Genomic DNA, 144179 nt, shown 5'->3' with positions numbered 1-144179 from the left:
GAATAGGGACTCTTAACGTTGGCACAATGACAGGGAAAGGCAGAGAGCTGGCAGACATGATGGAGAGAAGGAAGGTAGATGTACTGTGTGTGCAGGAGACAAGGTGGAAGGGCAGCAAGGCACGTAGTATTGGAGGAGGATACAAACTTTTCTATCATGGTGTTGATAGGAAGAGAAACGGGGTAGGAGTGATTCTGAAGGGGGAGTTTGTAAACAGTGTTCTAGAGGTGAAAAGAGTCTCAGACAGGATGATGAGCCTAAAGTTAGAAATTGAAGGGGTGATGGTGAATGTAGTCAGTGGGTATGCGCCACAGGTTGGCTGTGAGTTAGAAGTGAAGGAGAGATTCTGGAGTGAGTTGGATGAGGTCATAGAGAGTATCCCAAGAGGAGAGAGAGTTGTTATTGGAGCAGACTTTAATGGGCATGTTGGTGAGGGCAATAGAGGTGATGAGGAGGTGATGGGCAGGTTTGGTGTGAAGGAAAGGAATCTGGAGGGACAGATGGTGGTGGACTTTGCGAAGAGGATGGAAATGGCTGTAGTCAACACTTACTTCCAGAAGAGAGAGGAACATAGAGTGACATACAGAAGTGGAGGTAGGAGTACTCAGGTGGACTACATCCTATGCAGACGAGGTTATTTGAGAGAGGTTAATGACTGCAAAGTGGTGGTAGGAGAGAGTGTAGCCAGACAGCACCGCATGGTGGTGTGTAAAATGACTCTGGAGGTCAGGAAGAAGAAGATAGGGAAAACAGAAAAGAAGACCAAGTGGTGGAAGCTACAGAATGAAGAAACTTGTGAGGAATTTAGGCAGAAGTTGAGGCAGGTCCTGGGTGGTCAGGATGAGCTTCCAGAGGACTGGGAAACTACAGCAGAGATTATCAGGGAAACAGGTAGGAAGGTGCTAGGTGTGTCATCTGGAAAGAGGAAAGACGGTAAAGAGACTTGGTGGTGGAATGAGGAAGTACAGGAATGCGTCCAGAGGAAGAGGTTGGCTAAAAGGAAGTGGGATGTAGAAAGGACTGAGGAAGGTAGACAGGAGTACAAGGAAGCGCAGCGTAGAGTGAAGAGAGAGGTGGCAAAGGCCAAACAGAAAGCTTACGATGAGCTTTATGACAGGTTAGACACAAAGGAAGGAGAGAAGGACTTGTACAGGCTAGCCAGACAGAGAGACAGAGATGGGAAGGACGTGCAACAGATAAGGGTGATTAAGGACAGAGATGGAAAGGTGCTAACAACCCAAGAGAGTGTACAGAAAAGATGGAAGGAGCATTTTGAGGAGCTGATGAACGAGGAAAATGACAGGGAAAGAAGGGAGGAAGATGTGGTTGTTGTGGAGCAGGAAGTAGCAGAGATTGGAAAGGAGGAGGTTAGGAAGGCTCTGAAAAGGATGAAGAGCGGAAAGGCCGTTGGTCCTGATGACGTACCTGTGGAGGTATGGAAGTGCTTAGGAGAGACAGCAGTGGAATTTCTAACGAGGTTGTTCAATAGGATTTTAGAGAGTGAGAAGATGCCTGAGGAATGGAGGAGAAGCGTTCTGGTTCCGATCTTTAAGAACAAGGGTGACACGCAGAACTGCAGCAACTATAGAGGAATAAAGTTGATGAGCCACACAATGAAGCTCTGGGAAAGAGTAGTGGAAGCCAGGCTTAGGAAGAAGGTGGAGATTTGTGAGCAGCAGTATGGTTTCATGCCCCGTAAGAGCACCACTGATGCCATTTTTGCTTTGAGAATGTTGATGGAAAAGTACAGAGAAGGTCAGAAGGAGCTGCATTGTGTGTTCGTAGATTTAGAGAAGGCGTATGACAGGGTGCCGAGGGAGGAGCTGTGGTACTGTATGAGGTCGTCTGGAGTGGCAGAGAAGTATGTCAGAGTAGTTCAGGACATGTATGAGAGAAGTATGACGGTGGTGAGATGTGCTGTAGGTCAGACAGAGGAGTTCAAGGTGGAGGTGGGACTACACCAAGGATCAGCTTTGAGTCCTTTTTTGTTTGCTATGCTGATGGACAGGCTGACAGACGAGGTAAGACAGGAATCTCCCTGGACAATGATGTTTGCGGATGACATTGTAATTTGCAGTGAGAGTAGAGAGCAGGTGGAGGAACAGCTAGAGAGGTGGAGGTTTGCTCTGGAAAGAAGAGGCATGAAGGTCAGTCGTAGTAAGACAGAATACATGTGTCTGAACGAGAGGGATCAAGGTAGAAGCGTTAGGTTACAGGGGGCTGAGGTGAAGAAGGTGCAGGAGTTTAAGTACTTGGGGTCAACAGTTCAGTGTGATGGGGATTGTGGAAAAGAGGTGAAGAGGCGAGTGCAGGCAGGTTGGAGCGGTTGGAGGAAAGTGTCAGGAGTGTTGTGTGACAGAAGAGTGCCAGCAAGACTCAAAGGAAAGGTGTACAAGACAGTGGTGAGACCAGCTCTGCTCTATGGGTTAGAGACGGTAGCAGTGAGACAGAGACAAGAGGCTGAGATGGAGGTAGCAGAGATGAAGATGTTGAGGTTCTCCTTAGGAGTGACCAGGTTAGACAGGATAAGGAACGAGTACATCAGAGGGACGGCTCATGTTGCCTGTGTTAGCGACAAAGTCAGAGAAGCCAGACTGAGATGGTTTGGACATGTTCAGAGGAGGGATAGTGGATATATTGGTAGAAGGATGTTGGAGATGGAGCTGCCTGGCCGGAGGGCAAGAGGACGGCCAAAGAGGAGATATATGGATGTCTTAACAGAGGACATGAAGTTGGCTAACGTTAGGGTAGAAGATGTTCATGATAGAGTGAGGTGGAAAAGGATGATTCGCTGTGGCGACCCCTGATGGGAAAAGCCGAAAGAGAAAGAAGATCTGTGTATAACTAAAACGGTTTTTCGATACATATCTCCATTCTTTAAATCCCTATTTAAAACATAAATGTAAACAACCAGCACTAAATTGTTTGAATAAAAAATGAAAACCTTAAAACAGCAGTATGATAACTGACAACCCCTTCAAGAAAATGACTCCTTTAATGATCCACTCCAATGAAACTGTGTTTTTGGTGTTTTTAACATGTTCTTGTAGCATTTTGCTCATGATTTATATAGAAAATTCAGCTTAAATTAACATGTCTGAGTTATTCTTTATGCAAATATTTGTAAATCAGGAGCAGACAGGAAAAAAGAACTGTTTAAAAATGATGGTATTTCTGTGGAGGACTGCAATATTGCTGGTCAATTTTGTTGCACAGCATGTTAGACTGGCGGTGTGAAAGGGCGTTAGCTAGCAGGAGAGCATGTAAATAGAGAACTCTCAGTTATGGGGAATGAAGGGCGGCGTGGGGTTTCTCTGCGCCAATTGTCCCGCCCACAAATTAGAAACACTCTACAGAAAAGTATGTACTAGAAAACTACAGATTTTTTAATTTTGGCTACCTTTTTACCTTTTTTTAAAATTAATTTAGTCAGTTTTGTTTTGCCTTTACTCTCATCTCCAGGTGGACCCCGCCCACTTACCTGTGCCTTTTTCATGGAGTGGTGCACAGCTGCCTGCACTTTATGTTAAGTAGTTTGAACAGTATTTAGATGTTTCTCTGTTTAAGTCTTCATAGTCAGTGTCTACTCAGTTCTGTAACATGTAGCTATCGCTTCTCTTTGCTGTGGTTAAAGTCATTTAGCTCCTTCCGAGTTTTTTGTTTGTGGTTTTTCCCACCGGTATTTGCACCTTTTGATTATAAACTTGATAAATCCTTCACTCCACCAAGCCTGTTTTGTGCTGCATTTTGGTCATCCTGAAACAAAAGACCTTTTTTTGTTTTTTAAACTCTATACCTTCCTATATCCTGATAGTTTTATGCTTAAAGCTCTCAAAAGCTGTGCCTGAATACCATTTCTTGAGGCTGCAGGACTTAAACTCCCCCTGGAAAGCATAAATTGTGCAGTCGATTTGTTGGTGTCAGAGATGGTGATGATGTCGTGCAAAGACAGGCCTAATCGCAGCAGCACCGCCAGCCCAACCCACCTCATCGTCCCTGACATTTAGCGCGGTGCTCCGTCTCTCTTTCTCAGCCTTCCATCACGCCAAACACATTTTTTTAACCCTGATTCTTATCAATGGAAGTGGAGGACATGAAGCTGACATCACATGTGGAAAATGTCTGCAGAGGACTTAGAAAGGATATGGGGGGAAAAATAGTTTGAGGAGTAAAGAGTTTTTGGAAGAAAAATTGAGTAGATCATCTCGGAAAATGGCCAATTTGCAAACATTTATTAGAGGTCTGACACTACAAGATACACAGAAGTAAAATCCATTCATTAGGATTAAATCAGACCTTTTCATCCTTAACATATGCTGGCAGGTTGGCATGCCACCATCCAGTGGAGGAAAACCCCTTAAAAGCCTCATTTGGGGAATTTGACTTAGAGGATTCCTACCAAAAGAATTGTTAGAGCAACCATTCATTCATTCATTTTCTATGCCGCTTTATCCCTTTCGGGGTCACGGGGCTGCCGGAGCCTATCCCGGCCACTTGTGGGCGAAGGCAGGGGGGACACCCTGAACAAGTCGCCAGTTTGTTGCAGGGTAGAATGTCCTCACTCACACACCCATTCACTCCCGCACTCACACCTATGGTCAATTTTGAGTTGCCAATTAACCTATGAAGCATGTTTTTGGATGGTGGGAGGAAGCCGGAGACCCCGGAGAGAACCCACGCATGCACGGGGAGAACATGCAAACTCCACACAGAAAGGTCCCCCATTGATGTTGTGTTTTTCATGTCCCCCAGCCGGGACTTGAACCGGGGGCCTTCTTGCTGTGAGGCAAGAGCGCTAACCACTGCGCCACCATGCAGCCAGAGCAACCAAAGTTAAAAAAAAAATAAATTTACTAAGTCATTGTTAAGCAAAAAATACATCATAACAACTTTAATACCCACTACAAAATGTGGCTCGTACTATTACATCCAGCTCAAATGCATAGACATTAATTCAGTCAACATTTTTTTGTGATACAGAATGTTTGAACCAGAAATTGTCAGTACGCAGTAATAATAATGGATTGGATTCATCCGCCCTTTTCCAGACTCTCAAAGCAGTGTGTCCATTATTCATTCACACTTGGTGATGTTAAGCTACTGTTGTAGTCACAGCTGCCCTCTGGCAGACTACCAGAGGCTGGGCTGCCAGTTCGTGCCTACGGCCCCTCTGACCATCACCAAAATCATTCATACACATTCACACACCAGTGGAGCCACACTGGAGGCAGGGAGGATGAAGTGTCTTGCCCAAGGACACAACAAAAGTTGGCTGGGGGGAGCAGGGATCGAACCGCCAACCATTTGATCATTGGATGACCTGGTCAACCGCCTGTGAGCTTGTTGGAAGGCCCCACCCCTACCACTTGAAAGCGGACACACACAAAATATGCTACACGTTTTACGTGAGACCACCTACTTTTATGGAGGCTTCTGATTATCCAGTTTATAACTTGAACTACAGAAAAAGAAATGCAAAAATAAAAAAAAGCTTTATAAAAACAAAAACTGGTAGCAGATCAAGAATGGTTATTCTGACAAATATAATAACTGTATTATTTTTAATTGAAGTCTGTGGGATTTTGATTACTTGGAACCGTCGGATACTTCCTGTTTGAGGGTGGGGCCACTCAGTCCATGTCTTATTTACACTCAATGAGCAATACAGCTGTGTCACACGGAGAAAAACTACACATTTAAAGGAAGCTTTGGCTGAATGATTCCTCACATTTCCACCATGAGCTTAAACAAAAGGTCTATTTAGCTCGACCTCTTTGCATTTCTTCTCCATGGCTGAAGCCATGAGGAAATATGGCGGTGGTGACAGTGGAATAGTGTAAGTACATAAAAGGGCTAATTGTCCTCATATCCAGATAGAGATAAGAGGCCATACATGAATTGATGTCCCTCAGCAGCTCCCAGCATTCCTGCTCCTCCCGCCAGTCGAGAGGCTACAGCAGCGGTTTGCCCTTTATTATCAAATTTTTATCTTAACACCCCTTGGCTTGTTTTTTTTCTTAATAAAGACCCCAAATCTGGTATATTCAGTTAAACAGATAGTGTGGGGGTGGGCGATAAGGTGCAAGAAACTGTTTTTTATTTTGACGTTCACAACGGCAGATCATCAGTCATTTTGTCAAGTCTTTGCGGGTTGTTTTTTTTATTTAGTTATTTTTTTGACATTTCTAGAGACATAATGTTTTGGCACAAGAAGCTGTTTTGGCTTTTGGAGTTCGAAAACAGGGAAAAGACGAAACTAAATTTGTAAATGAATACAAGGTTCTCTTACTGTATTGCAGCTCACCTTTCGTGGTTTTGCAAATTTTTATATTTGGAATTTTCTGCGTCCTGATCGGCTGAAAAGCATTGTCAACCAATCTCTTCTGAGAAAAGTGTAAAAAGTGTTAATGGCTGTTGAAGAAAGGTGTCTTAAGTGTGTAGTGAGGGGTTTCACAGCCTTAAAGCATGTAAGGTAATTGTAAAAATTAAAGATGATTAGTTCGCGGATTCTGTTGCAAATTTATTTCTAACTTAACTCCAGCGAAATACGGAAGGTCTTACCAGCCATGGATTAATAAGAAATTAAATATTAGACATAATGCTGAAACAGGTTAAATTTAGAAACATCCAAAACCTTATGGCGTTGCCATAACTACCCTTCCAAGTGGATTTGGTAAAAAATGGGTAAAAAATGGGCAAAGCTGTATAAGGCATGCAGATGGCCTACATGAAATAGCAAGGTCATTGATTGATTGGTGACCCATTGAGCGAAAATTTTGATGCACGTTTTTTTCTTTGGGCATGCTGCAATGGACTCTTTTGGGTTCATTGCAGGTGAAGTTGCAAAGCTTAACAGGTTGGGTTTTAATTAACGATTCATTCTAACAATGATTCTATCCATAGCATACGGTAATTTGTGGTTGACAATAGGATTCATAGTTGACAGTGGTTCATTTAGAACGATCCCAATTTACTGACCTAAAATCGATCAAGGACATCTTTAGCCATAAATTCAAATCGATTCAGCGATTTTTCATTATACCCCTTGTTTCAATAGCTGCTGGTGTGTGGATTTACAGTTATAAATTTGGAAGCCCATTAGCGTGTTGCTCTTAAATTTAAATGAGGTTGAGCTCTAAATGGCACTTTACCTTCACAAAAAAAGCTAAACTGCTCTCTACAAAAACAATTCCATGCACCAGAATCTCATTTTTTATGAGTTCATTGCTGAAAAGTGGGACAGATCTGTACCAGCACGTGTCAAACTTTTATATTTGCCTCTTTAAACTAGTGACAGACAATGATGGATGTTCCCTGTGCAACTTGCCTTGTAAACATCCTGGGAACTGATATCAGTCACTGTATTTTTGATGCATCGCAAGGTATGTCAATTTCATAAAAAAATTAACTTCAAAGTCATTTGAAAGTGCATTGTTCAAGGGCAACATGGCTGAATCGTCTAGAACAATTGGATGACTGTATGGACTTTTCATGAATCCCTATGGACCGAACTGCAGGAATGTCCTCAAGCACCAAATTATTAGTCAATTTAAGATGATCAAGTTTATTAATTACTATTCTTAATATATCATTTATGGGTGCCAGGAGATAACCAGTATACCTACAGGCTGTGAATGTAGAGAAAGTGCTCAATGCATTCTTACATTAGATGACCCACGTGTGTAGTTGTACCTAAGTTTTCAGGTACCTTCTGGGGTCGTTGCGCATAAGCAAGGAGTTGTGAAATTGCTCACCTAGTAAGATTGCAGCAATTTGGATTCAAGAGTGTGAATGAGAGCTCTCAAAGCTCAAGGGTACTTGGATCTGTGTGGAAATTAAACCGTGAGATTGTAGCTAGGGGCCTGTTGGATTGACAGAGACATTAACCCCTTGGCACCTCTCTGGTATCACTCGACGGCTCAGTAAAATAGAAGGACAGGAATTGCAAATTAAATCCCCTTAATAGGAGTACGGGGATGTAGTAGGGTATGTTTGGACTGTGGGATGGTGCAAGTGATTGGGGTGCGGGGGCAGCTTGACATGAAGTGGCTCTGAAATGTTTTGCTTGATGTACTTTGGTCAAGCCACTTCCTCCACACCACCCGTTGGAGGTTGTTTCTCGATGCAAGTTCACAGGTCGGGTTTCAACCTGTTAGCTTCATTTGAATAAATGTACAGAATTAATTCCATCGCGAGAGTCGCCCCCGGTAACAAGGTGGCTGCCACCACTGAGAGCGTCCTCGGAGCTGCTTGCTCTATCGACTCCGTTGATGGTTTTCTCACAAGCTGTTTTCTCCGGGTTTAGAGGCAGCATATTGTTGTGCCGCATTGACTAACCTTAATGTAGACAAAGCCAAGTCTGCAAATCTTCGCACAGACAAAGTGCAAGCACACTCCTAACAGCAGAAGGAGAGCAGCGTTTTTCAATGCATTTAGATGAGACCTTTAACAAAGGTCCCTAATGCAGATATCAATGAACCAGGGGACCGGGCTACCGCCGCAAAATTGGCTGACGGAGAGATGTCACCTCTTTGCATGAAAAATGATGAATCCCATTTGTACACCACCCCCAGAAAGACGTAAACACAAACGTTGCTGTTTTTATGTCATCATGTGAACAAGGAAACAAACCCACAACCCTGCCGCCAAATAACTAGTGAAATTGGTACTTTGCCAGCTATTTCATCTGACTGTCACCACAGAGAACCTCTGGGACTTCAGCGATGACAGGAGAGATTAACATCATAGACACTGTTGTGTTTTTTTTTTCCTTCCGCCTTCCTTTCATTTTCCATACAAGTCTCTAAGGAGAACTCAAAATGAAACCAATATCTATGAAACCACACACAGGCAGTTGGTTCTTTCCAAAATAATAGATTGTGTTTGCTGGACTCCTGCTTTTCTTTTTCGGGAATTGAAAGGTAAAGGCAACACCCGATTTCATGTCGTACTGAAAAGATGAACCTCTGCTTTGTAATGTGGATGACTGTGAAGAAATCAGAAACATCTGCAAAATGCAAAGATCTCCACATCTTGAAAGAGTAAAGGAATTTGGGAACACCGTCCATGAAAGCAGTATGAATAGATCAGTGCAATTAAAACGCCACAGTGCGCCAACCTAAATGCAAGTTTTCTAGCAAAATTAGCAGGTGGCTGTGCAGCGGCAGTCACATTTTTACACGCCGCGTGGTAAAGGTTGACATCGGTCAGTGGGCACATTTCGAGGTCACATGGTGGCAGTCGGGTAATAGGACGGCTGGCATCCGGACAAATTTACACATCGTCCAATCAGAGCCGCTGCCGCCTGCTGTTGCCAGATTTCTTAATGGTCTCATCCCCGCCTGTCTGACTGACTGATGCCTGACGGCGCCTTACTGCCATTCATGACCATGCCAAAAATTTTCCAAAATTCGGGCGCGGTCATGAAATCTTAAAGATTTGGCTGATGCCTCCCCATTGGCAGCTGCATTTGTGATGGAACCATTAGAAACAGCACATGGAGACAAAGGGACAGAGGTTAATACACTCAAACAGACATTTCTGCTGGGAGATGAAAACTTTGTAGCATAACCTGGTGGCCTGCCTGAATGTGGACTTGGGGTGGAGCTAAAGGGGAATGGGTGGTGGATGGAGGAACAAGTAATATTGCATAAGTAATATTTTTAAATGAAATCTTGAGTCCCTCAAATGTTTTACTTTATTAATAATACTGTTTTAAATACATATTTTTGATATTTTCATTTGTAATGGACTTTCATCCTTTTAAAGTCTTCCACCCCCGATAGAAAATGATATAAAGCTCCACCACCAGCGACTAGGAAGGTTTTTCATTTTTGGTCTGCCAACTGTTCAAAGCTGTGGCTTCAGGGCAAAAGGGTATATTTGCAAAGTTAATCACATAATGAGGCCAATTAAACATTGGAGAACCCAGGTGAAATGGAGCTGCCACTGAGCCTCCAGCAAACGAGGCTCTGAGGCTCAGCTGAATCTCCGGGCTCAGGCTGGACAACCCAGTTTCAGCTTCAGTAATCCCCCGCTGTGTCCATTTCAATGCTTATGCGTTTTGTTCTATTTGGTCGAGAAAGAAGACTAAACGGAACTGAAAAACCTAAAAAGAAAACTGGAGTGAGTTTTTTTTTTGTTTTGTTTGTTTATTGAAAAAATATGTTTTAATAAATAAAAATATACTTATGAAAATATAAGGCGGAAATCATACCTGCGACCTTCCAGTCAGTGGTGAGTGTGAAGGTATTCAAAAAAACATGGTTTGGTCTATTCAGGCCACTTGAGTGCTTCCAGTGAAGAGATATTTTTAGACATTATTCATCTCATTCACAAATAATTACTTTAGTTTTTCTGTAGAATACCTGCAATTATAAGAGCTGCGGTGTGGTACAGATGAGAGCATCTGAGTGTTTGACTGCATCTGGAGTATCAAGTGGGAAATGAATGACTCCCTCAGCTTCTGAACGTTGTAGACTGCTGAACGCGTTCACTAACTCTTCAAAGATTGCTAGGAAAATTACGTTAAAGGAGAACTTAAAGTCCCACTCCGATCATCTTTTGATCTATTTTAAAATCATTTCCAGTGATCTTTTAATTATGATTATGCAAGTTTGAGACAAAATAATGAAACTTGTGTGGTTTTCTAGGACATAGTTTCTGCAGAGCGGCAGTACTTAATGTGAAATTTACTTCTGAGTTGTGGGCGGGACTTTTGGGGCGGAGTAAGCCCGCCCCCACTTCCCATCACTTATCTGTTTACACACTCTCCCGCTAGCTTACAGCCCCTCACAACCCCAACCTAACTATACTGGTGCAACAAAAATGGCGAGCAATAGTGGAACCATCCAGCCGTACAGTTTTGAGCCAGATGCCAGCTCAGACAAAGTGGATGCAACAGAGAGCTTGTGGCTTTATGTCACAACTAAAAGCGTTTTCAAACATCATTTTAGCGTCTGTTTCTGATTCACACCAATTTAAATAAGGAAATACCAAGGAAACACAATTCCCAGCTTAATTTTTTTTTAGATGTCCTCCATCACAAGAGAAATGCCACAAGAAGATGTTAAAAACACAATTTTCAGTGGAGCAGGTCAACTTAATAGTGGGAAGAGGTCAGAGCTCCCATCATATAGTCCTCCTACAGACTATTTTATCAAAAAGAAAACTTTGAGTTTTCTGGATTGAACTGAATTAAAGGCAAATTCTTGTATTGTTTAATTTCCAGATGTATTTTGTCTCTTTTAGCTGTTATTAATAAAAGATTAAATCGCTGTCATGAAAAAAAAACACAAAGTGAAAATAAACTGCAGCGAAAAAGAGGACCCATTTAAATGTGAATAAATGGAGACTTCCACTGACACTAATGAAAGGATGTGTCACCATCAGGGGTTTAGAATAAAAGGCCCACCACTCTTCTGCCAGCCAAGATCCACTAATCTGGATGTAGAGGATTTGCAGCGCCTAAGACAGACGGGGGAAATTAATGTGGACACGTTTTTACCAGATCTGATTGTCGTGATCTGTTAATAAAATGGAAAGCGACAGGCTGGTTTTGCCACGGAGACTAAAGCCCGACCACAATCAAGATTTAATCCGTCATTATTCCGCCTTTGAAGTGACCTCACCGCATATTCCCACTGTGAGCCAGAGGCGCACTCTCAGCTTCTTCATTAGCCCGGATAACTTTGATGTCCTGTCCGACACACGCAGATCCAGCCGACACGCTTTCAGGCCTTCCACGTGCACGTACGCGCTTGCACATCAGATCTTCTTATTGCCAACTACACCGCGGCATGAAAAACATTATGGTTTTTAATCCATTACAGCACTCTCCTCTGGGGCAACACATTCATTACATGTGATAGCGCCGGCTAAGGGACAAAATTCCGATTGCACGCTGTGATTGAAATGAAAGAAATTGTGCAGTTAGAGGGTAGACAAAGACTGCAATTTTGCACAGCTGCACATCCCTGGCTGGTTATAGATATCTGCAAACTAAAGGCATGATTTAACTTATATAATACCTTTGAGTGGACTGATCTATCATTGGTGGATCATTGTGGAGACACCAAGCAGAGGTTTTCTAGGCAAGGAAGACACAGAAAAAACAACTATAAAGCTTTCCATCCACCCATTTTCTTAACCTGATTTATCCCATCCAGGGTCACGGGGTTGTAAGAGCCTGTCCCGGCTACTGTTGGGGAAGGCAGCGGTACACCCTGGACAGGTTCCCAGTCTGTAGCAGGGCACACAAACACTTGAAAGTAACCAATTAAGCCATGTAGTATGATTTTGGTGGGGAAAAGCCAGAGTGCACATAGAAAACCCACGCATGCATGGGGAGAACTGGCAAACTCCACACAGATAGATCCCAGTTGGTATTTGGACCTGGACCTTCTCACTGTGAAGCAAGAGTGGCAACCAATGCCCCACCATGAAGGTCTATACGAAAGTTTATGGTGTGAAAAAAAAAAGAAAAACACAATCCCAAAATTGTGTGATCTACCTTTGAAAAGTTGGCTTTTAAAGAGGTATCTCTAGATTAATCTGTATTAAAAAAAAAAAAGAGGAAGTAGCTCCCACCAAGCAATGTCGGAAGTGGACAAAAAAAGAAGCCAAACCGGTTTGTCCCTTTCTATTAAATGCTCATAAACACATAGAACTTAACAGATAATCTCTGACATTACCCCTTTAATTCTGCATGGTAAAAAAATAGCAAGTGGACATTGGGACAGGTACCCCAACCAAAGATTTCTATAAGCCCATTTCAACAACTTTCTAAAAATGGTGATTACATGTAGAGTAGAGTTTTAAGCTATAGTAAAACCCGGAGCCTGTTTTATACGTAAAAATTTCGAATAACAAAGATTGAATTCAGACTGAGAAAACCGTTTGTTCCAGACCCAGTTTGCTTAATTTGGTCCAGATCGAACCTTGCATTTGGTCTGTATTCCGCCTATCGTCAAGGGGACTTTCCTGCTCTGGACTAAAGCTTGTAAACAAAACCATGTGACTAAAGATCTTTTCACTCATTGGTCAAGACTTGCAGGGCAGGGCAAAGAAACTAGAGACAGAAATTATGGAAGTCGTGAACTTTGCAGGACTTCTCAGGGTAATTCACTCAAACTCTATATTTTGCTGATCGATTTGGAACGCCTGTATCAACGTCAGGCTCAACACTTTTTACCAGCTTAGCCTATATAACACAATGATCAGGCAAATGTTCTAAAAAGGTACAAGAAAATTGTACGGTCAGGTACATTCTGATAAATTTGAGGTGTAATTCACCAGCGAACCTTAAAGATTTTTGTCATCAGATATCAAATATGAAAAATATTTCATTAAATAGCCCTTCTCAACAGACTTTTTTGTGTTTTTGTTTTTTACAAACAAAGCTCTGGGTCTGCAAAAGACAATCTCATATCTGCATTTGTTTCAGTCTGCGAGCGTCCAGCTTCACACAAAACAGATGAGCACTTCCACAGTTAGCTGCACAGCACACATGTTTTTCTACGCCGTGCAGCACCAGGGTTCTCTCCCCAGGCAGTGGCCCCATCAGGCCAAACAAGATGGCTGGGTGTTAAAGTGTAAGCCGAGTACACAGAGTAACAACATGGCCATCTGCCCTGGGAGTGTACACATCCATCTTACTAAGGACAGCTCGTCTGGGCACTGATACAGGGGGGTGAGAAGGGAAAGGATCGAAAGAGAAAAGCTGTAGGGGAACTAAAAAAAAAATGGACAGACATGCATGTGCTTAATGTTCCAGGAAGAGGCTGCAAAGGCACAGTTTATCGAAGAACAAAGGAATCACTAAATAAACTTCAAAGATTGGTCTTTTTACTACAGGAAGTGAAGTAGATCAAACCAAATTCTATGTGAGTAAAATAGCAGTGATATTAATCCGGTGTTCAACACATTTTTTAGCAACTGTAAAAGAAAGAAAAATTCAAAAAGGCTGCCAATTCTCTTTATTTTATTAGGCATGACATCAGTTGAGAGGACAGCAGTAAGTCTTAACTCCCGCCGCCATCCAAGCTTTAAAACCATCTGGATGCAGCGAAAAAACCCTGCCATCAGCAATCGTGGGTCAGTGATATCATCGAGCTGGTCGCCATTTGTTTTTATTTTTAGACCATTTCCTCATGCCTGTATAATCAGTGTATATGGTCCCGCCGTTATAGCTCACCCCTCCTTCGCTCTCTGACTCCATAATACGTTATCAAACTGAGAGCTTTTAGATGTGTTTCTAGCCATTAGCCTCAGGCAGCAGGGCTGGAACATGGAGTGGAAAAAGTGGCCCCCTGGTGGACCTGGATGAGATCAGTGGTGAAAAGGTCTTTGTGGTACACCACCTGTCAATCTTCTGAGTTTCGGGACACTGCAGCATCAGGAATCTGTGTATCAAATGACCTTGGAGTGTTATCAATTCACTTAGAGATCCAAAACCTATTAGAGGTGTGTTATAGTCAGATTGTGACTGAGAATTCCACAACTATAGTATAAACTCTTCTGCATGCTTTGATTTTTAATCTGTTTAAATGGTAAATATTTTTGTTGAAAGCCTTAGTCACAACTGCCCAACTGGAAAAAACTGTACGGGACAAGTCTGTATGGGACAAAATATCAAGGCCGTAGACCGGAAATGTTCATGTAAATTTTTCTAATGGACATACTGTGGGTACAAGTCGTGGCAAACAAGGGTAGGAAGAAGTAGGTGAAATGCAGGTATGTTGTACGGATTTTTCATTTTTTTAACCCCCCAAATCCTGTGCAATGTGCAAGGAGCCCGATAGTGCTGTTAATGTAATAAGTGCATGTGCCTTGAAATGACAAAATTACACAAACAGGGCATAGCTTGTATGGGCATCCTATGGGCACTTATGTAACACCTGCACACCCCACAGCATTTGGGTGTGGTCAGTAAGGAGCCCGTACCTGCACCTTACTAACGGCTAGAGATGTCATGGGGTGTCAGAATCCAGGCTTCGAGGGTTTGTGTCCAATCTGTTTTCCAGCTGACTTGCCATCGTAGCTCCTTATTGGCTAAATACACCTGATCCAGGTAGTCAGCAGCAGGCTGCTGATTACCTGCCGGATTTCTGGAAAAAAATACGGCAGGAGGCCGGCCCTCTAGGCCTGGAGTTTGACACCACTGGACTAGAGAGTTGAGTAAGGGCATCGTGTAATAGCGCCATCCGTACTTATCAAGTGTGTAACCCTTCCATAGTCCTTGTGATACACTTACCATACGCACGACAACCCTGCGTTCAATGTCCATGACGTCCCTTAAGGTGGACGCATGAGCCTCAAGGGATCTGCAGGAAATGCCTGTGCTCCCCTTCAAATGTGGCCTCTCTCGTCTATGACCCTCCACTGGCCGAAGCAACCTAAAAACCCAGGGCACCCATACAGGGGTTTGATCCCTACTCGACTTAGGCTTAAGACCAGGGATGGGCAACTCTAGGCCTCGAGGGTCGTGTGTCTGAATGATTTCCAGATATCCAAGTCCTACTCATGACTGATTACCTGGTTCAGGTAAGTCCAGCCAATTGGGACATGACAGAGCAGGGTATGTTGGAAAAGATGCAGGAATCTGGCCCTTGAGGCCTGGACTTGCCCTTCCCTGCTTTAAACTGTCAGTTTCATATCGACATAATCAAAAATGCAGAGTATTTAGTAAATTTTGTAATTTTAAAATTAAAGAACAAGCACTAACTAGATAACAGCGGTTTTACGTAGAAACAACAAAACACTTTGACTTTCTGCATTGTACCAGAACTCTTAGAGAACATTTACATTTTGAGTAGTGATGTGTTGTGTCATCAGCCGCTATTGCTCAGCTCTGCTAAAAATCTGCACAAAAAAAGGAGTGAGGCCATTTTGGCTGTTCCAAGTTGTTTCAGGAGCTCATCAATGCGTGCAAGGGATATGAATCAAAACAGGAAATACTGTTTGTGTTCTTTGAAACGAGCACTATGGGTTTTGACCACTCACTAGTTGAAAGCTCAATCGCTTCCATTTTCAGCATCCTCTCCACTTCTTTCATTTTCTCTGGAACTCTGTAGTTTCCAGAGAGAGCAGACAGCTCTTATTTAACAGTAAGGACAGGTGTAACTAAGCCATAAGCAATCTCTGGTCCACCTTAAAAACCGGGTCTTGTTTCCCTTTTATAACTGGACTACCTTTCATAGATGGCTCAGTCTGCTTTGGTTTGGAAGTATGAGTCCACCAGACTACCCCAATGTCCACATCTGCATATGATACTGCCAGATAGCCAGATTCCTAAACACCATTGGAAAAAAGACAACCTTGTGCCACAAAAAATCCATTTTTTAAACACTGGAGCTGGCTTGTAAAAGAAAAAAATCAGCATGTTTGCATTTCAAATGTAGTAGACCCCCATGTATTTTGTAGGAGGTTGAATGAAGTGAACCAGTTGTAATGACTGAATCCCACAGTTGTGCTGAACCACAATTTTCACAGCTGGACACACAACTGTATGTAAGTGGGTCAGTTACTTTTATCGTCCACACGGCGACAATTACATTGATATTAAAGAATACATCAAGAGCAGCCGCTTTTTATTTGGCGCCTGTTTTAGTAATTTAAAAAGAAAAGTTGATTTAACTTCGGACAGATGTAAATCTGTGAATTTGTTTATAATGAAATATTTTGTATAGTAAAAAACAGGAGATTTTGTGTGTTGGTGTCCCTGGTATGAAAAACACTGCAGAGAAAAGCATAAGTTACACAGGCAGATCCAGGCTACTTGAGGGGAATCTAGTTTGTTATTCCGTTTAGTCAGCCTCCATGGACTTTTTCCTTGAAGTGCTTCAAATGAAGTCTAAAGCAGACCAGACGCTGTTTAAAATTAGCTTTGCTTGAGTACAGTAGTTCATATCATCACACACTTTCCCTCCCTCGTGTTACACAGAAATATTAAAGCTGCGCCCCAAGGTCAACAGCAGCGTCCCACATTCTACCCATCACTGCGCCCTTGATCCACCAGCAAGAGAAGTTTTTTTTTTTCTTTTTTGATTCAGTCTAATATCATTACATTATAAGATGATATAATCAGCATAGTAATTCCTCTCTGTGGATAGCTACAACTCTCTCAAGAGCAGTTAGTCGGGTCCACTTTGCCTGCTGATTAGACACAAGCCTCCAAAATAATTCATCAGAAAATTGCAAAAAAAGAAAGAAAATAATTTTTCAAAAGTGCTCCTCACAAAATCCGCTCAGGACCTTTGCTCTTTAATAATTAAACTCCGCAATTAGGCATCTTACCACGCGCCTAGTGTGAGGCTTCATGTAATATTCATGACTAGATATAATTATGCAATATTTTTTCTGAAATGAGAGGTCCTACACTCAAGGCAGGGGCCTGTCAAGAGGCAACACATTTTTATTTTGTTTCTAACACAGTCTCTCGGCTTGGGGGATGAGCAGCTGGTCTCTGGAGACAGAACAAGGACTTTTGGTCCTTAACAATGTGGCCCTACAATTCCATGACTCTGTAAAAAGAGGGCGGCGGCAGAGGGAGGCAAAGGGGAAAACAGGCACTGAGTGGTGATCTGTTAATATCAAAGTTTGGACACAACAAAGACAGACCACACGGCCATCGTGCTCTGGATGCAGACAACACAAAAGACAGAGAGAAGAGGCATTCAATTAAAGCCGTCCAGACAGGATTCGCTGCGTGATGAATTATACATAACGCTCATCCCGGCATGGGAAAGACACTACGGTCCTGATGGCGCCCAGAGGGAACAAGCCACAGCAGAAGCAGCGCTCCACAGTGGACACACTGCAGACAAGGTTGACTTTCATCTCGAGGCGTGGTTCAAAGGTGTGGGGAACAAACTGGCAATCAAAGCTAATGTGTAACCAATCAGCTGTACTCTTCATGGACTTCAACAACTGGAGGGCAGCGGAGATTGCACACAGTTTCCTCTTAACGTCCCAATTGTTGATTTAAAACCATTGACTGTATATAAGAATTGGTCTGAGCAACCCCTCCCTCTTATGTTCCAAACAGGAAGTACCCATTGGCTTCAAGAAGCCAAAATCCCACAGACTTCTATTGAGAACTGAACTGCTGTTACCACCACCCTTTAAGGCACACTTAAACACCTTAACGTTTCTTCAGAAAGGAACCGTGTGACTTATAAATCGAGAGTGCCTTATATGTGGATTCATATTTTTATTATATATTATCTATGATGGATTACTATCATTAATACCAGCTCAGTAGCCTTGCAGTAGAGTGTTCAGCCGAAAACTGGATGGTGGTGTGTTCAAATCCTACCAAAGTCTCTAAAAATGGGACCCAACACCTCCCTACTTGACACTCAGCATAAAGGGGTTGGACTGGGGGGCTAAACCATCAAATGGTTCCCGAGCATAGCTGTGTTCACCACTCCTCTGGGGGATGGGTCAAATGCAGAGAACAAATTTCACACACACAAGTGGGTGATAAGTAATGGGACTTGAATGTATACGATTGGGTGCTGTGTTAATACACTAATGTGTAATGGAGTTGGAATGTGGCTTTTATGTGTTACTGACAAGGCTGGGAGTTGGCGTAGTCACAACAACATTTGTTTTTTTTCGCAGTATCAGTCTGTGTCTTTTACATGTTGCAAACAACATCTGGAGTTACAGGTATTGTAAATACTCCAACTCGGCTGACGCATCTAGTGTGGCCAGAAGGCCCCACGTTTGAAAGTTCAAAATGTTGGACAGATATCAAGTAGCCTGCTTTTAAGTGGCAGTGGGGTGGCGAGTGGTTGCCATAGAACCAATTATTCCGAACAATCCCTTCTAACTGACATGATCTGGCTCCAACATGGCGATGTCCAAAAAGATGGCAACTGAATTGACTGTATTCCATTGGCAGTAAGCCATCTTCTATGGGTGTCATTATATTTGTTGAGGCCCAGTTAGCTTCTCAAAGAAAGAAAAAAAGAAAAGGGTTCTGTTTTTTTGGGGGAGGGACTGAACTCAGTTGTGCCTTCTGTGACATGATAAATACTGAAAAGGAAACATTTCCATCTACTTTATTAGGAGGAACAAAATCCGTGCAAGATTGATGCCCCACTTTCTTTGTTTAAGTGCAAGCATCACTTGCGCCTGTCATAAATGCCCCATGCAGAGGTTTTTCCCGCACATCTGTCCATCCATCACCTACGCTCACTTTGTCCTAATTAGGGTCAGGGGGGGACAGTCGCCAGTCCATCAAAGAGGGCCACATGGGGAGGCACACAACCACTCAGATGTAAGAGCAATCCAGAGCCTCCATTAAACCCACGAGACATGGTTTTGGGCGGTGGGAAAGAAGCCAGCCTCATCACCACGGCGTCTAATCATGAGTGATGATTGTTATGGGATAAGAGCTTCTATTGCTAGCATCCTATTGGATATATTCTAGCCTCTGAGTTCTGGGCACATTGGTGGCAATATTTCTAAATTCATAATAGAGGCATTCAAATAAAAATATCCAATCACAGAGTTTCTTTTTGGGTCCACAAACCCAAATACACAATAAAACGAAAAGTGTTTATAGGAGAAGCTTTAGGAATCATGCCGTCATCCCAAGACTTGGTAACACTCCGTCAACAAACTCGTGAAACACTCGTCCCTGGCTTCTGCCCTGCAAAATAATGACTTTTTATGAATATGGCACCGTTTTATTGTCGGTATAATACAGATGTGATTAACATAAAAAGGAATTAAAGTCAAAGAGGCGTAAAGGTCATCACTCAGGACTATGCTCAGGACCACAGTGATTTACAACAACTTAATTTGACTGTGAGGAGTAATTTATCCATGACAGAGAAAGCAGCGGAAACTCTCTGCATGTCGTGCATGCATACAAGCAGCAGTATAGCATGACTGCACGCATCTCCCATCCACCTAATCAGTCAAGATGCTTTACAACGTCTGTCATAGGACTTAACCATTGCCATAAATTACAAGGCCATTGTACACAGTGTCAATAACTTTTCAAGGAGAATCTCAACCCTGCAAGTATATCTTAATTTCATTGTCGGAAGACAACGATTTGGCCCCAGAAAGCAAGGTGAGGAAACTGACCCAGACTGAAAAAAGTTGGGGTCTGTTAAGCACCATTTTGGAATCAAAAACCTTTCAAATTGTGTTTTGTTTTGATTGCACATTGAAGGAACCACAACATGGGGTTGTGTATTTCCTGAGGATCCACCTTCAAGAATGATTGACACATGAAATCCACACTGGTACACACACTGAAGTGTATACAAGTTCTCCCTTCCCAGTTTACCCAACACCTCGTATTTGGAGGAAGGACTTGGCAACACCAGACACCACTGGTTCATCCACTCTGTCACATTCTTAACCCTTTAACACCGGAAATGTCGCCACCGACACCTAAATAGCACTTTGACCTGCCATAACTCTTCAAGTTACGCAATTAACATGAATCAGCTGATACTGACTCTGAGAAAAGCGCCTTTTCACACCGATATGCAACACACTTCTTGGATGGTTCACCAGTCCATCCCAGGACATCAATAGCTTTCCATCTATCCACTCTTTTTTCAAACCGTGGTTTATTTTCTCCGGGGTGATGGGGTTTGCTGGAGCCTATCCCAGCTACTGTTGGGTAAAAGCGAAGTACTGTAGTCACTTTTCCGAAAATGTCTTAAAAGGATGACAAAACTGCCTCACATGTTGACATTTTGATGGTTTGATTCAATAACTTTCCTTTCACACCCGTTTTCCCTCCCCCACAGATGCACAGAATTCCCAGTTTCTGTGTGCGTTCTACATCATCGGCAGATCCAATGTGGCAGGATGCAGACGTGAGCCAAGACGGATGCAAAAGCATTTAGAAGCAGCAACAACAAAATAATGTGATAGAGACTGGAAAAATGAGAGCGGGGGGCCTCCAGCCGAGACACAATAATGTGGTGGGATTTATTTCAAATGCCCCCATGCAGCGTGCATCTATATTCTGGAAGGGAAAGCATCGCCAGTGCCAGAATGTAACTCAAGTACTGTAAATATGATTTTTTTTTTTTATTACACGTATAAATGTGCAGCAGTCTTATAGCTTTTGAGAAACATTTGTACTTGTCTGTTCACTGTTAGTGCTGTTTTTGTCCTGCTCTCTTCCGATTTCTGCTCATAGGGGATGTGAGTTGGGTAAGGAGCCTGCTAATAGCACAGGACCCGGCGATTTTCCTGGTGTCAATCTGACAGAGTGAACCTCGGATTGAAGGGCAGACGGCGATAACCACCTGCAAGGATTCGCATCCCATTCCATTTAACCACCTTTGGAATTCTCAAGGGACCGCTAGAGATGTTAAGAAACAGCTCCCAACACGCAAAGCCCATGCTTCATTGGCAATTAGAATGAAATTGCCTGAATCAACTGAAAGGCACAGTCCTCACGCGGCATAGGAAAATGTGAAATACATGCCACGCGTTCTTTTTTGTTCTACAAGCTTTCTTTTAGATCAGTCACATGAAAAGTCAGAACATACAATACAATATTAAAAAAGAATTTGAGGGCAAGGAAAATGTGTTTTGATAGTAACAGCTTTATTCCTGCGGCCCCCCCCAGTGGTTTCAAATCAGGAACGGCATAGCAACGGAAACGGCAAATAAAAAAAGAGCGGTGAACAATCACAGGCTCGCAGCATGCTACACCTTCATGTGCAGGTGCCTTTCATACCAGAACAAGTCACTGGAGATGAGGGGAGAGAAGAAAAAGCTACCCGACAGCTGTTCTCCATAAAGCCCTGCACAAAGCTCTCCCAGATGTTGAGCAGTGGTATCCTGTGACATGCAATGTAAAGGAGTGACTGGTAATGCAGAATGTATTAGTGGTTTCTTTTATGAGTGCATTAGGAGGCGGTGTGTGTGTGAAGCTACTACCCCGCCGCTTCATGCCTTGATGAACGTACCCTTGAAAAACAGGGACATTGGCGTTAGCGTGCAGCCGAGCCCACACTGCCCCGCCCTCTTCCCAGCCTCCTGGAAAGCATAAATCAGTTTCTCATATCATCATCTCGTCATATTCCATGCATATGCCGCTCTCATCGGTAAATCTGTCAGCTTTTGCACCTTTCTGGTGTATATCAAATTTGTAATTCCCCTCTCACATATGCAGTAAATCTCTGACAGAGCTTATCTCTTTTTGAGATTCAAAGGCGGGACTGCGTGACGCGAGGAACCTCACCCGCAGAGCGACTACAGTACTGCTTCAGTCTGGGATGTCTTTCCTTTCAAAGCTTCAGTGCACTCCGGTGTGTCATTTCTCTTCTTACCACTAAAGCAGTGGCCCCAGACAGGAAGCCAGAATAAATTTCCCCCAGTTCATTGTCCCCACTGAGGACTAGCAGAACATCTCTGTCTGATTAATGGCTGTACACTATCAAATGAACAGTAATTGAATGGTATAATGCAGCAGGTCCTTAAAAGCCCAGAGGAGTCGTCTTCCTCTGCCGAGCTCTCTGGAAAAGCAAGGCGGTGACATTGTCTGGAGTTGATTATAGTTGACCTTGCGTGGGGACACTGAGGCCTTTGTAATGGCCAACCTAAGCTTCGGGGAATACGATCACGGCAAAAAACCGGATGGAAACCAAATGAAATGGACTTGCTTTGGAAAAGTAAAAGGAACAGATCGATGCCGTGGTCAATTTTTGGTTGATTTTTTTTTTATCATTAATTTCTTAAGGAGAGGAAGACAATTAATCAATCATCCTCAGTCGTATTGGCATTTCCAACAATATTAATTAAGAAAGATGCCCGGCAGATCTCCACCAAATAAAAATAAATGATAGGTACAAGCACATTGAGACGGCAGGGAACACAAAGCTCCCCTTGCCCAAGATTCCCGCAATTGTATGACATGGAAAACACAGACATACCTCACCGTAGGAAATCAATCAACTCCTTAAACAAGTACAGGCAACCTTCACAGAGCCCAACAAAAGTCAGTCAGGTGATTATAAGGGAAGCTTTGATGAATGCGCATCGAGCTCCGGCCCGTCATCTTTCCCTCTTAGATTGTCTGCTCTAACTCTCAGCGGACATCTCCACTTGGCACAGACGTGGAATCTCGTTATTCTTTATTCGCCCCGGACCACACGGGTCAATATCACGCGCACGCCGCCGTCTCACCCGTGAACCGTCTGCAGAAAAGCATTTGAATGCACCGCAATAAATCGTGGCTGAAAGTGTAATCATGTAATTGAGTTCGGTCATCAATATCTAACCGTATACTTGAACGTATACGGCGCACGCGGGATGTTTCACAAGCCAGGACCAGAGTGGGAGGAAATATTTCTGAACTCAGCCATGAGTCATGGCGGCACAGTTATCCCTCATTATCATTCACAGCCCTCTAAATGATGAGGCTGCCAACGAGCAGACAGCGACAGTCTGTTTGCCCTCAAAGGTATGAGAAGGAACTATGCGGAGAACGATTACTCCTTAAGTTAGTCTTTTAGATCTTCAAAAATGACAGTAACTTGATTTTTTTGCCTTCTTTTTTTGCCTGGATAAACATCAGTAACAGGAAAAAAACAAATTCCCGTTGGAAGTGTGAACAAGTTCTTGACACTTGAGTCAAAGGCTGTGTCAGACAGCCGCTACGTACGTATTGCACATATTGCACGGATGAAAACTGGGCATACGTGAATATACATAGAAAAGTGAGAAAAGTTGTTGTCCTTACGTAAAATTTTCACAGTTGTATCATGAATGAACCACATTAAAACCATGAAAGAAGTAGAAAAGAACACGCAAAGAACACATAAATCATTGAATTTATGATATCACGTTGCGTCAGCACCATGGTCAGCACACGCCGCAAGCAGTCGCTGTGGTTTCTTTTATTCAAACTTTCGGATTCCCCTGGTCTGCACCAGTTTTAGCTAGACGCTAGGCGCCAGCCAAGGAAGCCCACTGGGGCCCACTCGGTATAGATTACCGGAAGGGTGAAAGATGAGCCGATTTATATACCCGTTTCACAATATGTCAATCTTGCACAAACCGTGCATGGTTATTGCACTGTTTATACGCAATTTATTAGTGATTTGTGCATCAATACTTTAATTTTAACGTGATATGTGAGCTGTATATGCGATGTGAAAGTTATACATTGGTAGTACATTCTCGAAAATGTCTATTAGACACACATGGAACGATCGGGGAAAGCCAAAAATTAGTGTAAGCATCTTGCAAGAATTGTACACAATTGCGTTTGATTTACATAATAACTACGTATAACCAACGTAAAATACGCATATTCTGCAAAAATTCTCAACCAACCAAAAATATTAAACAGCTCAAAACCAAATTCACGTAAAGAGCCGTCTGCCAAAACCCTCGACGGACATCTGCGCACATGGACGAATCGAAAGCAAAAAAAACTTATGAATTATGTATAACAAGCATATATCACGAAAGACCAAAATGTCATTAGTGTAAAATGTATGTTGTGGCTGTGTGACACAGCCTTCAGTCTTTTAGATCTTCAAAAATGACAGTCACTTGATGTTTTTTGGTTAAACATTAAGAAAAATGCAACGTCCTGTCATACAAACACTACTGGAAGGGTAAACACATTTTTAACACTTAATATAAGTTTCAAACGACTCTCGCCATAAAATAGTCCATAAAAACTAAAACTTTGCAAGTTTCAAAACGGCGTCCAGGGATTGTTATTGCTGTTTTCTATCACCCAACAATCATTTCCCACAATCCATATCCAATCTGAATCAGCAACATGCATGTTTGACTCAGAGCAATAAGTAATGAATTAGGCTATTGACGATGTCCTTAGCCAGGGTCATAACTGGCCCCAAGAAGTCAATGATTATCCCAATAAGAATAGCTTTGTAGAAAAAGTGCAAACGGCAGCAAAAACTATCATCACACCCAAACATTCCCCCGTGGTGTAATCGCCGCCGCCTGAAATGATAGTTTTCATTAAAACTAAATGTTCATGGTTATTGATTGCTTAAATAAGATTCAATAGCTCCTCATTTCGAAGCCGAGTGAAATTGCACGGAATGGTAATATCACCCAACTATTGTTCGCATTCATCACAGTTACACGGCATCGCACCACTGTCCCCGGAGGATTATTAGAGCAAAATAAGTGTATTTAAATGAGTGTCATTTCAGGGAAGCAAGGATCCATGCAAAAACATCTGTACACACGCCTAGACCCTACTTCATCAAAAAAAAAAAGAAAAAAAAGAAATCAAACACAAACATCCTTTATAATGGAACTATAACCATAAAATGTTGCATGTTATGATGTGTTTTGTGCAGGTTTCTCTCTGGCTGCATCATATGCATAATACATGGAGTTTGTTTTGCACTCAGGTGTGTTTAAGCCTTCATCTTTTGTCTAATCAATGTGACAGATCATTTTATTGTACTTCCTCTCCCCAGGGAAAAGGGAGGGTGTTGCAGACACAATTATGTCACTGAACAGAAAGAGGAGGGGGGGCAAAAAAAATTGCACAGCATCAATAAAAATGTGTCATCTTTTCGCAAATATGAAATGGGTGATTACCACAATTATCTCATGAGCCACTAAGAAGTGGTACATTGAGCAAAATGATAAATTTGGAGTAATATTCAGTTTGTTTTTAAAACCTCAACCTGGGCCTCATCTTTATCCCCGTCTTCTGCTGTCTTCGACTAAACCAGACAGAGAAAAATAAGCTTAAAATTGCATATCTGAGTAATTCTTTATTCAAATCACTGTGAATCAGACGGAAAAAAATGCAGTCTAAAAAAGACAGAATTTGTGACATAAAAAACAAGCTAAGAGGGCCACAATCTCCCTGCTCCAACTGCTTAGCAACGGGAAGGGGGGGCGGGGTCTGCTCCAACAGGCCCGTCCACAACTCAGTGGTGAATTTCTAAAGAACTATTGCTGCTCTGCAGAAAAGTTTTTTGACATTTTGGCAACAACAACAAAAATAAAACCGCATAATCATAAACGCTGGGAGTGCTGAATTATAACTTGAAGACGCAGAATAGAAAACCTGGATGATAAAAACGTCCTTCCACACAATATCTTTGAGGATCTGATAAAATAAATATGATAAATCTCTATTTTTTCTGTCTTTACTTCTTTATTCATAGTATCAAGTCAGTCCAAATCCCGCTTTTGTTCAATTTGGGGCAGTATAACACATCGCACAAAGCAGTGTTTGAGCACAAACAACTAATTTGTCCCCATGAGCCCAAAACAGCTTATGGCTGGTATCGTCAAACATCCTCGTGTTTCAGGAGTTTCAGCTTTCAGTCGGGCTTTGATGTGCTTGTGAGCAACTTTTTTTCCTCAGCTGATCCGCTGAAAGGCTCAGTTTTGAAGTGTTGCATGCAAATAGAGCGTAAAGGAGTTGGGAGAGACAATAAAGCTTTGCTACTTAAGATCAGGGATCTACTGTCTTTAGGTCCAAACAGCTCCTTGGTGTTTGAGGAAAATCTAAACCCAGATTCCTTAAATAACTTATCTTCATTTGGGTTATGAAGGCAGCAGTCTAAGCAATGTCCAAACAGCTCCTTCCATTTCTGTGTCCTGTAGATCTTCCAGGTTAACACACATTCAGATCATCTAGGATATACTCCCTCCTGCGTGTCTTTTCCATGCCCCTGAAGTCTCACTATACGAAGGAGTTTGGGAGCTCTTCTCTCTGTGGAGGAGCAGTGGCTCCTCCACAGAGAGAAGAGCCACAGTCGTATGTCGGTGTCAGGGGTCGAAGTTCTCGATTTGCCAGTCGATCTTCGTTCCTATACTTTCCTATGATAATGACCTCTGGGTCATGACCGGAACAATGAGGTACTGAATAGCAGCGGCCGAAGGGAACGTCCTCCATAGGGTGGCTGGGCGCTCCCTTAGACTTCCTGCCTGATGAGGACAGGAAGCTCAGTTACCGGCGGTTAAAGAACTCATCAGGTAAAAGCTGTTGCTTCACTCAACCAGACAGGAAGTCTACTGTCAATTGCTCGGTACTTCCATACACCAGCCTTTTCCTTTTTCTTTTTTCTGTTATTTTTATCCTGAACGCCCTATTTGATGAAAAAGTGATTAATCACAATTACCTGACCCATCCTTTCATTCTTCTGCACCTTCTCTCTTTTATGAGTTTGGTGAGCTCTCTGTCCCTCACTGCCCTTCCGTCCTTTCCCGTTTTCATCCGTCTGTTTAACTCCACATTGGATCGTGCTGCTGTCAAGTCGTTTATTTATTTAAAGTGGACAATGCGGAGCTACAGCCTCCTTGCCACAAATACTGTGGCCCCCCGGGTCAGATCGCCGCTGAAACATGGTTTGCCCCACCACCACCCCCCACAATGCATTTAGAAATTACTGATGTTGCTCTGGTTTTATCTTGTGAATAATGTTCTTTTTACTTTCGAGCTGAAAGTAAATAAAGCAACACATCACTGAGTTTAAATCTTTATCTGTTGCCTTAAGGGCTTTAATGTAAATAGTAGCCACAGCAGAGGATGAGTTCCAAGACATAAGAGGAACATAAAGAGGGGGGGGAATAATTCAGACCATGTTTGGCTGGAAGGGGGTGTCTATTATCTTTGTTTTTTTTATCCAAGAATTACTGTAATATTTATTTCTATTTAACACATTTGCAAAAAAGATTAAAGAAAAACAAAAGTCTTTTCATTTTGTTTTTTTCTTTTCACCATGATGCCCATTAAATCTTTAAAAGCCTGTGATCCTATGACCTCATCTCAAGGTCAGCTTGTAATAGTTTTTCTTTTTTAGTTAAATTCATTTGCTGTGAAATTTCTTGGAGATTTTTGCAAAAAGGAGTGTAAAAACTTAAACCCAGAGGCCAAAGTGTGACCTCATTTCAAGTTCTCATATGTTCAAATTTTAACTGCCCCCTAAAGATTGTAAAGACAATAAATTATGGTTGATATATAACACATTTGATTTTCTTGCATTTCTCAGTTTTTACACAAATGTGACACCCCACCCCCACCCCACGATAAAGTAAACTTTCAATGAAACAATATCAATCGAGGAAGATTTTTTTAACTAATGACAGAAGAAAAAAATGGTTGAACCAAACAAATGAGATCTCGGCAAAAAAGTACAAATATAGTGGGAAAACTGGTGTTTCCACACAGAAATTAATAGAAAATGTACATGTTTCACCATTCAGTATGTAAATTGTAAGAAATTTATGGTCTTTGTACATCTTACAAAATAAGCTATTCGAATAGGTCATGGTGTGGATTATGGGACACATAAGAAAACACGCTTTTCTTTTTCCAATGATATGGAAGTTACAATTTAAGAAAACAGCTGAACTTCAAAAAAGCTGTGCATTCGTAATGCAAAAAGAAAATGTGCTTATAGATTTGTGGTGTGGATTTATGGAACGGGTTGAAAGAGTGTTTAAAACAAAGCAAAAAGTTTAAATGTATTCAAAAAAACAACAAGATGTCACTGATGGAACTTTACAAGGCTAGAAATGAACAAATAAGCAAATGTCTCTTTTGCATTGGTGTTATACAGAATGTTTTGAGAAAGAAACGGCAAATGGATCAATTCACAGTATAAGGCAGTGTTTTTCAATCAGTGTGCCGTGGGAGATGGTCAAGTGTGCCGTTGGAAATTGCCCTTGTTAACTGATCTAAAAACATTTCCCATCTCCAGGAAATCAGCTCTTTGTTCATCCAAACAGGCCCTGATAAAACACTGAGTAGTTAGGATGCCGGTGTGCCGCGGGATTTTTGTCAAGGTTAAAGTGTGCCGTGGCTCAAAAAAGGTTGAAAAACACTGGTATAAGGTGTTGCTAAAAGGGGTGGGAACATACAAGATTGTTCTTCTACACATTCCTTTCATTCCTTTTTAAGTGCATTGTTTTGTTTTATCTGTCTATTTTAACTCTAGTGTTTATTTCCAACTTGTATTTGTGTTTCGAAAAAAAAAGGTTGAATATTAAAAAGCCAAACATCAAATCCGTGAGTCATAAACGTATACTTTTAAAAAGAGAAAGGGATTGCAGAGTTTTAAAATTGGCGAAGAAAATGTTCAAATGCATCTTGAAAAATGTTTACTTGTGTGGAAATTCAAGATTTCTTGTCCTTTAGTTCCAAAAGTAAAACTTTTTTAAGAATCTTTAGACACTTAATCATCTGTTGATCTATTTTCGTTATAATTATAATTATGCTGATTTTATCCAAAATCAATAAATCTGTGTCGTTTCCCAGAACATGGTTTCTGCAGAGCGGCAGAAGTTCATCAGAAATTAGCCTCTGAGTTGTTAGCCGTGCTGTTGCCATGGAGTAAGCCCACCCCACTTCCCGTCACTCATCTGGTCACACTCTTTCCAGCTAGTTTACAGCCCCTCACAACCCCAAGCTAAAATAAGTGGTGCAACAAAAATGACCAGCAATATCAGAGCTATTCAGCTGTACAGTTTTGAGCCAGATGCCAACTTTGTTGAAGACAGCTCCAATCGTCTACAAGTGGAAGCTTCATTTTCTCATATGTCCTCCATCATGAGAAAAATGCCACAAGAAAATGTTTAAAACACAATTTTCATCGAAGTATTTAATTTTTGACATGATAGACGCTTAAACAACACAAGGAGGGCGTGCCACCAAAGGCAGTTGCTAATTCAGGTGGTTGTTTTACAGACTGATGTTTCCAAAATGATTTTTAAAAATCAGATTTACCAGCAGCAGAGATTACTGCAGTCTCAAGTGAAATCTGTTCAAGAAGTCAGTGCATTAACAGCGCGTGCCAGCCCACTCCAGATTATCTCGCCGTCCAAAGTCTCTCCCTGTTACAGCTTTTTATTTTCATCAACTGTGTTTACATTGCTTTGAAGCCTTTATCCACCTTAGTCATGGTAGGGAGAACACGTCAAAGTAAGGGTGGGGTCATAGGATAACACAAGGGTTTAAAGCAGTTTGACATTCTGCTTCATGACATTAAAATGTGAACACAGAAATGCAAATGTCAAAAATAATTCTAAAAACTTTGAATTTTTTCTGACTTAAATAAAGTAACACTGTGCCTCAAGCAAAAGTGGGAATAATCGAGCAATAAAAAAAACATAAGAAATGTCAAGTATATAAGATTCTTTAGCGAATGTCAGTCAGATGAGTACCCATACTGTGAAACAGAATGTTTTGTAGGTGGATTGAAAACTCTTACAATCTTTTAATCTGTTTTAAAATCATTGCCAGTGGTCTTTTTAATATGATTATGTTGTTTTTGGCCAAAATCAAAAGACCTTTGACATTTTCTAGGACATAGTTTCTGCAGAGCGGTAGTTTTTTTGAAAAAACGCCTACAAGAGTTGTGGGCGAGACTGTTGGTGCTTAGCATCCCCGCCCCTCTTCCCCTCCCCGTTGCTTAGAGCTTGATGGAGGGAGCTTGTGGCCCATGCATTCTATTTTCTGCATCACAAACACACTCTTTTTCTAACTGCATTTTTGTCATCTCTTTCTGATTCACAATGATTTGAATGAAGAAATACAATTTAAGCTTTATTTTCTTCTTTTATCGCCAGAAAATGAGAAAAAAAACATTTTTTTAAACACAATTTTCATCAGAGTGGGCCTCTAAAGGTAAAGCAAAACAAAAAGGGGGAAATGAAAAGACAGCTGTGTTTTATAAATTACAAAGGCTTTTTAACACTTTAATGATCTGTAGTTCGTCTCACTTATGTTTAATAACTTATTAGTTTGATTCCCACATCACGAGACAATAAAAGCATCCGAGTCCCCCTTTCATAATTAACTTTCTGGCTTTCTGTACTTGTATCCAACAAAAAAGCCTGATTGAATTCATTTATGATTTAAACCCCCCGACAATGTTTGAAGTCTTGTTCTGATTAATATTTACACACACACACACAAAAACACACACAAAAGAAAGTGGTGATATTTTCAAAGAGTGCTCTGATTGGACTTTACAGAGCAGACCTCCACCACCACACACACACGGAAAAAAACTCCTCCACCTGCCAAAAGCAAGATTTTCTGTTTTCCCAACCCTCATCAGAGCGGGATCCCTTTACCAGAACACACAGAGAAATGTACGCCGGTGCGTGCTTCAACACACGTGCCAAAATGAAACCCTAGACATAAATTTGTAATCAAAAGCCAACAGGTTTTTCCTTATCATACTTACAATGAAAGGTTTAAAAAGACGTTGCTGTTGTATTTAGTGCTGGACACCTGCCTCCGTTTGGCTCCCGTCGGCCTGTTGTGTTTCTTCAAGTGGCCCCTGGCTCCATGTTAGGGGTTTTAAACGTACAAAAAAAACCACATTTTCTCAATTGACTTTTGTCTGTTACATAAGGAGAAGAACAAAAAGGAAGACAAAAAGAAGGGGAATTTTTGCACCTTCCTTCTGATGGCGCTTTTTTTTTAACATTTTCCGTTGACCTCAATTTTTCATGAGCTGATATGTTTTGCAGCTCCCGTGTGAATTCTACTGTATTGAACTCATCTGGTTCCAATACAGAGCATGCACAACCTATCAATCACCAGGGGGAGTGTGGCAAACTAATAATTTATTGATGAAATGGGGCAGCCATGAATTTCTTACTGCATTTGTCTTATTTATCAAGCCAGATCAAACAATGAAAATCCAAACAAGCTTAAAGGGGAAAAGGGAGGGAGTCGCAGGGAATAAGTTATTCCTTCGCAGTAAACAGCAAAGGGTTATTGATGGAGAGGGGAGGCAAAAGAAAAAACTAAAGCTTTTGGGAAGAGGGGGAGCAAAGAAAAACAGGGAGGAGAAGAGTTGGGAGTGATGTTCAGACAGCGAGGGGTACACATCTGAATTAATGCCTCCACAAAAAAAGGCAATTTTCTCCTCGCAGACTCCTCATCTCCTCTGCAGGTAGCAAGGCGAGGAATATGTCTCCTTTACATAGAATTAGAGACACAGAAGAGGAACTTCATGTTTCTTCTCAGACACGGCGCTCTTTACTGAAAGGTCCCTGAGCTGGCTCCAGGGAGGGTGTAGTGATCCTCCGCCTTCAACCACAATAAACTCCTGCCAAGTGTGTTCTCTAGCTCACTAACATGGAATCAGGGGAATAGCTGAGAAGCTTATTTGCTTGTTGCTTTCTTTAACGCAAATACAGAAAAGCAAGGAAAAAGTATTGATATTCTTTGGAATTTTTACAGCTGTTGACGGGCTAGGAAAGTTGGGGCTAAATAAAAGGGGGGGGGTGCATACCCTAGAGTTGAAACAGAGTTCAGCAGCGCCGCTACTGTCCACTGGAGATCAAAGAGTGGCGGCAGTGAGGCGTTCGGTTTCACAGCGCCTTTGACAGGAAGGGAGACTGCGTCACAATGATGTCCCAAACATTGACTGTATATGAGAACTGGACTGAGTGACCCTTCCCCCCTCGTGTTCCAACCAGAAAGAACCCCGCTGGTTCTGAATGACAATCATATTTTTGGTGTTTTTAGCGGGTTCTTGTAGAATTTTTCTCATGATTTAGGACATTAAGAAAATGTAGCTTACATTTGCAAATCTGAGTATTTCTTTGTTCATTGTGAATCTGGAGCAGATGAAATAAATGCCGTTTGAAAAAGAGTGTATTTGTGACGTAGAAAATACACCACTAGCCCCCTGCTCCAAGCTCTCAGCAACGGGAAGGGGGGCGGGATTGCTCAGTGCCAGTGACCCCGATGACAACTCAGAGGTGAATTTCTAATGAACTTCTGCTGTCTGCAGAAACTATGTCCGTGTTTTTGTTTTTACTTTGGCTAAAAATGGTATAATCATAATTAAAAGACCATGGGAAAACACATTTAAAAAAGATCAAAAGACGACCGGAGTGAGTCTTTAACATGATTCACTTGTTATTCAAGTTAAGAACTGGCCAATCAGATGCCTCAATGAAGGTATGTGATCTCATGTTGAATGTTCGAAAAGATTTGACAGATTGTCCCAAGCCCGCTTTCAAGTGGTAGGGGTGTGGTCATCCAATAAGCTCACTCCAGATTGCCAAGAGTGGTTGTGATAGAAATATTGACGGGAACCACCTCGGACCAATCACTGCTTACTGATGACGCCTGGTTCCAACAAGGTGATGTTTGTATCCAAAAAATGGCGAATGAATTGATCTTGTTTTGTTAGAGCCGGGGGAACCATATTTTTTGCACCATAAGGCACTCTCAAAAGCTTTAATTAGAAAAAATAGAAAAAAAGTGTGCCTTATGATGTGGAGTGCTATACATATGGATCAATTCTGGTTGTGTTTACTATTGTCGAGTGATTTTGAGGGGTACACAGCACTTTGTTAAAGTGTCCTCCTTTAGTAAACAAGGTCGGGTGTTATTGGTGCTATACAAATAAAGTTTATTATTATTATTATTATTATTGTAAATACGCTAATTCGGCTAACGTGTTGCGGTATTTGACTATGCTATTTTTAAGTGTTACTGACAAGGTTGGGGGTTGTTCTACAGCACTGATGCTTTCTAACATACCCTGCTCTACCATGTTCTAATTGGCTGGACACAATTGAAGGTAATCAGTCATGAGGGCTTGGATATCTGGAATTATATAGACACATCAGCCCTCAAGGCCTGGAGTTGTCCATTCCTATTCTAAATAAACAGTGGGCAGGTGGTGTTCAGGAGCGGGCGCATTCTTGAACACGCTTCATAGGTTTATTGGTTACTCTGAATTGTCCCTAACTGTGAATGCGAGTGTGTATTGGTGTGTGATTGTGGCCCTGTGACAGACTAGCGACCTGTCCAGGGTGTAACCTGCCTTCGCCCACGAGTGGCCAGTTAGGCTCCGGCAGCCCCACAAGGGACAAAAAACGGGTTTATAAAAATGAATTATTCATTTATAAACGGTTTGCACCTCCGTGAGATAAAAAGATGCTACCCATTCATCTCTACCGATATCCCAGTCCAGGATTGGTCAAAGTTAAACTGGTTTAACTTTCAGTGCCCGTTCAATGACTTTTGTACGTAGAGTCTGAAATCCAACTGAAAGCGAGAGTATTGAACTCAGAAACCAGAAAAATCCATTTACATTGACTTTTCATTGGAAGTGGCGTTCCCGAGCCAGTGTGAACATAGCCTCTTAAGGTATTGTGATTACGTTAACATGGCTAAAGCGCAACAATCTCTAAGTAGAGTGAACACAGTTAATAAAGTGTTACTGACGGACAGACTGACCTTTGACTCTTGTGTCTCGCTTGTTGCGCCTTAAAGTTTGGTAAGACTTACATATGACATAAGCTCAACAACAGACCATGCATTGTTGGTGCGCCTTATAATCCGGTGCGCCCTATGATGTGGAGAGTAATGTAAAGTCATTTTTCATCACCCTCATCTGTCCAGTTCTCATGTACAGTCAATGGTTCCAAATCAAGATCTACCCATTTAATGGTAGTTTCGCTTGTTGACATCCAAGTGGAGCGATTTTAATTGAGCGTGTTTGAGTAAACAGTGATGAGTCAAGGGAGCCTGGCTCAGATAGAGCGGTGTGTAAGGGAGGAGAGAGTTCTGCGGAACAATTAGCAGTGCTGGGGAAAAAAAAAGCTGAGGTCATGCAGTTTCTCCGGTTTGTATTGCTGTGGCGCGGTCCCGTGGGAGCGGACGGTTTGATCTGTCGGAGGGGGGTCCCACAGACAGAAAGAAAGTAAGCACTGGGAGGGTCGAGCAGAAAGTACTATCGAGCAAGTAGGGAACAGGAGTCAACAGGAGGACGTGGTGATATGATAGCTAGGGGAAAATGGGGGTCCCTAACAATTGGAACGACCAGCCTCCAGTCATTCTGACCGGAGTGTATCAGTCTGAGCCACTCCTACGGCGGGCAGACATGTTGGCAGCAAAAGAGGAGGCATGGTTTCCCTCCAGGGATTGCTGCTTCCCCTAACAAGTGAGATCATGCATGAAAGTCATTGCAAGCTATTGTAAATGAGTGCTGTGTAAAGTACGACTGACGCGCCTGATAAACATCCGTCTTTTTTCTCCGGCTTCTTTGGTACGAACTTTTCTGCCTTCCTGACATTTTGCAGTCACCTAACTCAGCATAAATATGTTCACCTCCGAGGGGAGCAGTTGGGCAGTGGGGGGCTGCAGAGTTTCAACATTACATTCTCCAGACCAGATGTCCCACTCAGCACTGCAGAGGCAGCTACAGCGCCGGCGCAATCGGGACGCCGCTGTCCATCCGGCGAGGCGGGGGGGAGCAAGGTTACATTTTACGCAGCCTCACTGGGGATGTTGTTTTTACTGGCGTTTCAAGCCAGACTGCTGTTGTTTTGTGAGGTCAAACTGGAATTAATGATGGGTGTGACCCCTATAAATGTATGTTTAATCAATAGGCTGTACAATTCCAGACAGGGGGAGGCATTTTTTTGTTTCCCCCCTCTGGAAGGTCCTTATTAACTGATCGACTGGTGTTTTCAGATTCATGAGGGATCGGACATGGAGACAAGGGGAGTAAATTGTGAAGGACCAGAACCGGGATGAGGTAGTGGCTGCAAAACAGAGCCAAATGTCTGTCTCTGTCTCCATCTCATGGTACAAACTGAAATGACAGAGACTTAAATCTTGGCTGCAAGACTTAGTGAGAAAGTTTGATCATCTCACTTGATCATTTGGTTAGTTCAAAGCCAAATATGCCAAGTTTATTTTTCTCTCAAACTCCAGCTGGTCAATCTCTAATACAGCTGGAGAAATAGAGCAGGGGCATTTTTCTCCATCTAATAAAATTGTCACCTACAACAGCATTGCTATCTTTCATGGTTAGAAAACTCAGGTGTCAGACGCCCCCCTCACGGGGGGCTTTACATCCTCAACCTGCTGACGGAGCGCGTTCTCCTCTCCTCCACCGTGTGATTTGCTTCATTCCAGGCCTGCAGCAGCCCAATCCTCCAACGGGTTCACTGTCCGCTTAATGGGAATCCATTTGTCCCAGTTTTAGTTTGAATAGAAGATCTTTTTTTTCTTTTCTTTTTTCTTTGTTGAGTGATTGAAGTGAATGCGTACAGTGTGATCTGTCTCTGAGGCTCACTGCACTTGATCAAGTGGGCCGGTTCGTCTCTCTGGGAATTACCCATCAAAGTGGAAAGCAGTAGTAACTCAATGCGTTTCGCAGACAGTGATTGATGACAGAGGTGTTTTCGAAACGAATGGCGCTCCCTCAACAAGTCCCGCACAAGTGGGAGACGTTAATTGAAATGCTGCGCGCAAAGATCTGCCGTTCCACAGTTGTTACAGCCATAAACTAGAGGGAATCTGATGGCGCTCCTGCTTGCTTTTCAGGTTTTCTTTTTTCAGAAGTGGAAACGGGTTAAAAAAAACCAACAACAAAAAACAGGAAATCAATCCACTACTGACACTTTTTTCTGCTTTTGCAACAAAATCATGATTCCATGTTTGTTTTAAATATTAAAAAATTATACATTCTGCTGACCAAACATAACACAAGTCACTTGCTTGAGTCGTGTTTTTCCAAAGTAAAATCCCTGCAGGTTTGAACTTTTTACAACACAAGGCAGCTTGTTCTGCTGTTCATTGGGACTGTGTGTCATAAGGCAAGCAGGGCCTGGCAAGTTTAAAAAAAAAAACACACACAAAACTGGAGCCACATGTACTTATGAAAGTCAAATTTATACTTATGTATTTAGCACACTTAACACAATCAAATAAAAAGTAAAAACTCAAATTTTACTGAGAATAAACAGAAAAAATATAATCTAAATGATAACTAGACAACTATAAAATATGTCAAAAACCGTTAAATCAAAAAATGAACAACGCTATTTTTGCACATGGTGGCATTTAGTTCCAGAGTTTAGGGACAGAGGGGGTCCAGTGTGTTTAACCCTATAACACCGGAGACGCTGTCAGCAACACCTAAAAAACACACGCTCTTTGACACACCTGGTGCATGGGAAATCCAGGTTCGTTTCCCAGGGGCGTAATGAGCTTCATCCAGTGTGGGTTCTTGGGCTAGACCCTTCACTCTGCTGCCAAACTATTGGGCCACAAGGTGGCCCAAGTCTGGAGCCAGTGGCGGACATAACAGTTTGGGGGCCCCCGGCAAACATTAATGCATGGAGCTCTGCATGGAGTCCTCTACAGATGTTGTACAAATTTGTATTATTTTTTTTAACCTTAACCACAGGGTAAAACATTCCTTGAATTACGTCTTCACTAGTCCACTATTAGACAGCATCAATGTCAAGAATCTAAATGTTTTGATAAGCATTTAAGAATTATAATCACATTTAAATGTTAAATAAATATATATAAATAAAAATTTATTTTCTTACTTGAAAAAACACTGAATTGATTAAATAGACTAATTTTTCACTCTGTCAGCTTCTACTAGAAAAAAGATTTCCGTTTTGTTTTGTTTTTTCTTAAATTAATCAGGTTTTACTTCTTCCTTGTTTCAAGAACGAAAAAGAAACAAAAAAAAATTAAACGATGGAACAAAACAGTACACTATGGTGTCAAATCAATAAAGAAAATTAAGAAACGTTCTCAAACTTGCCATTTTCTGCCCCTCTTTTGCTTCTTTTATGTTCTGTCCCTTTTCTCATTCTTGATTTCCTTTGTCTCATTACTGAGTTCCTTTGATTTTGTTCTTCTTTTTCATTCTTTTTTGTCTTCCCATAGTTTTGTTTTGTTTAACTAATGTTGTTAGAATTTTGTGTGAGATGGTTTTCAATTGTTTTTTTTCTTTAACTGCATAATTTTCACAGCCTGTCTGATATCTTGGCATCATCTTACCGCATCTTTATTGCTGCTAACTTGCTGTTGATGGAATATTCCATTGCTGCAGGCGGATGGGGAGGATGCAACACTTTCACATAGGCAGTCATATGGCATTTCAGTGGCATTTATCTAACACAATAAATACCATCAGTCATTAAGGTTCTATCTGATTTTAATGGGGATGGAACATTGGGCTGTTCACAAAAACAGCCTGGCAAAAGAATTATGAAACTTTGTCAAATCAAGATAAGAGTTAAAAAAAAAAAACAGCATACAGTAATAAACACCTTATTCCACTTGTTTCAAATCAACCATCACTGTTTTTTTGTAAAGCAGCTACAACTACCACAAAATATTCAATGAATTTGAGTGAAGAAAACGCACTGCAATCTGTTTGTTTGATTAAAAGCACTCAGCTGAGACCAGATTCTGTCAATAATTGGATTTTTTTTTTTTTTTTAATTCACAGGTTTTTGCTTATTTGCCATTTTTCTCAACTACACAGTTACAGAGTTGCTTGCATAACAATAACGCTCAATAGACTGCCTGGGAAACACTAATGAATCATCCAAAACGAGATCAGAGACGCACTTGGAATAGTTAAATCCAACAAAATTCAGGCTGCCTTTCAAGATAAAAAATAAATAGCCTGTTAGTTTAAGAAATAAAGAGGAAAAACAGGTGTTTCGTCATTGAAGGTTTCAAGCTGCTTTACTCATTCTTTAGCGTTTATTAACTAGATTCAGATCATGTCTTTGTCAAATTCACAAATAAAATACATGGTGAGGTGGCAGGCCACATCAGTCCACTCCCCAGAGGCCGTCATCTCAGCGCAGTCCTCATCATCGTATGCGTTGTTGGGCTCGCCTTTTCTCCATCTGCTGAAGGTGGTCATGGGAGACCGATCCACGTAAGTGAAAATCCCCTCGCGGTCAAGGTCATGAATGCCGATGTAGACCCTGCTCAGGCTGGCTTCGGTGATGTAGCCTGCAATGACCTGGTTGGCGCCCTCGTCCTTCGGCATGGCCAGGTGCCCTCCCCTCGCCTGACAGGAGACTTTGGCGTCGCTGTAAGGCTTCTCCTCTTTCACCAGCAGATACACCTTACTGTCTGTCTCTTTTATGCCAGCAACAGCTGCAGGGGAGGGCAGTGCTGAAAAATGAGCACTTCTATTTCCATAAAACTTTCACATTGACATGCCCACCAGTTGCAATATTACAAGTAGTGGAGACAGTTAAAATACCAATGGTGAAAAACTTGCCTGGACAGAAAGCTAAATGAAAGAAGGGTGCTTAGATTTTACCATTTTTTATGAATTTAAGCTCTGAAGACAACTGGGCCACAAGAATGTCCATTTCTCCGATCATCTTTCTCATTGGCGTGCACTCACATGGGACACCTAGTAAATATAAATATAAATGAGGTTCATTTTATGTCAAAAGTCCTGCTTTTTTTCTGACAGACATCAGGTTTGAAAACACAACTATTGTGCAAATTAAAGTTTTTACCTGGCTCTCCATTGGGGCCCTTAGAACCAGGATCACCCATGTCTCCTTTTGACCCTGGGACCAAAAATATATAATTATTTAGATAGATAGATAGATAGATAGATAGATAGATAGATAGATAGATAGATAGATAGATAGATAGATAGATAGATAGATAGATAGATAGATAGATAGATAGATAGATAGATAGATAGATAGATAGATAGATAGATAGATAGATAGATAGATAGATAGATAGATAGATAGATAGATAGATAGATAGATAGATAGATAGATAGATAGATAGATAGATAGATAGATAGATAGATAGATAGATAGATAGATAGATAGATAGATAGATACTAAGCCAATCACCAAATTGGAATGATTTAGAAGTCATAGTGGAGCAAAATCTCTCTTGATGTTCAGAAAACTGATCAACTACAAGAAACGTCTGATCTCTGTGCTGCTAATAAGGCTTTTACCTCAAAGTACTAAGTCTTTTTAGCAAAAGGGCTCAAATACATATTTCCCTCAATGTAATACATTTATATACATTCATTTCTTAATTTTCTTTGGGATTTTGTTTTATTTCTCTCTGTTCAATTGAACCCACCAATCAGATGACGAACTGTCATTTTCTTTTTTAAGTGTGTAAACCTCCAGAAATAGCAAAGGATCAAATACTTATTTCCTCCAAATGATGTGTCACCTTTCATTCCAGGTGGACCAACTTTTCCATAGCGTCCCATAATGCCTTTCTGTCCCTTAAGGCCATGTTGTCCTGCAAAGAAAATCAAAAATATTTAGTTTAGGTCTAGAGATGTGTCCAAAAAAGAAGTGAAAACACCTGTTTTTTGTCTCACGAAGATGCGTTACATGATAGAAAAATCAAGGAGGAGATGCTTCTCTTGTGTTTGAACTCCTCAGTAAACACGTCTTCACATTTGTGGATTCCCCAAACCCTCTGTCCCTCCAACCTCTCACCCTGATGTAAACACTTGGACATCTCTGGTTGGCCTCCTCGTGATGGAACTGCACATTATCAGCCCAAAAAACGTAACCTTTGCCCCGGTTTTTTTTTATAAGCAAATACTGAAGGCTATTTGCTTATGGGGTGAGCTTATCCCTGGAGAACGCAAGAACAGTTTTTCAAGCTTCTCTAGGAAATTTGAATCTTTTGTTTATTTGTTTGTTTGTTCATTTTGGGTTGCAGCAATTAACAGCAGCCAAAAACTTATAAATAAAACTATACAAATGTGAAAAACAAATGAAACACATTTTGAAAAGAATAAAAGGAAAAAGACAGCAGACAAAAAATAAATTAAAATAAAATAAAACGTTAAAAAAGAAAAAAAAACAGCAGCCAAAAAGTCAAAAAGAAAAAAAATTAAAAATATTTTTTAAGAAAAAAAAAACTGCAATAAAATCATTACTTATCAATAAAAATTAGAAGAAGAAAGAAAAACAGCAGTCAAATAAATAACTTAGCCCATTAGAACTTAGACCAGTTTTTTTCTTTAAAATAAAACTGTGTATTTTACCACAAACCAAGTGGACCACAGAATCCATTTCTGATATATATCTGTTCCACTGATGTCCCCATGGGTTCATATGGGTTAATAAATAAACAAAAACATTTAACAAAACAGTGGCTACATTTGAGGGTTCTCCACAGTTAAATCTGCTCATGCAATATGTAATTTTTTTGCAATAAAAGGGAATACTCTTGAGAAAAAAATAAGATTATCTTTGTACATAATGGATGATTTGCTTGGTTATATTGGCAATTTTTACGCCGGATGCCCTTCCTGACGCAACCCTCTCTATTTATCCGGGCTTGGGACCGGCACAGAAGTAACTGGCTTGCAACCCTTGTGGCTAGATCTTTGTACATAATACAATCAAATAAAACAAAATAAAACATAGTTTACCCATTTCTCCCGGAGGTCCAACTCTTCCTGGCCTGCCGGGAGTTCCTTTTTGCCCTTTGTCTCCTGGTTCTCCTTATGTAGGAAATGAATTAAAAAAAACATGTTTGTTCTATTAGATAGTCTGGAACGTTTAACAGCGCTATATAGAGTGTAGAAGGGAAAGTTGTGCCTTTTAGTCCAGGGACAAGGATCTGAACGGTGCAGGACTCTTCTGTCAGGAGCTGACCAAATGAAGGCTGCGTTGACAGTAAATGTATTAATATGGATAGGATTATTGCAGAAAGCAAAAGCCTCTTTCCTGACATCTTCTAGTAAAGGTTGGAGTGAAGGATAAACTGCAGGACACAAAAACAAAAGGGAAAACATGTAAAAACTTAAACATTATGTATTTGTCTCAACTTCCAGCTTCTTACCTGTTGGAGAGGTTTTATGAGAGAACGAAAAACGGTATTTCCAGCTTGTAAAGGTTTAAAGGAGCTTTGAGAACTGACGTCTGAACAGACACATCGCCTGTTCCTCCTCAGGCACCACAGAATGCGGGGTGATATCTCTGAGGGAGAGATTTATAAACACTTCACAGATAAAGTCTGAAGCAGTTGGGGCTCCACACATAATTGGCTGGGAAAGTCTGGAGGAAATGATATTAATGAGGCCCTGATGGTATGAAAGTAAAATGTAAAAATAAAACTTGAATCATTTTTACAGTGTGTTTGGTAATTTATCATGGCTTAATTATAGTGTGTGATCATAATGTTTCCTTCAAGTTTACTTTTTTTTTTTTAGACATTTTAGATTTTTATTAAAAAGTGTAAAGGATATTTTCAGAGATGAAATATTGCATAAAAATTACAAAACAACCCAAACAGATAAGCTGAGGATTTACATTTCGTACGTATGTATATTTCATCCATATATACACAAAAACGTTGATAGTTCACTGAAGCTCATTTGTAAAATCAACAGAAATTCACAAAAAACTTGTTTATGCAGTACACCAATTTTGAAAAAATATGACCTACTTAATTTTTTCTTTTCTTTTTCGGTTCTATAAGATAAGATTGTTTAATCAATTAATATTACAGTTAATCACTTAAAAAATGTTATTCATGAAAGACAGATTTAAAAAATAAAAACTAATTCCAACTGTGGCAAAAGACAAGAACTTTTGAGAAAGAATGAAATAAGTTACAGGAAAAAAAAGAAAAAATCAGGATAAAACAGAAATGACACAAGAAAATCATAGAAATCATTGAAATATTAAAATCCTTAGAATAATAATTACAGAAACATTTTTCTTCATTAAAATTCATTTAAAAGCTATCTTTGAAATTAAAGTGTCCAGTCTATGGGATCTTTTTTAATTGTTAAGGTGAATTATTATTTTTTCTTTTTGCACTTTTAAAAAATAAATCCTAAAGATCAAATCTGCTTTGCAAAAAAATTGAAGACATATGGATGGAGTTATTCCCTGTGTGACCGCTTGATGGAGCCATTGTCCATAATTAGATCGCTGGATCTTCAGACCTAAAAATTAAAAGTACTTTAAATTCATGCTTTATAGAAAGTCCAATTTACTTCAAAGCTCAAATAATGGGGCTCAGGGTAAAACTATGCCGTTTCTGAAACTTTTTTCTTTTTTTTGTAAGAAAATGTTGCCCCTTTTCTATTTCCATATTAAAAAATAGTGTTGTTGGTAACAAGAGATCGTCCCTCTCACACAAGTATCTTTGTCCTAATTAGACACACAGACCCCGTGACAGCCAGTGTTTCATTTGTGGATTGAGTGTCTCCTCCAAAACTCTCTCAAAAGTTTTAAATTACCAGCTTTTTAAACATTAATGCCCGTCAAGACAGCATTTGTACTGTTTTCCGAACTGCCTGCTGATTGGCTGAGCGTTCTATTCGTGTGCCTTTTGTGTGGTCTGGTAAACATTTAAAAAAAAGAATCATAACGTTATTGTAGCTTTATTCCGCACGTTTTTACAATTACTTTTAAATAAGTGGAATAGAAAACGCCAAAAAGATCGCGAGAGTGGGTAAAAACGAACAAAAACACTCGAACACAAGTCTGACACTGAGTTTTACGAGCAACAAGTGAACGCCCAATCTGTGGTGACGTCACAGATGCTCACCGGTGGCGAAGAGGCGGCCGAACCTGTTGCTCCCGCCTGAGGAACCCCCGTACAGAAACGGACCAGCGCGAGGGGAGAAAAGTCGCTGCTATTAAGCCACGTGAAGCAATAAAGCCGTAAGTTTTGGTCAAACTTTACCTGTTTGTTTTTTCTGTCTCTAAACTTTATTGACACCATTGAATGTATTTTAGACTCATTATTGCCCCCCCCCTCTTATGCTTATAATAGAAACTTTTTAGTTACAAGTCTTACTCTCAAAAGCGGAAATATAGTCTAAATTAAAAGTCTGCGTCAAATTATATTAAAATACTCTTTAGAATATTAATGAAACCTTTAAAGGGTGTTTTTATTGATTAAATAGAACTATTTTTGCCATTTTTTTTCTGTTTTTTAAAAGAAATCTACCAGATATCACTTAATTATTTACTTAACAATGGGTTAGGTCCTAAATTTGTCTTATTATGGTTATTTTCTTGGCTATTTTGACAGATGCACAACCCTTGTTACATGTTTCAGGGTTTCTGACGGCTCCTTTTTAGGAGATTTACCTCTGAAAGTGTCATCTTTGGAGCCATAACACACTTTTTATCCTCACACCATTTTCCACGTCCCTTTAGCCTGGAAGCCGACAGGAAACAAGTGGAAGGAAATAACAGGCAGGCTGGCTTCACTGCTTTACACACACACGCAGTGGATGTGTGTGTATGATCCGGTGTGTGTGCCATGTTCATATTTGCCCTCTGATTTCATTGATGTTCCACTAAGGGCTTATTTTTTGCTCACCTGGACTCTCCTTGGAAGCGCCCTCGCCTCTCCGTCTGGATTGGGGTCAAACCCTAAGAGGATTTAAAGCTGCAGAGTCAAAGTTTCTCTCTGGCGTCGGTCACGTTTGGAGCACGTCTGAGAGCGGATCCGGAGCGACTAGACTCTCATTTCAAGTCGTTTCATGTCACTGTTTTGACGTGCAGTCGGGCAATGATGCATTTTAGCCAGCTGCGTTGGTGTTTTCAGTTCAATTAACCTTGGATGAAAGGAAGAAACCGTGGTGGAGCTTCATGCTTATCACTCGCCTCCCCCACACAGCCTTGAAAATCTAAGACCCAGGAACCAAATGCTGTTTTTCTCCTGACTGTGTTTTCTGATCTAACATGTAAAACACCTCACGGTAACATGAACCTGCAGGTAGCCATCTTTTTTTTTTTTTTGGTTGCTGTAATTGATGTTTTCCAATGTGGGAAACGACTGAACACCACTTCCTGATGAGTTGGCGTTCCACTACCAGGGTTCAGAAACTTAAATGCTTTTAGTTCTAGTTGGAGTTTGAGCTTCAGGAAATTATCCTCAGTGGTCCTTGGAGATGAAAAAACTTGCTTTTCCGTTGGCTTACTTTGACATCTTTGCCAATTTTTAGTAATCTATTTACTTCAAGTAGAAAATGTTCAGATTTCATTAAATGTGGATCAGTTCTTAGTTCAAAACGAACCTTGGTTATTGCACAACAAATTCAGTGGCCTATCACCAACCCAGCGGCCTCGTGGAAGAGTGTCCACCCTGAAACTGGAAGGTGATGGGTTGAAATCCCCAATCGAGTAATACCAAAGAGAAATGCTCGGCCCTTAGCATTAAGGGGCTGGATTGGGGGGATTAAACCATCAAATGATTTCCTGAGTGCGGCTGCGTCTCAGACGTGGAGAAAGAATTTCACGCGTCACAGCGGTGTGTCAGCTAATGAGGATTTTAACTTAATGTCTTCTACAACCCTAGCGTTTTACTATTTACAAGGGCAGACATTTGTGGAAAAACATGATTTAAAATGTCCTCACTGACAGCAAAAACAAAAAAAATATCCTAAATGGCATTTTCAACTGGTTAGTGAAAACCCTTTCGGCTACAAAATTAAAGGAAGTGAAAGAGAAATAGTGGATGAGAGCAATGAGAGATGTTTATTCATTAACACATCAGCTGTTATACAGTTTCAAAACTGTTATTTTCTTGTAAATGTATTTTTCATTAAGTATACACAAAAATTCCATCCATCCCATGGACTGTATATGAGTACTGGACTGAGTGTGATGTCACTCATAGAAAATGACTTCTGGCTCCAACCAAAGGAAGTCGACTCCGCCATTGTTTTTTGTTTATTTTGCAATACGGACGCCGCCACGTTGGAACCAGAAATCATCAGAAAGTAGCGATTAGTCCAAGTCGATCTGAACCAGTGTTTTTCAACCAGTGTGCCGCGGCACACTAGTGTGCCGTGGGAGATGGTCAAGTGTGCCGTGGGAAATTGCCCTCATTAACTGATCTAAAACATTTACCATCTCCAGGATATCAGCTCTGTGTTCATCCAAACAGGCCCTGATAAAACACTGAGTAGTTAGGAATATAAAAGATCATAAAATACTTTTTACTTTGTGTTTATTTGATTCTATTAAAGACATTTTGATAAGAATGGCGGTACCCCGATTTAGCTGCAACTAAAGCTGTTCTTGGAAAAGTCCCGCCCCTTTAACTGTCTCCGCCAATCATTCTTGAAGGCTTAATCACATGTCATCAGTCTGACCAATCAGAAGTGGTTAAAGTCTTGTTAAAGTCTTAACTTCCTTGTTCCAATTTAGCTCAAAAAGTCGCTCAGTTCTAACAAAAATACCATCTAAAGCTCGTCTTTAGCGGTGTAGCTTTCCACAGAGTCCGGTGTCAGACCGTGGAACAAGTGAACAAAACAATGAAGCTCAGAGACGCTGGTCTTTCTGCCCTTTTGCGGCAGTTTTCACACTACATCTCCCATGATGCATTGGGTTAAAGTGACAGAGCCTCAGCGTACACTTGAGTCTTCCTTGATAAACGTCTTGGAACCACAACGAACACACATCAAACAGTTTTTAAATTTTCTAACTTAAATTTTATTTCATCTTTCAGAAAAACAGCTGGAACTTCCTGCTTTTTCTGCCACAATTATCACAAAAATGCATGTGAGATTGCTATATAGTGATAATAGAAATGATTTCTCTATAGAAGTCTATGGGATTTTGGCTTCTTGGAGCCAAACTTCCTGTTTGCAACGTCAGGGGGGGAGGGGTCACTCATTCCAGCTCTCGTATACAGGCGATGATGCAACCAATCATCCTTAAAACCCGCTAATGCTGTTTCGGGGTCACTGGGGTTGCTGGAGCCTATCCCAACTACTGTTAGGTGAAGTGGGCTACACTGTGAACAGGTCACCAGTTTGTTGCAGGGCTACACAAGATAAAAAGGTTTTTATTTATTTCTTTTTAGTGATATAAATACCTCTTTACTGGATTATCATTATTCCCTAAGAATAAATAGATGTTATTTTTCTTTAGTTTATCTATTTATTCCAGTAAAAGGTTTGTGTGATGTTTTATTACCAGGAAACTGGAAGTATATCTGCGCCACACACTGACTTATTGTTGTTTGGGATTTACTTATGGTCACATATTTACCAAGGGATTTGCAAATTTTTCAAACATCCTGGAGCCACAATATATAAAAACATCCCTTTAAGTTACCTTTTTTCTATTTTAATTTATCTATTTTTAAAAAATCTTTATTTATAACCTTTCTTTGTAAATCTACAGAATGGCCCCAAACTCCTAGACTGTTTTTTCCTCAGTAAGGATTGCGGCTCCCGTTGCGCTGACACAGAAAATCTTCTCTTACGAGATCAGACAGGGCAACAACAGGTTAATGGGGAGTAAAGCGGACAGCAGCAGCTGGTCCTCTCCCAGTAACATAATGCAAGGACTGGGCGGTGTCACGTTTGATCAAGCTGATCATTAATGCTTATGAATCTATTATGTTGGATTGGGTCCAAAGCTGGATTTGTTCTGAGTAATGACAAATAAGAATGTGAACAGAAAAGTAAAAGAAAAGGTAAGCTGAAAATGTGAATTCTTTGTAACTAAATTTGGCAATTCGGATTTATCAAAGCTGTAAATTGTGTTTTTAAGCTTTTTTAAAATATTTTTTTAGACCATAAACAGCTTTTCTTTTAGTTTTGGTTAAAAAAATATATATTATTAACAAATCTTCCAGTTCTATTCAGTTTTAATCACTAATTATGTGAAAACAGTTTTATTTTAATCAAAGAAATTTGGTTTTTGGAAGACAATTTGGGCAAATTGGGTTAAATTAGATGTTAAATCAAACTGTAAACCTGTTCATCTAATTGATTCAGTTGTTTGGCGATAAATGCAGGCTTAAAATTACTTTTGGTTTTGTTTTGCGTCGAGCCTGATCTGAAATCAAACTTCAAATTTGGTTTGCCACTTTAATGTGATCCTGTTGGACTCTTCCCAGCCTGGACTGGTGCTGGAGGTGAACCATGGAGGACGGGAAGCCAGTGTGGGCGCCCCACCCCGCCGAGGGGTTCCAGCTGGGAACGATGGTCGACATCGGAGCCGACACGCTCACCATAGAGCCACTGAACCAGAGAGGCAAGGTGGGTTATCACACCCAACCCCAGAGGCCCGCACTCAGAATCCAACTGTTACTCTCAGTTTACAAAGATGTGTTCACTGACCACACTGTAAAAACAGGCTCCTTTGAAACTGGGAAAAATTCTTACCCCATTGGTAGATTTTCTTTAAATAATCAAAAGACAATCAATAGGGTAAAAAACATTGTCTTACCGTCTTTTCTTATTTTAAGAAAACAATCTAGTCACCCAAAGATGTTTTCTCAAACTGAGATTATTTTGCTATTTTCTTGCAAGACAGAAAATAAGACAATTTTTCTTGTAGGAATCTTTTTTTACTTTGGGATTCAGTTTTTGCATCATTCAGCCCTTTAACCCCTGAACCCTAACCCAATCCTGAAAAAAAAGCCAATTTTTAGACTGCAATGACATAAAAATAAACCCATGCAGCACTGAAGTGTGACTTCAGGTTGGAAGGCGTTTGCACAACAATGTTTGAAATGTGAGAAACATGAGGGACCACAGCTACAGCGGCATCAATTAATGAGCAGCAGCAGCAGCAGGTGTGCTGACAGCGTTGCCTAGGCGCGCTCCTTCAGGAGGTAAAGGCCACCTGTTCCACCTGAGCCGTCACGTGTCTGCTGCCGCCCGGTCTCTGATGTTTACAACATGTATGTTCTGTGGGCCCCCTCCCCCGCTTTTGTTTCACCTGACGCAATGGTATCACCGTTATCCCTTAGCGCACATGCAATAAAAAATAAAAAAGTGTGACATTTATTCAAGTTGAAGCTCATTTTTAAGTAGAGAACCGCCATTTTTATTTATTCTAAAATGAATTTAGCTCATCATTGACAACAGTTGTGTTGGTAACCAAATGGTTTTTTTAGTGTCTTTAGCAATGTTCTTCTGGCATTTTACTGATCATGGAGGACACATATAAAGAAAATAAAGCTCAAAATTGCGTTTCTGAGTATTTCGTTTTTTAAATTGAGGTAAAGCGGGTGCAGAAGAAAAAAGGCTGTTGGAATAGCTTGTAGGTGTTACACACAAACTACAATCGGTGGGCCACAAGCTCTCTGACGCGTCCACTTGTAGACGACTGGAAGCATCTACGTCTTTGTTTTCCTTGTCAGAGCTGACGTCTGGTTCAGAATTGTAAGCAATGTGCAGCAATGTGGAGGGGAAGGGGGGCGGGGGTTTCTCCGTGCCATCAGTCATGCCCACAACTTGGAGGTGAATTTCCATAGAACGACTGCCGCTCTGCAGAAACTATGTCCCTAAAACACCATAACCATATCAAAGGACCGCTGGGAACTCTTTTAAAATAGCTAAAGAGATATTCGGAGAGAGTCTTTAAATGTTTTTTTTTTATTGTTTTAATTGTTCCTAAATGCACATTTTGCAGAAACAGGACAAAAAAGAATAAAGTCAATATAATCTCTTGAAATCTTATTTTGAAATCATTAGCATATTTTCCTTTTAGGAAAACAAGCTTTCTTTAGTTTATTCATGTTTTGCTAATTATTTTTTGCTAAGAACCTGTTAAAACCATATTTGAGTTAAAATTTTAAAGTATGGTTACAAACCTTTAAAAAAAGTTGTTGTTTTTTTCTGGCAGCATTTTTATGATCTAACAGCTTTTGGAAGCTCATGTTCTTCCTGTAGTTACAACTGGTGCTGATATGTGGAATCGCACACGTGCGTCTTTGTTACAAAGAAATGGAGATCAACCTACAGACTATGACACAAAAATGTCTCACTATCAGTTTTCCTGGGTAAATATATTCCTAAATGGCCATCTTTTGTCATTTCGGGGTATTTTGAGCTCACTAGGTATCATGGACCTTTGCAAGAATGGTCTTATTTTTAATGCGTCCTGTCTCTTTTATTGAAACAGGAACTTCATTCTGTTCTGTGGAGCAATGAAAGAGTCATTGAATGTTGTTTTTAACAGCAGATTTGGGCTCATTAGTGTTGAAGTCCCAAACACGACCTTCAGTCTTGTCACCTTTTTGTCACTTCTCATTGGTCACATGTTTCACGTGCTCATTATTGCGGCCGACTGTGCGCCAAGATCCTGCCTGACAAAGCTCCCTCTGTTTGTGCTTGCAGACTTCTTGCTGTAATAAACCACGCACCATTGCACAGAATGGTTGCCAGACAGCGTTGATACACAGATGGGAACGTTTCACAAGGGTTAAACACAGATGGAGTTTGTTCGTTACATTGATATACAACGTCTCCAGCACTTTAGCTGGAGGCGTATCGGCGCTGTCCGCTCGCCACTCTCTAACCCGGTCAGGTGCTCAGATCCCGTTGCTCCCCCAAATTATTCATCACCCTGCCATGTCTCTCCCCCTGTTTCTTTCACAGCTGACTTGTTCCATTGAGCTTATTTCCATGAACACAAAGTCTTAAACAATGCAATGAGAACATCAGTATCTAATTTAGCTTGCCAACATGTCACACCCGAAACTTATTACTTTGATCTTTAAGCGTCGTAAATGTTTTATGTTCATGCACAACTGTAATATGTCTCTCTGTTCAAGTTTTATTCTGGAGTCGTACGTTTTCAAAACCACTAATCAATCAATGGATAATCCCAGATTAGTGTTGAACACTTGTAGCAACAGCTTCATGTAAAGGCTGGGATGTACGATGATTGATGTTGCAGACTTTCCTCGCTCCGATGAGCCACGTCTTCCCAGCAGAGGATGATGTCAACAAACACGTAGACGACAACTGTGAGTATTTACTCTCCCGAGTCATTTTATTCTGAAAGGATTTCAGTGTAATTGTGCTCTTTTGTCCGGACAGGTTCACTTATGTACTTGAACGAGGCCACTCTTCTCAACAATGTCAGAGTGCGGTACAACAAAGATTACATCTACGTATGTTTTTATTCTCTTCTTTTTTTTTTGTATTAAGTTGAGTTATTGTGTATCAAACATTGACTGAAGAAAAGAACTGGACTGTGTAACCGCTCTCCGCCTTGCGTGCCAAACAGGAAGTTCCTACTGGTTAAAGTAATAAAGGTTATTCTAGAGCAGGGGTGTCAAACTCATTTTCACCGAGGGCCACATCAGCATAGTGGTGTTCCTCAAAGGGCCAGATATGACTTATACATGTAACTAAATGTAATGAAATATAAATGTAACTACTCCTTAATGTTAAATAACTCATTATTTATTGACTATAACTTTTTTTTGTTATCTTGTTACTCTAGCATAAATCCTTTTAAATTTGATTCTGTCAGGTTAGGTTACATGGACAGTGTTTAAGTCCTAATGTATAGTTGCCCAATCCGATATTTCAAGTCTGATTCCCCCAAGATATGAATAAATACACACCAATTTTTATTTTTTATTCTAAGAAATTAAAAACTTTTATGCTCTCGGGGGCCACATTTGGGCCGCGGGCCTTGAGTTTGACACGTGTTCTAGAAAATACAATGACTATGTATTTGTCCAAATAATCATTCTACCAAGCCCACTTTTATTGGAAGGGGTGAGGAAACGTAGACTCAGACCAGCTCTGACCATCACTGCTTACTGGCGTCGTCTGGCTCCAAATGGCGATTCGTATCGTGGAAAATTTCAGCCTGAATTGACTTCATTTCGTTGGTGCTGTAATTAAGCCGTTTCCTATGGGTAACGTGATACTCACTCAGTCTAGTTCTATTAATGGTGACATCACCCATAAAAAAGATCGAAATGAAGTGAATCTACTACCCTACCCTACGAAATCTTTCAAATATTTCAAACATTCTACCTGAGACCACATACTTTCACTGTGGCATCTGATTGGTCAGTTTATAACTCGAATAACTTACACCACAGAAACAATACGATTACAAAAATTGAGTTTTTAAGAACATTTTAGGAAAAAGGTATCAGAGCAAGAATAGTTGTTCCGACAAATCTAATGACTGAGTATAAGCTGTTTATTTCTCAATAGAAGTCTATGAGATTTTGGCTTCTTGGAACCAGCAGGTTCTTCCTGTTTGAAACTGGAGGGAGGCGGAGTCACTGAGTCTAGTTTTCATACATAGTCAGTAGGGGTGTAACGATACATATAGTTGAACCGAACCAAATTGAGATTTTAGCGTATCGTTACACCCTAAATAGTCAGTGGCATGAAAGATGTTACCAGCTAGATCAGGTAGCAGATTGAAAAGCTAAAAGGATCTGCAAACTCGATTCCCTGGGGGAAAAAGAACCAGCTGGTAAAGAGGGAAGGGTTATCCAACGGGAGACAGACTGGAAAAATAGAAAATTTAAAACAGCTGGTATATGAGCAAAGCAAGACAAATAAAGGTGTGGCAGACCACCCTTCAGTTAGGTCTTGTTTTGCCTCTGCTGCCTTTCACTATTCACAGATGCAACCTTAAGTTCTGTCCGTCTTGCGTGCTTCTTCCCTTGCAGACCTACGTGGCTAACATCTTGATAGCTGTCAATCCTTACTATGACATTCCAAAGCTGTACGGCCCTGAAACTATCAAGTCCTACCAAGGAAAGTCCTTGGGCACACTGCCACCACATGTTTTCGCGATAGGTGAGAGTTCACAGCTGCCGCATGACGACAAAAACAAGCTAGCCTATTATTGCTTTGTTTATTGCAATCAGAATACTTTTAGCATCTTCTTTGTATCTGGTTTGGTTTGTTGCAAATTTACGCGGTTTCTCCATGACTGTAAAAACATTGATGCCTTTGTTAAAAAGCTACTTGTATTTTTTTCATCAATCTGCCTTGAGGATGAGACAACATAGCAGAAAGAGCTGCGTCCTAAACGCAGGAAGCTGGCATTGTGGATCAGCTGAGTTGCCTCATTGTCTCTTTTTAAGTTTACAAGACAACACTGAGGTTAATATGAGAGGAAAAATACATTTTTTACACACCCAAACAGGTTGGAAAAAAGGGTTTATAGAGGGTAAGGGTAGAAGTCAATTTTGGTAGCACTTTAATCAAAGTTCTCAGTCGTCCCTGGTGATTATTTAAATACCCACTCTGATGGAAATTGTGTTTTTGGTGTGTTTTTGTTGTTCTTGTGCCATTTTTCTGATCATGGAGCAAATTTAGAAAAAATATTAAGCTTAAAATTTAAAAAAAAAAGTTTCTGAGTATTTTTTTATTCAAATCATTTTGCTCTCAGCAACGGGGTTACTCCCCAACGGTCCCGCCCACAACTCAGACTAATTTCTAATAAACCATTGCCACTCTGCAGAAACTTTGTCGTAGAAAATAATAGTTTTTTTTTGTTTTGTTTTTTATCTAGGCTAAAATCGGCATAATCATAATTAAAAGACCACTGGGAACGCTTTTACAATAGATCAATGGATGATTGTAGTGGATCTTTAAAGATGATATCCTTTGGCCATGTTTGGCCACAATAATGGCAGTTAACAGATTGTGCTTTTATTGTTACAGCGGACAAAGCCTACAGAGATATGAAGGTTTTAAAGATGAGCCAGTCCATCATAGTTTCTGGGGAATCTGGGGCAGGAAAGACAGAAAACACAAAGTTTGTTCTGAGGTGTGTTTTCATCATAAATCACTTGCTTTACTTTTCTTTTAGTTTGAAAGATGAAAAATGTTTTTAATATATATATATATACATATATACATTCATTTATTTTAAATCACTATCACGCAGATATCTGACAACAACTTATGGAAGTGGCCAAGATATTGATGAGAGAATTGTAGAAGGTAATCTATAAGAAGATTAAACATTTATCAAATCTATATGCGCTTAAGGAAATGAAGTTTATTTTTTTTCCGTCAGCAAATCCTCTCCTGGAAGCTTTTGGAAATGCAAAAACAGTCCGGAATAATAACAGCAGTCGCTTTGGGAAGTTTGTTGAGATCCACTTCAATGATAAGGTCAGAAATGATCTATTATCTCTATTTGATACGTGTTTTGTAGATCTTTGATTGAGTTTTTTTATCTATTGTGCCAACAGAATGCTGTTGTGGGTGGATTTGTGTCGCATTACCTGCTGGAGAAGTCCAGGATTTGTATGCAAAGTAGCGATGAGAGGAATTACCACATCTTCTACCGACTGTGCGCTGGAGCGTCAGAGGAACTTAAGAAGACTTTACACCTGGACTCTCCAGACAGTTTCAGGGTTAGTATGGGGCAATCGAGTCAAATATGACAAGAACTGTTTAAAACAGTCGTGCTTCAATTGGCAGATGTTTGAAAAGATCCTCAAAAATGTCATCTGAAGTTGGTTACAGCTTGAATTTTTTGCATTTGAAGCAAACAGTTACAAAAATTGTAAGTTTCTCTGTAAAAATAAACCTTTATATTTTTTGCTTTTTATTATTTATATAATAATATATATAAAATGGGCAGATGTGTAGGGGACACATAGATGGTCCACACAACATATCAAGGTTGTAGACAAGGTTGTGAGCCTGTAGAGTGTAAATGTTCATGCACGTTTTTTCTACGGGCATACAGCGGGCAACGGGTCAAAGCGAACATTTATACAACACGTAAGGGTAAAGTAGGTGATACGCAGGAACGTCGTACAGATTTGACCCCACCCCCAAATTCTCCTCACTGCCCAGGGAGTCTATTAGTGCTGTTCAAGTGAAAAATGTGGCTTCTTGGGTGCAGCCTGTTTGAATTTAGGAAATTAGAGTGAAGTTTGTTTGGGCATCCTATAGGTGTCCTACGCACCTCTGTAGCTGCATCATTTGGTCAGTAAGGAGCCAGTGTGCGCATCTTACAAACAACTGGAGTGTGCCATAAGGGCTTTACAATACATTTACTACACACACAACAATGGTACGCTCCATTTTTTGACATCCCTTAAGGCGGTCGTACGAGTCTCAAGACACACTTGCGTTCCATTGACTCTTTAGCACCAGTGATGTCACCAGTGAGGCCTAAATAGCACAGGCTCGACAAACCATAAATCTTTGACCGTTTTTTTGTGAACAACGTGAGCCGTCTGATTCTGCCGCAAAGAAAAGCGGCTTTTTTCTCTTTACACTTTTTCTCTTTACACTTTTACACTTAACGTAAATGATTAAAGTGTTATGTTAGTCGAAAGAATGTTAACACTGGAGCTAAAGTTTTTCCTCTACAGGGGCGGAGCTGCTGGGTGGCAAGGGGGGACAGGTGGCCCCCCAGCCAATAGCTTTCTTCCCCTCATTTGGCCCCGCAATTTTTTAAGTCAAATTTGTATCATTATTGACACAGATTAGAAAATCATAAATGCAAGCTTCTTTAAGCAATAGTAATAGCAGCTCAGCTAAAAGAACTTCTGTTTTAATAGAAATACTACTAAAAATACTAAAATTTCTCCGCCACTGGTCCATGGAAAACCCAAAAACTCTCACCTGTTCATTCCACCACCTCCCTACCATGTGACTATGATTAAAATATCAACAAATGTACAATTTGAAGGAACCTGAAAATGTTTTTTGCTTCAATCAGAACCAAATTTAAGATGTTCTTTACTCAGATCTTTGTAATTATTTAAGGATGAGCAGAGGCAGGTGCTTCCAAACGTGTCAACTATTCCAGTTTTGTGGGAAGAATAAATTCACACTGTAAATGTTAAATATATTAGCAAGTTTTTAAGATGTTTTCCCTCTTTTTTTGGCAGTACCTGAACCGAGGATGTACCAGATACTTCGCCAGTAAAGACACAGATAAACAAATAATGCAGAGTCGCAAGAGTCCTGAGGTAATCTGTGTTGGCCCCTCCCCCTTTTCCAATAATGCACCTGATCAATTTGCCTAAAATTACAAACCTTTTCAAACTTGCTTTCACAACAGTGTCAACGCAAATGAATATGTTTTTAATTATTACTGTTTTTGCCAAAAGACATTGAGTTCATTTCTTTTTATTTGATGAATTATAGATGACTTAGAAAAAGTTATGCCTTGCTGAGATGCTGAGCCTGCAGCAGACATGTAATTAATATTGTGAGACAATTACAAGAATAACTGTGATGTGCTGCTCTCTCTGGGACTAATTATGCACATTCTCTCCTTTTTCTCTCAGTTTATTCTTTTGTGATATTCTGAGGTTCAGGAGACTCATAGAGGATCAGAGGTAGTGTGAGGGAGAGATCACAGGACACACCAGCCCCAAAGGCCCAAACCTGTTTGGCATTTTCCGGATGTGTACTGGAACGAATTAACACTTATTTTAGTTGCTGCTGTTTCTGTCTCCAGTTAAAACCCACTCCGCTTAAAAACATATTTTTACAATTTTTCTCATGATGGAAAACATATATTAAGAAAATGAAGCCCAAAATTGCAATTGAGTATTCCTTTTTTTTTCAAATTGTTGCAAATTAGGAGCAGATGAGAAAATGCCGTTTGAAAAAGGTTGTATTTGTGATGCAGAAAATACACTGGGGGGGCCACGAGCTCCCTGCTCTGCTCTGCTCCCTGCTCTGATCCATCCACTTGAACACAACAAGATCCATGTCTTCATTTTCCATGTCTGAGCTTGCATCTGGCTCAAAACTGTACGGCTGGATAGCTCTGATGTTGGTCACCAATTTGGTTGCACCAGGTTGGGGCTATGAGGGGTTGCAAACTAGCGAGAGAGCACGAAATCAGCTCAGCAACGGGGAGTAAGAGGGGCGGGGTTGCTCTGCACCACAACTCAGAGGCGAGTTTCAAATGAACTCCTGCCGCTCTGCAGAAACAGTGTCCTAGAAAACCCTTTTGATTTTGACTAAAAACATGATATGGTAATTAAAAGACCACTGGAAACGCTTTGAAAATACTTCAAAAGATGGTCGGAGTGGGACTTTCAGTTTTGTTTTTGTGCTATCTTTTCCAACAGGCTAGTGTTCAGAGTTCCTAATATTTTGTTTGGGATTTTTTTAAAACATTTTCTGAACATAAAAAAATCCTGATTTGAGAATCTATTTCATAACCAAATGGATGCATCAGAAACACTTCGGATTCTTGGATAGTTTTTTTTATAATCTTCTTCAAATGTTTCCATCCATTCATCTTTTAAACCCGCTAAAACCCTTGCGGGGTCACAGGGCTGCTGGAGCCTAACCCAACAACTAATGTGTGAAGGAGGGTTGCCAGTCCATGGCCACACAACTACACATGTACACATTCTCCAATAAACATATGAAGTATATTTTTGGGCTGTGAGAGAAGACCAGAGTGCCAGGAGAAAACCACAGGGAAAACATGCAAACTTCCCACAGAAAGGTCCAAGTCCAGATTTGAATCTTGCTGTGAGGCGGGAGTGCTAACCACTACACCACCGCGCATATTTTTCTCATGAGCCGTTATTAAACTGAAGTTAGTTTTATGTGTTTATAGACTTTTCAAGGATGAGGTTTCAGAAGCCCCATTTTAAACTAATATTACTCATTATGTCACCTGTCATCTCCGTTTCTAACCTACAGGACAATAAGGTGATGTTTGTTTTTTTCCTTCTTTATGCCGTTTTTTCTTCATTAAGTGTGTATTTGTTTTTTTTGCATGAATAACTTAGGTTTGGATTTGTGTGGTTTGTTCCACTTTGCAGAGTTTTTATTTGTGAAATTATACTCTTTCCTATTTCTGAAAAGGGTAAGAACGTTAGCATAAACTCAACAGACTCAAGCGTCAAACAGCAGTCTGTTGGTTTAGCGTGAAATGAGGAAAATCATTTTAGACAACTCTTGACAATTTAATTTGTGAATAATTAATCTTATAATTTAGTGTCTAATTATCAGTCGTAAAGTGCTGTTCAGTTTATTTCCAGTACTTCTTTTCCATATTAATATTCACAGCACTTCTGTTTACATTCATCACTCAGGCTTTCACATTTCTAATTATTACTGAGGCTCTGTCATTTTCCAAGTCTTGTTTCAGCATCTGTCTATCTGCATAATCAGCATCTGCATGGTTTTAATAATGTGATTTTATTTTGATGTGAGAGTTTCAGATCTGCCCTTTAGGACTTTTTAAAATGTTTTAACTCTATGTATATTATTTGTGAATCAGGTTTTAAACTCAGCTTTTTATTTTCCTGTGGGGTTTTCCTCTCCCAGCACCTGAAGTTGGGCGCTCTGAAGGACCCTCTTGTGGACGATCAGGGAGATTTCAACAGGATGTGTGTTGCCATGAAGAAGATTGGTCTGGATGACACGGAGAAGCTGGACCTGTTCCGGGTCGTCTCTGGCGTTTTGCACCTGGGCAACATCGACTTTGAGGAAACGGGGAGTTCTTCAGGTGAATCAGAGATTAGAATCACAAATATGTGCAGATGTGCAGGTTGATCTGTCCAAATGTGGCAGCTACAAAAGCAAAAAGAAAAAAAGAGCATAAATCCCTTACTTATGATAGTTTTAATCTTTTTATCATGTTGCATTAAGTTATATTTCAGGATAATTTTTCAGGAATGGTTCAAGATCATGCAAGTATATTAAAATATATATAAATTCTGCATTTAAATGTGTTCATAGGCTCTTAGAAATGGACAAAAAACTTGCATTTTAAACAAATGTTTAAAAAAATACATTTTTTAAAGCCTTGTTCTTGTCTAACACCACAGTTAAGGAAGGCTGCGTTGCCATAGCAACCATCATTGGATTTCTAATGTTATAGACAATAAGCAGGCAAAGTAAAGATGTCGCTCATCCCCTGCAGTGAAGTCCAACAGGCCAACTGTTGACTGAAACTGAGATGTTAGACAGAAAATTCAAAAAAATATTCTTATGCTGATTATTTTCTTACTTATTGGTGGAGATGATGTTAATTCAAAACATTTCACACTAAACCTCAATTCTTATTTATAGATTTGAGGCCTTATTTGATTGCTTTCTTCTTTTGTTTCAGGCGGTTGTATCTTAAAGAACCACTCGGATCAGACTCTGGAGTACTGTGCCGATCTGTTGGGCTTGGATAAGGACGACCTGAGGGTCAGCCTCACAACCAGAGTCATGCTTACTACAGCAGGGGGCGCCAAAGGCACAGTTATCAAGTAAGATTCAGAGCAAAAAGTTTGAGCACCTTTGAATTTGTTGACTAAAAAGGGCATTAACTCCCCACCCCCACTCCATCAATCCATATAATTCATGAATACATACATTTAAACTCATTAGAATTAGAATTGATTATGATGCTACGTTACTAATGTTTCCATGCAGATATAAAAGAAACATGAAGGGAGTTTTCTGTATTGACTCGTGTATGTTGAGGTGAGGGGTGGGGGGTGTTTGAGTGATGGGACCAGGTTTTCCTAGATGAATATTTCAAAAGGGGCCAGATGCCGGGCCGGCCTGGAAGTGTTTTCTCCCCATTAATAATGCAGGCTTTATCTGAGAAGACAGGGGAGCGTGGCTGCAGTACAGTGAAGCCCCCCCCCCCCCCCCCATGTGTTTGGGGAGGAGGTGGAGCGAAGGGGGGGGGGGGCTGTCTTTGTTACTAAGACAAATCAAACCGACAGACAAATCCACCGTCAACCTCCCCCCAGGGAAGATGAGGATAACAGAAAGGGGGTGGAGGGATGTAACAGAGTCTGTAAGTTACTGATCATTCAGTTAGAGCATAAACAGATCAAAAGTTTTTGTAATGGATTAAGTTTTCTAAAATTTTATTTGACAGTAAAATATTGTCAAATGAGTCAACTCATTTAAATAATTTCAACCAAAAGAAACGGCGTGTAAGTTCTGTTGGAGGTTACAGTAGAGTTTGAGGCTCATCTCTTAGTTTATCTTTAGTATTTTGTCTCAAGAATCTCAATTTTTAAACCATTTCCCAGCTTGGACTCAAAATGTGGAGGCCATCCTGCCCTCAAAAAAGAAAAAAAAAAAGTGGCACAGGAATGCAACAAAATATTTGCTTCCACATGAGAAACGGGGTTGAATGAAAAAAGAAAATAAATAAATAGAAGAGAGAGGCTTAATAAGAGACTAGCATGTCCCAGTTTCCGATTTCTCTCACTGTCCCACTTTGTGCGTCTCTCCAGGGTGCCTCTAAAGGTGGAGCAGGCGAACAATGCCCGGGACGCCTTGGCCAAAGCGGTGTACAGTCGCCTCTTTGATCACGTGGTCAAGCGAGTCAACCAGTGCTTCCCTTTCCAGGCCTCCTCCAACTTCATTGGCGTGTTGGACATTGCCGGATTTGGTAATTCCACGTGCATTTTTGAAAACTGTCACATTATTGCAGATTTAGCCAAATGACTTTTTAACCCATAAGAATCCATGCTGACATCAGTGGAACAGAAAAATATCAGAAATGTGATCTGTGCTCCACTTGGTTTTTGATATATTCTTCATAATTTTACTTTGAAGGAAAAATGGGTCTGGGTTCTTATGGGTTAAGACCCACTCCAATGAAAATGATGTTTCTTACATGTTCTCGTGGCATTTTTCTAATGATGGAAGACATGGTAAAGAAAACTGAGATTAAAAATGCATTCTGAAGGCCCGTACACACCGGGACGAATATTCGCCAGGCGTTATTCGCCAGCGTTTTTCGCCACGTTTTTTGTGTTCACACCCAGGCGATTTTCGCTGACGATGAGCCGAGCGAACATGCAATTTCATTCCCTGACATTAGATGGCGCTGAATGTAAACAGAAATACTCCTGTACACAAGGTGGCGCTGCGCAACTTTACGCTTCTTAAACTCGCTTTTCCCTCAGAAGGACAGAGCAAGTATTTACGCGCTTGTCAGAATAATACAAAGAAAACGTGAATATTTCAAGCACCAGTTGCTCCAACTGGTGCTTGGTGCGGGGATATTTTAGAATGTCCGTCATTATTTCTTCGCGGCTGTGTAGATGCAACTCGGTGTCTATCTTCTTCGCTGGTATGTATGTTCAGCAAGGCAGTTTTGTGTTTGAGCGCCCCCAAGTTGTGTTTTACTGTAACTTCAGAAGCTCCAGACACGTGTGCAAAAGCGCCATTCTCATTGGTAGAATAGATTTCGGTGTCCTTTGTTTAGTCACGAGGCGTTAAACGTCGGCGAAAATCGTGCGCAAAATTCGTCCCGGTGTGTACGGGCCTTGAGTATTTCTTTGTTGAAATTGTTGTGAATCAGGAGCAGATGAAAAAACGCTGTTTACAATATGACACAAGCTCCCTGCTGGGCTCTATTCTGAGGCTACGTTTAGCACGTTATTATATACAGGCCATGCTGTCCATGTTCACATTGGACAAGCAGGGAGGGGCTTCTTCTGACTTTTCCACTGTTTACTAGTGCATGTTTACCACACACAGTTGGAAGGGTCAAAGCGGTGCAAATTTCATGAATCTTTTTCTTTCACAGCTCTTTTCTGATATATGAAAGACTTGGTGTCATATAATTTCCGCTGGGGACAAACCAGAGTTATTTGTTTCTGTTTCATGATCAGTTTTCAAATGATTGGCACTTCTGTGAATTAAAGGGGACGTCACCCTTTCATCACTACCAAATCCGAGTACCTGATTGGTCAAAGTTCGGCCTGGTTTAACCGTCAAATGCTATTTTTGTTGCCACTGTAATGTTAGGTTGGGGCTATGAGGGGCTGTAAACAGAGAGCTCTCAGAAATGAAGGGGGGAAGAAGGGACAGGGTTGCTCCACACTAACAGTCCCGCCCACAACTCAGAAGTGAATTTCTAATAAACTACTGCCACTCTGCCCATACTATGTCCTAGAAAACGATTTAAAAAAAAACTTGGCTAAAAACATCATAATCTTCATTAAAAGTCGACTGGGAATGTGTTTAAGATCAAAAGAAACTAAAAATGGTTCATTTAACATCCAACCCACGATTTATGCTTCGTAAAAAACACAAATTCAAAATCATTTTATCCTTATGAGATGCATTTTGCAAAGCTTTTTCTGGAATCAAATCTAATAAAGGGATGTGTTTTTCCTCATTGAAATGCCCGAATGCACTTCCTTTCCAGCGTTCTGGCTTGAGAGAGCATTTTCCTTCTGCCATAATTAATATACACAGGCTTAGCAAATCGTTTTATTTTGGAAATTAATTGAAATGAATGTTTTTTTTTTGTTTTTTTTCTCTTCTGCCCTCAGAGTATTTTGAGCACAACAGCTTTGAGCAGTTCTGCATCAATTACTGCAATGAGAAACTGCAGCAGTTCTTCAACGAGCGCATACTGAAGGAGGTGGGTGAGCATCCGGTGGATTGAGATGATGCGGTGTGCGGTTATGCTCATGCTGGGAAACACGCCACATCATGTCGCCAAATGTGATCCAGGAAGAAGTTGCTGGCTTTCTCATTTTCCGTCCATCTCTCTGGTGCACTTTTGTCAGAGTTTAAATTTCTCTGGGGGCTTGTTAATTATTGTGTGCTCATATTGTTTCCCAAATCAGTTATTGATATCACAGTTGCTAACACGTTTTTTTTTTTTTTTTTATCTCTTTGTTATTAAAATTGTTGTGGTTTTGATTTGACTTTTATATAATTGGAAAAAATAGTTTTTCTTTTTTAAATTGTGTTATATTTCTTATGCTTGATAAATATAGGAGCAAGAACTTTATCAAAAGGAGGGGCTGGGAGTGAATGAGGTGCATTATGTTGATAACCAGGACTGCATAGGTAAGTTCCACACTTCCTGTCATGCATGCAAACTTTGAATTAACACCACATACTAAGCTAAACCAAAATCCAAAAAAATGCCTTCTGTAGAGGCTGATTTTTTGTAGGTCGTCAGATCAACATCCTGGGATCAGGCCTGCATTTAGCTAACCCCACTATGAGGTGCAGATAGAATATCAGGAGGGACAAGTCAGGGTGTGCTTAGAGTTTGGGGTGTCAGATCCCCTCAAGCCCCTAAAATGCTTAAAAAACCACATTACCATATCAGTTTATTCATCCATAAATCTATCTTCTCCCTTGATCTATTTAATACGTTTTACAAGTTTTATGCCCAATGTTCTTCCTGATACTTCGCTCTACATTTACCGGGCATGGGACAGGCACAGGACACTGGCTTGTGCCCTGTTGAGGCTGCATTTATCTTCTTTTTATATCTGCCTATTTGTAAGTCCATCCACCCCTAAGTTGTTTTTGTCTTAATTTTATTTAATGTTTTATCTTTTTTGGGATTTTTTTCTTTTTCCTTTCCGTTGGGGGGGGGCACACATCATTTGGGAGGGCATTAGCCCCCTTTGCCCATGCCTATATCTGGCCATGCCTGGGATGATCAGTATTAGCAGCAAAAATGCAACAAGCTGTGCCGAAGATATGGCTGTCTGTGCTTCCCACACACATCAGATGTACCATGCTTGGTTCAAGTGTATTATTACCTCACCCACATGCCAGTCATCACAGCCATTCCTCCATGATCCACTTCAGAGTGGGGGGGGGGACAAAAATACTGACTGCTTTTCATCCTCATAGCCAGCCTATCCCTGTCTGCATAGAGCGCGCTCAGTATTTTCTGGATTTGATGGCCTCTTTTGTGAAATGAGAAGCCGCAGAAATTATACCCACTTGTTAAGCTTATGTCCTGCCCTGAAACGAATTATTAGGATGACGCAGTCCACCAATCAGGGTAAAGCAGGGGGATTTGTATTTCAAAGGCTGTGCTGGTTCAGGTGTGTTGCTAACGGACAGCAGTGAACAACATTTATGACTTGCAAATGACCATTTGAGGTGGCCATTAATTCACTCATCAATCTTCAGGATTTATGCGCAGGTGCTTGTTCATTCAGACCCTTTTTTTTTCCCAAGGTCCTTGGTCTGCACATTATTTTGTAAGCATAATGGCGGATGAATAATTCAAAAATGTGCGGCTAAATGAGCATCCTGATGAGCATGTTTTGTGCATTCGAATAAAGAAACGGCAAACTCTTCAAACTTGTTGTATTCAAAGGGAGTGCTTTGCCGAAGACTGCTGAAAGCATTCGACGACTTCAAGATGATCTAGTGTTAGAAAATGTGAAAGTGCTGTTTATTTTAAAACTTAACACATATGACAATTTGCATATTTTATTTTTATTTTTAATTTTTTTAAACTTGTCCTGTCCAACAGCTGGGCAGAGAGATGAGAGCTGAAGGCCTCTTTTTGCATATTTTCAACAATATCATTACTTCAAGATTACTTTATTCTGGCGTGCAGATGTCAGCTAAGCATGAGGTATTGAAAAAGTACTAGATTTTATCAGCAAAATTTACCAAAAAAACTTCCCATCTGTTGACGTGGTACACAAAATAAAAAGATTGTAGCCTCATACAAACAAAATACTAATTCGTGTCCACAAAATAGTAAAATTGTGCAAACAAAATACTAATTTGCAACTATAAATTTGATCATTTGTACAAAGTACTAATTCGTGGCCACGAAATTGTTTATTTGTATGAAAAAAATATGAATTTTTGGCCTCAAATAGGCAATAACATACCAACATGTGGACACTTTTTAACTTGCACAAACACAATAATTAATCGGTGGCCAAGGAACTTTTTGATTGTACTGAAAATATATATCCGTGGCCACAAATTAATGAAATTGTGTGTACTAATTACTCATTTGTTGCCATGAAATACTAACAATAATGTTAATACATTCAGTAGCCACTGGTGTAAACAATATCATGGTCAGATGTCTTTGGGGAAATGATGAATCTCTTCAAAGCTTTTCACAATGGATTTGTTCCTCGATCATCCTAAAATAATACTCAGTCTGTCTATCATCTATATTTAATCTATATCCGTTTTCCAACACACCATAAATTATATCAATAAGAATAATTAGCAGACTATTGGGTTTTCATGGTATAATTATCTCGTTGCCACTAATTACTGTTTCATTTGGACATTTTAACTATTTCTTTGCTACAATTTCTTTATTTTTTGTACTTTCACTTCAGACATGCTCGATAGAAAACTCATCAATATTGTTCCCAAAGTACCAACAAAATAAGCTGTTTTTTGTTTTGTTTTGTCAGAATCAATGAATTGCTATCAAATGTTAGACCAAAGAAGCTGGATAGTTTGTTTGTTGTATACTGTCTTTTTGTTCTACTTTAAATTATTCAGAGTTAATTTAAAGTTTAAAACACAGATTGTTTTTTGTTTGTTTTGTTTTTTTACAAAAAACTGCAGAAAAACTCAAATATTTCATGTTAGTTATGAATTCATTTTTATAAGCATTTGCATCAGTCTAGTCTGATCCAAGTCATCCCAATTTCTTTTAATAATTTTAACTGTTTTTTTTTTAACAATAGCCCACAGAGGAGTAAAAAATATTTATCATTTATCAGTTCCAAATAGATTAACCAATTTAAGCCCTGTAGTTTTGACAGATTTTTCAGAAGGTTTAAATGAACAGACAAGAGAAATGATTCATTGTGTTGTTTTCAGATCTAGTGGAGGCCAAGACGGTGGGAATTTTAGACATCTTGGATGAAGAGAACCGTCTTCCTCAGCCCAGTGATCAGCACTTTGCACTGGCAATCCACAGCAAGCACAAAGAGCACTTCAGGCTCACGGTCGGACACTTGTCCTCGCTTTCTTGTTCATTCAATAGATGAAAACACGCGTTGTGTTCGCGTTTACTTTTCCAGTTTGTTTGAGCAGTTGTGTGAAATATTGCGGCCTTAGCCCCCCATCCCCCCCTCCTGTTACTGTCTCTGTTGCTAAGACGGTCTGCCTCATATCTGCAAGTACAAAATCCTTTTGGTAAGGTATCCTTAACAGCCATCGGGGCTTTATATGGCTGCAGCCATGTTGTTGTCACTGCTTGAATAAAGTTTTTCAGTTATTTAAAAGAATAAAGAAGAAAATAGTATTTTTTTATGACTTGTTTTGGCATACATCACTTTTATAGGTTTAAATTCAGACTTTTGAGGGAATGGATGAATGTGTCACGCATTCTGCTTGCATGCTAGACAATAAGAAACAAGTTATCCTAAAAAAAAAATTAAAAAAAAGGAAAGTTTAAGGTAACACCGTTTTTTAATTAGCGTTTGGCTTTTTGTTGACTTTTTAACAGATGTACGCTGACCCAGGGTGTGCCTATATTGGAGAGCTGCATCTTTCAATGGACCCGACCAACCCGCTCGGTGTTGGCCGGGTCTTTCGTCGAGCAAATCGGTCGGATGTTAATGGCTATGAATTTGGACGAGTCCAGCCTTTAGATAATTCCAGCCGTTACATCGGCGAATGTCCTGTCACTTAGTAACCATGAGTCCCAAACAGAAAGGAGTAGAGAACCAGGCATGGAGCTTAAAAGTTGGTTTATTTGATGTAATTAAAAAAATAAGAAAAATGTGATTATCTCCAACTCTGCGTGCCGCTTCACGTCTGCCATTGCTGTCAGAAAATCTCCGGGTTCGGCTGCAATGCATCTTGGGATACGGACAGCATAGAAGGATACACCAGACCAGGCCGTATTCGTTGACTCAATTTGAAGGAGTCGTTAAATTTGAATATGTCCCCTCACGATGACGTAAACGGCGTACAAATGCCGCCCAGGAAGATCGCAGCCCTCGAATTTGAACACAGCCCTGGAGTTCAATGTGGCCCATTTGTACACATTTTTTTATGAAAAAATTATTAATTTTTGCTCTTTTTTTTAGGTTCCGAGGAAGTCGAAACTAACCGTCCACAGGAATCTTCGCGATGACGAAGGCTTCATCATCAGACACTTTGCTGGAGCTGTCTGCTATGAAACTGTAATATTTAATATCAAGTATATCTCAATTTGTGTACCATTATATTTTCAGCATATTTTTCTGAAGTGTGCACGCTCGCAACAGTATTATTATTATTATTATTATTCACCGTATTTTGTGTAAATACAGATCTCGATCAAATTTCCTCCAAAACAAAGAAGCTTGGTTTAAGTGAAAGGACTTTCATTCTTTCATTCTTCATCTGTGTTGTACTTTATCAATATATACGAAATGCTGGCGTCAACACAATTGGACGTAAAGGCGTATGTGTGTGTGTGTGTGTTGACAGACACGGTTCGTGGAGAAGAATAATGACGCACTCCACATGTCCTTGGAGAGTTTAGTGTGCGAATCAAAAGACAAATTTGTTCGGCAACTGTTTGAGAACTCCAGCACCCTCAAGGACTCCAAACAGAAGGCGGGCAAGCTCAGCTTCATCAGCGTTGGCAACAAATTCAAGGTTGGAGTGGCCGTCAAAGCTCTTTATATTTGGATAACAATAACTCAACCATATGCATTTTTAAATAAATTTCTTTGAATTCGAACATCTATATGGGTTTTTTTGCGGCTCAACATAAAACAATCCTCTTTTTCTTTCATTTAAGCTCTATTTTTAGAGTTCTCAATGCCTTCTTTTTTAATTTGAAAAATTCTTCTGTTGAAATTAGCTTGAGAATAAACAAGTACAAAAGTCAGCATAGAGAAAAGAATGAAGACAATGAAGCTTTTGAATGCATTTTTTACATTTTTGGCAAGGAAATGCCTTTTTTATCTTTTAGTTTTCAGATATTTCTCTTTTAATTAAGGCTGGATTTGTGTTCTCTTAATACAACTACATTTTTTTATGAATTTCCTAACAAACAAAACTCAAACTGCTAATTTTTCTCTCCTTCCTCAAACAGACTCAGCTAAACCTGCTGCTTGAAAAGCTTCGAAGCACAGTGAGTAAAAACGCTTTCATTCATTTCAAAGTTCATTCAACCTTTTTGAGACTACAATGATGTGCTTTTGTTTCTATAGCCGGTTGTGTTAACCCTTAGCAGTAAGGAATGAGTTTGAGCTTCGTTTTCCACCCAACAATTGGCTAGATTAATTCATCTTCACAACATTTTTTGTGGCAATAATTTTTACTGATATGTTTTTGATTATATTGCACAGTAATTCTTCAATAAACCTGACACTGTTAAAGAAAAAAACTAAATTCCGAGTGGTAAATATTGTCGTTTATTTTACTTTAAATTCACAAAAATTGAGATCAGATAGCGTGTATGTTTTAGAACATAGATGAAACATGTAGAACATAAAAATGTGTTAATCCACAAAGACAAGGTAAAAAAAAGGGAAATAAAAGTTCCAAGAAGTATCACAGTTATGTGTCGTAACTCTTGTTTGGTTTAAACCCAAAATGTCAAAGCGGAAAACCAATTGAAAGGTTAAAATTTATTGAAAACAATGCCATTAGGGGGTTGAGTTTCATTCCTGCGTCATTGTAATTAGCTGACGTGATTGGAAAACTCTCCGGTAAGTTTGTAGTAGGTTTAGGGGCTGTCATCTGGACTTTTTGAATTCTGAAGAATTGACAAAGCCTTTTGGATAAGAGGTGAAACGTATTCTAACTTTAAAAACCAAGTCCAGATGACAGCCTCTAACCAACCTGGATGAATGAGAGTCTTCATAGACATGTCTCCGGTAAGTTCAAGGACTGAGGGTTAAGCACAGTTGTGTCAGACTAAGCATTAATGTAAAGTACAGGTTTTGTGTCATTGGTTTTATGTATTTGTTTTTTGTAGGGCTCAAGTTTCATTCGGTGTGTGAAGCCCAACCTGAAGATGGTCAGCCACCATTTTGAAGGAGCTCTAATCCTCTCACAGCTGCAGTGTGCTGGTACATAATAATAATTTTTAATAATAATGTTAATAATAATTGTTAATTATTTGATAATTATGTGATATTTTATAATTATTTGAAAAATGCTTTTATAAAACCCTTTTCTTATAAGCGTGATTCTGATTTCCCCCAAACACCCATCCATACATTGTATAGAACTGGGTCCATGTTTTTCGCCCTGTAGTTCATCGTCATTCCACTAGGGGCACTAGAAAAGCTTTTCCTGTTTTATTTCAAAATGGCTTCTGCTATAAAATTATGGAGTCCTATACTGTTCATAATTGAATAAATAAATATTTAATTAAATAAATAAATATGGCCTCATGCAAATAAACAATCAACCAATAAATCTCTCATAAATATATAAAAAGATCATGAAATTGTGAAAAACATGCACACAAATTTTAAATTAGCCATTATATTGTTCAATATATTTCATTTTGCTTTAAAAACCTGTTCATTATTTTAAAACAGCATTTTAAAATATTAATTTTAATCATGTTGAATATTATTATAATTCTACGTCTTTTTTCAGAACCTTGGATTTCAAAAACAATATTTTCCAAAGTAGCTTTGTTTTTATTTCATGTTGCTGTTTTTCACAATGGCTTATGTATTTTTAGCTAATTTTTAAGACTTCATGGTGAGAATAACTCATCTATTGTTGTAGATTTTGTAACTTGCTATATTGAAAGAATGCAAAATATTTGGATAATCAATTCTCTATAATACAGTTTACGCCTCGTTAAAAATGTGTGTCAGATTTCAAACAGTGGGTAAATTAGATACTTTTTTCCTGAACACTTATCAAAATTTCTCATCTTAAACTAACATTGTTGTGAGCTATGACTTACCAAATTAAATGTGTCTCAATCTCAATAAAAAATGTTTACATTTTTTTTTTTTGTAAATTTCTTCAAAGGGTTTAAAATCATAATAATACCATGAAAAACAAACAATTTTTTGATGATGTAGCTTTTACAGAGTTATGGAGGCTTTTTTTTGCTGTAGCGTATGTAAACATTTCCACCTAAACTGTTGTTATTGTTCAGATTCCATTCATTTGGAAGTCAATGCAAACCCCCATCCCTGCAGTGCATTTGAAGTAATGGACTTCTTCCCATCATGCTTGATTTCCCACAATAAGCTCTGATGTGGTGCTGCGGTGCAGACAGAGAAGTCTCATTTCCATATCGCCTCCGTGTGTTTGTCTCGTCCAGGAATGGTGTCAGTGTTGGACCTGATGCAGGGGGGGTTCCCCTCCAGAGCCCCCTTCCATGAGCTCTACAACATGTACAAGGCGTACATGCCAGAGAAGCTCACACGGCTGAATCCACGCCTCTTTTGTAAGGTGCATAAGCTGAGCACTCTCCTCTAACTGTAAAAGTCATGCATCTGAATTTAAATAACCACGTTCTGTTTAAAAAAGTCCAATTATTGGGTTCAGTAACTTATTCCAGGAGGCAATGGTGTGGTGTCACTGAATTTCAATGTGCTCTTCAGGCTTTGTTCAAAGCGCTCGGCCTAAATGATAATGACTTCAAGTTTGGATTGACCAAAGTGTTCTTCCGCCCAGGAAAGGTAAAAAAAAAAAAAGAGCCGATCATTACTTAAAGACCCACTCTGATCTTTACATCTAAGCGTTCCCAGAGGCCTTTTAATAATTTCCCTTTTGTAGCCAAAATCAATAACCGTGTGACGTTTTCTAGGGCATAATTTCTGCAGAGCAGCAGGAGTTTAATATGAAGTTAAGTTGTGGGTGGAACTGTTGGTGTGGTGCAACCCGCCCCCCTTCCCCTCCCCATTGCTGAGAGCTCAGAGCAATGAGCTTGTGGCCCACCCATCATATTTTCTACGTCACAGCAATTTTTCATTTGCGCAGCGATCTGAATAAAGAAATACTCAGAAATTGAATTTTAAGCTTAAAAACATGCGAAAAACACCAAAAACAGGATTTTCATCAGAGTGGGTCTTAGCGATAGCGATATCATATAAGGTTACCAAACTAAAACCTTTTTATTGTGGCCATCAGTTTGCAGAGTTTGACCAGATCATGAAGTCTGATCCAGACCACCTTGCAGAGCTGCTGAAGAAGGTCAACAAGTGGTTGTTGTGCAGCCGCTGGAAGAAGGTCCAATGGTGTTGCCTGTCAGTAATTAAACGTAGGTTTAATATGCCAACTTTTCCACCACTTTTTTAAATGAATCTTAAGCTATGTTCACACCGCCCCAACACTTGTTTATGCGACCACTTCCATTCAAAAGTCGTAATAAACGCATGTTTGAGGGTTTTGCGTTCAAAACTCTAAGGTTCAGGTGTAGCTACACAAAATTCTACGACCGTTTTTCGGGTTCTACGTATTAAAACGTGTGGCCATTTAATGCACGTCGCCAACTAAACCATGTTAAACTAGGACCAACCACGGACTTTGCAGTGGTAGTGATGCAGTGAAACTCACCAAACTCGGAGCGTAGCTGGTTTATCGGATGAACCCAGACTCGAGTCTGACGACATCTGTGTTTGTTTTTTTACATAAACACAAACCAAGGCCACTCTCATGAGATGATGGCAATCCATATCCGCCTTTGCATGGATGCTAGCAATGAACCAAACCGTTTCTGTTTCGTGCCCACAGCGTGAGATGTGCACCGCTTCGACATTTCACACCAAGCCTCTTCCAGCTGTAGGGGGCAGACATGTGCTAGTTAACAGAAGACCCTCCCTACTTATGCAGTGTGAACACCGTGATCTAAACGCTCGTTCTTGAACTTGTCAAATGTCAGGTGTGTACGTAGCTTAAGACACATTTTTATTTATTCCAGTAAAGATTCTCCACTACGTTTTTTTCTGTTATTTTGCGACTGTTTCAGCTGGCCTCTTGGCCGTCTTTTGACTGTTACTGTTTCACTTTTTTTTCTTTGTTTTTGTTTCCTTGGAAATACTAAAAGGAGTAGCCTCCAGCCAGGAGGAGCTGCTCCTCTTTACAGTCAGTTCCAAGCTATCGACTTCCAGCATGAAGCAGAGAGCAGCCTTGCCCCAGCATATTTGTGTGCAAGCATCTGAAGAAATTACATTACAGCTGTAACAGAGCACTCTGGGCTTTGGTTATTTACTTCAACACTTAACTATACTTTCATTTCACATGACTGAAAGTTTCAATCCATTAAAGCAGGCCTACGCAATACATGATTACACTCTGGTTCTGTTTGCTCCTAACCATAAAGCAAAGTGATGCAGATTTTCTTTGCTGTTTCCAACAGTCCGAAACAAAATGAGGTACAGAGCCGTGGCCTGCATTAAGATTCAGAAGAGTGTCCGCATGTGGTTGTGTAAGAAGAAGCATAAGCCACGGTGAGTTTCTCACACAATGTGCGAGATTTGTATTCCCATTTTGTTCAAATTAACAATTAAAATTACAATAAAAATGATTCTGATTTAATAATAATAATACATTTAGAAAGAAATGCACTTTACTTTATTAAAAAATATCAAAGCACTACATTATAAACAAATCTCTAGATTCTGAAATTCCTATTAATTAATCTACAGATTTAGATTGATATTACTAATAATTTGTATAACAATATTTCAACAATAAAGTTTATATTTAGAAATAAAGCAAATTAAATATTAGATATGAAATAGATCATTTAATTTTTAATCACTGTTTTAAATTGTAAAATCACAATACAACCAAGTAAGATTGAAGCTCACCAAACTGCTTCAACAACACTAATTGCAATAATTTTATTAAACAAAAACAAAAATTTGTAGTTGAAATAATTTTTGCATTTAAAGTAGGGATGGCCGATATATCGGTGCCAGTATCGGTAACAGCCGAGATTTACATAATTTGAGTTTATTGGTAGCTAAACTCAAATTATTACCGATATTCTTCTGACTGTTTTCAGAAACTCTTTTTTTTTTAAGTGTACTTTCCCTAATAAATTGGAAAGCTTCTGTTTACAGTTATAGTCAGATTTGCTGATATTGTCCTGATGCTGGTTTGGTTTCCAGTTTTAACTAAATGTTCTTTGTTTTTCTTTTTTTAATTTGAATTGCTCAGTTCTGTTAAAGACTGCCATTGTGTAGAGTTTCAGTTGTACAATAATAATCCCACACATCCACACTACCCTCTGTGAACAAGTCTTACATGGAGCAACCCTTTCATCACGTCTCAAACCGGCACCAGAGCAAAGAATCAACGGGATGCAAATGGAGAACGGACCTTAAAAAAGCAGCAGCTTAACCCAGAATCCAAACGAAAATAGAGAAAACAGCAGAACACAAACCCTGACAAATGTACACTGTGTGTTCTCAGAAATACACATCAAGCTGTTTTGCTATATCTGACAAAAATGTATGTCGGTATGTAGAATCATCTTGGTTTTAATGCTTTACGGTCTATTTTTATCCAATTCTAAACATTGGACCACGGAGGGGTTTTCAGCCACATTTATAAACACATATATATAATTTTTAAAAAGAAACACTTTTTAGAGATACTGACATAAAAGGTATTAAACTATTAAAGTCATGTCCCACATTTTTCTTTAAGAATGGTTTTATTGATCCATCTAAACTCTGTTTAGATTGAAGGTTTCCTGATTTTAACGAGCATTTTCTTCTCTTGGGGCAGAATAAACGGCCTGGTGAAGGTTCGAAACCTTAAGAAGCACATGGAGCGGTTAAACGAGGTGGTGACCGGGCTGAAAGAGGGCAAGCAGGAGATGACCAAGCAAGTTCATGAGCTGGGTACAGCCATAGACGCGCTGTTGGTGAAGATAAAGGTAAGACACTGGCTGCTTTTGCAGGTGAACTTGATTCAAAGTGTCGTCATCAGACTTGCATCAAGACACAAAAGTATTGGCAGAGTTTGTGACAGACCCAGGAGTGGAGCCACATCCATAACCAGTACTTAGGACCTCTGCCCTCAGACATGCTGTAGCAAAAGCCACATAGCTGCAGGCCCGTTTACCAAATGCAGGGGGTGCTGGGGTTTCCAGACAAACCATTCACAACAGCTTTGACTGGAATACCAGAAGATCATTGCAGGTAATTCCAATGATACTAAGACACCACCAAGAAAGTCTGCAGAAATGTTGCTGTCCGAGCGATGCACAGAGGTCAACATGGTCCCCAGGGTTTTCTTTGGTGGAAGAGGAGTAACAGTCTGGGAAGGCATCACCAGTCTATGCAAAACCAATTTGGTTATTGCAGACGTCTCAGTCACTGCAGGTTCTTACCTCAGAGACATGATAGAACCCATCATCATACCTCATTTCCACAATCAACTTTCTGTTCATGGATGATAGTGCCAGAATTGTCACTACAGGAAGTGGGAGTACCTCATTTCCCCTGACCTAAACCCTATAGAGCACATATGGGACCAGATGAAGCAGAGCCTGGATCATTGCACCCCCACCACAAAGTCACCTGGCAGAACTGCATGTTTCACTTGCAGAAGATTGCAACGCCTCAGAACGACATCCTGAGGCTAGTAAGGAGCGTGAAACGTTGCTGTCAAATGGTGGAAATACCCGCTATTGACATAGTCATTTTTTTTTCATTTGGGGCTATTTAGTCTTAATTTACGGGGTAAAAAATGTCAAACTAATGAAAATGGTGTTTCTTTTCGTCCATTATTCGTACTATCAAAGGGAACTTTTCATTAAAATCAGACCAATTAGGAAGAGCACTCCTGTAAATAACAATACAACTTATTGTGAGTTGTGTACATTTTTTAAACAGAGACATCTACAAATGTTTTTAACAGAATATGTGTTACTTTTCATGTTCTGGTGATTTGCTTCTTCTCAGTTTCAGACTTATTTGTATTTCAAACCATGGCTGATCACTCAGGGAGTTGTGGCTTTTCTTTATCTTCTTTCTGTTCCACAGATCAATAATCGCCTCAGGATAAATAAATAAAATATCAGCAAAGGAGACTCTTCGCCAGTAATTTCATTTATTGAGGCTATTATGCTGAATGATCAGAAGTGCTTTGTGTAATCCCAGTGCAATATGCACTCTTCTTATTGGACCTTCTAGGTGCAGCAAATAATTGCAGAGACATTTTCGCTCCATGGTTTGATGTGTGCAATCAACGGAAATAATTATTGTGGTTTTATTTCTTTTTTTTATATCGTACTGACACAAAAGGACCAGTGACTCGCGGCGCTTTGTCTCCCCTCCATCCCTAAACAGCCCCTCCACATTTTCAATTTTCAACTTTTAGCCCTTTAGCATCCCGACCGTCAACAATTATGGCATTCTGGGTGTTGAGAAATTGCTTCTGGCACGCGTTCTTGGAGTGAATAATGCATGAGGCGCCACTGGCTGTCGCTCAGACCGCTATACATCGGGGACAAGACCTTGTCATCCCGTCGATCCTGACTCACTGTTAGGAGCGGGGCGTAATGAAGCCCCACAATGGGGTGATCACTTCCCCCGCTGCTGATTGTCTGACGTGGGGGTGGAGAACAGAGCTTTGTGGCTGCAAAGGGCAAATGACAGACACACTGTCAGTCAGTGTCTGACTTGTCACCACATGGAAATGCTGTGCAAACAGGGAAACAGATGTGTGTGTGAGTCTTTTGGCAGTTTCTGAGGAATTCTGCTTCAGGTTTTACCGACCTGCAAAAATCTTGTATTTTTTTATATTATTTATTGATATTATATTTGATATAGTTTTTTGACAATCCTTTTATATTTTCCAATAATAATAATATCTATATAGATAGATAGATAGATCTATATATATATAAATATAGATATGTATATATATATATATATTTGTATATGGTAATATATATAAATATTTTAAAGTAATATTTATTCATATTTTTGATATTTTTCTTTCACCCGTTCCTAAAGCAGATTGTCTTTCCGCTCTCTTGTGTTAGAAGGATGGTTTTCTAATTTTTCTTCTAAACCCGTTTTTGTCTCTTTCGGGGTTACGGACAGTCTGGCGACATGTCCCCAGTCTGTCAAAGGCCGCAATCACACACCCATACACACCTAGGGACAATTTAGAGTAACCAGTTAACCTATGAAGCATGTTTTTGGATGGTTCCCGGACAAAACCCGCGCATGCACAGGGAGAACATGCAAACTCCACACAGAAGGTCTCCCATTGATGTTCTGTTTTAGATCCCCTATCTGAGACTTGAACTGGGGTCTTCTTGCTGTGAGGCAAAAGCGCTAACCACTGCTCCACCATGCAGCCCTAAAAGGGTGGTTTTCTAGATACAAAAAGTGAAGGAAATAAACATGTTCTTTATTTTCTGATTTTCTTTTTTTCTTTATTCATTTGACACCCCAGACCTCAATAATGACCTGGAAGGAGATCGACACAGAGTACCAGAAGCTGGTGAAACACTCCGAGCAGCTGCTGTCCTCCATAAAGAAGAAGAAGCAGGAGGAGGAGGAGATCGAGAGACTGAAGCACATCGAGGAGGAGATGGACAAAGAGAGGAAGACCAGAGAAAAGGAGGAGCAACGACGCAAACAGGAAGAAGACGACAGGAGACTGTGAGGGGAAAAAAAAGCAAGCTTGGCCATGTGTTGTTAGTTAGCAGGTGTAAAATATGTTTTTATTTGTTCTTTTGCAGCAAAGCAGAGATGGAGCTGAAGAGAAAGCAGGAGGAGGAAGACCGAAAGAAGAGAAAAGAGGAAGAAAAAGTTATTCAGGTTTGGACCTGAAAGAATGGTTATTCTGACAAATAATAATAATAATATTATAATGAATGATAGCCGTTTATTTCTCTATAGAAGTCTGTGGGATCTTGGCTTCTCACTGCCAGCAGGTTACTTCCTGTTTGGAACGCCAGGGGGGAGGGGTCCCTCAGTCCAGCTCTCATTTGTGTAGATTTTTGTGCCACCGTGTTATTGTTGTGCTTTGCGTGTTTGCAGGCGGAGCTGGAAATCCAGCTGGCGGTGGAGCGCGAGGAGCAGGCCCAGCATGCCGCCATGCTGGAGCAGGAGCGGAGAGACCGGGAGCTGGCCATGAGGATCGCGCAGAGCGAGGCCGAGCTCATCACTGAGGAAGGCCAGAGCGACGCAGGCCTGCGCAGGTATTGCGTGTGACCCAGAAAACAGTGCTGACCCAGGCTGACCTCGGAAAAAGTGAATGTAACCGCCTTTCTCCTGTTTCCGTTGTTTCCTTCAGTGATGACTCTTTTTCAGGTCTTCCTATCTCTTCGTCCTCAGCCAGAGCCATGTAAGACTTCAGCCCAAAGTCTAGCCGACATCTGTCATAGTTACTCACTCTCTTCATCCCCACTGTAGTGTCTAATCCCACATGAAACAGACTGTCATTCAAAAATAATCAACTGATCCCAGTGTTTGCCAAAGTTAAAAAAGTAAAAAAGCGGGGGGGGGGGGGGGAGTCTTACAATTTCAATAAACCCATTATTTTTTTATAAAAACAGTTTATTACATTTTTGCACTTAAAAAAAAACTGTTAAAACTGCAAAAAGGTCTAAATGATAGAAAATTAGGGCCACCTTAAAAGTAAATATAAAGATCATAATAGAGTTGTAAAATTATGAGTAAAAAGTTAAACTTTTACAAGGATAAAGTCATAAACGTACTTAAACTTTTTTCGAGATTAAAACTGTTAATTTATTATTTTAAAAACAATCAATAATAATCAGTAATTGAATTTAAAAGTCTTATTTTTTCTAATATAAAGTTGTCATTTCATGAAAAAAAACTATAAATTTACAAGAAACTTAAAGCAGATTCAGTGAGTCTTGATGTTCATCCCATTTCTCTGAATTAAACAGCTGATGTTCCATTGTCATTGTTTAAATGTTTAAAAACCTAAATGTAGCATTTTCTTTTTTTAAATGCATGACTTTAATCCTTGTAAGATTACAACTTTTTGAAGCATAAATGTATGACTTTATTCTCGTAAATTGTTGCAGTTTTGGTCACAATTGCACTAAATTTCTCAATATTATAGGACTTTAATCTTGTAAAATTTTGACTTTTTTTATAATTTTACAACTTTATTCAATTTGGGTTTTTTTTTCATGGTGACCTCTACTGTAAATCAAAGCTTAATTTTAAATTCTTTAAAAAGTTTTTTTTTTTCTGTAAAAATTAATAATAAATGAGAATGACTGTAAATGAACCACACAGACCTGCTGATGAAAAGACAGATTCTTACACCACATTTAAAACGTAAGATCTGAAAGCTCTTACGTTTTAAATGTCTTACATATTCTATTCTTAATTGAAAAAAGGTAAATCTGTTTTTTATTAAGACTATAAATATATATCTTAATAATTCAAAAAATAAAGAACTAAGTTGCAATTATTTATTTTTTTTAAAGGCAGACAGTTTCTTGGGATCAAAAAGGGTCACAAGTGTCTCTGACATGTCCTAACTGGGTCTCTGTTATCAGAAATGGCACCATGTGTGCACAGCCCACAGCTTTTATGCAGTGAAAGATGCAGGCAGACCAGGCAGGGGGGTGCTTTAGCTTTTGGATGGCCACAGGATCTGGACCTCCCTTCCCTTCCAGCTGCAAATCATTTCCTAATCCGCTTCTGCCAAAAGCTCACGCTGGCCTTTTGCTCCCCATCTTCGTTCCCGTCTGCAAGAAAAGCAAAGCTTCCATTTCTGCGTTATCACTGTTGCACACCAGTCAGAAGGAGAATGGTCCTGATTCAGTTGAATCTTTTCAGTCCATCTGTTCCTTACTGGACTTTAAAAGTTAGTCTAGAAGATGTTTAGCTGCTCTTCTGAGCAGTTCCTTCAGGCCTAATGCTGCGTTCATGCTAGGATCACACCGGCTGCGTTGATTCGTGATTGAACATCTTGTCACTAATTGCTGGCTCCAAAAAGCCAAAATTTGTACCGTCTATTGAGAAATAAACAGCTATTATTTAGTCGTTATTTTTGTCAGAATAACTATTCTTGCTCTTCTACCTTTTTGTTAAACATGTTGTTGCTAATTATAATTGTTTTTAGGATAATTTTTCTGTAGCCCATGTTATTCGAGTTATAAACAGTCCAATCAGATGCTTCAGTAAAAGTATATGGCATCTGCTGGTCCCCCACGTTTAACGTGCAAAACACTTAACAGATTCCATGTAGCATGCTTTCATGTGGTAGTGTGTGTTGCCCACCAGTAATCTCACTGCTCATTGGTGAGAGTGGTTGCCATGGAAGTGTTGACTCAGATCAACTTGGACCAATCACAGCTTGCTGACCGTTTCTGGCTTCAACATCGCAGCGCCCTAATTGCAAAACAATAGGTCTTAACAAAAAAAATGTACTGCCCCCTACAGGTTGAGGTTGGAATTGTGGTTATTCTTTTGGAGCCAGAAATAAACCATTTACTAAGGGTGATGTTACGCTCTCTCTGTCCAGTTCGCATAATCTTAATGGTCCTGTGTGAACTTTAGAGGCACTGCTGAGGCACGGAGAGATCAAAAAATTAACACTCAGACATTCAAGCACTGTCTTGTAACCTGTGACGCTGCGTTTCTACTAGTGAATATTCAAGATGAATAAATAAATGGTATCTACTGAAGACCAGTTCACTATTAGCCACTAATGAGTATCCTCACCTCTGAGCCACACCAAGATCCCCACCAAGTAATGGAGTACAACTTGGACATTTCCATTTGCGCCTATGATGTTTGTGGTTTTTTTTTCCACCACACTTCTTGGTGGTGTAGTGGCTCTCGCCTCACTCAAAGAAGGTCTTGGTTCAACTCCCAACTGAAACCTTTCTGTGTGGAGTTTGCATGTTCTCCATACGGTGGCCGAGAGGTGCAAGACACGCTTACATTTAAGATACAGCAACAGCAAATCCCAGTACAAATGAACAAATCACAAAACACAACAGCAAATACTGAAACACAACAGCAAATCACGAAACACAACTGCAAATCACAAAACACAACAGCAAATCACGAAACACAACCGCAAATACTGAAACACAACAGCAAATACTGAAACACAACAGCAAATACTGAAACACAACAGCAAATCACGAAACACAACAGCAAATCATGAAACACAACAGCAAATACTGAAACACAACAGCAAATACTGAAACACAACAGCAAATCACGAAACACAACAGCAAATCACGAAACACAACAGCAAATCACGAAACACAACAGCAAATCACGAAACACAACAGCAAATACTGAAACACAACAGCAAATCACGAAACACAACAGCAAATACTGAAACACAACAGCAAATCACGAAACACAACAGCAAATACTGAAACACAACTGCAAATCACGAAACACAACAGCAAATCATGAAACACAACAGCAATTCATGAAACACAATGGCAAAAACTGAAACCCAACAGCAAACCACGGAACAAATGACAGAGTCCTGAAACACAAAAGCAATTTTGGGTGAAAACTAACAAATCCTGAATTACAAAAACAATCTCGATACAAATGAACAAATCCAGAAACACAACAAGGACAGCGGAGAAACGGCGTCTAACAGAAACGTAACGTCCTGAATCCCGGAAGTGACGTAGTATAAAACTAATTGTGTATTATTTTTTACATTTCCTTATTACTGTCTTTTTTATGTGGACATTTTCAATACTTGAGACAGTCTAAAAGCATTTCTTCAATTGTATTACTACAATAAAAATTACAACAACGTTTAACAAGGTAAAGTTTTTGCTTTTCCGGTATTAAGGGTATTCCCTCTCCGTTAAGACCACTCTAGCAAGAATGCTTCAGGACTGTTTCATGTATTTAAAATGTCCACATAAAGAAAACAGTAATTAATAACATTTAAAAAAATCATACACAATTAGTTTTATATCACGTCCATTTCTGTTAGAAGCCATGTCTCCGCTTTCATTGTTGTGTTTCTGGTTTTGGTCATTTGTAACAGGGTTATTTTTTTGTAATTTGGTATTTGTTTCAGGACTGTAATTTTCAGTATTTGCTGTTGTGTTTCGTGATTTGCTGTTGTGTTTCAGTATTTGCTGTTGTGTTTCAGTATTTGCTGTTGTGTTTCAGTATTTGCTGTTGTGTTTCGTGATTTGCTGTTGTGTTTCTTGATTTGCTGTTGTGTTTCAGTATTTGCTGTTGTGTTTCAGTATTTGCTGTTGTGTTTTGTGATTTGTTCATTTGTACTGGGATTTGCTGTTGCTGTATCTTAAATGTAAGCGTGTCTTGCACCTGTCGGCCACCGTATCTCCAGGCTTCCTCCCACAGTCCAAAAACATGCATCAGAAGTTAATTGGTGATTTTAAATTGCCCCTAAAGGTGCATGTGAGTGTGCACAGACTGCAACACACTGGTGACCTATTCGCCAGTCACCTAACAGTAAGTCAGGTTAGCTCCAGCAGAACTCCCGAAAGGGATGCAACAGGTTCTGAAGATGGATGGATACTTCTAAAGAAGCCAGCATCAGCTGTTAGAACCAAAGAAGCTTCACAAACAAGCAGCGAAGCATCTTCTAGATCAACCTTTAAAGTCCAGTCACCCTGAAGAAGCAGAACCCGGTGATAACACCTCCTGGATGACAGAAAATCCTCACTGTCAGTCAGAATTCATGATGGTAATCTAGTGATTTGTGAATTAATCCATTATGCAGAGACGCTGCTCTGACCGTAATTAGAACAGACAAATCCTTCCTTCCTATTATGGAATTATCGGCTTTAGTTCAGCAGGGAGGCTGGAGACGTAATCTCAGAGTTTGGCAGAGGTCTGTTAAGTAGCTGAAACTTCAACTCTGTTATTAGTAACTTTATCTAAATGCAGTATCAAGGTATTGTGACTCTAAGGCTTAATCATCTTTCTCCTAGTATTGCTCCCAAAGATATTAAATTTAGTTTTTATCTTTAATACTGGTGTTCACATTTTTCTTTGCTTCGGATAACTAAAAGATTTTGAGTCACACTCTGTGTGGAACTGAAACAGTCTTAGCTCAAATACTTCCACCCCTCATCTGTCCTCCCTTATCTTCTGTATATTTCCCGTCTCACCCACAATCCTCTGCTGCAGGGGTCCTCAGGTGCAGGCGACCAAAGCTGCAGCTGGTGTGAAAAAGTATGATCTCAGCAAGTGGAAGTATGCCGAGCTGCGGGATGTCATCAACACTTCTTGTGGTGAGAAACCATGACTCCAGTTGCAGCACTGAGTTACATTCTTTGAGTTTTAGCGCTGAAATAAAATGTGTCATTTTGCAATTAATGTTCCTTCGTGCATTCACTCTTTTGAATAATGTGCTGTGTGCAAATATTCCTTTTTTACTGCTATGTTTGCTGCATGGATGTGTTTCGCCTTTTCCCTATTTTTTTTTTGCCAAAGTGGCTGTTGAAAAGCGCAGACTTTGGCTGCACAGAGGGTGAACACATCCTTCCAAAACAAAACAAAAATCCAAAGAGGATGCTCCTGCAGCTGCTGAGGCTCATCAGCTTGGTTTTAAAAGGAAAGATGGAATGATCTCTGGATTATGGGAGGAGGGAGGCTTGTGCTGGTTGTAGGCAGCCAATCTTCTCCTGGTTTAGGGAAGCAGTCTGCCCAAAGACACACATTTGTACTGATTGTGCAAGACGATTAATGGCAAAATGCATCAGACACAAGCCAAAAGACAGTGTGTTATAGGGATTTAATACTAAAATATTGCACTGACCATGATTTAAAAAAAAAGGTTTTTAACTGCTCTTAGAGCCACAGAGGTTCCCTGAAAATGATTAAAACTGGTTCTCTTAGATTTTCACACATTTTTGGCCTTTAAAAAGAAAAAAAAAAGTAGAGTGCACGGTGTCTGAATTGCTTTTTAAAATTCAGGACACTACATCGCTTTTTTGTAGTCAGGGATTAGGGAAGGAATTCAGACGTAGCCTACAACTCCAAAATCCAGTGCCCTGGAAATCTTCCAGAAGTCTCTGCGAATATAGACCACAATGCAATGCGTTAAAACATTTTGTCTTTTAAAAAAAAAAAGAATTAATATTATTTTGTATAATTCATAGAGGTTTTCCTCCTAAGAACACAGTGGATTCATAAATAGTATTCAATAAATGGTTATATTTATTAGGTTTTGCCTTTGGTGAATGGGGTGATGTCATACTTGCCATTTAAAAAACATTGTAAGCATTGAGTCCAAATTACATTGAAGCTTGCTTTTCCTAAGCCTTTCAGAGTAAACCATGTCCATATATATGATAATATATTATCACATATGTGGTACACTAAAAAACACATTTTTTAAAGAAACATGAGTTATAAGTGTGCAGCGTGAATGGATCAACATACCGCTTTGAGTTGTTTATAGTGAGCAATGAACATTGTAATAAACTTAAAAGCTCGAAGAAGTAGATTTAGCATGACATAGGGCCTTTAAATATCGAGCACTGGATAGTCCTGCATTATATAGTCTTTTGGGAGGTTAGGGAGTAGTGAGGAAAGTCAGACGTAGCTTTAGGTCTATTAAATTAGTATAAAATAGTATAGCTAACTAAATTAAATTAGTTAGCTAGCAATAGGCTCTAGCTCTTCAATGTTTTGGACAAGAAAAAAATTGAAGACATTTTTGTATTTACTGCCTCCTACAGGTTGAAATTGTGGTTTAACAAGCCCCTTTCTTAGATTAAAAATGTGCCTTAACAATTGATGATACCAGGTCATAATTTGATTATTTTGTTGGACATTTCTTTAAAGATAGTCTTTTTCAATTGACCATAAACGGAAGTTGTTTCTCATTGAAACTGTTCAACTCAAACTCGATCATTGGAGCAGTTGGAGAAATATAAAGCTGTTAAGGCCCAGTAAGCTGTGGAAAGAGTCATTTGCAGTTAAATGAGAGCAATTAAATATTAATCTATGATCTTGTTTGAGGCTGAATTAATTAAAAAATATTTATTTATTTTTGCTGCTCCTTTTCTGTCGCAGGAGCACACAAAGGCAGGAGAATTGTGATAACAAAGCATTGTTTTACTGAAATGAAAGATAAACCCTGATTCTTGCAAAAGCCTTTTTAACAGAAATAATTAGATGAAATTTACTTCTTGTGTTAGACTGTAAAAAAATGATAAAAAGATTTAAAAATGCAGGAAAACACAGAAACAAAATTGGCCTGGTTTGTTTTCCTTATTTCTACTTAGTTGTTTAAAAATGTAATCCATATAGGTACAACAACAATCTATCAAAAGCAAGTATAAAAAGAAGAAAATAAAACATAGTTTTAATCACATTTGCTAATAAGTTTCCTTTTTTGTCAAGGTTCTATTGTAAAAACACCTTAATTTTTGTCATATGAACAAATGCCTGTTTTTGTAAATCTTCTAATGTTTGCTGCCTGTTTCTGTGTGCAGACATTGAGCTACTGGCAGCCTGCAGAGAGGAGTTTCACCGTCGCCTGAAGGTCTATCACGCATGGAAGACCAAGAACAAGAAACGTGACGATGATGGCAGTGATCAGAGGGCTCCGAAGTCTGTCACAGACTACGGTTGGTGGAGACTTCCCTCTATCACGATTTCTTTAAATGAAGCTGCATTTTTTGACTCAAAATTAAAATGAAAAAGCATTCCTTCAAAATGTAAAAAAAATAGAATAAAAAAAGGTTCAACACAGACTCAAAATTGGGAGCATATACTCTCTGATTTCTCCACCTTAAAGTCTAAGTACAGTCCAGATTTACTGACAATCTCCAAGCCGTACTGAGGGTCCCAGCTGTTTGGGAGGAAGTGCTCCCAAGTGTCCAGCAGAGAAGCTGTGTTCAGAAGAACACTGATACACACATTGATAGAGGTTACAGAACTGTAAAATTGGAGTCTTCTTTTGTGTTTATTACTTATAATTTAACAGTGTTAATTGAACTATGTTAAAAGGATGTTTAAATCAGAAAACAGCAGATATAGAAGAATAAACAAACAGAAATGAATTACTGATTATTTACTTATTGATTTTTTTTTATTTGGGTATTTTATTATATTTGAAATAGTTTTATGAGCATATTTTGTACAGCGGTTAATAATAGCGTATAGTTAATAGTATAGTATGTGTTCCATACAAATTTACTGGCTCTCAAACACTCACACCTTACGTGTGTCTGTGCGCTGAAGTTGTGGCCCAGCCTCTGTCAGGACCAGGTCTTGAGGACCAACAAAATATGACAGACCCAGGAGTATGAGATCTTCAGAGTTTATTTAAAGGGGACCAGAGCAGGCAGGATGCTAAGCAGAATCTTGACACCAGGGGCGTGGAGACAGACTTGTGGGAGGCCAGGAGTGAGAGGAGAAAACAGACAGAGCAGAGTCCAGAGTTCCTCCAGGGCTCCAGAATGAGGAAGTCCGTAACAGAGAATGCAGCAGAGGAAAAGTTTTACGGCTGAATCTTGAGGCAGAACTTGGCGATGAGGAATAAGCGATCACAGCAAGGTGAGTCAGTAGAAGCAGCTCAGGAGAAAACTTGAATACATGGTCCGAATAGTCCGAATAGTCTGCAGTCACCTACCTGTCGGAATAACGACAGGTAGGTGACTGCAGACTTGAGAGCGTGGTGGAGCAGAAATCTAGATTTGCTGACGAGCTGCAGACTGGAAACACAGAGCGTGAGAGCTGGCTGGTAGTCGAGTAGTAGACTAGACGTTCCGGCAGTGAATGGAGCTGCATGGCAGTAATATATACCCAGGTGAACAGGTGGAGTGAATCAGAGACGACGAGCAGCAGACGGTCGCGTGGGTTGATCAGGATGATCTCTATGGAACACTGTGATCATGTCGGGGTCGAGGATGAACCGAGCAGGGACCCAGGAATGTTCCTCAGGACCATAGCCTTCCCAATCCACCAGGTACTGCAAACCCTTTCCACGACTGCGAGAACAGAGCAGCCGTCTAACCGTGTAGGCAGGACCCACGTCGATGTACCGAGCCGGAGGCGGGGCAGTGGCAGAAGGAACGAGGGGACTGGTCCTAACTGGCTTCACCTTGGAGACTTGGAAGGTGGGATGTATGCGGAGGGCTCTGGGCAGACGCAGGCAAACAGCAACCAGGTTGACCACCTTGGAGATAGGGAAAGGTCCAACAAACCGCGGTGCCAGCTTCCTGTTTTCCAAACGGAGGGGAAGATTAGTTGTAGAAAGCCAAACTCTTTGGCCCACCTAATAGGAAGGAGCATCAACTCTTCGTCTTTTGACGGTGGTACGGTAGGTCTCCACAGTCCTTAGGAGAGTCTGCCGGGCCCTGCGCCAGGCCTGCTGACACTTTCGGACAGAAGCATAGGCTGAGGGGACGCAAATAGAGAGGGGCTGGTATCCATACACCACCTTGAAGGGAGAAAAACCTGTGGCAGACAAAGGAAGCCTACTCCGCCCAGATCAGGTTACGGGACCATGAAGCCGGCTCCTGGGCACAGAAGAGGCGGAGACTAGCCTCCAACTACTGTTTGAGCCGTTCAGATTGGCAGTTAGACTATGGATGGAAGCCAGAAGATAAACTCACCTACTCCCTGTAGGCAACAGAACTTGGCTGTAAATTGGGGACCCCGGTCCGAGACAATATCTCTGGGAATGCCATGGATGCAAAATACATGGTTGAGAAGGACCTCAGTGGTTTCCTTAGCTGTAGGGAGTTGGGGAAGAGCAATGAAGTGCACCATCTTCGAAAACCGATCCACCACAGTCAGGACGGTGGAAGCCCTGTGACGAAATTCAAAGAGATGTGAGACCAGGGCCTTCCAGGGACCGACAGCGGTTGTAGCAACCCACCAGGAGGGGATGTAGAAGCTTCGACTTGAGCACTCTCTGGACAAGCAGAGACATATTCATTGATGTCTTCTCTCATCCTTGCCCATAAAACCGCTAACGTTCTCCTCTGACTAGGATGGCAAAACATGCGGGAAGAATGGAACCATTGTATAACCTTCGCTCTGAGATTATCTGGAACATACAAACGTTCTGTGGGACAGGCTGACGGAGATTGGGAGCCTTGATTAGCAGATCGTACCTCCTCCTCAATATCAGTATTTATTACTGCTAGTCGAGCAGAGACTGTCATGGATAGTCATCCCTTCAGGATAGCGCGTCAGCCTTCGTGTTCAGTGAACCTGGTCTATAGGAAAGGGAGAAATTAAACCGGATAAAAAACAATGACCAGCGGGCTTGGCGGGAGTTAACTATCTTGGCCGTTCTCAAGTACTTCAGATTCTTGTGATCTGTGAACCCGACGAACGGAGTTTCAGACCCTTATAGCCTATGACGCCACTCCTCCAGGGCGTCCTTGATAGCCAGCAACTCTCTATCCCCAACGTCATAGTTCTTCTCAGCACTAGACAAGTGGCGGGAAAAGAAAGCACATGCGTGGATCTTATTGTCCTGGCTCCGTTGAGAGAGGATGGCACCAATCCCTGTGTCAGAAGCGTCTACTTCTACAATAAACTGTCTACCTGGGTCAGGTGTAATAAGAACAGGGGCTAAAGTGAAGTGGTTCTTTAACTCCTAGAAAGCAGACTCAGCTTCCTGGTTCCAGGAAAATTTCCTCTTGGACGAAGTCAAAGCATGTAAGGGAGAAGCAATTTTACTGTAGTTCTTAATGAAGCGACGGTAGAAGTTAGCAAATCCAAGAAACCGTTGAAATTGTTTACGGTTCTCGGGTCTCGGCCACTCCAATACAGCCTGCACCTTTTTCGGATCCATCTTGACACTCCCCTCTAAGATGACCAGACCCAGGAAAGAGGTAGTAGCGGCATGAAACTCACTTCTCTGCTTTGACATAGAGCTGGTTTTGTAGTAGTCTTAGAAGGACCTTGCGTACATGTTGGACATGCTCAGCCTTAGAACGTGAAAAGATTAAGATGTCATCCAGATAGACGAACACAAAGTGGTTAATCATGTCTTCCAATACCTCATTGACAAGGATTTGAAAAATAGCAGGGGCATTAGTTTAGCCAAATGGCATGACCTGATATTCAAAGTGGCCTGAATGCCTGTTGAATGCTGTTTTCCACTCATCCCCTGCCTTGATCCGGACCAGATGGTAGGAGTTGCGTAGATCCAACTTGGTGAAAATACTGGCACCCTGAAGAAGTTCAAAGGCAGATGACATTAGTGGCAGAGGATAGCCGTTACGTATGGTGATCTCATTGAGCCCTCTGTAATCAATACATGGTCTCAGGCCCCCCCATCTTTTTTCTTAACAAAGATAAAACCAGCCCCAGCAAGAGAGGAAGAAGACCTAATGAGTCCAGCAGCCAGCGACTCCCTGATGTAGGTCTCCATGAGCAGCAGGAATAACGGCAGGTAGGTGACTGCAGACTTGAGAGTGTGGTGAAGCAGAAATCCAGATTTGCTGACGAGCTGCAGACTGGAAACACAGAGCGTGAGAGCTGGCTGGTAGTCGAGTAGTAGACTAAACGTTCCGATAGTGAATGGAGCTGCATGGCAGTAATATATACCCAGGTGAGCAGGTGGAGTGAATCAAAGACGACGAGCAGCCGCTGGGGGGCGGGGCGGTTGCTGTCATGACAGCCTCAGCTAGACCCTGCCTTCAGTGGCCCCCAGGTAAATTGATTTTGAGACCCCTGTGTTATGTGATCACAAAGGTCATGAAAGCTTCATTCTTTTTTTGTTTGTTTCCAGCGTTTTTACTTCATCTGCGTTCACGTTGATCTCATGTTTTGGAAGCTTTGTCCTTTTTTTTTTGTGCTCATCTTAAAACAAAAGCATGGAGTTTTACAAATAAAAGTTGTGAATCAGATGCCAGCTAACATTTCCTCTCCCACCAACACTAACCTGCTTCTCTGATGCTCTCGCTGCAGCCGAACAGAACCCGGCTCCGCCAGCGACGGCTCAGCATCAGGAGGTGGCCATGAACCGCCAGCAGCGGTATTTTCGCATCCCCTTCATCCGACCTGCCGACCAGTACAAGGACCCCCAGAACAAAAAGAAGGGCTGGTGGTACGCTCACTTCGACGGGCCGTGGATTGCCAGACAGATGGAACTTCATCCAGACAAACAACCCATCGTGCTGGTTGCGGGTGAGTCAGCAGCTTTGATACAGGAAGTCTTGGATGTAAAATATCCGTTGACTATTTAAGAGAACTGGACTGAGTGACCCCTCCCCCCACGCATTCCAAACAGGAAATACCCACTGATTCCAAGAAGCCAAAATCTCAAAATGTTCTATAGAGAAATAAACAGCTATTTTTTATTCATTCGGTTTTTTAAGAACAACCATTACCTTTTTAACATGTTCTGGCTAATCCAATTTTTTTCTTTATGGCTGGTCATTCAAGTTGTAAACCGACCAATCGGATGCCTCAATCAAAGTAGTGTCTACTGCCCCCTCGGCGAATATTCAAAATGTTTGATTGACAGATTTCATGTAGCCTGCTTTCAATTGATGGGGGTGTAGACATCCAAAAAGCTCACTTCTGATGGACGAGAGTGGTTGCCATAGAGACGTTGACATAGACAGACTCAGACCAATCACTGCTCACTGACGTCATCTGACTCCAACAGGGGGGCGTCCAATTGCTAAAAAATGAGTTGACTTCATTTCGTTGGAACAGGAGGGTGACATCACACTCACTCACTCGGTCCAGTTCTAATAGACAGTCAATGGAAATATCACAGTTGAAGGCAACAAATGCGAAAGATATTTAAGGTTTTGATGCTTGTGTCTGATGTTCATGAGGGTTACTCTAGATTTATGTCACTAAACCTTTTTGATTGACTAAAATTTAAATTCCCTGGTTCTAATTTAAATACTGTTTAGAGCACCTTTATGCACAAGTCATTTTTCTATTGATTCAATTTCTCCTTTTCGTTTTCAATATCTTCATTTTACTCCTAAAATAATTTTCCTTCAGCACTTACAAATTATAAGAAAAGTCCCCCTAAAATTGAAGAAAAAAAAACATAAATGTTAGAAACTATTTTTAAATATTCACACTTTTCTTAAGCCAGAGGGATATGAGAATTATTGTATTTTTGATTTTTTTTTTTTTTAGAACTAATGTTTTGGGATCAAAATGTAAAAAAAAGAAAATAAAAGCTTTGCAAACATTAATTTTATATTTTGGGACTTAAAAATGCAAAAGTAGCAAGATTATCTAAAAGCTTTTTTGAATTTTTAACCCAAAGTGTTTCTGATTAATTACTTATGTGTACAACAGAAAAAATGAAGGAAAAAATAACTTTCTGTGTCTGATAGGTGCTCATACACTCAAAATTGTCACTGTAAAAATAACATTTGAACGTGATTTCATGACTTGTGCTGCATTTGCTCAAAAATTCAGCTGAATAAAAACACAAATTTCATTTTATTTTAAACACTTAGGTAAAGATGACATGGAGATGTGCGAGCTCAGCCTGGAGGAGACGGGTCTGACCAGGAAGCGAGGGGCTGAGATTTTGCCCAGGCAATTCGAGGAAATCTGGGAACGCTGCGGTGGAATTCAGTACCTGAAGAAGGCCATAGAGAACAAACAGGCCCGCCCAACCTATGCCACTGCCATGCTGCAAAGTCTCCTCCACTGAACACTCCTGAAAATGGATGTTCCCCATTCCAACACAACACTAATACTCATTAAAGAAGAGCAGTGGAATTTTTGCAATTGTGGCAGGCAAAACTGCTTTCTGCACGATTTTCCCATCATCCTTGATTTATCAGTAATCTTCCTTTTCTTACCAATTGTTTTCTTTGTTTCTGAGTTTAAGTTGGTAGTGAAAACCTTTACGGTGTAACATTTGTTATTGGTGTTGTTTTTTAATCTAAAATCCATAACTGTGGCCTTAATTTACAAAATGTTTGCACTGGAAGTATATATTGGTTTAACCTAAAACCTTAATCTGTAGCAATTAGTATAATTATTTAATTTAATTTTATTATTAGCTAATGCAGACAAACTGAAGACAAATTTAGCACTCCATGACCTGAATATGTAAGAATTCAACTTTCTTGAATTGTTGACACCCATCAGGTCAGCATCAGTAAAAGAAAAAAGGATTACATCTATTTTCGTCAACTAACACATTTGATTTATAAAAAATACTAAAATAAAAATAAGTTTGTAAGCCTTTCTTTATGTTTTCCAAATGCCTCTAAAGATTCAAAATTCCTAACACAAAGAAACTTTTTGTATCATTGCTTATCTATTTGCATGAGACAAAAATCTTTTATGGCTTGCAGTTTCTCTGTGTGTTGCTGTTTTAAGAACAAAAATGTAATTTGTGTGCATGTGCAATCTGTGTTTGGTGATTTAACATTTCCTTCAGCCCAGTGCTCAGCTCTTATTGAGTCGTACTCATTTTCTTTGAGAATCAGATGGTTTTGCAGATTCAAATCTATGCACTAAAACTTATTTCTGATGACATAAGTGCTGATTTCAGAGTTTTATGTTCTATGACTTTTCTCTAAAAAAACTATTGAAAATAAACATAAATGATCTTATTCGTGTAATCTTTTTTTGTGGAGGGGGGATTAATAAACAGTTGTTGACAAAAAATGAGTTAGTTGAATCCACAAACCAGACTATTTGATATTTTGACTTTTTTTAGGCAGTGTAGGCTAAACAAAAGAAAATTATGATATATTTTATGATTCGTAAACTTGTTAAATGTGCTCATTTTTAGGTGAATTTGGTAATCTTGTTTGGTTGTAATTTGCCAGCGTTAGTCTTTTAATTTGAAAAGTAACGCTTGTTGTGAGTTCTACTTCCTGTTTCCCACTAGCTAATTCTCAGAGCTGTTCGTCCTTTTTTCTTTTTTTTCCTAAATTCCTTCCTCCCAAAATTACTTTAGAGTGTGTGTTGTTATTAGTGCGATCATTAAAATTGGGGTTTTTGTTGTTTTAAGAGTACTTAAGGAAATACAATTTACTCGTTTTTAAATGTAATGTATATTTTCTCTTGCCATGAGGATTGTTAGCATGCCATTGCCATCGTGCTAACCAAGAAAAGTTAACATGATAAAAGCGTTAAAAAAAATCCTTCAAAACTGGCGGGAACTTCTGTGTGGAAAGACTGATAAAAGCCTCAAATTTGGTAAGTACAACTGTTTTCTAAAGCTAGGTACTACTCCAGGTCCACAACATGCTAGAACAGGGGTCGGGAACCTATGGCTCGCGAGCCATACATGGCTCTTTTGATGGTCACATGTGTGGCTCGCAGACAAATCTTTAATTATACTTTTTTTTTTTTTCATTAGACCAGTCCTCGGGCGCGATGCGATGCCAGAGGCGCGCAGTAGTAGCGGTGCTTGGAGAGAGAAATCTGCGCCAGCACTATAAGTTTACAATTATCTAATATTTTAGAGTTTGTATCAGCCGGAAACCTGTTAATTGCCGTGCCTAAAACTGCGCGCTCTTTCTCAGAGACGGGAGCGCGCAGTTGCGGGGATGAGTGAGGAAGAAAGCAGAGGGTGAAGGTGGGGGGGTTGTGGGGACAGGCAGCAGGTGAATCGCGCAGGGATTGTAAAAACGTAAAACCTGCAGCCCGTCACTCACTGCAGCGTGTGAGTGTGTGTTTGGCTCCGCGTCTGCATGTGAGCAGTCTTTGTCACATGATACACATCTACAGAACAGTCAGACCAGCTAAGATCACGTTTAACTCTCAACGCCTGCATGAAGCAGAAACTCACCACGTATCAATCAGACTAGACCAGGGGTCGGGAACCTTTTTTGCCGAGAGAGCCATAAACGCCACATATTTTGAAATGTAATTTCGAAAGAGCCATAATATAATGTAGCGTCCCTTTTTCCACACTGAAGAGCACGGAGACTTAACCTCTTCTAAGGTTCTTTATTCTGGTTACTGTAGACCACAACAAACGCCGTACAATTAATTCAGCAACTCCTGAATCTCTCCCGCCGAGACGAGAGCGCTTCTCCCAACTTTATATTCCCTCACTGCCGCGTCAGCCCTCCCATTTCCCTTATTTGGCCTCATAGCTGAACCCCATTGGTCCAAATTACCTAACAACAGGCTGAGCGACAGAACTGAGGGCCAATCAGATCTCTGCTTGATGCGTTCAATGAACTCCAGAACTTATAACGCGGCCCAACAGCCAAGTTAAACTCAGTCCGCAACAATATGTTTAAAACTAAATATACAAGTGAATGTGAGCATTTGATGTAATTTCAACATTTTTAATGTACAATAAGTCTGTGGATTCTTTTGAATAACATTGTTATGCTTTTGCTGATAAATGATGAGTATTTCTCGCGGTAGTTTTTTGCTGATGGTCTAGTCTGGTTGATACGTGGTGAGTTTCTGCTTCATGCAGGCGTTGAGACTTTAAACGTGATCGTAGGTATGAATGTTCTGTAGATGTGAAACAGACTGCTCACATGCAGACCTGGAGCCAAACACACACTCTCACGCTGCAGTGAGTGACGGGCAGCAGGTTTTACGTTTTTACAATCCCTGCGCGATTCACTTGCTGCCCCCCCCCCCCCTCTTCCTCACACATCCCGTCCCCGCTACTGCGCGCTCTTTCTCAGAGACGGGAGCGCAGTTTTAGGCACGGCAATTCACAGGTTTCCAGTTGGTACAAACTCTGTGAAATAGATAATAGTAAACTGATAATGCTGCCGCAGATTTTTCTCTCCAAGCACCGCGCATCTGGCATCGCATCGCGCCCGAGAAGGACTGGGTTAATGAAAAAAAAAAGTATAATTAAAGATTTGTCTGCGAGCCACATGTGACCATCAAAAGAGCCATATATGGCTCGCGAGCCATAGGTTCCCGACCCCTGGACTAGACCATCAGCAAAACTACCACGAGAAATACTCATCATTTATTATCAACAGCATAACGATGTTATTAAAAAGAATCCACAGACTTATTGTACTTTAAAAATGTTGAAATTACATCAAATACACATATTCATTTGTATAATTAGTTTTAAACATATCGTTGCATACTGACTTGGACTGGGTGGCTGTTGGGACGCGTTTTAAGTTCTGGAGTTCATTGAACGCATCAAGCAGAGATCTGATTGGCTCTCAGTTCTGTCGCTCAGCCTGTTAGGTAATTTGGACCAATGGGGTTCAGCTATGGGCCGAATAAGAGAAATGGGAGGGCTGATGCGGCAGTGAGGGAATATAAAGTTGGGAGAAGCGCTCTCGCCTCGGCGGGAGAGATTCAGGAGCTGCTGAATTAATTGTACGGCGTTTGTTGCGGTCTGCAGTAATCGGAATAAAGAACTTTAAAAGAGGTTAAGTCTCCGTGCCTCAGTGTGGGAAAGAGACGCTACATTATTGTCTGGCTCTTTCGAAATTACATTTCAAAATATGTGGCGTTTATGGCTTTCTTGACCAGAAAGGTTCCCGACCCCTGTGCTAGAATATTCTGAGTACATATAAATAAGATAATTAAGCATTGATATATGGATTCCCTAAAAGACTAGTGTGCGGGACTAATTAGTGCACCGGAACTTGGACACATTCTCGCTATTTTTTTTTTTTTGACGGGAAATATGTCGTCACTCATTTATCAAAGTATAAACCTACTAAGTATGAGGATTTTAAAATGTATGTTTTTGGATCCACCATGTTCTGATCATACAAACTTAAATGATTTATAAAATAAATATATTTACATCATCTACCTAATCACACTTTTTACCTCCATTTTCCAAATGACAAATCATTAAACCGCAGTGCATTGTGGTCTGTATTTTTATTACCAGTTTATGTGACTGTTTATGTTAAGGTTCAAATATGTGAGGGCAAATGCAGCAATGTGCATTTTGCCCTCACGGATTATGTGTGGCCAGCATAAATTTCCATCAGTTTTTGTGCTTGGTCGCACGTAAATACGTGTGAATGACATCGGCCGTATTAATAAGTTCTGAACTTTTAGATCATAGTCAGAGTAAATAATCAAACCTGATCACCTATTTTACATTAAGAAAAAATAATTCAAAGTAAAACTCATTAATTCAAAGATTTTAAGACTTTGACAAGCAAAAAAGCAAAATAGAATCCCTCAGCTCTTTTTATTAGAAAATGACACTTTATGGTTTTATTTTTTATAAAAAAAAAAATATGTCAAAGTCACAACAAATGATTAGTGGTGAAAGTTGTGCATTGGAACACACTGACTGCTGCCAGTATTTCTATAAACAGTACATTCTCTTTTTGGGACACAACAGTGTTAAGGAATGGCATAAAATAGACAATTTTACAACCGCTAAGACACAGTCAAATGCATGAGTCTGTAAATAATAAATACCTCATTGTGAGGAAAAAAACCCTTGCAAAGGACGCACAGGAAATGTTCCTACAACTCAACATGAAATAAATATTAGCTTTTCCTTGAACACACGCTTGATCTTCGTAGCTCATCGTCTAACGAGACATTTATGAACTATGAACAATTCAGGTCGTCCACCTGTACTTGCAGACTACACAGTATAACAGCAATGCTCGCCTGTTCTACTGTTCCTGATGTGCTGCAACGCCGCAGTGTTGAGAGATTTGTTCACATGGTCGTCAAAGAACTGTCACTTCAAAACAGTCGCTGTCCGATGCTCTCAAAAGACAACACGTCCTGTTCTCGTTTGGCAGTCGCCACGTCTACAGGAAGCAAGAGAGACAGATGATTTAGGATGCGCCACCACAAAATTGTCATGTAAACAACCGTGTGCTAGTAATAGTAACCAATGATACTGATCCACATCTGTTAAATAATTTATCTTGCTGGTTAAAGTTCATACATGCATGCGAAAAAGCTCAGACTGATTTGGTCTGTGAGAGAAAAATCAACAGCTTTATGCAAAAATGTTTTACCTTTGGATACATCATACAGCTGAAAAATATTTGCATTATTATTTGCCAAAGTTTGAACAAATTTATTAAATGTAACAAAAGTATGTAAAGTCAGTTTCAATATTTTTTTGAAAATGGGGAAAAAGAAAACAGGAATCGTACCTCATTGAATGGTAGACGGTGATGAAAGTCCACCATTTCTGAAACTAACTTTTCAGATCTTGTTGTGTAGAGTTGTCTGGGGATCTGTGGAGGTTGAAAGGACAAAGGTTCAGAGGTAGATGGGTTCCATTTGAGGGCGCATTCAGACCAGGACAATTTAGTGGACTTATTGGCCAGGAAAGAGTGGAAACTCTCACCTACACTTGTTTAGTTTTGCTTTCTCATTGCACTTTAGAGTGAAGACCTAACCCAATTTTTTTTATTAGAATTTTTGAATTAAATGTTTGTTTCTTTCGGGCCTAAGGGGTATACGTGTATTACTTGCCTACATCATTCCAGGCTGACAGACAAGGTAAGACAGGAATCTCCCTGGACAATGATGTTTGCGGATGACATTGTAATTTGCAGTGAGAGTAGAGAGCAGGTGGAGGAACAGCTAGAGAGGTGGAGGTTTGCTCTGGAAAGAAGAGGTATGAAGGTCAGTCGTAGTAAGACAGAATACATGTGTCTGAACGAGAGGGATCAAGGTAGAAGCGTTAGGTTACAGGGGACTGAGGTGAAGAAGGTGCAGGAGTTTAAGTACTTGGGGTCAACAGTTCAGTGTGATGGGGATTGTGGAAAAGAGGTGAAGAGGCGAGTGCAGGCAGGGTGGAGCGGTTGGAGGAAAGTGTCAGGAGTGTTGTGTGACAGAAGAGTGTCAGCAAGACTCAAAGGAAAGGTGTACAAGACAGTGGTGAGACCAGCTCTGCTCTATGGGTTAGAGACGGTAGCAGTGAGACAGAGACAAGAGGCTGAGATGGAGGTAGCGGAGATGAAGATGTTGAGGTTCTCCTTAGGAGTGACCAGGTTAGACAGGATAAGGAACGAGTACATCAGAGGGACGGCTCATGTTGCCTGTGTTAGCGACAAAGTCAGAGAAGCCAGACTGAGATGGTTTGGACATGTTCAGAGGAGGGATAGTGGATATATTGGTAGAAGGATGTTGGAGATGGAGCTGCCTGGCCGGAGGGCAAGAGGACGACCAAAGAGGAGATATTTGGATGTCTTAACAGAGGACATGAAGTTGGCTAATGTTAGGGTAGAAGATGTCCATGATAGAGTGAGGTGGAAAAGGATGATTCGCTGTGGCGACCCCTGATGGGAAAAGCCGAAAGAGAAAGAAGAAGACTTGCCTACATCATTCCCTTTCGTTGAATCTCTGTTTAGTTTGTCTGAATTAAAGCAGGGATGGGCAAACTTTTCGACTCATGGGCCACAAAGGGTTCTAAAGTTCGATAAAAGGGCCGGACCAGGAGCAGATGTTTTGGTAATCCACCTTTGGAAATAACAAGGAATCTGAACGAAAACAATTTACGGTAATTGAAAATTGATATAGATTTTAATACAGAACATTTGTGCGTTTTTATTTTAAAACCATGGCTTTTGTCTTAATTTTAGAGCCAATTCAACCAATGGCTTAATGTAGGCTTATGTCAAACGCAAACTTGCAGGAATGCTGCGTTCATTTGGTGTTTGAATGATTGGAAGAATGAAAAACAACAAATCTTCCAACACCACATGGATGCTAGAGCAAACTTTTTCTTTTGAGGGCCATATAACTTTTTTCTACTCTGATTTGTCTAATTTTAAATGTCTTTTGTCTTTCTTTTATTGTGAAGCACTTTGGTACCCTGAAGGAGTTGTAAAGTGCTATATGAATAAAGTTTCATTCATTCATTCATTCATTGATGGTCATCTAATAAAATAAACAACACTATTTATGAAATAAAAAATAACCAAATAACACTGATTTTTAAAGAAAAAAGTCAGGAAAAATAATTCAAATTAATTTCAAAGATATTTTAAATAAGTAGTCTGTCTTCTCCCTTCATAGTCCATTTGAGACTTTGGAGGGCTGCAGCTCCTTACACATCTCACAGTTTACGCTACACTTATGTCCTGCATGTCTGTTTCTCATAGTGCAAATGAAAAATTGTCAAATTCTCATGTCTTGTGCTGCAGCTGGGCAGATATCTGCGTTACCTTTTCACCAGTCCAGTGTTCCTTCTTTTATCATGGGAGTTGCATTCTAAAAATTACATGTGATCGATGAAATCCACAGAGTAGGACTACAGATGTTTTATGGCTGTAAATCTCCTCACTACACACTTTCTACACTTGTGTCAGACAGACATGAACATTTTTACACTTTTCTCTTGTTTAAACTCTCAAAGTTCAAATTTTAATTGAAATTAAATCCAGGATTAGCCTATAGAATGAACACAAAGATCTGATCGCCATCAATTAAGAGGAGGAGATTGATTGTCAAGGTCTACAGCCAATCAGTACACGAAACAGGGTGTTCTGTCTGGAAAAAAAAAGCATCATAATTGCTCTAAAAGAATGAGTAAAACCACGAGAGATGAACTGCGATGTAGAAAGGGAACACAGTCTTCTGTTTTATTTGACAGGGATTTTTAGAGGGTTTCAGATCAGGGGACAGACTGCAGAAGGGTGGATTAAAATGTCCCGTTAAATGTGGGTCTTGATCCCATGGCCAGATTAAAAAAATGAAAAAAATAATGGGTCTCTGATAGTGTTCACCAGGCCGGACCAAACCTGGAGGTGGGCTGTAGTTTCCCCTCCCCTGATTTACAGTGTAGTGCACTACTCCAGGATTCGTTTACAAGTACGTTGGACTATATGACCAACATCTTTATTTACTTTTCTTTTCACCTTTCGGCATATCTTTTTAGGGGTCATTGCAGCAAATCAGCTTTCACTGATTCACACAGGTGTTTGTCAGAGATTTTCATGCCGGCAAATATACAACACATATGACTGTGTGGCAATTTTTTTTGTTAATTCAAGTAATGAATAGTTTATATAATAATGCAATTTGGAAATGCTGTATAAAAGAGAAAAAAGGTCATAAAAACTTAGTGTTTCTGTTCTTCTGAACATTTTACCAACCAAGACATATGTTGGTGATGGACACATCTGCCATTAAGATCATTTAACATGTAGATGTAGTCCAAATCTCTGGGCACAAACACGGCATTTGGAGGTTTTAGCTAGCGCTTCTGCCATCGCACGACACTGCTTTTGTGGTTAATGCTCGTTGACTTTCTCTGTATTTTTTGTTGATAGTTCCTACATAAGGGATAAAAATAGTTTGTTGTGTTGAAGCCTGTTGTTGAAACCAGTCAAAGGGTGTTGTGATGAAAATAGCACCTTATCTGATACGGCACTCCTCACAGGGGGGTAATTTTTTTCCTGTTTAATACTAGGAGCCACATACTTCACACTTCTCAGAAACCTACTTTGCATGTTCCATCTACACAAATTAACATGAACTGTCCCACCATAGCAGATTTCTAAACCAAATGCTCAGTTGTGGTGTGAATGCGCCCTTTAATGTTAGTGACCCAGAAAAGGTCTAACAAGACAACACATAGATGAAGGCAAGTACTTTTCTAAACCTTGCATGAGGAAATCTACCAACAACACAGAAAATGGACAAAAGTCAGTTTCTGCTTTGTGACTTTGGAAAAGAAGAAAATACACTAGAAAGGTAGCAAAGTTGGAGCAAGAATGAGGTGTAAATGGAAGAACATAGTTTTAGTCCCAAGATAAAAAGTAATTAGTTTGTTTGAACATTGTAGTAGTAGTTGAATTGGGTTAGTAGTCGCATTAGATTGTTGTGCAGCATTGCACAGAGTACCTCAATATTCAGATGTATATTTTCAATCGAGGCAAAATGCTCTTGTTCAGACTGTTGGGATTGGGAAGAGACTGAGCTTGAAGGACATGGTAATGTAGACACGTGAGTTAAGATGCCATCATCATTCTCAAATACTGGGTTCTCCCTCAGAGTGTTCTCAAAGGCATAGGGAGCAAGGGTGTGCCTACAATGTAAGGACACATGCAGAAGTGAATAAAATACACTTGGGCCACCCTTGGAACTGTAACAGTTTTGAAAAATGATTTGGGGGGAAAAATACAGGCTCCTACTCACACTAAAGTCACCGCCTTCCTGGTTTTCACACATTTCTTGTTGATGAATATCAGAATGCCAATGATGGCACAAACAAGGCAAAGACTCCCCACCAAGCAGGTAACGATGAGTGACGGATCCAGAGGCACCGACACCAGCTCGGTGCAGCGTTCTCCATGATAGTGCCAGTATTTACCGACAGGGCATCTGAAACAAGTAACATAGAAACGCCCTAATGACCCCTTCTTTAGCTTTTTGTTAAAAGTATTATTCAAAATGTGGATATGTAACGCAAAACACATTATCTTGCTGAAATAAACAAAGCCTTATGTGCTTATTTAAAAAAAAAAAAAAAAGCCCTCATAAGGGCGCAATCGTTGCCATTTATGAGTCTGCTGTCTGTACCTGCAGGTGACTCCATGGCCAGGGATTATTTCGCACTGGCCTCCATTCATGCAGTAGTCTGGCTGCAAAAGACAGGTGCTCTGGCAAGGCAATCCATCAAGGGTGCTGTAACCGGGATCGCACAGACACTCGGCTTCGTTGGTCCAACTGTTCACCACGCAGCGCGAAAACTCATTGCAGGCCAGGAATTTACAGGGATCTGCTTGGTCAGCTGAAGCCCATGGAACACAGAGACCGCCGGCATAGAAGAGAAAGGTGAAAGGCAGAGCGGAGGGGTAGAGAAAAGCTTATTAATATTAATGAAGACTCTTACTGTCTGTAGGTTTAGAAAAGAGGCTTGAAGGACATTTTGATTGATGTTGAGTGGAAGCGTCTTCTTTACATAAGGCATGGTTTTAATGAGGTCACTTACAGCCGTGAACTCATCCAACCACAGAGATGCATTCCGTTTTTATTGAGCTATATTAAAAGATTCCAAACAGATGCATGCTGGGTAAAATTGGATGGGGACTCTGCAAATACTGACATTTTTTTCTTCAGTTTTCTCCCCCCTCTTTTCCTTTTTTATTGTTTTTTATTTAAACATTTTAAACAAATTTTCCATTAATAGGTTAGGTTTAGCAAAAATTGTTGCTTTGGTGACCCAAAGCAGTTTTGTTGCCCCAAAAAAATAGTCTCACCAGGTTCGACCTCCAAAGAACGACTGTCAATCTCGATGTCGAGCCGTTTAGATGCTGCACTGCAGAAGTCTTCAAGCACACAATGCACAGCTTCTGTGACATTATAGGGTACCGGCTTGTCCAGTTTCATCCGGCTGTTTACCACAACACTCCCGTTCCTGAAGTTGAGAATTTCCAGCTGCTTGAATCCAGTCAAATTGGTCTGTAAATATGGCAAAAGCTGCACAAAAGAACAGACAAAGCATATTATTTAAGTGCTCCATTTTATTTAAGGGTTAGTAGTGTTAGTCACCAAATTGCCGTAGAGTTCCAGAATTAAGCAAAATTGTATAAGGCTATGTCCAAATTCCTTCACTACTCATAAGTACATTTGCCATGTTGTAGTGCTGTCCGCATCTACAATTTCAAAATCAAGTGCCCTAGAAATTTCTCAAAAGTCTTTCCAAAAATCTGTGTGGATCAATGCTCACTAGATTTGCACATTTAGACCACAGTGCATTGTGTTTAAACAATTTTTCCGAAATAAATATATATAAATGTATTTTTTTTATACCGTCAACACTTTCATTATCTAAATACAGTGCATTCATAAATCGACTTTCACTTCGTGAAATCTGTGATGTCATATTTGGCATAAAAAAAAAATAGTGAGCATGGTGTTCGAATTGGTTTAGAAATCCAGGGCACTACATAGTTCTGCACTAGATAGATTTTTAGTTGTTAGGCATTAGGGTGGGAATTCAGACATAGCCCAAATTCCTTTTTTTTTAAGTGAGAAAAAAGAATATGTTAATGTAAATTATTTAAATTACAATAAATGCACTGTTTGTTGGTGTAAACATTCTGCTAAGGTACAAAAATAATTGGGGATTTACAGATTCTAAATCATTCCAGACACGTTTCGCTCTATAAATTATATAAATAGTCTATAATTAAATGTTGATCCGAGCATCCAGCTTGCATAATTCCAAGCGGTGAAACAAAATCCAGAACATAATTGTTGTTCAATTTAGAGGCGACATCAGGAAGACAATACACTAGTCACTAAAGCATCAAAAGACAGAAGATGAAAAAAAACAGACTTCAAAAAAAGAACCTCACAGGAAAATGGACAAATACTGCTTAAATCTTTTATCAATCTGATTGCATTCAAAGTTGGGATCCTATTTTGGAATAATAGTTGTTGTCTCACAAGGAAGAAATCCAGGAGCAATTTAGGTATTGCAGCAACCTAAAAATTTTAAACTAGTTTTTAATGTTTGTATTGAAGAAAAATGACATGAGAAAGCCATTTTCATAAAGCCTAAAGTTGTTAATTTATTTAAATCAAATTACTAAAGATATTTGCACATTTCTTGTTTTTTTTTTTCCAAAAACCTTTATTTTTAAGTAATTTTAACTTTCACATTTTCTCATTTTTTGTGTCCTCCTACACTTAGATGTACAGCTTAGATAACTGAGAAACCAATCTTGTAAGACTTTAGATGGATGACCTCAGAGTTATTCAGGATGCGGAGGAAGTCAGCCAGCTGAAGTAATGGACCTGCAGCAATGTCATCGATCTACACCACTCTCTTTCTAACCACTCCACTTTCATGCGAGGCAACCATCAAATCGCCTCGGTGTGAGAGAGAGATTACAATACTTTAATAACAGGCCTAGGTGTTGTGCTTGAGATAAGAAGCCTTAAGGAGTTTTGCTCTGATCGGGTTACCGCACCTATCACTAGTGTTCATAGAGGCCTACTTTTCTTTAGCTTACCGGTATGTTTGCTAATGGTGAGGCAGAGAGCACATGGGTAATAACAGCTCCACAGTTTGTTGTGAAGCTGCATTTTCTTTCAGGGCACAATGTCAAAGACTTATCATGCTTGTAGACCTACAAACTGCCTTTTCTCACAACAACATACCTCAAAACTACTGCATCTATGGTTCCTGTGATTTCTTTTTTGTATACACATAAATTTCATGCACAACATGCCACAAACACATCCATTATTCCACGCAAGGTTACACATGTATCTACTGGTTATCATTTTAGAATAAAGGAAAACATTCCCCCCTACTACAGACTTGCTATATTATATCTTTTTATGTTATAAAGCTCAACAAATCTAGTCGTTCCAAACTCCATGTACAATTTTAATGGTTGCTTCACAAACCAGTAGGTACAGGAGTAATATATAGTTATATATATATAAATATATATTTATATGATGTAACATCAATTTCACTATATCCATTTAAATGGGCTCTTTCCCATTATTTATAAATGGATTTTATATTTTTAAAAAGCCCATTTAACGGACGAGTTGTCAACAACTCCTAAAAGGTCACCAAAGATATATTGACAATCTACACAATAATCGAAGTACTCACCAGTTCAAACATCTGATCACCTAAATTTTGCCAGGTGGCCAATAATATCATTAGCAATTACCACAATGGAAAGAAGGATATGAGGTTTGGGCAACCAGTAAAACTTGGAGATGGAGTGTCTTTAATGTACGATTTAAGATTTTTTCTCTGTAGGATATTTCTAGCTCTATATCCATGGATAAATGTGGTACATCTGTAAGTAGACATGCAATAAAATGTGACACTTATGAAAATACGTACTTAAAAATGTTTTTAAAAACAACACACAAATAAAACAATATACAAATAATATTGACTACTTTTATTCCAGTTGCGGTAACAGTCCTACATACAGATTTGGTACGTCTGGATCAGGTAACCCAGTCACTTCAGCATGTACAAACCTGACTGATATCCCACTAAGAAGATTGAAACCATTATTAGCACAATGTGTATGTGTTGGCACTGACTGGAATTACGCAAAGCCTCTTACATTCAAGTCACAAACCAATGACCAAAGCAGACAAAGGGCCCATGATTCAGACTACCCAGAGTTAGCTTATTTGTCTTTTTTGTACCAAGCAGACCAGTTTTAAAAAACACAACTTGCATAAAGCTAATATTCAGTATGTATATGCTAAGGCTAAAACCATACTTCACATCGGTCCTGTTAGTCGGCCTTCATAGGTTTTAAGGCATCACAGAAGCAAGCTTAAATAATGCATGAAAATGTTAATATAGGTGTTTTTAACTCCCTCTTATATTACGACACAAAAAACATACTTAGTCTAGTCTTTCACTAAAATTTCTCAATGCAACACATTGTAAATCCAGCCACAGATTACATAAACAAGGAAATGCCTCTTTTCCTTTTGATACAAATTATCAGAGGGTCTGGTATGTTAGCTTACTAGCATGCTAGGTAATGTGACCATGCGACTAGCCAAAAAGAAAAATGACAAAATAAAAAAACGAGTAACATAATGGTGGAAAATCAAATATTGTAGATTCTAGTCTGTTGGTGCATAACATTACCATAATTCATTGACACCAAGAATCTGTTTCTCTTCATATGTTTTAAAGGTTGATTAAAAACAGATACATTTAATGCTTAGGAGTTTATTTAACACCAATATTAAAGTACATATCATTAAGTTTTGATGTGCTCAGATTTCCGTTTGAGCCAACTTCAGTTATTCTTGGGTTTTTCTATGACTGTTAGAAATGTGTATTTCATTGGGCTGTGACAGTTTGCAACAACTTGTAAACCAAAGTTTTAAGAAAATCTAAAAAAATACATTAGTTTTCTTACACATCAATTTTGTATTGGTAATTTAGTATACTGTATTTGAAAGTATTACATTTTTCGTAACATCCATACAACATTGGTGAAAAAAATTGTCTTAATATCTTCTGAAATGCCAAATTCTCATTTGTGTCTCCAGTCAGTCATAATTGATTTTGTAGGTACTCGTATAATCGTCTTGTTTTTTTATTTATTTATTTTTACACTTTTAACAATTAATCTGTCATTAATCTGAAGCTTGAAGTTCTTTTGATGATTTGCGCTGGCACAGTTGCTGTTATTTACTGTAATCTAACTTTTTTTTTTATCCCCTGGGGTTTTCCTTTCTTACAGTAAGCTCTGACACACACAAAAGCAGTGCCAATGGTGCACCAACAGTGATATCCCCATATAATGCAGCCCTCACACTGCTAATAATCTCATCCAACTATGTGTAAACTAGTTTGACAAGAACTTAATTGTTGTTAAAAAAAAAAGAAATCATATACCTCAAATTCAGATCATTGGCTTTTAAGCAATTTTTTCTGTGTGTTAGAAACACATTAATAACGTTAAGGCGAATTCACAAAGGTTAGTCAGTGTAAGAATCACAGGTAAATCAAGAGGCATGAACGAAGATTTTATATTGAAAGCGTAGGTTTTCAGAAATAGAAAAACAGTGGGTGCCTTCATAGTTGTAGGTACTGCATTGAAAAAGTTAGAAAAGTAGAAAAGCAGGGTGCTCGAAGAGGCATTGGAAAAGTAGATCCGTTATTGAGATAAAAATACAAAAAATACCGGAATAGACGCTAAAGTTGTTGGTCTCTTAGGCCCGGATTTACTGAATGCTCCAGGGTTTGGCGACTTTCTGGACCCGGGATGTTGTGTCTAAGCGAAACAGAACAATTTTACCTTCTTTTTCTCTGTTCAACTTTAACATGCTGGCTCATCTCAGAGAAACGTTAAAGTCGCATTCAAAACTTGGCAACTGGTTGAGTCATGTTGTACAAACCTCCCTGCCAAAATATTTTTTGAGTACATAGGTTGTCAAAAACTACTTTAAGTGTGAATGAAGGGCAAAATGGTGTGAGGATAAGGCCTTTTTGTAGAGTACATCCTCACTTTTATACCATAAACAATTTTAAGCACCACTTTAGGGATTCTCTTCAACACTTTTCTCTTGATTATAATACCCATTAAAACCAAAGTTTAATTGCACAGGTAATTTCAGATGTAAATGAAGCTCACAGAAGGAAGTATGAGAATGAAGCATGGAGTAGAATTATGTCAAGCACAAAGGCTTGTGTACCTACCAGCTCAAGAAAGGTATTCTCCAGTGATTTATATTCAGGCGAGCTCTTGTTGAACAGGTCATCAGAAAACATCATGTTAGTGACCCTCAAGCTAAAGAAAACCACCAGCTCTTTACTCTTGTCCACGGCAGTCATCAAAGGTGTGCTGACTTGTCTCATGGACGGTGCAGCTGTAGATTCGTATGGACGTTCATCAGACTCTGATGCAAATCCACTACCACTTTCCTCTCCCAGTGACTCGATCACCTCCACCACCACCGTTCTGTTCTGGGTTGGCATCTCTCCTTGAGTACTTGAGTTGTCCACAGGGAAGTCCACAGTGCCCGGGGCCACACCACTAAAGTTTCCCCTCACATCATTTCCATTATCAGGTGTTTCACCTATGTCCGTCGGCAATGGTAAAGGTTCCATATCTTGGTTTTCCTCAATGCCTTGAAGTGAGTCTTCAGGATGAGGAGGTAAGGAAACTGGTTCTTCCTCTGTGACTAATGTCTCCTCTAGCACTGGAGCTGTAAATTTTGGTGGGACAGTGGTTTCAGTCACAGTAGTTACATTTTCCTCAGGCTGAGAATCTGTAGGTGCAAAATATAGGTTTTCTTCTTCTTCTTGCTCTGAATGGCCTGTGTTTCTCCCTTCAACTGGTTTGGGCTTTTCTAAAAGAAAAGATAAATAAGGAGCAATTAATGTCAATTGACATCCAAGCTCATCTACGAATACAGGGTTTTAGTCCAAGATCATCACCAACTTGCCAATCAACACATTTTGTTCCATCTCTGTTTTCAACTGTGAATCTAACAGCAAGACAGTTCCATCAGCAAAATAATAATATTGAGCCATAAAAACCTTTTTAGGAGTAGTGATGGAGGCACAGAGGAACTCCACCACTCAGTGTAACATAAGCAAACACAAGATCCTATCAGCGCACTTACAGTTTCCAACAACACAGATATATTGACAGACACAACATCCTGTTTAGACTCTTTAAAAATGCAATTTTTTTATTTTTGTGATCACGTTCTTTACTTTGTAATCAGACCTCTTGCCTGTTAGAGTATTGAAAAAAAATTACAAGAAGTTTTGAGATTGTAGTAGTAACCCCATGTTGAAGGAATTTGACTACTAAATTATATTTTGACTTCTAACTATAGGATGCAAGGTATCTGAAAGTTTTGTTTTTTGCCTTGCTTTTAATGCTCTGAGATTCAGAGAATTCAGATGGGAAAAAAAACTGGTGTTTAATGATTTAATCGAAGAATTGATTTATATTTCTACAATTCAACCAGATCAATCTGTCTCAGCCAAGCTGTTAATCGACCTATACATTTATAAAATAGTTTCAAAATGAAATAAATCGGTGATATCAAAATTTGAAAATACCGTTTGGGTTGATAAAGGATCGTTTTACTATAACTTAAAAACAACCAAGTGCCATCATAGTGGACAACACACATGTAATGGCAGTAAAAAGTGATCAATCCATCATTAGTTCAATGTGTAGAAACACTTTGAATTCTCCAAAGACGTGACCATACAGTGTGGTAGAATGTTCTAATACTGTTCGGTTGGTATTATTTTGATGTTGAAAAAAAAACTGTACTGGACTTAATGAAAATAATGAATGGATTTACCATTAATTCTTGTTGCAAGTTTACACCTCACTCTTGAAAACTTCACCTGCACAGTTAAGAACCCAGGTATTTATCTCTGAGTCACATTGGTTAAAGTTTTGGCTAAAAATGTCCTGGATCGATTTTAGGTCAGTGAATTGCATCAAATTGGACCATTGAAAATAAACCGGCATTGACTATGAATCGTATCCTCAACCACAAATTATAATATGTATCGAATTTTTGTTTAAATGAATCGTGAAACCCCTAAAAAAAAAGGAACTTTATGCATTTCGTTTTTTAACTGATCAGTGTTATTAACAAGTGTATTTGATTTACAGTTGCACATTGTCAAAGTATGCCATATTTAAGAAAATGATGTTAACCTTATTTTCACTATTTTTTTATTCATATCTTAAGACATTTGAATATTCACGGTTCAAGCATGCCTGCTTCTACATATGAGCTCTTCTGGAATCCTGGATCTACTCAACCTTCTTCTTATGGAACATTACTTACCATCCCCAACAGCATTTTCCCCTCCTTCATTGAACACAATCGCCTGTTATCTTCTGCATAAGAAAAACTAACAATGAGCTCTCTGATTGGGTCTGCACTCTGCATATCAGTCATGTCATTTTTATTTGCTTCACACTGGTGGAATATGCATGCAATGCTCATCTTTCATTTAGCCTCTCTAAGAATGGTTAAAAAAGCAATAATTATTTATTATGCTTTATTGTTCACAAATACAAAAACGTGATTGCATTATTGACACATAATTGAAATACTTCATGGGAGAACAAAACATTTCAATCATCTAAAAGAAAAAATATTTAATTGTTTTCTTTTCTCGCCTTAAGTCAGATCTTGTTGCAATCTTTTTAATTTTCATAAAGTGTGACAAAATTTAACAGACAAATCCATGGAAAGAGATGTGCATGCTCAATCCAGAGACAGCTGTCTGTGTCAGTGCACATTCTCGAACACTGCAGTCAAATTGAAGTTCTTCCACTTCAGGTTAGTTTGTCTGCACTGCATGGGTTTGTAATGATTGGACTGCTTGCAGGGGCCAGTGTGTTATAGGGCTTTCTGAAACGGTGAATTGCCTCAGCAAGGAGCATCTGCAGGTGTGAAAACAAACCACCAAGTCTATATGTGCGGAATTTTCTATTTACTGAGTAAAATGAGAGTTCTTTACCCATATCCAATCAATTGTATTGTTATAGCTTGATCAAGTTGCTTTTAAAGTGGGGGCTAATCCTTTAAAATCATGGTTTTCATGGTTTTAAGAATATTTACATTAAAGAATTAGTAGAAACCCGTTATTCCATTATTTTCCATACGCTATTTTACTTAATGGTGTTATCATGCCCTTCATTTTCTGTCTTTTTTCAAGACTTTGCTGTCTCTGATCGTTTCTTAAATATATCTCCACCAGTTATTAGTTATTTTTTGCAAGTATTTAATAAAATACTAGAAATACAAAAGAAAGCCCTATTAAAAATGTTCTGGACTTTGTGATCTGAAATTGAAACAATGATGGACTTACCTTCTCTCACTAGCTCCTTAGACTCTTCCTGACCTCCACTATAACGCCCATTTGGTCTCCCCATCTTTCCTTCAGCTTCCTCCTTAGGTTTTATGAAAGTTTCCAGTTTTGTAGCTTGTTCTGTTGACCCCTCCTCTACAGGAGTGACAGTGGAAGTTGAAATGAAGGGCACAAAGGGGTGGGATTCTGGTATGACGGAAGGAACATCTAGAGAGTTTTCCAGCACTGTCAAAGTAGGGAATAAATTCTTTGCAAGACTTTGGTCCTCTGCCGTGGTGTCCTCGGATGGCAAGGTCTCAAGAGAGTTTATTTTAAGTTCAGCAAGTGGATAAACTGTGTTTACTGAAACAAAAGCATGAGAACACCTGAAGAGCTTTCATCGCAACATTTACATCAGTGATGAAGATTATGCTTACCAGCTTCAAAGCTGAGTGTCTGTATGTCCATGAGTAGCGACGGCTCCTTTCTCAAGGCCTTGACAATGATGTTCCTTAATTTTGGAGCATTCACATCCTCGCCCGCCTCTTGGTCGGGATCCTCCAAACCCTCAGGCTCATCACTAAGTTCTGTTTCTCCATTAAAGACCACTGCGCATCGCACTGACACGTCCTCCAATCTAATCAAACACAGAAAAAAAGAATCCCGTCGGGAACAGGAAGATTGGTTATGCATGTTTGGGATATTTAAAATAGAAAGATATAAGAGGATATTTCTAAACCTTAGGCCAAAAGATAATGTGTGGGTTTTTTTAAGAAAATGAAAGTATTAAGGAGAAATCTTTCTGTTTCAATTTTTGTCATGAGAGTAAAACTTTTAGACTTTCAGACCTCAAAGAAAACTTTGTACAAAAAAACCTCCTTCTACCCACCGAAATCCCAGAATGCGAATCTCCTTGAATCCAGGAACCTTTTCAAACACGTGGCGCATCTACACAGATAAAGGGGGACAAACTCATCATCATTTTGTCCGTGTCAATGCTCAGAGATGGGTAGACTAGATCATTCACTTAGATCGTTTTGACAGCTAGATAAATTCTGAATTTTCACAGAAATGTCCAAAACCTAAGAATAAAACGATTAGTGTTTCTCATCCCACTTCTCAGTCTAATGAATAACGAATAAGCAGTGCTTCAAAATAACAAAAAAAATAAAAAGCCAGACATAAGAGGGAAACGACTAACATTTATGGAAGTCCCTCGTTTATAACAGGAGTTGCGTTGTAAAAACCTGCAACGGACAAAATCTAAAAAGTACATTTACTATTGTTTTGAGGCTGTAGAGCCTCTTACTATACACTTTTCTCAGACACACATTAAAGTTTTCACATATTTCTCTCCTGTCAAAGTTCAAACCATAGAAAAATAAGACCAGTTTTGTATAGTCAAAACAAAGATCATCTTTCCAGGCTGAATACGTTCTTTACTGTACTGGCGAGGAGGAGATTGACACAGTTAGTCAATCTGGACATACAATTTCATGCACTGTTTTAAAAAGAAGCATGCAAAATTGCCAAATAAATCTGCAAAAACTGTGAAAGGTGATCCCCGGTACATCAAGGGACGATTGTAGATGCAAATATAAATGAAAACTTTGCCATGCAGACGTCCACAAATGACGGAAATGTAAATTTTTCTCAAACAAAGTTTCTCTTTTGTGCTGTTAAGCCAATAAAGGTTGTCGTGCAATTTAACATCTCTTTCGGTGCCCTTTATTTACTCTGTGATAATCTATATGATTGGATCTTACTATTCCAGGCCCGCAGTCATTGAGATTATCGTAAATCCTCAGGTTCCAACCCTAAAGCTGTTAAATCAATCAGGGTAAGTTTTACACCTGGGAATATTACAGGAGCTGGTATTTACATCCAGCCTTCTGTTGCATAACAGCTCAGTGAGCGAACCAGCTGTAGTGCTCTAAAGACAATAAAGACTCGTGGTTCTGCTCATTCCCTTCTAAAGTTTGAGGAGATTTGCCGATATTTCACACCTTTTCTCTGAGCTCTCCCGCAACACCTTCGTACTGTTGAACCTCGGGATTGCTGAGCAGTTTGCTGTACGCCGGGTCCACAACGGTGATGCTGAACTCCACGACGTATTCCTCGTAGTTCTCTTTTACACCCTCAGGATACTTTTTAATCTGATGGAGAAAAACACATGATGCAGATAAACTGGGGCCAAGGGTGAAACATTGGCGCTGTGTGAAACCCACAAACCGACGTACCACATCGGCCTCTGTCGGAAGCAGAATCAGAGGTGGAGTCCAGGAGCCTGAGTTTTAACAGCAACTCCACAGTTATATAACAGTACAATTGACCAACACCTGAAGAATTCAGTAAGTCATTTAAATGCGTCTGATAAATGAATGAGTGACTTACAATCACTGCCTGGCTCTGAAGTTCCAGTTACATAGCTGAAATAGAAATTACTCTAATAAGTTTATAGTTTTATGATGGAAATTGTAAAAAGAAAAATGAAGACCAGAATCTGCTTAATTTAACACTGGAGATGTCTCCAGTCACACCTAAAAAGCTCACGCTCTGACATACCATAACTCTTTGTTTGCGCAATCAATGTGAATGAGCTGATTTTGACTTGGAGAAAAGGGGCTTTTTTTATATCGGCTTTGAACCGATATGCAACAACATAAAGCGTTGCTTACCGGCGCAAAGCGACACAATCATCTAATTTATGTAGATTGTGTTCATATTGTGCCTATAAGTTAAAAAATTCCCCTTTTTTGAGAACTCCAAAATTTGAAGTTAGGGGAGTAAAAGGTTTTCTGGTGTTCTTTCTCAAGAGTACAAACATTCTTTTCCCATGCGATTTATAAAATACACACAAAACAGAAACTGTTTCATTCTTAGAATTATAGGGTCCCCATATTTTAGATATTGCTGGGGATGTCTTGCATACAAGAAATTGTATTGTATGCGGTTATTTACTTTATACTGATATACAATAAAAATCATTTTCTGGTGCTGCAGTGGCTCCATATTTTTTTATGACATGTAAATATATATATATTCTTAACTTTCTTCAAAACATACAGTAAAAATGGAACATTTACCAAAAAAATACCCTCAAACACCAATAACACCCACACTTACCCTTCACTTTCAGCTTGTTCTGCAACTCTCTGCAAAAAGAAAAAAAAAGTCTGTTATAGAAAAAGACTAATTGCTAATGAACTACTCGTGATCTTTTACCGCTCACTTTGGCGACAAGGTCCAGATGCTCCTGGGAGCTGCTGAAATTCTGGGCCAGGTCATCCATGCAGAGGTTTTCTTCCTGGCAGGTGTAAACCCATACTCTATACTCCTCCGGGCTTGGCACTCTGTCCAGAAAGATACGAAATGCTTCCCAAATGGCCTCCTGACAAACTAAAGAAAGAACCCCCACCCCACCCCAAGAAAATCAAAAGGGGAAAAAATGTGAATCACACAATAAAAATAAATGAATCAAACAGAAATAGATAGTTTGCAAGATTTACTAAAAAAGATGTGGGTTAAATAAATCAGTCTTAAAGGCAGAAAAGAATTCACTGCAGTGTTAAATAATTAATAAGGGCTACATAGTATTCTTCCATAAATTATGCATTTATTAAAACACCAAGGGTTATATGACTGATATAAAATAATAAAATTGTTTGGATGTACCAAAAAAGCAATATTTGTTCATATTGTTAATGTCAGAATTCATTAGTAGAATTTCTTAATTAAATTGTAGTAATTCTTTAACACAGAATCCCCAAAGCTACTATCAGCCTCATCTTCTGTGGTTAAAGCATGCATCAAATTGTCCAATATCTTGATGCCTGTGGGGAATTTCTTTCTCCGAATTCTCATTTCTGAAGCAATACTATTACCTCCAATACAATCAAATAAAATCCTGCTACAAAGCTACTGGTGTTCAGTTTGATTACAGAACAACTGCAATGACCAACAGTCCATGTCCATGGTGATAGATGTTTCTATTTGTTGTTTTCATTTTATATTCTCAGCTCTTCAGTTTTCCTTTACCTCTGAGTTTGTAATAGGCACGATGGCTGCCGATGACTGCTTTTACCGTCTCCTGCGGGCACACTTTAACACCTGTGGTGAAGAGCGTTGACCTTTTAATCCGATACGTGTCCTGCTCTGCTCTGACATTGGTTGCGTGTCTGATTGGTTTGGAAGCTTCCAGAAAGTGTCGGTACTTTGCATCTCTGAGTCCAAAGACACCATCACCAAGAAGTTCTGCAAGAGAAGATTGAGGATTAATGAACAACAACAGTACATTTTAGTGTGTTTTTCTAAACCAATGAGGAAATTACACAAACTATTGTCCACCAATTTTACAGCTTTTTTCAATATAGTAGTACCATAAGTACATATTTCTACTTTTTATCAGCTTTTTTTTTTTTTTCAACACTTGTCGAAGTGTCCTGGATCCCACATTGCTCTTGATTGTTGAGGTCTGCACAATGTAAGGCAGCAGAGCCCTCATCAATGTGTGAATATGTGTGTGTGTGTGCATGGATGAAAGGGACTTTGACTGTAAAGCTACACATCAAGCATTTGACTTGCATTTGTTGCTTAACAGGTGTTCTTTAGTGTGCGTGCTCCCCTATTCCTATATATAAAAGACTTGATGTCAAAATTCTGGCCGGGCACAAACCACAATTATTGATTTCTTCTCCATGGCACTTGTGTAAACTAAAAGGACACCATCCCTACATCACTACCAAACCTGAGTCCCTGATTGGTCACAGTTTGGTCAAAGTTCGACCTGGTTATACTTGCTAACATTAGCTTTACACATACTACACAATACAGCTACCACGCACATGACAATTGAACGTTCCATTTTCGATATGCTTTAAGGAAACTAAAAGACATGCCAATGCTCCCCTGAAAATGTGCCTTGAACCAGCCGCTCCCCTCTACGACCCTCCATTGGCCCTGACAACCCAAAAAACCCCAGCACCCGTACGGGTCAACCTTTAACCCTTACCTTAAGTCAGGTTTTCCACCAACTCACTGTAGAACAGGGTTGTTCATTCCTGGTCCTCGAGATCTACCCCCCTAACTGTTTAACAGACCTCCAAACCCTTCTAGTTGCTGATAAGCTCAATCAGATGTCTCCACATTCTGATTGAATGAACAAGCCAGTTAATCAGAAGCAAGCAGTTCAGGGAGAGCTGGAAAGCAGGCAGGGTGGTAGATCTCGAGAACCAGGAATGAGCAGCCCTGCTGTAGAAGATTTTCTAAATGACAAAGACTTCCAAAGCTCATTAACAAGGAGAACAGGAAAAATAATGTATCTGTATGTTGGCCTATATCTATGTTGAAATAAATAGTTAAACTGGTTTATGCAATTTTGTTAACTCTGGGTTCCTCAAGCAAAAGTAGAGAATGAAATATCAAAGTGTCAAGATAAAGGGAAAATTATCCTAGGTTGAGTCTGAATACTCCAAATGTTCTGTTGTGAATAAAGTCATAAACTGAGTGGTGTTTGGGATTAAAAAATTCACCACAAGAAAAAGAAATGTAAGAATCTTTTGTGAGTCATTTCACTGCGATTCCTTTTAAACTATTTTTAAGGTCAGGGTGTCATTTTACACTGTGTGAAACGATAAAATGAGCTTTTCAGAAAAAAAGCCTTCATTGTGATGCTAACTGGCACCAAGCACTAGTTAAGACGATAAGCTAGGATTTCAGAGTCCCTTGAACTAAAGAGCAAACAAATCCTCCTGCAGATTGGGAAATGAATCAAAGCTGAAAAACAAAACTAGCAAAAAATGAAAGGAAAAAATAGGCCAGTATGATTGTTATGAATGAAGACCTGTTACAGTTGTGTTATTCATAAACTGTGTGATTGAAACTGTTGCACCACAACATTCACATACACAAATTCAGAAATAGTTTTGTTAAAGAAATTGTAAATGGAAGGTTTTATTTACAAAATTTGACGTTGATAAACCTGCACTACAAAGGGAATCTACAATGAAAAATAGACTAACTTATGAGACCAATAGTCCATAATATTGATGAGTTATTGGAAAAACGTTGTTAAAGTCAACCAAGTAAAATTGAAAAATGTTGCTAAAAGTTACTTTTTTGTAAATAGCAAATTCAAGTGTTGATGTGTTGGTGTTTTATCAAATGTTAGCATTTATCCATAGATGGCTCTATGAAATCCCATTCCTCTAAGTCAGAAGCTTTCAAAGCAGAACATCAATGAATGATTAATTTGACAAAAGAAGATGAGGGTAAAAACACTATTTATGAATAGGATAACACTTACACAAACAAACTTGAACCAAAATATGGAAAGTAGCCAATTCAAAAAACATACTTAAAATTAACAAAAAAAGGGGGAAAAAGAAGTAAAATGGAAATTTAACTGACATCCTACTTTTCATGAAAATACTTTGTAAACATAAGCCTGCCGCTGTGTAGTTCAAAGCAAGGTTAGGCTCCTCTCTGTGATTACTGAATAATATGGTGCTCCTCTTTAATTAAGGTCCCGTCATTGGATTTACTTGTTACTTGTTTTATGTTTTTTGCAACAAGGTAACCCAAGAGAAACGGCACCATCCCAGAGATAAAGTTCCTTTATGCAAATGGAATTCTGAATCCATAATCCCAACAGTAGAAATCTTTGCAGTCTTCTAATTGAACTGAATACGCTGGATCCATTTTACGATAGCTTCTGTTATGTTTTTATTGCCAAAATCTTTTTTTGGAGCCCTGCCCCAGTCATTGTCAAGGAGCCTATTGGGGAATTATTCAGGGAATTAAACTTTTTATTTTATTTTAAATAAAATCTTGCATTATTTTATCTCAGAGCAGAAAACATGGAAATTAACTCTAAATAACAATGGTAATATTATTATTTTATCCAATGGCTCTAAAATATAATCTTTTACATAGTTATTCAAAGTTCAAACCTCAATTTTGGTTCTGTTTCATTTTGGTGAATGATTTCTGTCACGAAACAAACCACAAAAAAAAAACAAGAATTCCCAAAAATAATTTTTTTGCATTCGCTAATAGGCATGTTATCAATAAGAACAACCTTTCAGTTGGCTTAAACTATGTACTCAAATAAAACAATAAATAATAAATTCTTCTTACATTTAGCACAATACGCAATTGAGATTTTTAAGGTAAACATACTGGTATGCAGTAGGGATGCAACGATATACTTTTAACGCGGTTCGGTTCAATAGTGTAACATGCGATTTGATTTTTAATTGAGAATTGTGGCATCCCTAATTATAACAATACATAGGTTTAGAAAATCATTCAAGCCATTGTTTTTGATGATGTGGCGGTCCACCATTATCCACCATGTGCAGCTTCTACAACTGGAACTAACTACATGAATGCAGTACTTCATGATCTAAGATTAAATGGTGACTCGAGGCATCATGTCAAAGTTCAGGCAACGTTCAATAGCTTCCAGTGCTGCAGATGTGTGGCACCAGTGCTATAAATGTTATCACAGTTTGGCTGGAGAAGATGAGCCGCAGATACTATCCTACAGTCTAAAAGCACCCAGTTTGTTGTTTTCCTTTAATTCAAATCTAGCCTAGTATGATAAGCATGCAAACAATGCAACAGCACTCAAACCGAGCCTTTGTCAAATCTGTTCATTAAATGCTTTTTAGGTAAATGGAAGCCACTTATTTTGCATAAGTTGTCCGGGATTGGTAAAGCTAGTGGCCCTGATATGCACACGCACTGACACTGACACGAGCGTTACACCAGAGGAGGGAGAGTTGGAACGGGCCTTAAAGCCCACAGCAGCCGCAAAAAGGCCTCGCCGCAGAATTACAAGCCAGAAAAGATTAGTGTCCCGGGACTCAGCAAACAGAATGGCTTTTGTTTCCTTCTGTCTAATGAGCTCGCCCAGCAACATCACACTGAAAATAACAGTCAGTTATGAACACAACATTATTAAATCTCTATAAGTAAAAAATCTATTATATTTCTTTCTAGTTTAACTCCCTGTAACTTTTAATGAGTGCAAAAATGACAATGTCACCATTTGTTGTTTGACCTCCTAGAATTAAACTTTGTTGTGGGTTTTAGCCGATATTTAGCTAAATCTGGAGAGTGAATTTATCTCTAATTTTTACAGGCGTGCCCCCGGGGTAAAAAAAGTGAATCCCTTCTTGATCAGAAATGCTTCTGGCAGTCACAGAGCCAACATTTAAACCTGCTGTGCTTACAAAAACAGACCCAAGGCAATCTTGCCTCATTCCTTACCTCTGGTTTTACTTGCTTGGAGGGTAAACAGACACAAAGCGAAGAGGACTCCAGACTTCAAAAGCATGATGGGGGATTCTATGTGTCCTTCAAGCCGTGATTGACCATTTGTGAAGAAAATGCTGTGAAATCCAGAGCCTGTTTATCTCAAGTCCGTCAAATTAGGATGAAGTAGTCTCCTCATTTGTGCCGACAAACTTGTAGCATATATTTGCGCCCTGGCACCCTCTCCACAGTGATTATTTCCTGGGTGTAGTTGGATCCTTGTAGTTTCCTTCATGGATGGATGAGCAGTGAGTGAGCAAAGGGAGGGAGGAAGAGGAAGAAGGACAAATATTGGGGTGCAAACGAAAACCCACAGTCCCCTTCTACATACCCAGTGTGGCAACAGTGACGGGGTTAAAAAAGCAGGTTCTGTTTTGAGCTAATCTCTTTACCTTCTTCTTGCTGCTTGTAATCCTCGTGGGGCCACGTGGCCAGCTGGCCTCATCCTGTTAGTAACCTTCTGGACCCTCATCTGTCAGATGAGTGAACTTGGGGATCTGCCAGCTCTCCACACAAAAGCACGAGACGGATAAGTGACACAGAGCCTAGTGTTGTCCCTGTGATTTTTCTTTTCCTCCCAAAGCCACGCTGTATTTTCTCTGTGACGCAGTAAATCTGTAACTCTCAGTGATTATAGGTAACATGAGAGGTCAGGATTGGAGTTTTGTTGTGTGCAGCACATCCACTGAAAACAGGGTGGTTGGTGGGTTTCTTACCCATCACGTCCGTCCTTTTCTCATTACCTTGGTGCTTTTATTTCACAAATTGCTCCTAATGGTATCAATTAAAAGCCGTATTTTACTTTATTCTTTAAACAAGCTTCTTTTGAGTCGTAATGACCGGGCTGAAAGAAATTAGCCTGTCTCTTTACTTGTCTTTGGATCAGCCTTATTTGTCACCTCAAAGGCTTGCATCTTAAAAACCAAGGTTAGTCTCTGTGAGTAACAGGCTTGGCAATTTTTGTATAAAAATAATGCTACAGATGCTGACAGCTGTTGCTCTAAACAGTGATCCTCAACCTTTCGGGTCACTTGATAGTGGGCCATTCAGAAAATAATTTTTTTTATCGTCTAATTCTTTCCTATGTTTTATTTACACTTTAAAATTGGACAAGGCAAAAGTCGGTGTCTAGTTATTTAGGTTCCATTTTGACAAAAAATCAATAAATTTAAGGCCCGTACACACCGGGACGAATTTCGCGCGCGATTTTCGCCGACGTTTAACGCCTCGTGACTAAACAAAGGGCACCAATGAGAGTGTGCACACCGATGCGAATAAACGCCACGCGTCAAAGCGTCAAAAAAAAAACGCCTCGGGTTCGTTTTTTTTTTTTTCTGACGCGTCGCGTCGAAATCTATTCGACCAATGAGAACGGCGCTTTTGCACACGTGTTTGGAGCCTCTGAAGTTACAGTAAAACACAACTTGGGGGCGCTCAAACACAAAACTGCCTTGCTGAGCACACATACCAGCGAAGAAGATAGACGCCGAGTTGCGTCTACACAGCCGCGAAGAAATAATGACGGACATTCTAAAATATCCCCGAACCAAGCACCAGTTGGAGCTACTGATGCTTGAAATATTCATGTATTCTTTGTATGATTCTGACAAGCGCGTAAATACTTGCTCTCTTCTTCTGAGTGAAAAGCGAGTTTAAGAAGCGTAAAGTTGCGCAGCGCCACCTTGTGTACAGGAGTATTTCTGTTTACATTAAGCGCCATCTAATGTCAGGGAATGAAATTGCATGTTCGCTCGGCTCATCGTCAGCGAAAATCGCCTGGGTGTGAACACAAAAAACGTGGCGAAAAACGCCTGGCGAATATTCGTCCCGGTGTGTACGGGCCTTTAGTCAGTTTGGACTTTTTCCCCAATAAAGTTGAGGGAAATCAGTAGCTGAAAAAAAATTGGACACCAGCTTCAGCGTCCTACAGGCCAGTCCATGAAAAAATTGTCATTAAAAACCCCTTCCAATGAAAATTGTGTTTTTGGTCTTTTTAACTTCTCCTTGTTGGATTTTTCTCATTTTTAGGTAACTTTTAGGTAAAATCAATGACTTTTCAGGACCATTTTTATGTCTTTATAACTGCCTGTCTGTCTGCACATAAAGCATCTAAGCCTAATGGATGTCATAAGAAAAAAGTGAATCCTAACATCCAATAGCTTTATTTTGTCCTTGTTTTCATTTGAGATGTCTTTTTACATTTTCTGTACAGTTTATCAGATATCCATCTTTTGAAACTGTTCACGTTTGTATACATTTTAGATTATTTTAAGTTTACCTATTTTAACATTTATACTTCCTGCCTGTTTGCCTTTTTGTTTTCCTGTGAAAAACAATGGCTAAACTGTTTAAGATAAAAGAGCACTTGCATCAGTCATGCATTGAATTTTAGATTAGTTATTTACATTTCATCTCCTCCTCGAGAAGGAGAGTCAAGGGTCAGGATCAGTATAATTCGTCTTTTCCATTGTGGATACCGTGTGGTTGAAGTAGCCTATTGTGAAGCAGCTACCACAAGTACAGTGGAATATTAAAGAACAATAGTCCAACTCCTATTGAAAAGGATTGGCCTATTTATTCCATTTTGATGTTTCTTTTTATTATTAAAGGTAAGCTGCACAGTCATAGAACCTGCCTCCTTTGGTATAAGTTTTCACTTAATGACTTTAATCTTTCGGGATTACACCCAATAAAAAGTGATTAAATTTGAGTCAATCTAAACATTTGAAAAAGTTTTAAAATTAAATGTTCAACTCTTGCAAATCCTCATTGCTAAATGCTATTTTTTTTTTTTTGCACAAATCAACCTGCTTTAGTAGCTTAATATCAAATTTGTATTCTATACTTGACTCTGGAATAATCTAATGCATGCAAGTTTGACCTTTGGCCACTGTCTGATGACCTGAAGGTTGTCCACTGAAATTATTCATGGTAAATTTCATATTATTCTAAAATAAAAGTTGTGCTTGTCATCACCAAGAAAATATAATTTAATTAGATTCTGCCGAGATGTGTCTGCAAAAACACATTATGCACCTCATTAAAATTGTTATTTTTTTATTTAAATACCTGATGCTGTGATGAATAGAGAAAAAATGACCAGATTTGGGCTAAAAGGATTAATAATCTCCAAGAGCTTCATTTAAAAAGACTTTTACATACAAAAAAGTAGCATAAAGCAGGTGGAAACATAACGCAATCTGTATTTCTGAAGAAAAAGTCTGTGGAAAAGACACACTTGTGTCTGCACATTTTCAAATTGATGTAGAACCTTGTATGAACTTGGAAGGTTTGTGGACCTACCACAGAGCAGCATTTCAACTACCTCCAGGATTTTAGCTTGTGTGATGGACTAGGCCACCACTGGGTTCCCAACCTTTACTTCCTCAGCAGAAGGTGTGTCAACCACTCTTAAAGTATTCCTTCCTTTTTCCTTAGTTAAAGTCAACAACTCCCCACCAAGCTGACAATTCATTTTTGTCCGCTGAGTTTGTCTAGCATACTCCTCTCCCATTGAACTCAGCTCACCACTAGGTGGGGATTGGTTAAAAGCTCTCCCCCTTTCTTCCCCTGCATGGCCAAGACACATGGCTGAAGGTCAGATGGGAAAACTGCAATGTTGACCTTTTACCTTCTGCTTAAAGGGTCCTGGTACCATGTCTACCGAAGGCATCTTTGTGTTTGAACAGTGTTATGGACAAACAGGGATTGGTACGGAGGTCCAATAACAAAACACTTCCCAGGTTCAGATCAGGGAGGCCGTTCCCTCTGATCACACAGGTGTTTTTGGTGGAAATGTCTTCCTGTTAAACAATGGAAAATGAAACCAATAAGCAAACTTGGATGAGGCCACCGCCAGAGTGCAAAAGATTCCAACCCTTATAAAGATGTTAGGTTTTTAGAAAACAAACTGTGTGTGAAAGCAACCCCTACCATCTTCAGCCAGTACCGTTCAGCCTACCTGAGTAGCTCAGGCTCTATACTAGAGTGAGTTAACATTTCATGTCCCCTTGGTTAGAGTCCATGTCATGTGCTGTCGAGGCACACACCCATGACCACCTCCAAAACTTAGATGGCATTTCCCTATGTAGTCCCTTCCGCAGGTAGTGAACTTTTGGGAAATTGGTCCCATTTGGGCTGAACCTTGACCCAATGGAAGAGGCCCGGCCATCAGGTGCTGGCCTCAACCCAGGTCTGGCTCCAAAGAGATGGGCCACAGTGATGTCAGTTTAGGCAACGTAGCAGACCTTTTATTGTTTCCATAAGAGTCATTTGAACTGCTCCAAGTCTAGCTCTTCATAGGACCGACCAGTCTGCCATGGGAGAGACACTATCAAGAGTATTTTCCCCCGACAGCATATGGCCAATTTTTATCAACTTATGATGAAAAATGCTTTTTAGTAACCCCATGTTGATGTAAAACCTTAAACTACATAAAAAGCTGTTTACAACCTTTTCTATTTGCTTTGATTTGTTTGCCTATTTAAAGAAGCTAGCTAGCTAGATTGTCCCATCCTAAATGCCACTAATGTTGGTTAATTGTGATTTCATATACATTTTGCCCTTAATTTGATTGGTTTAAAGATGTACTTGAATAAGTATTTGTTAAATCATTACAGAAAAAAAACTAAGCCAATACTTGTAATGTAATTAGCTTAACATTTTAGCTGTGATAATCTTGTTAACCTTGGCAGAGAAGAGCTGTTTAAAGTATTTATTTTTAGATAAATATGAATAATATTTGATTCGGGGTCATTTTTGAAAAACAATACTTTGTCAAAAATATGGATGCCCAAAACTGCAGTAGCTAAATAAGAAAAGTAGCTTGCTTTTGAAGTACGAAAGAAATCACTTTGTTTGAAATACTTACTATTTTATCTGAATAGTTAGAAAATTACCATTTTCCTGCATTTTTTTACGTTTTATTTTCAGTAAACATTTTTTAATAAATGGCTATTAAACTGCTGACAGTCATGAGATAAAAACGTGACAATTTTCCAAGCTCATTATTACCACACACTGCACAGGTCCATTCAAAGATTCAAATATAACATGTATTGCGTTTCCACAGAGCTTTTGACCTTCTCCTGGTGAGGTGGAGAAGATGAGCCCCTCAGGGTGAGCTGTCTAATATTAGAGTCGAGCGCGTCGTAACGCTTCTCTTTGAGGAAATCCACTCTGGGCTGATTATCACGGTGATCTGTAAGATCTGCTGCATTGACAGTGTCACTGTCAGTGAGCTAAGTGACTGTGCTACAATCACATAGCGACCTGGCTTTGAAGGTGACAACTGAGGTCTTTATGTAACCTATCAAAATGATCATGACTTGTGGTTTTAAGGGCCTATGTAATGCTATTCTTAAGCCTTTTATAGTAAACCTTATCCATGTATATGATAATATGTTACTCACACAAAAGAACAATTTTTTAAATAAAATACTAGTTATTTCCCTGAGGTCTTTTCCAACCTGGATGTAAGACAACTCGATCTCTGAAGCACCGGCTTTCGCCTCGGGAGGGTGCCGCCCATTTCATGACCTCAACCTAGAGTCGGCCTCTGCAGCGTGTCTGCGTTTCGCCCAAAAACAAACAACATCCAGACTTTTTCGAAGATGGATGTGCATATTGTGCATACAAAAGGAACGCCTTTTTACCAAACACCGCTAGCTCTGCAGAGAAAGTTTGTGTTAGCCAGGGGGCGATGCTGGCAGCGCAGACTCTTCCTGGAAGGGGCTGTTCTCACTTGTGTACATCAGCTTGTGAAAACCCACTCAATTTTGTGGGTAGATATGGGCTGGTGCTCGGAGCGCAGGTTTTTAGAGGAATGCTCAGAAATGCGTGAACGGATCAAAATACCGCTTCAAGGTTTCTTTTCATGAAGAACGAACATTATAATACACTTAAAAGCTCAAAAAATGTATTTTGCATGGTAAATGCCCTTTAAGTTTCACAAAGTTCAGCCTGTTTTTTTTACATCAAAATAATATAAAACAGAACATTATTAGAACATTCTACCTCACTATGGTCACATCTTATTCAAAGTCTTTCCATACATTGGACTGTAATGATGGCTTGATCATTTGTGCCGACATCACGTGTGTTGCTGTGATGCACTTGATTGTTTTTACGTTATGATAAAATAAGCCTACAGTGCCTCAATCTAAATGGTATTTTCCTAAATCAATATTATCAATTAATTTAATTTTTGGAAGATTTTTGAATTATATGGGTGATTCGATTAATAACTTGACTCAAATAGATCGATCTGGTTGGATCGCAGGACTAGAAATCGATTAAGTTAATCAATGGTTACACCCCTAGTAAATATGATTGCTGACATTTTAAAAGATTGTTAGCTCTACTCCAAGCTTTTGCATCGTTTCCAATGTATATAAGAATTGTGCCTAACTTAGGATGGGCATGCCTTTTAATTCCATATTCCTATGCCTCACATCGTCCTCATGTTGCACCACAGTAGCCCAAATTTCCTAAAACACCAACAGAGGGCAGCATGTGCAACAGTTATGGTAGAAAGTCAAATCTGAACCACTTGCTCTCAGTTTCAAGTTAATCAACTCAAGTTTGGTATTAAAATCTATAACTTTTTCTGTATTGTCGTAACCCACTCCATGTTTTTTGTATGAACATTTATTCAAGACAAAGTAAAAAAAAATAATTCCCATAGAATCTCTGTGTTGCTAATTACCTGAATATTCTGTGTATTTTTTACATTGTTTGGCCTGTCCTACAGCCCTTTTTTTAAGGAAGTATTGACATAAAACCAAGGGAAGGCAGGCATTATATGTAGGGAAGGTCTACACCAGCACAAACCAGTGATAGTATAATTACATATGGTCAGTGACTCAAAGGCCAGAGGCTACATGCCTTCCAAAAAGGCATCCACTCTGATGCTCATTGGATGATACTCAAAGCCATTTCTTCAGACATCGTTGCATTTCAATTAGGTACGAATATGTTGGGTTTTTTTTTATCTTACAATAACCTACTTTTCCGTCTGTTTCTGCTCTAAATGTTTATACTGTGTCACTTTGATGCCCAAGACAGCAAAGGAAAAACAAATCAAATGTAACCAGACCTTTTTCTTTTTTGTTTTTTTTTACAAATTTCAACAATTGTACTGCACTTCTAAGTGTAAAAAGCCTTTTTTGTGGTTACATCTACAACCTGCCTTTGCAAGCAAGTTCTGTCCTCTTAATAAGCTCTTTTAATCGAATGATTAAGGGGCTGAAAATTACTTTCCTGAATGTTCTGAATTCAACAGAATTAGATCGGAGCTGCATGTGTGCTGAGGAAAGGTTCTGTCTGGACTAAAATATAACATTTGACTACCCGTTTAAGATACCATCTCAAATTGGAGAAATCTGGATAGTGTGGGGACGGTGGAAAATTGAAAGCTTTGGATAATCATAAGATTATCGCTCGAAGATGTCTCGCTCGAATGAAAATCTTGTTTTTGTTGTTTTAACATGTTTTACGTGATGATGGAGGGCATATAAGATTAAAGTTTTGAGTATTTCTTGAATTGGGATGAATCGGAAGCAGATGAAAAAATGCAGATTGAAAAGGCTCTATTTTGTGACGCAGAAAGTGAAATGGGTGGTAGGGTTGGGCGATGTCCCCTAAATTGGCAGTTGACGATGTTTGCAGTCAACCATCGGAATAGACGATGATATCGTCGGGGAGGGGGGGGGGGCTATTTTAAATTTTTCGTTCTTATATAATTGCTATTCGTTATTTTACTTTATTACTTTATTTATTTTATTTCCCAAATAATGACTCATCCGCGATGATCCAGTCTAAACAGGTCGCCCATAAAAATGTGCATGACCACCGAGCAGTCTTCGAACTTGAGACGTCCTCCAGGCCACCTATGTTTTCCGTACAGGTCTGCCCATTTTTTCCCCCTCAGACAGCCCGTATCTAGTCCAAGAGAAGTTGTTACTAAGCCATAACTTCCCCTTGGTACTCCTCCAGGCCTCCTTCAAGGAGCACTTACCTAACCATCCTTTACCAAATATCTACTATTCTTCCTTTAATTCTTTGAATCTCTGGTTTTCCTGCTTTATTTCCAGAGCCCCAACAATATTTGTACTTCAGTGTCCTCCAATCCATCTAAGTCAATCACAAAGAACGTCAAAATCTTCAGCTATGCTACCTCCAGCTCTTCCTTTTGTCTTTTTCTTTATGACACGCCCATCTTGTAGATCATACATTCAGGTTGACAATTGCCGCGCAGCACACCTACACTTATTTTCGCTTGCCTTTGCTTCTTTTCCTCACTTTTCTTTGCTCTGAACTGTTGACCGACCTTCTTCACCTCTTCTTTTTGCATACCGTTCCACTGGGGCTCCTCTCATTCTCACCACAAACCTCTACTCTACCGTTTTCCTCCACCTGCTTCCTGCTACCACTGCACATTACAAAAACCATGTTTCAGCTGTTAAATGCTTGGTTCCTTAGCCGTCTTATCACAGATTCTAATTACCCAATGTTGGAAATCGGCCTTAGAATTCTATCTCTACCTAATTCTATCTCCTGAACAGATTAGCATCTAGAACAGGGGTCGGCAACCCAAAATGTTGAAAGAGCCAAATTGGACCAACAAAACAAAAAACAAACATGTCTGGAGCCGCAAAATATTAAAAGCCCTATTTAAGCCTTATAATGAAGGCAACACATGCAATATGTATCTATATTAGCCTACTATCAAAATGACTAAGTTGCTACAAATACATAATGAGCATTATTAACGATTAAATGTTTATTTGCCCTGCAGTGCATTCAGCGGAGAACGACGCGTCACGTGACTGCTCTGTTGTGCATGTTTAACTTCAATACAATAATATTGTAACCACCCAGCCGGGACGTCTCTTTAGCGGGGATCACAACGCCAAACTGCTAGTGTAGTGCTTAATTGAAAAGCTATCCGCATCTCAAACACTGCACGACCCCGGATAGTCTCAAGCAAAACTAAACAGGAAGGGCACCGACATTCCTTTTCAGCATTAAACCCGTTTATCCAAGCACATAAACAGCCGAAACAGCATGGAAGTCACTTCAATTCACAACACTCACTCAAGGTTTTACCCCGAAACTCCCCACTTCCCATGAGCCTTAGGGGCTGAAGGCGGGGCTAACCTCCAGGTTGCTACAATATCAATGAATTATGTTTCATTGCTTTGATAAAATTAAAGAAATGTAATAAAGAAATCCGATTTTTGATGTCATTTTTATTTTGAGGATTCGAACAAAAGAATGCTCCCCTGGCATATCTGAAGTTTAATTTGTAAATTTGTGTTTTGTATTGTACTTTCGTTTTGTACAATAAAGTTAAAAAAAAAGTCATGTGCATTTTAGGTCTGCTAGCAGCAGGGGATTGTGGTACGCGGTTTCCTGATCTAATTAGGGCTCAGCATGAGCGTTTGTTTGACCATGTTTCTTTTCATATGGTAGTTTTGTTGTTCCACCTTAGTTTATTCTTTCTCTTATGTTGTTTCTTTATGTTGCACCGTGAATGTGGAAGGGAGAGAGGTTGATGACTTCTGTGCAATGTTCAATGTGGTGTGTGTAAACAGGCTTGTAATGCCAGAAAGGAGTCTATGCTCTCAGCTAAGCTTGCTGCCTGCTCCTCTTTGTAACTGTTCGGAGTCGTGGCTTACATGTGTCATGGACATGTCTCCAGCGCAGCCAATAGATTGACAGCTCTACTTTTTGACAGCTTGGCTCCTGGTTTCCCTATGCAACTGACGTACTTGCTTGACGTTACAAAGTATTTTCTATGCATTCTTGTAGAACGTCAATAATGTTTGTATCTTGTTTTTCCTCCTACATAAACCATATTAAAACAAAAAATATATTTCTCTCCCCCATCTTTTTACATTTTCAAACATTTTTGAAAATGCTCCAGGGAGCCACTAGGGCAGCGCCAAAGAGCCGAATGCGGCTCCTTAGCCGCGGGTTGCCGACCCCTGATCTAGAATAACCGAAGCAAACAAAAATTCAAAGTGTATACATTTGAAGAATACGTATACAGTTTCTGCATGCTCGTGTGACACATTAGAAAACAACTACAAAAAAGAATAACATTTTTGTATAAAGTCGGGCTGCACAATATGAGGAAATCTTGTGATTTGCGATATTAGTGATCAATATTTTGATGATGATATAACTTGTAGCAAACAAATAGCAAAAAAAACATAATTTCCATTTTACTGAAACGGCTTAATTTAAATAGGAGTCAACATAACTTGTAAATTGTACTCCAAACTACCCTATGACTCTACATAGTGTCATGATTCGAACGAGAGTTCAGGAATGACCCAGATGCTGGAACCCGGAAGGAGACTTGACACAACGGTAAGTATAAAGTGGTTTAATCTGAACGTGAGCTTGACAGGGCTTCCTTCCTGGAGAGAGAGCGAGAGCAGGCTGGTGGAAATCTTGAGCGGGAATCTCCTCGAGGGTGAACCGCGGCGAGAGCGAGGCTTGAATCCAGACGAGACGAGGCGCAGGCTGAAGGTTACTTGAGATGGCGTGGGCGAAGCTTGAAGCAAGGCGAGGCGAGGCGGCTGGCTGGAGGTTTCAGGGTTGGCGTGACTGCAACGTGGGAGGACTGCGACCAGGTGAGGATCCAGAAGGTTAATGTCCTGAAGCAGAGCGAAGACAATAACATGAGCTTGGTTCTATGAAACGGAGACAACAAACATGAGCTGACCAGACTATGCACCATAGGAGGAACAACGAACTGGCACCGGCTGATGATCCAGGAGGAGCTTATGAAGGAAGGTGTAGATGAGGTGAGTGGATCCAGCTGGTCGCGTGCAACACAGGAAGGAGGGGGGAGGAGGGAGTAGCTGCCAGGCCATGACAGTACCCCCCCCTCAACGACCGCCACCAGGCGGTCCAGGGCGACGATCAGGATGGGCAGCATAGAAGTCGTCGATGAGGGTATGGTCCAGGATGAGCGAACGCGAGATCCACGAGCGTTCCTCCGGACCATACCCCTCCCAATCCACCAAGAACTGGACCCCGCGACCCCGACGCCGAACGTCCAAGATCTTGGAGACAGTGAAGGCGGGGGCCCCATCGATGGTACGGGCGGGCGGCGGGGAAGTGGCCGGCGGGCACAAAGGGCTCTCGGAAACAGGCTTGATCTGAGACACATGGAATGTGGGGTGTATTTGCAGAGCCGCCGGCAGACGAAGTCGAACACAGGTCGGATTGATGACCCGGTCGATCGTATATGGCCCAATGAACTTGGGCGACAGCTTGCGAGAGGACGCCTGGAGAGGGACATTACGGGAGGACAGCCACACCTTTTGACCTGGTTGGTATTCGGGACTCACCCCCCTGTGACGGTTGGCAATCTGGCGGTTATTCTCAGCGGTGCGGACGAGGGCGGCCTTGGTCAGCAGCCAGATCTCCTGACAGCGCTGCAGATGGAGCTGGATAGAGGGAACCGCCAGATCCAATTCCTGGGAAGGAAACAAGGGGGGTGAGTAGCCCAGCGAGGCTTCAAAAGGTGACCGTCCCGTGGCTGTAGAGGTGTGGGAATTATGGGCATATTCTGCCCAAATCAGATACTTGGACCAGTCAGCATGGTTCTGAGCTGCCAAGCATCTGAGGGCGGCCTCTAGCTCTTGGTTCGCCCGCTCCGCTTGACCGTTAGCCTGAGGATGGTACCCTGAAGTCAAACTGACCGTGGCCCCCAGGGCGGAGCAGAATGCTTTCCAAACTTGAGATGTAAACTGGGGGCCACGATCTGACACGATGTCACAAGGGATCCCATGATGTCGGAAGACGTGGTTGACGAGGGTGTCGGCGGTCTCCGTGGCTGTGGGAAGTTGAGGGAGTGGAATAAACTGGGCAGCTTTGGAGAATCTGTCTATGACGGTTAGTATGACAGTATGGCCCTGTGAAGGTGGAAGTCCCGTGATAAAGTCCACCGCTATGTGGGACCAGGGACGGCTTGGGACTGGCAGGGGTTGCAGAAGTCCCGAGGGAGGTCTGTTGGAGGTCTTGGAACGGGCACACGTGCTGCAGGCCGCAATGTACTCTTTAACATCGCGTTCCAAGGTAGGCCAAAAAAAACGACGCTTGAGCAGACGAATGGTGCGATAAACCCCTCCGTGGCAGGCGATACGTGAGGTATGACCCCAGGCGAGGACGTCAGACCTGAGGGAGTCTGGAACATAGAGAGTGCCCGGAGGGCTGGTGACACCGGCGGGGATCTCACTCTGAGCCTGCTGCACCTTGTTTTCGATCTCCCAAGTGAGATTTCCTATGAAACATGACGTTGGCAGAATGGTAGAGTCAGTGCGGGTTTCTGTGGTGGAGTATTTGCGAGACAAGGCATCCGGCTTGACGTCACGGCTGCCCGGACGGTAAGAGATGACAAAGTTGAAACGGTCGAAAAATAAACACCATCTGGCCTGGCGTGAGTTAAGCCGTTTAGCACTGCGTAGGTAAGCCAAGTTCTTGTGGTCGGTCCAGATGATGAATTGTTGTTCCGCCCCCTCCAGCCAGTGGCGCCATTCTTCCAGCGCGAGCTTGATTGCCAGTAATTCGCGATTGCCCACATCGTAATTTTGCTCGGTAGGGCTCAATTTGCGCGGAAAGAAAGCACATGGTTTGAGCTTTCCTGAACTGTCCTCGCGCTGGGATAACACAGCCCCCACTCCAGAGTCCGAGGCATCGACTTCCACTATGAATTGTCTGGACACATCGGGTTGAATGAGAATGGGTGCGGACACGAACAGGGTCTTGAGCCGCTTGAAAGCGGCATCAGCGGCAGAGTCCCAGACGAAGGGGCGATTGGTGGAAGTAAGCTGTGTGAGGGGAGCAGCAATAGAACTATAGTCCCGAATGAAACGACGGTAGAAATTTGAGAACCCTAGGAACTGTTGAAGTTTTTTACGTGATTGAGGTGTCTCCCACTGCACGACGGCCTCGATTTTGGCGGGGTCGGGGCGAATATTACCAGCCTCAATGATATAACCCAAGAAGGGGACAGAGGAAACATGAAAGGCACACTTCTCTGCCTTGACGAATAACTGATTAGCGAGAAGACGTTCTAGGACAAGACGGACGTGGTGTTCGTGTTGAGTCTCGTAGGCTGAAAAGACCAGAATATCGTCGAGATACACGAATACAAATCGGTTCAGAAAATCCCTAAGAACGTCATTCACCAAACGCTGGAACACCGCAGGAGCGTTGGTGAGGCCAAAAGGCATAACGAGATATTCAAAGTGGCCCAGCGGGGTGTTGAACGCTGTTTTCCACTCATCACCTTCGCGCATGCGTACCAGGTGATAAGCATTCCTGAGATCAAGCTTGGTGAAAAACTTAGCTTGCTGAACAGAATTGAAAACCGACTCTAGTAACGGTAGAGAGTACTTATCTTTAACTGTGATCTGGTTCAATTCTCTAAAGTCAATACAAGGACGCAACGTTTTATCCTTCTTCTCCACAAAGAAGAAACCAGCAGCGACCGGTGAAGAAGAAGGACGGATGTGACCAAGGGATAGCGCCTCCTGAATATAAGCCTCCATGGAGCTCTTCTCCGGACCAGAAAGATTGTACAATTTGCTCTTAGGGAGAGGAGCTCCATTAAGCAATTCGATGGCGCAATCGTAAGGACGATGTGGAGGTAAGGCACTAGCCCTGGATTTGCAGAAAACGGAACGAAGGTCATGGTAACAGGAGGGTATGTTCGAAAGATCGATTTCCTTACTAGACCCTGGGTCAGGTAACTTGGTGTGGGGTACAGCAGACTGCAGGCAATTAGCCATACAGAAGGTGCTCCAGTTGGTGACGCGGGAGGATCCCCAATCTAAACAAGGGTTGTGCTTTTGGAGCCAAGAAAACCCGAGAATTAAGGGTGTCTGAGGACATTGGGTGATGAAAAAGTGATGGTACTCCCGATGGTTACCGGAGGTGATAACGAGAACCGGACCGGTGCGTCTGGTGATGCGTGACAGTTGTTTACCCCCCAACCCGGCTGCATTAACAGCGTTATCGAGAACTTCGACAGGGAGAGAGAGTTCTTGAACGAGACTTAGATCCATTAAACTGTGTTCGGCCCCTGAGTCAATAAGTGCTTTAGTTTCCAGAATTTTGCTTTGGTTGCAGATTTTGACAGGAACATACAGAAACTTGGGAACATGAGAAGTTTCTGGCACACCCCCCCGTGGCCTGTCATTTAACGGGGGGTTCGGGGGTTTAAACGAACCGCGCACTGTGAGACCTGATGACCCGCCTGCCCACAGTAAAAACATAGTCCCTCATCCCGACGTTTCTTTCTCTCTTCGAAAGAGAGCTTGGAGTGACCTATTTGCATGGGTTCATCGAGTCTAACCGAAGGTGAAGCAGGGTTAGCAGGAGCTACCAGAGGTAAGGGGCGAACAGGATTGACATGAGTCGACGGCGGCTTACTTTTCTGCTCCGTTTGGCGTTCCCGGAGGCGGAGGTCCGACCTTAGAGCGGCCGTGACGAGCTCCTCAAAAGTGTCCGTTTCAGGCTGGGTACAAAGGTGATCTTTAATGCGTTCATTCAAAGACTGGTAAAAAATTCCCTTGAGCGCGGGATCCGGCCATCCGGCCTCGACAGCAAGAATTCAAAAGTCTATGAGGTGTTCGCTTACCGGGCGGTTGCCTTGTTTGAGACTTAGCAACCGCCGGGTGGCTTCTTCCTGCTTTCGGGGTTGGTCGAAGACGAGGCGGAATTCCCCCAGGAAGCGATCGAATGGAAGATGCGTGATGGGATGAGCGGCTAGGAATGCTTGAGCCCATTGTAGCGCCTTACTGCGGAGAGAATTTACAATGAGAGAAATGCGAGCGTGGTCGGCTTGATAATACCTGGGGGCTTGTTGGAAAATCAGGTCACACTGTTGTAGGAACCCTCCACAGGCAGAAACATCCCCGAAAAAGGGTTCCGGCTGTAGACGAACGTTTTCCGGGGAAAACTGGGAAGCGGAAGTGGCACTGTTGCCGGAAGAAGTGGAAGCGGCACCGGAGGCGAGGTTAGTGGTTTGCCCGGTCAGTTCCATTAGCGATTGCGTTATGCCGTCGAGACGGCGAAATAGTTCCTGCTGGGCGGAGGACATTTGCGTCAAAGCGTCAGCTTGGCGATTCAACAAGTTACCTTGGAAGGCAATGGCGTGACGAAGTCCCTCCGGGTCAGCTGGGTCAGGTGTTTGGCCACTTCGTTCTGTCATGATTCGAACGAGAGTTCAGGAATGACCCAGATGCTGGAACCCGGAAGGAGACTTGACACAACGGTAAGTATAAAGTGGTTTAATCTGAACGTGAGCTTGACAGGGCTTCCTTCCTGGAGAGAGAGCGAGAGCAGGCTGGTGGAAATCTTGAGCGGGAATCTCCTCGAGGGTGAACCGCGGCGAGAGCGAGGCTTGAATCCAGACGAGACGAGGCGCAGGCTGAAGGTTACTTGAGATGGCGTGGGCGAAGCTTGAAGCAAGGCGAGGCGAGGCGGCTGGCTGGAGGTTTCAGGGTTGGCGTGACTGCAACGTGGGAGGACTGCGACCAGGTGAGGATCCAGAAGGTTAATGTCCTGAAGCAGAGCGAAGACAATAACATGAGCTTGGTTCTATGAAACGGAGACAACAAACATGAGCTGACCAGACTATGCACCATAGGAGGAACAACGAACTGGCACCGGCTGATGATCCAGGAGGAGCTTATGAAGGAAGGTGTAGATGAGGTGAGTGGATCCAGCTGGTCGCGTGCAACACAGGAAGGAGGGGGGAGGAGGGAGTAGCTGCCAGGCCATGACACATAGGAGCCAAGCATCTAGCATAAGAGGGCTTTATCTGATTCGTCAAATGTCTAAAGGGTTTTATTTGACTTGTTAAATGGTAAATGGCGCACACTTGTGTGGCAGTTTTCTACCTTCCTTGAAGAGCCAAGGTGCTTTACAGTCCCATTTACCCACACACACATTCACACACTGATGGCTTCACCACAGGCAAGGTGGGGTTCAGTGTCTTGCCCAAGGACACTTCGAGGCAGAAATATTACCAAAGTAGCCCCCTTGCCAACCTCAATAAGATTGTTTTGGCACGTTTAAGGTAACCATTTATTGCAGGTTTTGATGACCTTTGCGGAATGTGCATTGCACAGCTTGATATCGCGATAATGATGAATTTGCGAATTATTTTCCAGGCCTTGTATAATATGGAGTCCTATACTGTTCATAATGAAATAAATACATATTTAATTAAATAAATAAATATGACCTAATGCAAATACACAAAAACCAATAAATCTCTCATAAATATATAAAAAGATCATGAAATCGTGAAAAACCTGCACACTGATTTTAAATTAGCAATTATATTATTCAATATATTTCATTTTGGCTTTAAAAACCTGTTCATTATTTTAAAACAGCATTTTAAAACATTCATTTTTAATCATGTTGAATATTATTATAATTATGTCTTTTTTTCAGAAGCTCGTATTTCAAAATCAATATTTTTCAAAGTAGCTTTGTTTTTATTTCATGTTGCTGTTTTTACAATGGCTTATTTATTTCATGAAGAGCTTTTTCAGCAGAATGAGTCTATCTGTCAATCAGTGAAAGTGGGTGGGATCTAAACGCTCATTGGCTGATCCATGGAAATCGACTCATATCCCTCGATACCCGCTCAGCGGTGTGCCAGTCAGAGAGATTTCATGTTTCAGCGATATCCGCGAGGCTTTGCTGACATTAGAGATCAAATAGAGACAAACAATCTGTCTGCTGCAGAAGAAGCAAACATGAACGATTCTGTTTTTGTAGTTTGAGGGATTGTGTGGACCAAACCACAGAGGAGCTCCGGTCGTCCACGTCTCGAAATCCCCGGTTGAAACACTCCTCATTCTCACGCCATTCACTCAGAGCTCACATCGTGCCTGATGTCGGCTCGCAGGAGGACCGACAGTCAGACCAGGCAGCTGCGCAAAGTGGGACAAGCCTGCTCGTGCCTCCTGAACCTTGTGATATTTTTCTATTTTCATCGAGACAATGATTATAATCAGGTCCTCTGATTTTTATTTCCCTCTCAGGGAAAATGTTGAACCTTTCCTGCGATGACGTTTCTGACATCTTAACACTCTCCATGTACATTGTGCATCCATGCATTGTTACTGAGATAAGCACAAGCAACCGCTCCATGTGGCTATCCGGCTAAAAACATTAGCTGGTACCCCCTCCCACACGCGGCATGGTGCATTCATGGAAACTCCAGTTCATAGAAGCTTAGTGGAACTCCAACAACCACTCAGCCTAACTTAGGCCACTACTAGATGTTCATGAGAAGATGCAAATTTCCGAACCGACCACAAAATCACCCGAATTATGCACACTCTCCCAAAGCCACTTTTATCCGCAAATTTAGAACCAAAACTGCCCAATTTATGGTAACACTGTGGATGTGTTGAGGTGCATACTCCCCCCAGTGTTGAGGGGTGGGCATTGCGCCGTCACGTTCGCTGAAACATCTTCGATCGATGTAGTCAGGGTGCTGGTGCTCTTGTCTGAGTAAAGGAATAGCCAATCACAAAAGTGTCTCCACCTTGTCTAGTTTGATTGACAGACAGACCCTTTCTCCTGAAAAAGGTCTTCATGAAATAAATAAGCCATTGTGAAAAACAGCAACATGAAATAAAAACAAAGCTACTTTGGAAAATATTGATTTTGAAATCCAAGGTTCTTAAAAAAAGAGGTAGAATTATAATAAAATTCCACATGATTAAAATAAATATTTTAAAATGCTGATTTAAAATAATGAACAGGTTTTTTAAGCAAAATGAAATATATTGAATAATATAATAGCTAATTTAAAATCAGTGTGCAGGTTTTTCACAATTTCATTATCTTTTTATATATTTATGAGAGATTTATTGGTTGATTGTGTATTTGCATGAGTTCATATTTATTTATTTCATTAAATATTTATTTATTTAATTATTAAAAGTATAGGACTCCATAGTATAAAGTACCGGTATATGTGCTTCAAAACAAGACTTCAGATTTTTTGTGCAGTTGCACTGCAGAATCATAACTTATTTGAAAAGCAAACAGGGTAAAAGTGCAGCAGTTTGGCGAGGATGTCTGAATCTATATACGAAAGCAAAACCAGAGTGTGGGACATGTGTAAGTCTGAGGTTAGCAACACAACTTTGAGGGGAAGTGGGACAAATGTACAGACAAGCGTGGGCCATCTGAGTGTGAGGAAAGAGTTGGGGAGGAGAGAAGCAAAACATAGTGTGAAAAACACAAATTCTGCCCTCGGATTTTAAAGAAAATAAGCCTTTTGAGTGTAAAGTCCCATGCAGAAGAATTTGTCTTCAATCCAAAAGGAAGGAAGTAGAGATCAAAATTGAGACCAACAGCTGTTATTAAAATTGCAGCCCTTTAAATCACACGTTACTTGCAATTGGCTTGTTGGGAAAAGCAGTGGAGGGCATGTAGCAGGGCAAAGAGAGTAAAAAGGTAAAAGGAGCTGGGTTGAACGAGGAGAAAGAGGGGAATGGCAAAGGAACAAAGAGAGAGAGGGGAAAGTAGAGAAGGAGGTCAGGTCAACTGACAGCACATCATGGATGCATTTCTGTCCTGGTTGTTAATCCACGCTTGCTTACAGCCCACAGCAGCAGCACAGAGGCTCCGCAGAAGCATAAATCCACCGTGAAGCATAAACCTGTAAAGTGTGTCAGCTGACGGCAAACACCTTCTGACTGTGATGTAGTGTTTTGGAGATGCGTCATCTTCAACCGCAAATATCCTGAATGCTTTTGGTAAAATTGGAATTGCTCTAACATTTCTGTCCTCAAGTAGTGGGTCTCCAAAGAAGCGGGTCGGACATTTCTCAATTTAAGAGTAGCATTCAATTTTTCATATTTGAAATGACTTGCTAGAAAATGACCACAGTGATTGTTTTCTCATGTATTAAGTTAAAAAAAAAGGTATCAAGAGGCGGAACCCCTCTTATCAGTTACAAAGTTGAAATAAATATTAGCTTTGTGCATTAAAAACATAATTACTTCATAACTTGCCATTTTCCCCATTAGAGCTGGTTAAACCTTACTGGTGAGCACAGATAACAGTGACCTGGTAAAAATTGGGTTTTTGGAAGGTTGATGTCTCAGCGGGAATGAGACGGGCACCCGCCACTGTTATTGAACAAGCTGCATTGGTTTCATTTGATTTATTGGATGGCCTTCATGCTCTTTCTGCTTCACTTGAAGCAAATCAATTACCTACTTGCCAATTACAGCTGTAAAAGTGTTAAGGTGAGGGGCATCAGAATGTGAGCTGCTCAGCTTGCAGAGAGGCTACTTCAATTCCCATCTCAGTTGTATGTCTGGCTTGAATTTTTTTTAATAGAAGTATTTTTACTCCTTATAAGCTGCTGGCCAGTCGCATTTCAGGACAAGGAATTTGCCGCGTTGACCTCAGCCAGCAGTTCTTATTTGTCGTTATCTATGTTCTGAGGGTAATTTAAAATTAAAAACTATTCAAAATGAACTTTAATTTGAAGGAAAAGCCTTAAAAAATTGACATTTTTTGATCTGTAACTTTTTTTATTCAACATTGTTTTTTTTACTTTTTCCCCTTTCATGTCAAATGTCACTAATTCACAACAATTCGTTTAATTTAGTATCAACTTGAGAGGGAAAAAAACACCAAAGAATTTTTTTATATATAATTGGAAGTAAATTCAGGCATGAAAGGATTTAGAGTCTAAAGACTTCACTTTAGCATCACCTCTGGGCAGCGTCTGTCAAACACTGCAAATCTGATACAAACCATAATTTACTCAAAATGATTTTAATAATGAATGTTGATTTTTATCTGCCTCGTGAATAAAAGTTCCTTTATGTAGTCGTCAGTTTTAACATCCTAATACTTAGGGAAAACGGTTGTTAGAATAAGAAATGTATATACTCGGTATCACCAATAATTTCCAGATTTGATTCAATTTACCAGAACCTGGACTGATTCAATTCACACTTTGTCCAATTCTTTCAATCCACTCGACTTGATTCAATTCAATTTTGAATTTACATGGTTTACACATTTAGACATATTTGTATAGAAATACCTTAAATACATTATTGATTTATATATATTATGTAAGATATAAAGGCCGATGTAGTGTGCATCATCAGAAATTAACGCACGCCATGGAGGCCTGAACTGGCTGCTTCCGTGAAGTGTGCTAATTACTGATAAAGCACACTTCAAAGGCCATTACATGGCTAATGCCATGTTCACATGGTTACAAAAGAAATAAATATTTAATCAGTTTTTAGTACTTTATTCTTGTTAATTTTTCGGTTAAAATCGCTACTTTCACAAGAAGCCGACTATTTGTTATGTGGTGCAGCGTGTTGTCACGGTAACATAACAATGTCGGCACCGACTTCAACTATACATATAAAATGTCCTCAGTCATCACGAAAATGCCATAATAACATATTAAAACACTAAAAACACAATTTTTTTATCGGAATGGGTCTTTAAAAACTTTTTTTTAATGATCAAAAATTAAGTTTCATATGTGTGGAAGTAAACTGGTTAGCCGAACGGCAGTTTGGTTGAATAAATAAACTTTCCTGAACAAATGTAATGACTTTCATCTAAAAGAGTTTTTGTGAAGCTGCATATTAAATATAGATCTAAAGCAGCACAATTTAAACTCAAATTTAACGGCACAGTGGTTCGATGCGTCCCTGCTCCAATCACAGCATAGAATTAGATTTCAAATTATATAATTCAGGCGTTAATCTCTTTACGAACAATTTGAGTCATTGCTTTAGGAAACAATTTTGTGTAAATCAAGTCATCGAACGAAAATTGGTTTTGGCGTTTCGTCAGACAAAAAAACAGCACACTTTACTTTAATAATAAAAAATTGCCTGCAACGCTCGACATCACAAACTGCCTTTCAAAAGCTGGACTTTAAAACAAACACACATTCTTATGCTCAAATTACGAATTAATAAATAAAATAAAAACAAGACCAAAACTACAAATACTCATACAAAAAATGATTGCAGTAATACTACTGATGCATTACTTTAGGTCAAATGCATAAAAAAATATTATTATTCTATACCAATGTAGCCATTCAACATTTGATAAGTTTACACAACATATGTGGAGGAAGAGACTGATTTAGATAAGAATTTAATGTCAAACAAAAAACTCTTTTCTGTTTAGATTTATAAAAGCTCCTAGTGAAACCCACAGCACCAGATTGAACAGCCAAATCAGACGAGCACATAAGCTCCCGCTAAGATGGAAAACATAAGTAGTGTTTTGGATAGCATGTTGTCATTAGCTGTTGGCGTGCACGTCTAAGCTTTTGCCAGGGGACGCCGTTTTATCATGCACTTAGGATTTTTGTGGAAACGCTTGGACATCTAAGTGCTTGACAAAACCCAGGCATAATGGACAAAATCTTCCCTTTATTCAGATTTATCTAACCCTGTTAAAGTGCAAGAGATGTGTAAAGAAGGCCTGATGTAAGTATTGAACCTCCCTATGAAAATATTTCCAGTAGTGCGCTTTGTACAACCCCCCCCAAGCATCTGGTCAGTATGATCTGGATTGTCTGTGGGAGTTTCTTCCAGTTGCTCCCCATAGGTTGGAGAGCAGTCTCAAAGCGTCAATATGCATTTAAAATATAACCAAATCATATGGGGGTTTTTTTTGTTGAGTAATTTTTCTTTCCTATGTATTTCATTTCATTTCATTTATTCTCTAGTCTTTAGTAAATTAATAAGAAATATTTGTATATATTAAAGAAAGTATATCTGTTCCAGAGAAAATAAGTACTTTTTAAGTAGTATTTGTGACAAACGAGAACACTGAGTTGCAATTTATGTAAATTAAAAGAGTGCCGTAAAACTATGCTTCAGGCAATGTTATTATCACACCAAAATTGCAGAATAGTAGTAAATTATATGTACATACAACAAACTGTATCTGCTACTGTCACCAGGAGTAAATAAATAAATATGCTAGGTAGTGTCTGTAAAGGTTGTCATTCTCAAAGTAAAGCTTTGGAGTGTTTTTCATAGATAAAGAAAATGACAAAAAAGTTACATTAACTGAAATAAGTTCTGAAAAATTATGGTGTTTAAATCCATATTTTTTAATTTTCTCACGTCCAGTAAAGAGACAAAATCAAGCAAACATAAGATATGAAATTTTAAGAATCATAGTTTGATCTGTGAATCATTTATCTTGATTTGTGAATCTAAGGCTGAATCCAAATTGCTTCCCTGGCCCTTTAGCATCTCCCTATCCCTACATTTACCCTCCAAACGGAGAGGTAAAATAGTGTCTTTGAATTCTGATGTTACTACCACTCGATGACGTCATCATTAGCCGCTGGTCATCTGCGTTAATGTAAAAATGCCGGCACTTGAAAAATACATAGCAACATCGGTTTTATACCTTTAAAAAGTCGTGCAAATACAAAAACTCAATACTTACATTTAGGTGTCAACTTCCGTGTTCAGAGCACACCCACGTGAAGAAACGCGTTTTCTCCGCGATAGAATCAGTTGATTTACTAAGATTGCGTAAACACTTCACTACTGTAAAGTGTTGCATTTCAGCACAAGGCTGCTTTTCTCTGCTTCAGATTCAGTTGGAATTACGTTAAATGTGTAAAAAGGTTAGACAGCACTGTACCTTCACCATGTCAGAGAAGCTTTACTGTAATGTTAGAAATAAACTAAACTCTTTGATATTTTTATTGTTTGGACCGCACAACCTTTTCTCCTTGGCTACAGCACATGTCTCAATGGTTCTGTAGCTTCTCCCTATGTGGTTATCCATTACTGTGTCATAAAATTTACTGCCACTGGTTTACTTGAGAGACAACAAGCAGATGCTGGGACTTTTTCTTCTTCCAGCAATCAATAAAAGGAAAAAAAGAAGTAATCCGCTTGCTGCCTTATGCATCCATCCATTGACCAGAGCCATAGTAATGAGAAAGTCGATGTTATTGATTTCAACTGTCAGGAGTTTGAATGTTGTAACTGTGTAGATGGATTTTATGTACCACGGTTGGGAAGGACTCTGCGTTCCGAGGTGGAAATAATTTATCCCATGTTGTTCTTCTAGAGGATTTTTCTGTGTAAGTGCGCCAAAGCGGAGGCGCCGTGCCCTACTGTCCTTTCAGGAAAGTCAACGGGCTCGTCAGTGCTTCAAGTAATTATGGATATACTGAAGAGGAATTGTTTTCTTAAATAATTACAATAAACTTCTGTTAATCTAAATTTGGAAATTGATAAAAACCTGATTTATAAGGTTGTTTAGTTGGTAATTAACATTACAAGAAGCCCTGATTCTAAATTTGTTTTGCTGTTGCACACTTTTTCAACTCAGTGCACTTTCTAATGCTTAATTCCTAAAGGTCAACAGACAAAATGTAAATTAGAGAAGATGTTATTGTGGAAAAACTCTCAAGGAAACATAAATCGATTTTTATTAGGTGGTATCGTGTCTTAGGATGGAAAATCGCCCATTGTTGCAGTCAGAATACCCAAAGAAATGATCACCTGTCTAACTATTATGGATGACACTCGTGTTAAAATAATGACGACAAATGTTAAGGAAATGCCAGCACAGGGGGGAAGAAATAAAGAGAAATAAAAGGAGTTCCTGCGAGATGTTCTGTGTTAAAACCCCTGTCTGCTTTCTGCCTCCTCACAAAGACGGGATAAAGCTGACCTTTGAGCTGAGGCATCGCCAGTTCGGCTCAAATGTCAGCCAAGAACAACTATGTAACTCCCACGGGTTCCATGTTAAAGAACAGTAGGTTTCTCTCGAATGGTAAATGTAATGTGCAGTAAAAGTATCAGCAGTTAAAGTTCAACCAAGTTGCAAAAGATGAAAGTCATTTTAACATGCGTCAAGCCCATTAGACCTTCATTTTGTATGTTTTTGTCTTTTTGAGCATAAGTATTTTAATCTGAGTGGAACTTTTTTTCTTTAGTTATGGTTTTACAGTGTTTTTGACAGTGAAACACATCGGTGATATATGCAGGGTCCTAATACAATCTGACACAAGTAGATATAGGTAAAAAACTGTTTATCAATGTGTGCTAAAGTGATTTAAATAAATGTATTGTGAATAACCATATACAATAAGAAAAGAGGTTAACATTTTTTTTGTATCTTTTAAGTATTTTTATTGATTGCAAATGGGATTTTTTTCCACCAGTAAATTAGCTGAATGGAAGATCGGTCAGTTTTTATAAAAGTTGGACTACTTTTTGGTTTTCTTTGAAGGTCAGGATAGAAAAAAAACAAAAAAAACATAAATACATACATGGTAAAATACCTGAATATTGTGCCTTGCATGATAGCTAGAGCCTTGCATGCTAGCTAGTGCTTTGCGTGCTAGCTAGCATCTTGCATGCTAGAAAGTTCTTTGCATGCTAGCAAGTGCCTTGCATGCCGTTGCTAGCCCCTTGCATGCCAAGCTAGCGCCTTGCATGTGAAGGGTTTCCTATACAAATGAAGGCTTTTTATACTTTTATACAAATATAAACCCATTGATTAATACATTTTGTCCACATTAACCCACTTGTTGAATCCTAAGCAGCTGAAACCAGTTAGGGGGTGCTTCGGGACCTAATCAGTTCTTTTCCACTGAAAAACGTGATACATTATTGTCCTGGCAAGAGCAGGGGAAGACACTGACCACTTAAAACAGATTTTGTAAAGACAACCATATAAGGCAAGGGTCGGGCACCGATGGCCATATCTGGCTCTTCTGATGGCCATATCTGTCTCGCAGACAAATCTTTAATTATAAAAAAATATTTTCGTTAGACCAGTGCTTCTCGGGCACAATGCGATGCCAGGGGGGCGCACAGTATTAGGGATGTTTGTTTAGAGTTTGACGCTTTTTTTGTCCTTGTTTTTTAATATACATTCTGTGTAATCTTTTTTCCCCCTTTTTTTTTAGATATAACATTTACATTTTTTAGTGATTTGTACATTTGTACTCTGTTTGTTGTTTAGTTTTTTATCTTTCTGCTCGACTGTTTGACTTAGATACCAGGAGCAAAAATTAACATCTCCAAACCAGAACAACCTCCGCGCACCAACCATTAATACTCTTCAGTCAGGATAAATGGCCTAATTTACTTGACTAATATTTACGTGTAAGAAGAAACACACCATGGTGTGAGCAATGAGCCTTTTTGCAGTACCAATGTGGAGGCAAACGGAGGTCACGCCGGGGTAACTGGAATGCATTTATTATCGGAGATGTGTGGGCCATAAAACAGCCATATCCCCAAAACAATCGATCCATGAGTAACCTTATAGTATTTTTTTTTTTTCTTTTTTTGCTTTAGGTCAGCTGCAGAAAAGTCTCCAAGCTTGATTCAAAATCACAGATGGGATCATCACAGAGGAGTATAGGTGAGCTGCAGGATAAACTCCTGTAAATTGCCGAGAAGCTTTACCCAATGCTGCAGAAAAGCAAGAAAAACTGTTTGTAGCCATAAAACTGCTGTGAAGCAAGCTAAGACTCCGTATGACCGAGGGCCATGATTTCACACTCACACACACTCACAATAAAATGCAGCACCTAAGTGACACCTTCCTCCACACATGGGCTCAAACTAGTGTTTGCGGGTATTAATGAGGCAGTAAATCGTTTCACCTTTAGCTCCCCTTTCCCCAATTTTGACTGGGTAACAAACCGTTTTCTCCTGTAATGGATGGGGTCATAGCGTAGGTTTACTGCTCTTCCAAAAGGTCCTGCTTACATCTTATGCATGTCACAAATCTGTTAAAAGTGTGTCCACAACGCACATTTAAATTATTGAATAAAACAGTTTCAATAAATTCAACAACAAAAAAATTGATTGGGATTTTCCCTCTAAAACCTCAACCTGCCACTATGAATGGATCCAAGATTGAAAACTTGTCAAACTGTGATTCGCCCTCAGTTTCTTCACCCTTTTATGCCAGCTAATAAGCTGCTGACTGGCTTTATTCCTCACAAGGTCAGCTGTTATCACCTTGCTGGAGTTCTTTATTAATGGCAGATGGCCTCTTAGATGGCCATTTTGTAGGTGATGAATGCTACAAACCTTTCTTTAATCAGGAAGGTGAAACAATAAAGCTGCTAACCAGGACCACATCCACTGAACTAATACTTTATAGCTTCATTATCCACGTGTTCAGCCTCACTAGCTGTTGCGCCCTTCACTCCACAGCAGACACGGCCGACATGGCAGACCTGTGACAGATTCTTAATGCAGCACATTCAGCGGACGGCAGAGAAAGCTGCATTGGAATGAATGTTTTCTCTCTCATGTTGTTGGTTTTGTAAATATCACTATCAAACGTCATCTAGTGCATTGGATCATGTGTGCCCTTCAAAGAAACCCCGTTCTAATTTTGTTTGTTTTTTGTTAACTTGACATTTTGCTGGTATTTGTTTAAAACAAATAGTAGGTGAGCAAAAGTGAGTTTTCCTCTGTTGTTTCTGTTTTTTTAGAATACATTGATACCCAGCATTATTTATTTTTGAAAGCCATTCGTGTATTTAAAAATTTGGCTCCAATGTTTTTGTTTAACACTTAAACACCGGAAATATCGCTTTTTGACCGTTAATGCGATCAATGTGAATTAGTTGATTGACAGAGAGGAAAGTGGCTTTTCAATCCGCTTTGCACCGACACTTGGTAATACTTTATTTGAGTTAAATGTCACAAAACTGACTTTGCTTGAAACTTTACATTAGTACTGTTTGCAAACCGGCGTGAATCCGCTTTTCTCCAGGACTCAATCGGCTGATTTACGTTATGATAAGCTTGGATATCAGAACCAATCAGCAGAAATTACGTTAGTTGCGTAAATGGTTGAAGAGTTACTGTAGTCGTAGGAACACTGGAGGCAAAGCTCTGGTTTTAAAGGGTCAATTAGAAGACAACTTTGAAACAAAAATGTTGTTTTGAAGATTTTCAGAGGAGTTTCTGAACCGGCCAGGAGTCTCCTGAAAAAACAAGCGAGCCTGTTTGTTGTCCATATAATGTTGGGAATAGATTTTTCTTCATTTTACCGTTTAAATTATTTTACACCAAATTTGAACACAAATTCCTAAATAATGATGTGTAACAGGAGCAGTAGTAAAAAAAAAAGTTAGAGAAACTCAAATCCCTGCGTTTTTTTGTTGTTTTTTTTAGAGCAGATTGTGTCGTTTCTACCAAGAGAGTGGCTACTAGTGTTTAAAGGTGGTACTGCTGCACTCTTTTGAAGCAACAATGCACCTCCTTCAACTTCCATAGGAGTTGACATCCCAATGCTTAAACCTCCTTCTTTACATTTAATAAAATAATATCTTAAAATGGATCCTCCTAATTAAATATGTATTAGGCATTTAACCCATAAGCCTCCACCTGTTTGTGTTCTTCTGGATTGAATTCTTAATGTATTGCAACTCCAGAAAACAGGCCAATGAATAGACAGCAACCATTAAAGTAGGAAGTG

The 144179-nt window shown here is 40.0% G+C and overlaps 3 protein-coding genes and 2 long non-coding RNA genes across 12 annotated transcripts; 1 reads left to right on the top strand and 4 right to left on the bottom strand.

Moving 5' to 3' along the window:
• Positions 1 to 38218: 38218 nt before the first annotated feature.
• Positions 38219 to 41860, bottom strand: colec11 (collectin subfamily member 11). 2 transcript variants are annotated; one of them, XM_020713886.2, is made up of 7 exons: positions 41609 to 41860; positions 41365 to 41530; positions 41196 to 41267; positions 39974 to 40045; positions 39283 to 39336; positions 39078 to 39173; positions 38219 to 38926 (listed from the first exon to the last, which is right to left on the bottom strand). In XM_020713886.2, the coding sequence occupies exons 2-7, from the start codon at positions 41498 to 41500 to the stop codon at positions 38517 to 38519; spliced, it is 840 nt and encodes a 279-aa protein (XP_020569545.1). In that variant the 5' UTR covers positions 41501 to 41530; positions 41609 to 41860; the 3' UTR covers positions 38219 to 38516. The 2 variants fall into 2 exon arrangements, with proteins under 2 accessions (XP_020569545.1, XP_023807781.1); XM_023952013.1 differs by having other exon boundaries at positions 38219 to 38908; positions 41609 to 41858.
• Positions 41861 to 43308: 1448 nt separating this feature from the next.
• Positions 43309 to 90672, top strand: LOC101175525 (unconventional myosin-VI). Of its 3 annotated transcripts, XM_004082529.4 has the most exons (33): positions 43313 to 43443; positions 47648 to 47789; positions 50440 to 50509; positions 50583 to 50656; positions 52190 to 52319; positions 53193 to 53298; positions 53419 to 53474; positions 53551 to 53648; positions 53729 to 53893; positions 55388 to 55468; positions 57801 to 57981; positions 58588 to 58732; positions 59720 to 59877; positions 61775 to 61866; positions 62228 to 62300; positions 65070 to 65197; positions 66287 to 66382; positions 66672 to 66842; positions 67285 to 67323; positions 68173 to 68266; positions 69490 to 69620; positions 69773 to 69850; positions 70302 to 70431; positions 71530 to 71620; positions 72909 to 73059; positions 75594 to 75802; positions 75883 to 75961; positions 76184 to 76344; positions 76440 to 76490; positions 81281 to 81384; positions 83596 to 83730; positions 88037 to 88255; positions 89560 to 90672. In XM_004082529.4, the coding sequence occupies exons 2-33, from the start codon at positions 47673 to 47675 to the stop codon at positions 89757 to 89759; spliced, it is 3813 nt and encodes a 1270-aa protein (XP_004082577.1). In that variant the 5' UTR covers positions 43313 to 43443; positions 47648 to 47672; the 3' UTR covers positions 89760 to 90672. The 3 variants fall into 3 exon arrangements, with proteins under 3 accessions (XP_020569542.1, XP_004082577.1, XP_011488625.1); XM_020713883.2 differs by lacking the exons at positions 88037 to 88255; positions 89560 to 90672 and adding an exon at positions 87421 to 87797 and having other exon boundaries at positions 43309 to 43443; XM_011490323.3 differs by lacking the exon at positions 76440 to 76490.
• Positions 90673 to 93675: 3003 nt separating this feature from the next.
• LOC101175281 (interphotoreceptor matrix proteoglycan 1-like) lies at positions 93676 to 117024 on the bottom strand. 5 transcript variants are annotated; one of them, XM_011490318.3, is made up of 19 exons: positions 116583 to 117024; positions 112347 to 112562; positions 111541 to 111707; positions 111435 to 111463; positions 110703 to 110737; positions 110549 to 110595; positions 110315 to 110464; positions 109198 to 109256; positions 108746 to 108945; positions 108330 to 108671; positions 105171 to 105823; positions 104656 to 104745; positions 100216 to 100435; positions 99536 to 99746; positions 99152 to 99337; positions 98858 to 99041; positions 95155 to 95238; positions 95014 to 95032; positions 93676 to 94800 (listed from the first exon to the last, which is right to left on the bottom strand). In XM_011490318.3, exons 1-19 carry the CDS (start codon positions 116647 to 116649, stop codon positions 94733 to 94735), a joined length of 3027 nt encoding a protein of 1008 aa, XP_011488620.1. In that variant the 5' UTR covers positions 116650 to 117024; the 3' UTR covers positions 93676 to 94732. The 5 variants fall into 5 exon arrangements, 4 of the variants coding, with proteins under 4 accessions (XP_011488620.1, XP_011488622.1, XP_011488621.1 ...); XM_011490320.3 differs by lacking the exon at positions 104656 to 104745; XM_011490319.3 differs by lacking the exon at positions 95014 to 95032 and having other exon boundaries at positions 116583 to 117023.
• A 9981-nt stretch (positions 117025 to 127005) lies between these two features.
• On the bottom strand, positions 127006 to 127423 carry LOC110017563. The gene is made up of 2 exons (XR_002292992.1): positions 127375 to 127423; positions 127006 to 127294 (listed from the first exon to the last, which is right to left on the bottom strand). It is a non-coding gene; the product is annotated as an uncharacterized LOC110017563 (long non-coding RNA).
• A 4503-nt stretch (positions 127424 to 131926) lies between these two features.
• Positions 131927 to 132344, bottom strand: LOC111946858. The gene is made up of 2 exons (XR_002872641.1): positions 132296 to 132344; positions 131927 to 132215 (listed from the first exon to the last, which is right to left on the bottom strand). It is a non-coding gene; the product is annotated as an uncharacterized LOC111946858 (long non-coding RNA).
• Between the last annotated feature and the right edge of the window lie 11835 nt (positions 132345 to 144179).

Source organism: Oryzias latipes, chromosome 22 (genome assembly GCF_002234675.1).
Source record: "Oryzias latipes chromosome 22, ASM223467v1".
Lineage (NCBI taxonomy): Eukaryota > Metazoa > Chordata > Actinopteri > Beloniformes > Adrianichthyidae > Oryzias > Oryzias latipes.
This window is presented reverse-complemented; position numbering and strand designations above follow the sequence as displayed.

Bases quoted from the DNA above. Each gene is read 5' to 3' on its own strand.
- colec11 (XM_020713886.2), bottom strand. From the start codon at position 41,500: ATGTCAGGAAAGAGGCTTTTGCTTTCTGCAATAATCCTATCCATATTA. The intron at 39,174-39,282 runs GTAAAAACTTTA...TATATTTACTAG, and splicing joins GGGCCCCAATGGAGAGCCAG to GTGTCCCATGTGAGTGCACG. The intron at 38,927-39,077 runs GTAAAATCTAAG...CTCATTTTTCAG, and splicing joins GCTTAAATTCATAAAAAATG to CACTGCCCTCCCCTGCAGCT.
- LOC101175525 (XM_004082529.4), top strand. From the start codon at position 47,673: ATGGAGGACGGGAAGCCAGTGTGGGCGCCCCACCCCGCCGAGGGGTTC. The intron at 53,475-53,550 runs GTAATCTATAAG...TTTTTCCGTCAG, and splicing joins TGATGAGAGAATTGTAGAAG to CAAATCCTCTCCTGGAAGCT. The intron at 66,383-66,671 runs GTAATATTTAAT...GTGTGTTGACAG, and splicing joins GAGCTGTCTGCTATGAAACT to ACACGGTTCGTGGAGAAGAA.
- LOC101175281 (XM_011490318.3), bottom strand. From the start codon at position 116,649: ATGCTTTTGAAGTCTGGAGTCCTCTTCGCTTTGTGTCTGTTTACCCTC. The intron at 105,824-108,329 runs GTAAGTCCATCA...CTTTTCTTTTAG, and splicing joins TAAGGAGCTAGTGAGAGAAG to AAAAGCCCAAACCAGTTGAA. The intron at 100,436-104,655 runs GTATTTTTTGTA...TCTTTTGTGCAG, and splicing joins CAACTTTAGCGTCTATTCCG to CTTTTGCCATATTTACAGAC.